Consider the following 144,179-nt stretch of genomic DNA (forward strand, 5'->3'; position numbering starts at 1 on the left):
TACCCTGAAAGCCTATGTGATGGACATAAGGAAATATAGAACATAGGCCCTGATGGGAGATTTGGGTGGGGAGTTGGTTGGGTGTAGGAAATTTTAGTAGTATTAGATATTGGTCACTACATAAGTCATTGGGCCAGAGAGAGAGAGAGAGAGAGAGAGAGAATAACTCTGTAACCCAGATTGTTAGGGAACTCAGCTGCCAGGGAAGAGACCAGACCCAATAATTTATGCACAGTGAAACAGCTTCAACAGGAGAGATTGAAAGAGGTTTGCCCCAGAATATCCCATAGCCCAGTGGTTAGGACATTCTCCTCAGGAGGTGGTTCAAACCCTTCTCCCCATCAGGCAGATGTCCCCACCTGGGTCTCCAACATTGCAAGTGGGTGTCCTAACCACTGGGCTAAAGGTTGTTGTGGAGGCAGCAGCACCACTCCCTCCTCCTCCATTTGTGAATAGAGCCCTACATTTCCTTTGCTTTTATATTAAGTGCCCAGGACCAAAATGAAACGCTTCATTTTGGGCAGCACAAAACATTTTGTTTGACCCCAAAACTAAATGTATCTATGGTACTTCTTTCATTTTACTAAGTTTTTTTTTTATTCATTTTAGGTCAAAATAATTTCCCCCCCAATTTTTCAGAACTTTTAGTGAACCAAAGAAGATTACTTATTCACCTAGGTCTAGACACCACCAGCCACAGCCAATTCTCTCCTGCTTCCAGCTACTGTGGTCAGTGTCCTCCCTCTACCACACATATGCTTCTGAAGCTCTGTGGGCATTGGTGCCCCATTATGTGGGCCAGGAAGCCAGTGTATTGAGTCTAAAGAAAATTTTCCAAGCAAAAAGCAGCAGAGAAACATATGGAACTCAACTTGTTATGGCCTTTTAGTGCTAGTCAGATAGCGCCGTGTTGACATATATGTGATTTCTAGGAAACCAGAGGCCTATGACAATTGTTTGGTGTCCTTCCAATAAGGCCACAAACTGGCCAGAGACAATGCAAACAGAACAATAACAGTACTATGGTATATTCCACAATCAATATGTGACACAGTGGTGGAATTTTAGAAGTTTTCTGAGAGGAGAGGAAGGGGGTTGGGATGTTATGATTGGTATATAGGGACATCCCGGCACATAGGGTGGTATAAAGCAAAAACCCAAGAAGTTTGGGAGTAGATAAAGGAAATAGAGAGGTCAGAAGCCAAGTGGGCTGGAGTATAGGAAGCCAGAGGTCTGTTCGTGTCCATCTCCAAATCAATCAAAGCCAGAGCAGACTCCATGCACCTTACCTCTCTGAACTCATAGCCGCCTACTTCTTACTCCTCCCCAGTTCCAATAATAATGACCAGCTACTTCCATGTCCTTTCATTATACAGTCCTATCGTTAGCCTAAAGAATATAAACCCCGCAGGGTATGGATTTTGTATGTATTTAGCATAGCTCACCTTCTATACACTTACAACATATTATACATAATAATTTATAAACCTCATGGACTTTTTGCAGTCACCCAACTCAAAACTCTACACTTTCACTTTAAAAAAATTACCTTTTGTCTTTTGACTACGTAAGATTTTTAAAAGAATTTTGTGATATTCTGTATGAAGGATGCTGCAAACTAATGTATTGCCTGAATAGAGATCTATATCTTATTTAGATTGTAGAATGAACAGTTTCATTTCTCTGAATCATATACGATTACCAGGTAACTAATTGCAGACCTACATTTTCCTTCATTTCATCACACGTCTAGGATGTTTAGGAAGGAAACATTGGAGACTGCTGACAAAAGAAGTGCTGAATAATGAAAATAAAGCTCAATGAACTTTGTTCACATTAAAGAAATGAATCCTATGTTATCTCAACCTTTCTATTCTGTTCCTTTGTGTTGTGGTCCTTATATAAGCCTTTATCACATTTTAAAGGCCAAAATACCACCTTGGCTTTTGTTAGGTTAAAGCTGTGTTTTAACAGGGATTTGCTTAAGTGTTTTCATTTTCTATGTTTTTTTTTATGGTTATATAATGTGAAATTTCAATTAGGATAGGTATTTGAAAAAAACAACTTGAACTATAAAGAGCTTATCTTTGGCTTTTTCTATTTTTATTCGGGATCTTGGTTAGCAACAGACTACAACTTATCCTTGACCAAGGTTACAAAGAATTTGAAAGAACTCTTAGGAAAATAAATATAAATTTTTTCATAGAGAATTTTCAATTTCCTGGAGAGATAATGTTCGGTCAGAACAGTATAAGGCATTTGGGTCTGCTTTATGAATATGTTACCATTTAGAGAAAATGAACTTTTAGAAAACTTTAAATAAGATGCCTGGAAAAAGGTAGCATGTTATATGTTCCTTGGCAATAGTGCTTTGATACTTTGTATATGATTTTAGTATTTTACATTTTTTTAGAGTACCAACTGCCAAAATTACATATGCATCTGAGCTATATTAGCTATCACAAGGAAATTTGTTTTTATATTGTGACAACTAATATATTAAAATAAAAGTGTATCATCTGGTTTCATATCCACAGCTATTATTGCTAGGCAAATGGAAAAGTTAATCAATTTACCATAGAAGTGTAACACTATATTTTCATTTTGGCATTATGGTCTGAAGAGATAAAAGCTAATAAAAGATGCAAAACCTAGTTTCATTCTGGAAGGATTGTACTGTATATTCCTTATTCCAAAAGGAATGTGACATATTGTTGTACAGATAATTATTTACTATACTGTATTATAGTTAGAGTATCAGAATAAGCAGACAGAGTACATAGCTAATACAATTTAATCTTCAGGGCATGTTATCAAATGTTACTGCACTAACAAAAATATAATAGAAAAGAGACAAATTATGTGTTACACAGTGGGCAAATTAGATCTGGGAGCTGTGCATGATTATAATAAGCAGGTTTTTGTACCTATGTGTGTCAATAAAAATCAATGATAGGCATATTAATATACACAAGAAAAGAATGTTAGGGTTGTCAAATTACATGCTAACAACAACAACAACAAAAAGCTATCTAGAATGGAAATAGTGTGAGAACTTTAACTACAAAGGGCCTGTCAAACATGCCCACTCTAATTCCACATCTATTGTTTATGAGATTCTTTAACGACTTCCCCACGGTTGTACATGCAGTGTGTCACAACTGCTGCCTCCCAGTCCCATATCTAAACTACATGACACAATATAATGTAGTGAAATTATTCTATGGCATATTGGGTAGGAAAGCCTGAATTATGGAAGATGTTGCAGATTCAGCGTTTTAAGCTTGGCATAACTCGCCTCCCTTGCCCCTCCAGGAAATATTTGCTGAAGTTTCAAACATAAACTCTAGATTTGCCCACAATGGGACATTATAAATGGTGAATGGTTCACACCAAAATATGGTCAGTAAGGGCTTGGAGCCTTCAAGCTGCTGAGCACCCTCAACTCATAGGTACTTCAATGTGTGAGCGCCGCACCTCCTAGGAGCACTCAGCATTTTGCAGAATCAAGTCCAAGAAACACATACTGTAGCGCCAGAGATTGTTTACTTTTCAGCTACAAAATCTGCAGGGGCAAGCTCCTGAGGGATTCTGTGCATCTATTGGTAATTACACGTGCTCAGCATCTCTGGATTTGGTCACAGATTCAAAATAATATTTCTATTGACTTTCTCCATAGAAACTAATCAAGAAAAAAATGTAGGGATTATAAGAGGCGAACTTTGCATTAATCCCTTAAATTTTTATTCACAGCATATATCCAGATATAAGGACCTCATGTCGATATACAATCTAGTGCAATGTTTAAAGTGCGGTGAATTGCTTATAACATAGAATCAGTTTTTAACTGATGAAAATCAAATACACACAATAAAAAGCACTATATGTTAAATAAGATGGTCTTCAGTAAGTTTTATGCCATTTAGATAGCAATGGGTTTCTGAGGGGCTATTGTTGAGGACATACATCAATCTTTGTAGGTAGCTACTGAATTACATTGCTGAATTACATTCTATTTTATCTATTACATTCTATTTTATTGTTAGGAATGTATTACAGGTATGAGCAAGTATTTTCTTTACTTAGGACGAGGATATACAGAGATAATGGTTAAACAGCTTAAAAGAAAAAAAGCTTTTTAAGGGCAACCACTGTCTGTAGCATATTGAAAAAATAAGTAAAATGCATATTCCAAATATTAAGCCATATTATGTATGGAATGCTTTATATGAAGCAAAGAAATCACAAAGGGACATCAGTTGTTTGAAGCAGTTGATCACCTTTCTTGACCTGGTAGCTATTTCAACGGTCCACACAGCTATGTCATTTTGGAGTGAATGGTTTTGATGCATCCACACACAAGAGACAGCTTACTGTGCCAGTTATGATTGACAAGCATTTGACAAGTTTCCTAAATATCTGCCCCCACTTTGTGACACATTCTTGGAATTGCAAAGTAGTCTACAAGTTTTGGTTAAGTGTCCGCGATTTCTCAAGCTGGTTTGATATTCCTACTATGGCCAATATGAACCCCAGCATAGGCCACACTGAAGAGATACTGGCTTTTCACATTGGCATTCTGTTTCATTTGAGAGTGGACAATGTGGAAGAGTTCTATCTGACCAACATCAGGCAGAATTCAGGAGATTAAAAATGTCAAGACTGGATTTATAGAGAACAGAGTTTAAGGATGAACAGTTTGTTTAGCTACTCTCTGAAATTTTTAATGGTGCTTTTCATCTTGTTTTCTGACTATGAACCTTTCCCAGGAGTACCGGTTTTGGACAAGGCCTTAATCTACAGTAGAATGATATAATACTGGGAGCCTATGGTGTCATTAAGGGTGACATGTTCAAATAAAGCTCCCTAATGTGAAAAACCTAAATCCAAATTTAGGAATTCAAATAGAAGTGGCCAGAGTTTCAAAGATGATGAGCACTTTCAGCTTCCATTGACTTCAGTGAGAGTTGTGGGTGCTCAGCATTTGTGTCAATCACCACATCCTTCAAATACCTCTTCACATCTATTTTTTCTTACTTTCCACCAACAACCACTGTCAAGGTTCCTTCCCCACTCCGAACTCTAGGGTACAGATGTGGGGACCTGCATGAAAACCTCCTAAGCTTACTTTTACCAGCTTAGGTTAAAACTTCCCCAAGGTACAAATTAATTTTACCCTTTGCCCTGGGATTTCCACTGCCACCACCAAACTTTATCTGGGTTTACTGGGAAATGTAGTTTGGACACGTCTTTCCCCCCAAAATCCTCCCAACCCTTGCACCCCACTTCCTGGGGAAGGTTTGGTAAAAATCCTCACCAATTTGCATAGGTGACACAGACCCAAACCCTTGGATCTTAGGACAATGAAAAAGCATTCAGTTTTCTTACAAGAAGACTTTTAATAGAAGTAAAATGAATCACCGCTGTAAAATCAGGATGGTAGATACCTTACATGGTAATTAGATGGTAATTAGATTCAAAACATAGAGAATCCCTCTAGGCAAAACCTTAAGTTACAAAAAAGACACACAGACAGGAATAGTCATTCTATTCAGCACAGTTCTTTTCTCAGCCATTTAAAGAAATCATAATCTAACACATACCTAGCTAGATTACTTACTAAAAGTTCTAAGACTCCATTCCTGTTCTGTTCCCGGCAAAAGCAGCATACAGACAGACACAGACCCTTTGTTTTTCTCCCTCCTCCCAGCTTTTGAAAGTATCTTGTCTCCTCATTGGTCATTTTGGTCAGGTGCCAGCAAGGTTAATTTAGCTTCTTAACCCTTTACAGGTGAGAGGATTTTTCCTCTGGCCAGGAGGGATTTTAAAGGGGTTTACCCTTCCCTTTATATTTATGACAACCACCATTCCCATTTTACCTACAGCACCCCTTTCCTATGGAGTGACCAGATAGCAAATGTGAAAAATCAGGATGGGGGTGGGCTGTTAATAGGCACCTACATAAGACAAAGCCCTGAATATCACGACTGTGGCTATAAAAATCGGGACATCTGGTCACCTTACTTTCCTCCTACCTCCTCCTTCACAGGAGGACAAAAGTAAAGTATTCACAATACATTGCAACTCACCTTATCTTTCTTTGTTTTAATGTTCATCCCTCACTTCATAGGTTTCTATGTATGTCTGAGAGACCGTTGAGTCTTTAGGGCAGGGATCATGACTTTTAACCTCTCTGTGAAGCACCAGGCAAAGTTATGGTATGAAGTTAAATATTTAATAAAAATAATAATCAGTAAGACAAGAGCAGGATGATGTGCCTATCAAGGTGAAGATGCACTTGGTGTCATTAGCATTGTTCTTCCAACAGCCTCGCTAACTTTTTTTTTGGCATTATTGTTTTCACAAATGTATAATATACAGGGGTGAAAGATACATGAGTAGAGGATTCTTCAAGGAGTTTTGGGTCTGATCTAATGCCCACGGAAGTCAATCAGAGTCTTTCCCTTAAATTCATTTGACATTGGTCTAGGGCCTTAATAAAAAGCTGCAAGAAATGTTTTTGACACTTCCCCATCAGAAGACTGATGTGGTGCCAGAGTCCAGCACTACCGTGAAGGGTCAGAAAAAATAACAGGATAAGCTAGGTTCTGCCACTACTTTCCACTGTAACAGCCGAGAGGAAGGGAAACATTAACTGAAACCCAGTGCCAATTTCAGCTGCTCTGAGCAACAAATTAAGCAGTGTTTTAATTGATTTAGTAATCATCTTCCTGATTATGTATATCACTTGATTATTTCATCAAACATGTATCTGCAGGGAAGTGGGGGCATGGGGAGCCTTTGATGACAGTATAATTATGAACTCTTTGTTGTACCTCTCTTTAAACACCTAATATATTAAAGCATTTATGGTGGAAGGCAGTTTCCTCTGGTTGAGCTATAAAAAATGGCCATTTTTTGTAATACACTTTTTAACAAAACAGTTAAGCTGCCATTCAGTGAAAGAATTAATATATATGGTCTGGATCTTGTGAGGCATCGCGTGCTTCCACAAGATATTGTGCATGCACAACAAACAAAGGGACCTAGGTTTATATAACAGGGATCTGTGTCTGAGCATTCAGAGTAATATAAGGAACATTATGAAGTGGCAGGGAGAGGTATAAAGAAAAGTGCGTAGGTAGGGAGGATGATAGTCTGAAAGGTGTGAGAAGAATACAGTAATACAGAGGCTGGTGTGTCTATCTACATCTTTGTTATCCATTTCCCCCCCGTGAAAGGAGGAGTGCCTTCAGTCATTTGTCTGAAATGTTAGGCTGGGCTGGCTGTCTTCATAATACTCCTAATATTGATTTTGAAGCATTCATCATGGCTTTGGAGAAGGAGGAGATGTTGCAGTAGTTGACTGAGGAACTGAGGCTGAAGGACAAAGGTGATGAGCTGCACCAGCTTCCTCAGCAGCCTCAGGTCCATCTCTGGTCTGCTACAGCAGATCTGTGCCACTTAAGGGGTATATTCTAGCTGCACATGGCCACAGAGTTATCTCCTTGTGGAGGGAAACTTTCTGCTAGCATAAAACTGGTGTAAGACTAAAAATGGTAGTGGAGCCACCTCCTGCACTAGCCCCACCCCATCCCCAGTACAAGGGAGGAAGGGAGCTCTGTTACACTTGATCCTTCAGTGGGGTAAGATCAGTGGGGGACCTTATGCCATGGCATAAGTTAGAGGTGCATCCTGGCTGCAGCTAGCTCTTCCTGCCCCTCCCTTTTCCCAAGTTCTGCTGAGTTGTAGTGACATTCATACTCACTCATAATGACACTGAGTAGTTATTAGGGCAAGAAAGAGTGAGAATGACTCTACAGTGCACTCATCTAAGATGTAGCAGACCAAACTGCAAGTCCCTGCTCTGATAGCTAGTTGTTTATTAAATGTGAAACAACTTCACCAGGAGAGAATGAGGAAGCCCCACCCAGGTGCTAAAGTAGTTAGAGTACTCTCCTGGGATGTGGGAGACCTACATTCACATCCCTTCACTAGACCAGGTGGTGTTGAACTGAGATAACCCACATCTTGGGTGAGTGCCCTAACCACTGGGCTAACCGTTATAAGGCTACTACTCTTTCCCCTTTTCCACTGCTTATTTTGGGAAAAGTATTAAATCCCAAATGCTTATTTATTTTTTGGATGAAAAATTTAGCAAATTCATGCCAAATTTGCAAATAGTTACAGGTCAACCAAAACTGCATTTTGTGTGTGTGTTTGTGAGTAAACTATTTTCCTGAAAAGTTTCACCCAGCTCTAATAGCAATGTCACTTTCTACTCTCCAGTCTGATATAATATCCTCCTAGGAGATATTGAATACCTTCAGGTCCCATGGACTTTAATGGGAATAGACCTAATACCTGTCCAGTTTCAGTTATTGATCAATAAGTGCCAAACTTAAGTTTGCATGCCTTTAAAGTGTCAGTATAGCCTAATATACATTTTATACATCTCTCTTAGCCAATAATCACCCACCAACCAACCTCGCAACAAAACCTGCTGCATAATCCATACATTCCTAAACTCAAGCCTTCCCCAAGCACTAAGGAAGAAAAAACAAAGAGAGATCCCCAATGTTGATTTGCGAGCACTCAGAGAAGTGAGAAGTAATCAGCCCTTCACAGGCTCAGGTCCTTTGCATATAAACCATTCAGAAAAACGGTCTTGAGTTCTAATCTCCATCCATGCAGACACCAAAGTACACTCTGGGTACCAAAATAAAGCAAGATATAAGTATGTAACTTTATTTCAGCATCTGCCATTTTTAAGAGAGGAACGTACGTTTCTTATAATGGAACCTGATGGAGGCTGAACCAATCATCTCTTGTCGACAAGACTTCTATTGACAACCATATCAGATCTGTTGAAGTTGAACACTGTAGGAAGCACCTTTCCGAAAAGCTTTAAGAACTTGCTCTGCACTGTAGAGTGTGGGGTTTCAGGCAAGTGATTTCCCATCTGCCTTCAGCTGTAATTTCTAATAAATACTGTTTTCTATGGAGTTCAAACAAAAATTACCATGCTTCCAATTATCATAGCATGATATTACATGGCATTGAGAAACCTCACACCATTCAGAAGGGAAAGTAAAGCAACTCACCCATCCAGGGGGAGGAGAAGGAAAGAGTCCTCTAAACTGAATTCTTAAGCAGTGATAGAAGAAAAGTTGAAGTTACTCTGCTTTGTCATTGCCACCTTCTCCACAGATCTCTGACTTGAATAACTATTGCAGTAATACTACAGAACTTGAATATGTTGTGGATGGAACAATAAAAGCTGTGGTGGGGGAGAGAGACTTCCACAATGTGAACCACATGAAATATCAGAAACATCCCCACATTCTCTATTTTCGGATCTGCTTTGTTTTCAGTTTAACAGCTTGTTTGGAAATATCTGGGGGTCATTTTAGAGCACACACTGGGAATTAGGCACACAATTCTTGCTATAGTCAGTGGAAATGATTCAGCTAATTCCCTGTACACCTCATGGATAATATTCCTCCTAGAGTCCAGTTTAAATGTATCTGATTAAGTGAAGCAGAAAAAAAATAGATAAGTATCAGCATTGCTTCCTTGCTGGCAAGCATCCAGATTTGTAGTTATCTGAATTATTTAGAACTATTCAGCGTATTTCTAAGTAATTCCCTCCATGCACCCTTTCCTTTCATTTTAGTCACTGCAGGAGAACAAAAGCCACATAAAATGTTCACAATGTGGTCTAATGCTTATTAAATGAATGAATACCGTTATTTTCTATGGCACAATACCAAATCAATTGTGTTAAATCGTTTTGCATGAAAGACTAATAGTAATTATTTTCGTAAAGAAAAAATACATTATACACATTTGCAGTAGAGATGGGAATTGTAGAACGTCAGCAGCATTTTCTCCCTCTTGCTCTGTATTACTAACAAGCAGTATATGACTGAAGCAATACTGCAGATGTTGTTGCTTTAATGCTTGTTGGCTTTATCTAGAGGAAGCTAACAATGGTATTGCTCCCAGGCCCAGTGGAATTCTGCAATTAACATCAGTCTCTATTGAGTAGTGAACATTTCATCATCACTGGTGATTGTGGTTCACCCCTCCTAAAATAACAAAATCATTGAAAGTGAGAGCACAATATGCAACCTGCACAGGACAGAGATTTGATTTTATACCTCACACCCAGTAACTTTTCCGGAACCAATCTATTTTATGAAGTGATTTACTAACTGCAAGAAACTAGAAGTAAATATCTGTGAGATCAGCTTTTAACAATACATTTTCAAATATAGCATGCTAAGACCTGGATAAAAAAACATGTATTGGTGTTAATGCACGTTAGCTTTATTAGATCTAATTGTGTGAGTAAGTAGTCACCAGTATGAGTAAAGATTGCACAATCTAGGCCTATATAGGGATATGGAGCTTTTCACTTGCTGTTTTCTTTATACAGCACCTTTAAATTTTTAGGAGTCAAGAGGCAGCAGCTATTTTGAAACACACCTTATGGAGCAAGTTGCAAAGACACACACTATTTTCTCCATCATGCAGAGTTTATTTTTATCTCATTTTGTTATTTACTCCTCCAATCTAAAATGGAAGCAATTCAAGGTAAAATTACATGGTTGCTTTTTATGTAGCTAGATAGATAGATAGATAGAAAATACTACATTAAAACATATAAAATTTGTAAAGTCACGCACCAAAAACTTCGGAAATGAGAGATTTTAAGGGCGGTCTATACACTCAATTACACTCCCTCAGTTACATGTTTTACAACTTTCTTGCAATCTCCTCCTCTAGGAAATCTGCAATGCCAATAAGTTTTTAGGATAGTCAAAAGGGAGCCCCTTGAAATTTATAATCGTTGTGAGAGCTCCTGAAGCTCCACTTTAGTCACTCACACATCTCTGATTCAAGTTGTAGAAAGTCTGTTTACCAACAATTTATACATATAAAAATCATTAAAAACTGTCTAAAAACCTGCAAAGGAATCTCAGAGAAAGAAATTTCAGATGGAATTAAGGTTATAAATGTGTAATTTTAAATATATATATATGTTTCAAATGTATAATCAATATTCATTACAGCTGATCAAAAACCACAAGTAAAATATTTTATCAATTTTTGACTAATATCTTGAAAAATTGAGATTTTTTTCAGCCATAGTATTTACACAGAAATGTACAATTAAAGTCTAAGGTCCTTTTTATCATCAGAAAACTGTAAGTGCAGGAATGGATAAGCAGAGACACAGTGATAGAATCTTCGTTGTTTATGAAACACGCAGGATGTGCCTTCTGGATTTTCCAGAGTTTCTGAGCTTTCTAAAACTTTCTTTTAGAGCTAGAGTGTCCTAATTAAAAAAATATATCCCATTCTATCTTCCACAACAAGAGCTGGTCAGAAAATAGTGTTTTCTTCCCATGGAAAACTTTGAATTTTCAACAAGGTAATTGAAAACCAAACACTTATATCAGAAAGGCTGGTGCAGTGCCTCAAGTCCCATTCTCCTCCCTGCAGAGTGTGCAAGAGCTGAACTATTTCTATCTTTCTTGGAGGACCAGTCTCCCTTCTTGATTAGTTATTGCAGTGCATCATGGGAGAGGTAGTCCAGCCACAGAGCCTGACCCATAGATGAGAATGGTGATATAAGGTACACAAACTACAAGTCCCATGAGAAACATAAAAGAAGAATTCTCTCCTTATTTTGTTTTGTTTTCAGACAGAAGTTTAGACCAATTTTGTTTTCAATTGTTCAGTTTTTCCACTAAAAGTTGAAGTTTTCCATGGAAAACAGATACATCTTGTGAAAAAATTGATTTTGTAAAAACAAAAAAATTAAAAAAAAAAAAAAACACCAAAATTCTGTCCAAAAGGTTTTGATCAACTCTGCTTTGAACCTCACCACAGCTTTGTCGAGTTTGTTTTTTTTTCAGAACTTTACATCATTTAAATAGATGTTAGCTCATATGAGCAGAGAGCAGTAGCATACAAGATTCACACAAGTAGCAATTGGTTTCTTATCCTATCTCCTCTGTCCAAACTAAAAATCTATAGGTGGATTGAAAGATTTTGATGCCCACGGTCAAATGTAGTGGGAGATGTAATTCCCATACACATTCTACTGTAGACTGCGATGTTGTTTGTTATTGGCTATGCTTTGCTAGTTAAATAAAAGCACTTTGGTTTTAGTCGTATTTTAAGCATAAAAATCATAAGTGAAATACATGTCTGACCACCTTTGGTGCTTGTTCAAATCTATTCACAGCAGACAGCAAAGAAACTCATGTTGTATGCACAATGAAATCTTATTTCGATATAATATTGTTTAACAGAGTGAATCCCTCATGTAACCCTGGCAAGGCTATAGTACTCCAGTGAAATCTGGGTGCCAAAAATGGGAATTTTACCACAGACTTCAATGGTGCTAGGTTTTCACCCTGCAATCTTAAAATACATTTACCTGATATAAAGGAGTGGCTTTTTAACAGCGCATGAATTCAAGACGAATTGCCACTGATTAACATTGAAAGACAGGAAATTGTGTACAGGACAGGTAGAATTTTAGGAGTCCAGTGTCCCAGTCCTGCAGTAACTACTTCCCATTTTCTACAGTGAGTGATCCCACTGAGTTAATGGATAGGAACTAAAGTAAAGTGTGATCCTATACATAGGCATCTGTAACTTATCAAAATGACCATCATCTACCATTATAGAGTCATACCATCCTAGGGTTAGAAGGGACTGAAGGGGTCATCTAGTCTAACCCGCTGCCAAGATGCAGGATTTGTTGTGTCTAAATCATCCAAGACAGATGGCTATCCAGCCTCCTTTTGAAAACCTCCAGTAAAGGAGCTTCCACAACCTCTTTAGCCAGTCCGTTCCATTATCCTACTGTTCTTACAGTTAGGAAGCTTTTCCTGAGATTTAATCTAAATCTGTTATGACATAGTTCAAACCCGTTGCCTTTTTTCCTGCACCCTGTGGCAAGAGAGAAAAACTTTTCTCCATCTTTTTTTATGGCAGCCGTTCAAGTATCTGAAGACCGCTATCATGTCCCCAACTCAATCTCTTCTTTTCCAAACTAAACATACCCAGTCCCTTCAGTTTTTGCTCATATGGCTGGCGTTCCATCCCTTTGATCTTCTTTGTCGCCTCTGGATCCTTTCCAGTTTTCCACATCCTTTCTATGCATTGGTGACCAAAAGTGGACACAATACTCCAGCTGAGAACTAACCAGCAGCAAGTAGAGTGGTACTATCACCTCCTGTGACTTGCATGCCTCTGTTAATGCAACCTAAAATTGCACTTGCTTTTTTTTTTGCAACAGCATCACATTACTTACTCATGTTGAGTTTGTGATCCATCACAATTCTCAGCTCCTTGAATGCTGCCAAGCCAGTTATCACCATTCTGTATTTGTGCATTTGTTTTTTCTTCCCTAAGTGTAGCATCTTACATTTGTCTTTGCTGAATTTCATTTTGTTTTCTATAGCCCAGTTCTCAAATTTATCAATATCCCTCTGAATCTTAGCTCTATCCTCCGAAGTGTTGGCAGCTCCTCCCCCCCAGCTTTATGTCATCTGCAAGTTTGATCAATATGCTCTCTATACCTACATTCAGGTAATTAATGAAGATGTTAAACAACACCAGACCCACTTAAGACCTCCCTCCAATCTCACATCATTCCATTAATAGTTATTCTTCGTTTGCGGCTGTTTAACCAATTATGTATACACCTAATGGTAGTTCCGCGAAGCCCACATTTCTCCAGCTTACTTATCAGAATGTCATTTAAAACTGTGTCAAAAGCCTTGCTTAAGTACAGGTATATTATGACCACTACATTCCCCCTATCCACAAAACCAGTTATCCTGTCAAAACCAGTTATCCTGTCATGGTTTGGCATGATTTGTTCTTTGTAAATCCATGCTAGCGGCTAGTGATTACCCCATAATTCTACAGATATATGCAAATTGAATGTTTTATACATCGCTCTGGTAGCTTCCCAGGTATCAAAGTCAGACTGCAATGGGAATTACGCAATGAGAAGATTAGAGGCATAAATCATTTGGAACCTAATACCAAATGTATATACACAATAAAAATGGGCAAAGCAAACTCAAATGAGAGCTAATGTCAGGGAACCCATAATGCCATCATCATTCCACCCCACATTTGAAACCTATGTTTTTATAATAGCCATCAAAAGATTAAACATTTGTAAGCTAAATGAGAAAAGAAGGGAAGGATGGGATAAATGAAAGAGGCACTTATGTGAGGAGGTCAAGCACGAAAGAAAAAAAGAGGGAGAAGGCTGAATTAGAGGTAGTAGAATGGGAGATTGTTTGAAAATGTTACCTTAGTCTAATCCTCTCACCCCACAAATCCACTTAATCTCCAATATATCTTTAGAATCACACCCACTGTCTTTGGCTTTCTAGATAAGCAGCTAAATAAAAATTGATCCATTTTCAGAAGAATTGAGTACCCACTAATGTGATCAACACATCTGAAAAATCAGACTAACATTACTTATATCCTTACAGATGGATGTGGGTGTCTTACTTGTGGTGCCCTCATTTGAGAGATTTTCAAAACAAACTGTAAAGGAAGCTCCAGGAAAACTCCAGACTAGGTAGATAACAGCATCAAAATCACCGGCCAGGAGAAAACAGCTAAGGGAGGGTTGGTGCTGAAAAGAAACAGCTATGCCAGTGCTACAGTCATGTGAGTGCTATGGGTTGGTCCATCTCAGTGCTAAACAATGAGGTTAATGTGTAACAGTGATTGTGAAATAAGACATTGTTAGCATCAGATAATACACAGTAAAAGGGGAACCATATAATCCAAATTAAGACATGTAAAAAGCACCCCCCTACTCCTGAAAACATACTGTTAGTAACAGCACAGTCATCCTGTAAGGAAAGTGACAGAAAGAAAAAACGAAGATGGGCATAAGCATTGTAACAGCAAAGGGACATACTGATATTTCTCTCCTTTTAGAGAATGTGGAGGTGATTAGCTAAAACTTAGAAGAACATCCAGGTGATCATTTAAGTAGAGAACCAGCAGGAATGACGGAGAATCCAGGATCCTCTGTCTGGACTGTAAATTAGCTAAGTTGGGACTTCAGACTCCAGAGGGAATAAAGGGACAGAAAAACAGTTACTGCAAAAAGCTTTGGATAAAAGAGAAATTTCCCCAGTCTTCTGTACTATCAAGAGCATCTCAAATTAGTACAGTTGGCAGGAGGAGAATTTAGCAATTACAATTGATTCTCAGGGGATACTCAAAACTGTTGAATTACTGCTCATGACTATTCCTGAGATGCAGTGTAGTTGTAGCCATGTTGGTCCCAGGATATGAGGGAGTCATTTGAAGGACAAAATAGTCTATTGTGGGGGATGGGAAAATGTCCTTGGTGCAACATTTGTTCATTATAAATGTGGTGGCAGCAGCAAAGCAATCTGCTTTCCATGCATATAGATTGTCAGTAGTAAAGGAAAACTAGGTATCCACCTGGGAAAATCATCCAAGGCACTTTAAAAGTAACTGTGGACTAGCTTGGAGAAAACCTGTTAGCAATGTGCAGCAGACCTCAGCCAATACAGCATTAATGGGGAAAGAAAGAGAATGACGTCAGGAGGATGTCAGGCAGGTCCATATTATTGCGGTGTTGCTCCATTGCTGTTCTTCTGTTCTCTAAAAAATAACCCCTGAAAGAATCACCTTAGAAATGTGAAGCTCTGGAATGGTCAAAGATCTGCTGGCATATGAGCCATTCATCACCACATTGGGCAAATGCAGCTGAAGTATTTGAAAAGATAACTCTACTATCGGAATGCAGCTCACGAATGTAGCTCACGAAAGCTTATGCTCAAATAAATTTGTTAGTCTCTAAGGTGCCCCAAGTCCTCCTTTTCTTTCTATTATCCTTTGTATTCTAAAACAGGACTCTAGTGTATTGAATATTTGAGCTCAATAACAACTTTAGATTGTCACATAGCCTCAGATGGAATTATTTAATCAAAAATTAGTACAGCATTTTACGGAATACAGAAAGAATAGATACTTTACCACCCCTGGTGTTAGGTAAAGAAATGGCCACTGTTTCTCTCTTCTCTGCATCAGATGAAATGCTGGAAGTTTTGCATTCCCCAACTAATTCCACAAATCTCTATCATTTTGGAGAGAAAAATACTTTCCCATGATTAATTTCACCATGTGTTATGTGTTCACATTTTTGTTTTACTTCATTACTTATGGAATTTCCTTTATGGTATCTTTAGGTTGCATGATTGATAAAATAAGAGGAAACTAATTCAGAGATTATTACTAACAGCTGGGACAATGAGCAGTTCCCAAAAACTTCATTTAATGGATCTCCATTTCATCATTACAAAAAAAAAATCTGCAATAACAATTCTTTATCAGTCTCCAAGTCCTCCTAATATCTCTATAGGCACTTTTAGTAGTATGAAGAAATCTCTTTCCTGGATATTCCCTCTTCCTCTGATTTGGAGATGCCAGCCAGAAAGTTGTATAGTTCAATACTCAATCATATGGAATTTCTGAATACAGGCCACTCACAGGCTATAAATCAGCACTCTGGCCTTAGAATTCAAACACATTCTTTGCTAATTATACCATAAAGATTTCTGGAAAATAAATAAGTGAATGAAATCACTATACAAAAAAGGGAAAGAGGAGTAAAAGGGTTAATATTTACTAAATACTAACAAATGTAGTACACACAACTAACATTCTTTATGGAAGAGGAAAACCGATAATTCTCCGCATCTCTCTCTAGTTTGCAGGTGACTGGTGACCACTGCTTGTGTTACACTTTCACCACACTGAAAGAAGAAAAGGAGTATTTGTGGCACCTTAGAGACTAACAAATTTATTTGAGCATAAGCTTTGTTAGTCTCTAAGGTGCCACAAGTACTCCTTTTCTTTTTGCGAATACAGACTAACACGGCTGCTACTCTGAAACCTTTCACCGCATTGGTTCTCTTTAAATACTAGTCCAGATTAAGTGACCATGGAATGAGTTACAGATTATGTACTGCATTCCTGCTGGTATACTGGGCCCCATCCTGTCAGACAGATTTGGGGTTGGTGATTATTCCATTTATAGATTAAGACCTGAAGGATACATTCTGATCATATACTCTGGCGTCCTCTGTAGTGCAGGCCACAGAATTTCACCAGTTGATACTGCATCAAGACTGTAAATTCAGGCTGAGATAGAACATATATCTTTATCATCAAAACAGGATATCTAAGACTTTGTGTGACAGAGAATCCACCATATCCTTAGTTAATGTCTTAGTGGTTATTTATACTCACTGTTGATAATTTGCAGCTTATTTCTAGTCTGAAATTATCTAGCTTCCATTTCCAGACACTGGATAATGTTTTCTCTTTGTCTCCTAAATTAAAGAGCTCTCTACTATCAGAAATCTTCTTCATATGCTAGTACTTATAGACTGATCAAATCAAATCTTAACCTTCTCTTAGATAAATGAGCTTCTCTAGTGTCTCATTTTAAGGTATTTTTAAACAGCCATTGAATCATTCTTGTAGCCCTTTTCTGAACCCTTTCAAATTTGTCAACATCAATTTTAAAGCGGGTTACAGTATTCAAGTAAAGGTTCCATTAATGCTGTATATAGTGGTAATATCCCCTTCCTATTTCTACTCACCAAACATCATTATAGCCACTCATATCTATGAATGAAGTAATGCATCCAGGAAAAGTTTCAGTGGGACAAAACCCAGCAGTCCATCTGCCAAGTAACTGCACACAAGATTGCTGTACACCCCAATGGTTGACTCTCTGTACAACCTAATGAAGACTAATGAAGAGGAAATGGATTGGTCCTGCTTTGAGGAGGGGGTTGGACTAGATGACCTCCTGAGGTCCCTTCCAACCCTGATATTCTATGATTCTATGAAAGATGGTCATGCACTTAAGTGGCCAGAATGGGACACAGGAGACCTGGGTCTAAATCCTGCTCTATCACAAACAGTGTGTATAGCTTTGAGAAGTCATGCAATCCCTCTGTGCCCCACTTCTATCCATCTGGGGTAATAGTATTTCTCTCCCTCACAAGGGTGTTAGGAGGATAAATTCATAAATAGTTGGGAGGTGCTCAGATGTGGTGATTTGACTTGGTATTCCATGAACTTCCACAAGAATAACGAAACTGTTGACCTGTAGGAGCAATGCCTGTCATAGAGGTGCCAAATCAGAGTTTGGCTGCCAGTCAAGTCAGCATTTAGAGAGAAAGATGATTCCGGAGATCCAAAAACATTAAAAAAAAGAAAGATGATTAAAAATTGAAATCTCTCCAAAAGATGGCAAAGTGGCCTATTTTGGCAGGAGGCCAGAAATCATTTTTGTTTAGTATTTAAGTTTTTTGGATTCATGCCACAAAACCCAATCCAGCAGCTGCTGCTGTGGCTGCACAAGGCAGGAGTAACTCTCCCAGGCAACTAATTACACACTCACAGATATCATATGATACCAACTGCTGAATTAGCCAGAATGATCATCAGGCACAATGAAATTTCCTGGAATTAACTATCCTGATCAATAAATCCCAGATTCATGTACTGTAGTTAAAAAGGCTGGATTTAAAAGTCAGTGTATTGGCAGAAGATAGCTGTGTATCCCCAGAATATATTTTGCCAATTTATTCTAAGTAACTAGAACTTTATTTGTGTAAAAGGAGACAGATTTCAGCATGTTAATAACCACAAATCAGAGCCATCCTTTATAAACCTAATCTCACCCTCCACATGTTTTGGGGCTTTTTAAATGTATTGGGCCTCCTCACCTCCAGAGGAATGAAAACTCTCTCTGAGATCTCACTGGTGTGGTCCTCTGTGTTGCTGAAGTGAGCAAGCAGATCAGAGCTTAATGATGACTTAATGAGGGTACCGATGAAATTGATTCAATCACCGCCACACCCATGCTGTGGAGTGCTGGTACTGAAAGAGGGTTCCACAACAATTTTGACCTTTTCCTGTGTTAAATCTTGTATCCGATGGGTGTGGATGTAGTCTCAGAGATAAGATTTAGGACAGGCTGAGGAATATATTCATTCACTTTCCCGTATAAACAAAGTATGCCTTCTCATAACCAGATGTCTAAGCAACAGGAAACAAGATTATTAAGCACATTCTGCTGGAAGCATGCATATCCCTAGACCTGAAATGACATTATGTACACTGATTACAATATTTGACTTATATAAGTTTGATGGTAAATGAGATTAGGTGAAAGGGACATTGGGAGATGAAGAGAAGCTGGGAGAATATCCTCTCTCATAAACATTTGTGACAAACAGTGATAATTTGATGCAGTCTTGCAATTCTAAAGGCAAATAGCTCTGAACTCAGAGTATTTTTTTATAATCCCTGGGGACAGGACATTTCTACCAGGTAGGGGAGTGCATAAGGGGGGCAAGCAGAGGCACGCCCCCCCGCCCCCAATAATCGTCTCCGACACCATCAGCAGCTTCTTCCTAGCCCCGGCCCAAGGATTCCCTCCCCCCAAGCCCCTCCTCCCCCCTTTATCCCAGGATGGGAGTTGGGTTGAGAGTAGCTGTAGAGACATGCCTGGGAAAGGCACTGTAGCTAGTGCTTCGCTGAGCCCCACTACATGGCGCTCAGAGCAGAGAAGCTGGACTGTCAGGAGAGTACTGCAAAAAGGGGCCCAGGAAGCCTGATGAGCCCTGTCCCTTCCTCCCCTGCAGCCTCCAGTAAGTGTTTGGAGCCCAGGACAATGGTGGGGAGGGAGCGGGTCGCTGGGGAGGATCGATGGGGAGCTCGGGGAGGCAGTGGGAGCCAAGAGGGTGGGGGAGGCAGCAGGACCCAGGGGCATTGGCTGAAGGGGCCAGTGTTTAAAGTGCCCCCCCCAAAGTGGTCACATTTAAATCCTTGCACACGCCCCTGCTACCAGGGATGATTTAAGCAGTCCCCGAAAGGGGCTGAATCCACCAGACATAGGGAATTCATCCTGACGCCCCTCCTCATTTCAATTTGAGGGTAGAATTTTAACTAAGGTCTCCTGAAAGCCACCGTCCAAGTGCACATTATATCATTCACACATATCTCAAAAAATGCAAACATTTAAAAATAATGGACTCCATGACATCTATGAAAGAGATGAAGCCTAACAAATAAACAGAGAGATATATTATGTGGACTATACCTAGGGTCTTTATTACATGAGAACATAAGAATGGCCATATTGGGTCAGACAAAAGGTCCATCCAGCCCAGCATCCTCTCTACCAACAGTGGCCAATGCCAGGTGCCCCAGAGGGAGTGAACCTAACAGGTAATGATCAAGTGATCTCTCTCCTGCCATCCGTCTCCACCCTCGGACAAACAGAGGCCAGGGACACCATTCCTTACCCATCCTGGCTAATAGCCATTAATGGACTTAACCTCCATGAATTTACCCAGTTCTCTTTTAAACCCTATTATAGTCCTAGCCTTCACAACCTCCTCAGGCAAGGAGTTCCACAGGTTGACTGTGCACTGAGTGAAGAAGAACTTCCTTTTATTTGTTTTAAACCTGATATCCATTAATTTCGTTTGGTGGCCCCTAGTTCTCATATTATGGGAACAAGTAAATAACTTTTCCTTATTCACTTTCTCCACACCACTCATGATTTTATATACCTCTATCCTATCCCCCCTTAGTCTCCTCTTTCCTGAAAAGTCCTAGTCTGTTTAATCTCTCCTCATATGGGACCCATTCCAAACCCCTACTCATTTTAGTTGCCCTTTTCTGAACCTTTTCCAGTGCCAGTATATATATTTTTTTAGATGAGGGGACCACATCTGTATGCAGTATTCAAGATGTGGGCATAACATGGATTTATATAAGGGCAATAAGATATTATCCATCTTATTCTCTATCCCTTTTTTAATGATTCCTAACATCCTGTTTGCTTTTTTGACTGCAGCTGCACACTGCGTGGATGTCTTCAGAGAACTATCCATGATAACTCCAAGATCTTTCCCCTGATTAGTTGTAGCTAAATTAGCCCCCATCATATTATATGTATAGTTGGGGTTATTTTTTTCCAATGTGCATTACTTTACATTTATCCACATTACATTTCATTTGCCATTTTGTTGCCCAATCACTTAGTTTTGTGAGATCTTTTTGAAGTTCTTCTCAGTCTGCTTTGGTTTTAACTATCTTGAGCAGTTTAGTATCGTCTGCAAACTTTGCCACCTCACTGTTTACCCCTTTCTCCAGATTGTTTATGAATAAGTTGAATAGGATAGGTCCTAGGACTAACCCTTGGGAACACCACTAGTTACCCCTCCCCATTCTGAAAATTTACCATTTATCCCTACCCTTTGTTCCTTGTCTTTTAACCAGTTCTCAATCCATAAAAGGATCTTCCCTCTTATCCCATGACAACTTAATTTATGTAAGAGCCTTTGGTGAGGGCCCTTGCCAAAGGCTTTCTGGAAATCTAAGTACACTATGTTCACTGGATCCCCTTTGTCCATATGTTTGTTGACCCCTTCAAAGAACTCTAATAGATTAGTAAAACATGATCTCCCTTTACAGAAACCATGTTGACTTTTGCGTAACAATTTATGTTCTTCTATGTGTCTGACAGTTTTATTCTTTATTATTGTTTCAGCTAATTTGCCTGGTAGTGACGTTAGACTTACCAGTCTGTAATTGCCAGGATCACCTCTAGAGCCCTTCTTAAATATTGGCGTTACATTAGCTATCTTCCAGTCATTGGGTACAGTAGCTGATTTAAAGGACAGGTTACAAACCACAGTTAATAGTTCTGCAATTTCACATTTGAGTTCTTTCAGAACTCTTGGGTAAATGCCATCTGGTCCCGGTGACTTGTTACTGTTAAGTTTCTCAGTTAATTCCAAAACCTCCTCTAGTGACACTTCAATCTGTGACAATTCCTCAGATTTCTTTATTAAAGACACTCTTATTAAAGCTGTGCCTGTTTTAATTTAATCAAAAACATTCTCCATTTTATTTGTATTTCCCATTGTGTGTCATCTTACTTGTTTTTCTTGTTTTACTCGTATTTCCCATTGTGTGTCATCTTATAGCTATTGCTTATTTTCAGTTTTTATTTTGATACCATTGAAAGCCTTGTTATCATATTTCAAAGCTTTCTGGATCTGTTTGGTTGAAAACTGTAGCCGTTTATAGTTTTTAGTTCCATTTTTTCTTGTTTCTGCAGCTGCATTTGCAGGCTTGACCTCTCTGCTGCTGTCAGTGAACACGTGCAACAAAAACGGAAAGTGAACAATTCACTTTAGCACCCTCTTACTTTAATGTCGGCATGTTGCCAGCCTCCTACTCTTTCCCTTGTCCCACTTGACAGTAACTCAGTCTCAACATTATTGAGAAATAAATTCTGCACCTTAATTTAGTCAACTCAGCATTATGAACAGGCACTACTACACAGAAGCTATCACTGGACTGCATCAACACAAATTAATAACACTGACCTTGCCAGAAGGTGGATTAAGAACAGACATCTCAGTCCAGATGAAGGATTTAAAATACCCACTACTCTATATTTGACAACGTATCTCATTTCCATTGAAGAATGATGTCCCATTACAGCAAAAGGTAACAAATGCTCCTGCACATATTTGGGTGACAGAAGCATTGCTATTTCCTACAGTAACAGCTGATTTGAGTGCTGCTGTTCCATCCCCAGAATGGAAATGAGGACCACACCCTAAGATATTCTTCCCTCTGAAGAATGTAGAGCAGCCAGTTGCAGTACTGCTGCTGGTCCACCTGCAGGGAAGGAATGCTGCTCTCCCAACAAGCCCAGTGGATGGGCCTGAACCAGATCTCCAGATCTGAACATCCCTGCTCTTTGGATCTGACACTTTACTTACATTTAATTTCTGCCCCCTCCCCCCAATCTCTATAATGGGTAGGACTGACTGGAAAACAAGAATTCAGTTTTTGAAAAATATTGAGGTTTCTGTTTGCTTTTTTTTTTCTCCACAGCCAAATGAAACCAAGACTTTTGGATTTTTTTTTTCATGACAAACATGAAAGTCGCCCACCCCAGAATCTCCTTGTGTTTAGGTCCATCACCTCGAAGGCTGACAGCCCTAGGTTCAAGTCCCCGCTCTGCCCAATTCAGAGCAGAATCTTGAACCTGGGGCTCTCGCATCCCATTTGAGTACCCTGACCTGTGGGCTATTGGCTATTCTGGGGTCTTGTTAAAGTTCCATCTTGAGAAACAGTCCTAACAAAGGTTTAGTCAAAACAGATAGATTTCTGCAAAAAAGTTTCCATTTTGACAGGTCAGTATTTTCCAACAAAAATAATTTAGTTGAAAAATTTCTGATCAACTCTAATAATGGGCTGCACCAAAGTGGGCTGCATCTTATCAGTAAAAACTCCAAAGGCAAAGTTATGTATAATTTCATTTATATCTTGCAAGACTATTTGCTGTTCATCTTGTTTGGCTAGTCACCAAATCACATGTTTGTTTCTGCTCTCTCACTGGAGAATTATGATGTACAGTGCACTTCTGGTGCGAAGTTTAAGCCAAGTACTCATGGCTGCTGAATACAATCCCACAAATCACAGCAAGCCACTAAATCTGGTCAGAAAAATGTTTCCTGACTTTTTTTAAACACGGCACTCTACAGCCAGTTCTAACAGTTATTCAAACTTTTCTTTGTTGCTAATGTAGAGAATATTCTACAGACCATCTCTTTAAAAAACAAAACCAAAAACTCTACCCTTCTTATTTTCTACAGAATGATTAAATACTGTACCTTGACTACAGTTCACTTTGGGACCTCTTCTCATCTTGATGCCCACAAAATAACAGGGAATATATTCTAGAAGTCCCAGGCCAGAAAGATAATGACCACCATTCTCATACAATATTGTCAACTGATAATTTCAGTACATTTTACAAGTGTTGTAGCAATGCCTGATTTATGTTTCCTATGAAGTGCTCCAAAATTAAGCTTCAGGATAATTAGAAATATGATTCGTATCTATCTTCATTTCCTGGATGTCAATGCCATAAGATATTGAATTTAACATTAAGAACTCGGCAGTAGTTTTTATGCATGGGAGTTGTATGGACCCAACTTAATAAACTAAAACTGCTGTATAATATAATCTGAATGCTATTTTTGTTATACTGTGCATTGACAAAAAGTCAGCCTGTTTTGAAGAAACATAGCAAGTTAGAGTTGCTTTTATACATTTATATAATTGCTAATTTTTATGTATAAAAAGCTATTTCTGAAAAAAAATAAGAAATGGAGATATATTTTCATACAATCTAGCTCTATATTTGAGGTAAATAGCAAATGTTTGCTTTTCCTGACTACAGTACAATGTTGGCATTCTCTAATGTGTTTATAAGCACAAAGAGCAGATTTCTGTTTTAAAACAAGCATGTAATGTCATGCCATAGCAAAAACAGGGCATGTTAAGAAAATGACAGCATCACCATTCTGCTAGCATGCTCTAATAAGAGCTGGCAACAGTGTGTCAATATATGTTGTCATCGTGAAAAATTATGAGACATACCAACTTGCCAGAATGGTTACATTTACTCAAGTCCCTACTATTTAATGTATTCCTTGTTTGGTTCCCCTTTGTAAACAAAGGACTAATTGGAACAGTGTTATCAGGAGCCATATTAAAGGTGGCTTTTCCCGGAATTTACATTTAGACCTCTTTGCTTCTGTCTTTTATGCAGCACATAGAGGCACAAAACTAGAGCTAGGCAGGGACAGTTTTCCCATCCCATGAAAATTTACATTTCAAAGAATTTCCCATTGTGCATCAGGATGAACATTTGGATTTTTTAAAGAGATTCACCCAGAGTAGCCTCATGGTCAGGGCCCTTGTCTAGTATGTGAGACATTTGGGCTTGAGTCTCCGGTCTTCCCCAGGCAGAGCAAGGACTTGAACCTAGTTCTCTCCCAGCGTAGGTAAATGCCCTGATGACTGGGATATTGGTTATTCTGCAATGAAGCAAGAGAAGGGGTAGGTGTTCATTCTCTCTCTGAATTCCATTTTGGACCCAAGAAGCCTTCTCAACAAAAAATATCTTTAAAATAGTACATTCCCATGAAAAGCTTCAGCTGATGAACAAACATTTTCCAATGAGAAACACTGCTTAGTCAAATCATTCTCAACAAGCTCTAGACAAAACCATTTCAATCACATGGAAATAGGGGAAAGGGGCCATGAAAGAGAAAGCCCCCTTTTCATGAAGTCTGCATGTGGCAGACAAGAATTAGGTGAGAGCCAGCCAGCACGGGGAAGAGTCCTGATTCAGTTTCTGTACATATGAAGCTCCCTTTCCATTACCGGGAACTTTATCCTAAAAAAAAAAAAAAAACCCAATCAGGATGTGAATGCCGTTCTGAACAAAGTTGCTACTCTTAGAGATACTAGTGTTTTAAGAGTCACTTGGCAAGAGCGGTATCTGTGTATATGTCTGGAAGAAATGCAAGATTTGGCTGGGTTTTCCAAGTATCTTCAACCTCTTCTCTTTTCCCAGCACCTGCTCACTTCTACTTGTGCATCACCATTAACTCAGCCCAGAGAAGGAAGAGAGAAAACTGGCAAAAAAGCAAGGGTTTTAAGTTCTCGCCTTCTAAACATGTTTATGCAGGAGAGAACATAAGGTTTTGATATTCTCAGGCTGCTATGCATGTCAGAGAGAGAGAGTTTGAGCACTTAATGCTAGTTTAGGTGCACTTGTACCATGTCTCCTACCAGCTCACAAAGCAATTCACAATTCATTCTCACCCCCACCCCCGAGGGGAAGTAGTTTGTTTTCTTGCTACTGTTACCAGAAAGATTTTATACTGCTACATAAATGGCACCTCATTTATATTTTCTAAAAAAAAAAGAAAAAAAAGAGAGTCCTGTATGAAAGAGACTTGGAAAGATCTTTCTACAGTTTACGGTACTATTTAGAATACCTTAGCCTTCACAACAGATATTTATTTCATGGGACATGAACATTTTGCATGCTTCAAACTGTAAAAAGATAAGTAAAAGGAACTTATTACTGGATGCAGAGTACAATACTAGTGTATAACTTCAGGTAGAACAGTCATCAGAAGATTTAAGGACAACTCTGTCCAATCAAAGAGTGAAGAAAATTGAAGCAAGTCGTGGTTTGATATGTAGCAGACATCTGTTAAGTAGTATTCAGCATATTTCCGTTTAGAGAATTACTCAGGCATATTACCAATGTCAGGCGTATGTGGCAAAATGTTTAAGTTCACAAATTAGATCAATAGCAGTATTTGTCAAAATGCCATATTAGCCATATGTTTTGAACTTTCTTGACTTGCTCCAATTCCATGACACTGATTATGTGCAGAAGCACAGTTAGCACAAGTTATGGTAATAACATTAAATTATGACAACCTTTGGTTGAATTAGGGATGAACAATATGACAAAGCCTACAAATCATTAATCACACTAAAAAAGGAAACAAGAAAGAAACCAAGCTACCTATATATTATTTGTTTAATACATTGAGCCCAATTCTCTATGACTTAGCACCTCTTGACATTTAGGGCCTGATCTGAAGCCCATGAAAGATTCCCATTGACTTCAATGGGCTTTGGATAAAGCCTTTACACTCATGCAAAATGAATGCAAAGTGCTACCATAGTGTACACATGTACCCACTCCAAATCAATCGTTCCTTAACCTTTATAGGCTTTCTTGGTATTTCCACTTGTAAATAAAGAGAGCCTTGACTGTTGTTTCCATCCATTACAGAAGTGTCAGAAGAATATATATATGAATATCAGGCTAGTCATATGGATAAGTACTGGGTCAGGGATAGTTGAAACCACATAGGGAGGTAAGGTAGGTTCCCACCTACCTTAAAGGGTCAGGCAGAGGCACCATGTAAGCAGCTAAGAACTTAGGTCATTGAAACCCACCACGGCCAAAGCAGAGGAACACTGGTAAGGGCTCGCATTGATTATCTGCCCATCAGGATATGCTGAAATCACTTTAAAATTAAAATAACCCTGTATACGAGAGGATTGTGGATAGCCAACATTACACCTGTCACCTAAACATATTATCAATTCTGATTCCTCATATGAATTGCAGAGAAAAAATCCCTATTAGTTTCCTCATGCTATTTGCATTATATGTTAAGTTTTATAATATGTTTATTAAGGTACTTTATAATAATGTTACCTCAAAAGAACAAGTAGTGTGTGTGTGTGTGTGTGGGGGTTAATAGTAGTAATCACACGAAGAGATCAGAATAATTTTGAATATTCTTGGGTAAATTAATAAAAAATGTCCATTGTGTGAGTAGAAGCCTGCCTTGAGAAATATTTATGTTGTGGTTATTTTTAAAGTAGTGTTTAGAATTTGTAGAAATTGTTTAACAGAAGAAAAATATTTCTTGCACGCATAGATGAAGTATTATAAATGCAACAGGAACAGGATTTCAAGATAAAATTTTAGAGCAGGCTTTATTAAAGTGGCAGCAGAACCGAGATCTCTAAATAGGAGTGTGTTGAAATTCTGGGCCCAGATCCTGAGCAATTGCCGAGGAGCCCTAATAAAAGTTCAGGATGGGTTGAGTAAGTGCAGCTCTCAACCATGGACCAGCCTTGGGATGGTTCCTGGCATCAAATGGGAAAGTTTATTTATATTGCCTCTATTATTCTTGCAATTTCTCATTGTGGTCGTGGTAGTGGTGGGAGAAGTGGGGGAGGTTTAGGTTGGATATTAGGAAAAACTTTTTCACTAGGAGGGTGGTGAAACACTGGAAAGCGTTACCTAGGGAGGTGGTAGAATCTCCTTCCTTGGAAGTTTTTAAGGTCAGGCTTGACAAAGCCCTGGCTGGGATGATTTGATTGGGGATTGGTCCTGCTTTGAGCAGGGGGTTGGACTAGATGACCTCCTGAGGTCCCTTCCAACCCTGATATTCTATGATTCTATGATTCTAAGTGTGTGGGAAAGGTGTTCAGTAGGCAACACTTCTTGTTCGTGGCTAACAGGATACACAATTTCTGCCCTATTAGATTGTCTCTGTCCTGTTTCTTTCTTTTACACAGACACACACACACACACACACACACACACACACACACACACACACACTCCTTGCTCCAATTATTTATTTCTTATTCTCCCTCTGTCCCAGCAAGATGATTCACCACTGAAGCATACTAACAAGGTCAGCTAGCTGAGGCAGAGTTGCCTGAACTGGAGGAGGAGGATGTGTGGCATCCGCACTCAATATAGCACCTTCTTCAACTGACTGGAGACACTGAATACTACTGAGACATTTCTGCATGAATCACTTGCATGTGAAAGAGGCAAGATAGAAGGAAAAGGAAACATGCTGCTACAAGCGCTGCTGTTCTGCAAGCAACCTGTAGGCCACACTCCCAACAGCTGGTAAGCCTCAGAACATATTTTGGCCAGCTCTAGCCTAAGGCATCAGCCATAGCTCCTCTTCTAATGTTAGATGCCTGGTCTGTCACAAACTGATTTAAAATTGCCGAAGAGGATTATTGATGCACTTGCTAAGAAGCTAGGAGCTAGCTATATCTTTGACCACTAGGGGTAATTCATATGACTCTTTCAACAGTCACATACACTGCAGCCTGTCAGGTGAGAGCAGAGCTTCAGGAGAGTTCACTGTGTTTGTTCGCTCTCTCTCTCTCTCTGTCTCTGTCTCATTGAGTACCCCATAAGCTGCTCCCTCACCACTCCCATTCACTGGCTGGTGACTTAAGCACACATCAAGCTGGAGAATCTACAGTGCAGGCAACAGGAGTTTGACTGAGAGTTTTATGATGCTCCAGACCTCCCACCAATAGGTGGAGCAGCAGCATGTAACGGAAAAAAAGAATTCCAAGTAGGGAGTTTCTTGTCGGTCCCCCATTTGATTGCCCCCACCCCTCTAGAGGTGGGAAGATGAAAGAGAGCAGTGATAGGCTTTTATTTGAGTGAAGCATGGGGAGGTGGGGCACAACCTCAAAGGAGGGTTCATGAGGAAATGATGGAAAAGAGAGGGAAAGTAATATGGTTAGTAAAACAGGAAAAGGATGGTTGTTTTAGTAACTGCATGTTGAATTTACAGAAGGGAATAAATAGGAAAGTAGGGCAAGAGTAAGGAGAGCATTGACTAATGCCATAGCAATCAGGTGGTTGTGTAATTATAGTAATCAGTATGTTGTAGGGCCATTATATAACTTATATTATGTCATGCTTTTTTGAGTGATTCACCTGTACCTCTAATTTCTCTCCACAGGAGTTTTCTAATATCCAAACCTTTTAACAGTTTTAGATATCCACTCTTAAAAGTTTGCTTAGCATTCCCCCATTCACACTCAAATAATGTAGCCCTCCCCACCTCCCCAACCAAAGTTGCAGCTGTTCAAGGCCTAGGGATAGGCAAAATTAAGTCATTTTCTATACCTTGCAATCTTACAGCATTAAAGTCCAGTGTCTCCTGGCCCTGCAAGGATAGACAAAGGCACTTTATACCATTTGGAAGGGGAGAACCCTGTGGGACCAGCACTGACTTCTAGCCTCCAGGGCTATGAGATATTGGACTGCAAAGTTTTGATATTGTTATGTTTAGAAATGCTATTTTAGGTCACTTTAAGAAGCTTCTGTGTCTCCCTCTTGGACTCATAGTAACGTTAAGAGTCAGAGAAAGATCTAATTAAGTTTTTTAAAACTTAGAAATATTTGTGATTTTTTTCTTCCCCTGCAGTACACAGAGTACCCAATGGTCTGGTATAAAGTGGTGATTGAGCCTAAACGAGATTAGACAAGAAAACAGAGACAAAATAAATATCTAAATTCCACCCCAAAGTTAACTCTTTTCAGGGTCCTGTCAAACAAAAGTCTCAAATGCTAATACTTCAGCATTAAGAGGCCTATTTCCCTCTGTATTTATGGGCAAGGGAAACAGAAGTCCCAAACTCCTTTTCCTCAAGGCGGGGGAGGGTGTGGAAGATGGAGGGGAACAACAAAAACCAAATACCTAAGAGCTGCTTCAAAAGGATTTCCAATACACATAGTCTTGTTACCTAAGTAACTATTCAACTCTCCTGACCTGTCCAGAAATCAGTCACTCTCTTCCTCTTCCTCCTACTCATTTTATTTCTCCGGTCTGTCTTTTTGAGAGGATAACTGAGATCAGATGCTTCTGGGCCTTGATGATTAACACTGACCACTAGCACAGAGTCTTAGACTAATATCCCAGAGACTCAGAATCCCACTTTATTCCTGAAGGATCTGGTCCAACATGAGCAGTATCCCCCAGTACTAGGCATTAGTTTGGAATAACCTGCATAAGTCACTCATAGTTTTACCACTTAACAATTCCACACTGATGCCTATGATACAACCTTGACAAAATTGTAATGAAGTTTCACCAAGCATAGGCACAAAATCTTGATCATTTAAAAAAAATAAAATAAAACACCCTGAAGATATTTTACTTGCCCATCACAATCAAACAATTTTTAAAAAAATTACTCACCATGAGTGAGCAAGCAATTTATACATAATCAGCCATGCTAAATTCAAATATATTTGCATAAATTAAGTAATTCATATAAATTATGCTAGAAAAGAACTTAAAGGGGATTATTAATATTTAAGAAATATTATAGTCAGGTTGGCTGTCACTTCCTATTATAAGACCCCATTTTCAGTTGCTTATAACTTCAGTCACTCAGGCTGAAATTTTGTATGACAGGTGTCTGACTCAGGCTGAATATTTCTAGAAATGTTCAGCAAACATAGTTCAGCCATTTCCAAGAATGAAGTTAAAGAAAAATAGATAGTTGTAAGAATATTTCTAATAAGATCAGAACAGTTTTGTTGAAGCCCCAAGTGCTTTGGATCAGGGACTTGAAATTTGACAAAGGGGTCACCCTAGTGCAGGATCATGCCTTTTTGGTCTCCCACTGAAGATACACCCAAATTTGTCCAAGATAAGTCTTGTTCACACATGCTCAGTAGAGACCTGAAGAAGAGCACTGTGGAACTCTTCTCTCTTTCACCAACAGAAGTTAGTCCAATAAAATATATTACCTGACCCACAATGTCTCTCTAGAAGAGACTTGTCAGAGTTTGACAGCTAAGTTCTCTGAGGATTCCTTCTGCAATGGGTATGCTCCATCCCCTCAGAACTCCTTCATGCTATCTGGACTGCACATGCACTAGCCTCAACAAGCAACTGAGCATGCTCAAGCTCAGGGCTTCAGAGGCCAAAAAGGACTTTCCCTGCAATTGCTGCTCCTGTCTATAAAGATTTGGACACTGGAACTGAAAGCTCCTAGGGAGACTGTCTCTTCTGTTGTCTAAATGACCCCTTGCTAGTGCCTGGCCAACATGGAGTGAGAAGTAACAAATATGGATGGGGCAAGAGCTGGACCTGGAAGGTGAAGGGAATAGATTCTCACAAAAAGCATGGCAAGGAGAAACTAGAGCTGGAGGCTGAATGGAGGGAAGACAAACTAGGACAGGCTAGGCATGGAGACTGGGACTGGAGCAGAGAACCAGTGGGACAGGAGAAGAGACCAATCTGATGAGGATCTGACATATGGCAGGGGAGAAATAGGAATGGGACAAGGAACTGGGGCAGGGAGACACTGAGATTGGACAATAAACCTGGGGATGGAAACCAGGTTGGGAGACAGTGGGGATGGGGAAAGTTAGCAGGGACAACTCAAGTTCAGGATAAGGGAGAAAGACAGATCAGATGAAGAGACAGGAAAGGTGTTACTGGGATTAGGTAGGCAAGGAGATTGGGATTGGGGTGAGAAGCCTGATAAATGGAGACTTGGACTGGTTAGGTGAGGGAATTAGGACAAGGAGAAGGAGCCAGAGGTGGGGAAGAGACAGAACTGGGACAGGTTGAAGGAGTTATGTGTAGGGTGTAATGGACAAGAGCACACTCCTCTCCAGAGCCTGGAATGGCACTCAGGATTCCTGAGGCCAACCATACTTCTGCTGTCAGCATATGTCAAGGTCCCTTCCCCACTCTGAACTCCAGGGTACAGATGTGGGGACCTGCATGAAAGACCCCCTAAGCTTATTTTTACCAGCTTAGGTTAAAACTTCCCCAAGTACAAACTTTTATCTTTTGTCCTTGGACCTTATGCTGCCACCACCACGTGTGTTAAACAAAGAACAGGGAAAGAGCCCACTTGGAGATGTATTCCCCCCAAAATATCCCCCCAAGCCCTACACCCCCTTTCCTGGGGAAGGCTTGATAAAAATCCTCACCAATTTGCATAGGTGAACACAGACCCAAACCCTTGGATCTTAAGAACAATGAAAAAGCAATCAGGATCTTAAAAGAAGAATTTTAATTAAAGAAAAAGTAAAAGAATCACCTCTGTAAAATCAGGATGGTAAATACCTTACAGGGTAATCAGATTCAAAACATAGAGAATCCCTCGAGGCAAAACCTTAAGTTACAAAAAGACACAAAAACAGGAATATACATTCCATCCAGCACAGCTTATTTACCAGCCATTTAAACAAAAGGAAATCTAACGCATTTCTAGCTAGATTACTTACTAACAAGTTCTAATACTCCATTCCTGTTCTGCTCCCGACAAAAGCATCACACAGACAGACAGACCCTTTGTTCCCCCCTCCCCTCCCACTTTGAAAGTATCTTGTCTCCTCATTGGTCATTTTGGTCAGGTGCCAGCGAAGTTATCTTAGCTTCTTAACCCTTTACAGGTAAAAGGACTTTGCCTCTGGCCAGGAGGGATTTTATAGCACTGTATGCAGAAAGGTGGTTACCCTTTCCTTTATATTTATGACAGCACATATCTGTGAAACACCGTGGAAAAATATCTCATTCCCCTCTAGTCCTGGTCAACATAGAGGATAACAACCGATATGGCTGTGATTTACTCCCTTAAATCAAGTGACAGAGGTCTGTGTGGTGATCTTAAAGTTATAACCCATGTGGGTGTCAAGATGATGCCACATGATGGATTTTTTTTTCAGTTTGCTTCTCTAAAAGCCTAGGAAATTACACAAAGCAAAATCATTTCAAAAGAGAGAGAGAGAGAGAAAGAAAGAGTGAGACTATTAGTATGGTATATGATTGCAGACTTAAAGAATAGTATAATGCATATACACAAAACAGCTGAATTAAAGTTGTACAAGGAACTTTAATTCTGGTATTTCCTAACTTTTGAGGGTTTGTCTTTGCAGCTTTAACAGCATTATTCAAATATAGGTTTTGTGTTTTATCTATATATATTATAGATAAATATTGTCTAAGTTAAGCCTTTATATTCAAATTAATCAAATGGTCTGGCTAGCCTTCAGAACAATAGAACTAAGATCCTGATCCTGCTAACACTTAACTTCACTACTGGGTGTAGTTCCAAACATGTGCATAAGCGTTTTCAGGATCGAGATCAATAGCTCCAATGGGTATGCTCAATATTCATTGTGTAGCTGTATTTGTGCATGAGCCTGGAATAATATCCTGTACAACTACAAAAAATTATATATATTTATTATTTCTTGCTTGTTTAGAAATGCTCTGTATATATTGAAAAGACCATAATCAGTTTAAGAGATACCATGTTTTTAAATGCCTCCACTAGATTTTCAGCTACAGATAGAACATACATAACAATAACCATTATGATGGTTTATATTTCAAATTATTTGTTTTAATATTTTACTGAACTCTTGCAATAAATAACAACAGCTTATTTTGCCATTGCCACTTTCCTCAAGGAGAAGAAAGCAAAATAAACAGACTTTGTGGCAGTTAGAAAATTAGTGCTGGGGGTATAGATAGCAAAATGTATCTTGAATTTACATGGGCTTATGATCTTTTGGGAGCCTTTGGGCCCGATAAGCCTGTTGAGATCAAAGGGAATCTTTCTAGTCACTTCAGTGGGTTTTGGATCAGCCCCTTTCTGAGAACCTTCCAGTCAGAGAGTTTTAGCTGCCCAGACGTTCATAGAAAGTCAACTCCAAGCATGCATATAACAATACCTGTGGATATTATACTTGGAATTGGATGCTACTTAACATAGTGGGGGTAAAGGGGCTCCCCAAACCAATCACCAGAGGCCTGGCAAAAAAACAATTAAAGGGGCAGTCAAGAATCTTACTGCATCCTTTAGAGCTACAACCACTAGTGTACAGGCCAAATCCTCAATTTATGTAATGAGTGCAGCTCAATAACTCTTGTGTCTGTATTTGAGCGTGAGAAAGTGAACCACATAATCACGTTAAATAAGCTGAATTGCTTATTACTATAAATAATTGCTGAAAACTATTTTTGCTGATTTTTTTTTTACATTTTAGTAAATAAAGACAAAATCATGCAGAACACATGTTGAGTAGTACAGACAGTGGTGTTCATTTATGTCTGCCGATGATCTGCTAACATAGGCATCTGAAGGTTCTTGATTATATCTGCCACATTAATGTACTGCTATCCATGGGGTGAGAGTGGCTAAGTGTCAAACGATCCATTATCTGGCTTTTACCTTCACTTAAGACCCCATGCATCCAGGGGCTTTCTCAGGCATAAGTAACATTAGCAGAGTCTCATGCTTTCTTTTGTGTCATATGAAAGGCATTGCACACCCTGTAGTTCACCACTCAAGGTTATGGCTATACTGATAGCTACTCACTTCCTAGGAAAGCATACAACTTGTGTTTTGAGCTCCATCAGAGTCACTTTTTTGTTATTTAGCTTATCCCCTTGTGCCATTGTGATATGAATTGATCTTCCAAGAACAGTACTCTCATGTCACATTTTGACATTTTCCTCCCCAGGCAGTCTTTAAGGTTTTCAGAGGCTCTCCCTTTAATGCAGACTGTCTTTTTAAGGGCCAAGTTCTGGTTGACACTTCTGTTTACACCTTTCTTTGTTTCTGGAATGTTTTCAGATTATGCAATTGGTTGGGGAGGGAAGGCACCAGATTTAATCAATCAGTGTGTGCAGGAGGTGGAGAGAATCACTTTAATGTAGTTCCTGTTCTCTTTGGATTATCTGGAAAAGGATCCCTTCCCAGGCTTCTGAAGCATGTCAGAATGCATGGCCATTGCATGGCTGTGCAAAGGAGGGTTGCATGAAAATAAGGCATAAACGTTAATCATGGATGTTAATTAACCATTGAAGCAATTTACCAATGGTTGGTGTGACTTCATCATTAGCAATTTTAAATCAAGGTTGGATGTTTTTCTAAAAGCTATGCTCTAGGAATTATTTTGGGGAAATTCTATGACCTGTGTTATACAGAAGATCAGATTAGATGATCGCATTGGTCTCTTCTTGCCTTGAAATCTCTGAATACACGAAGATGCCTCCCTCTCTTCTTCCACTGCTGAGCAAGGAACTTCACAGAACGCTCACTGCTTCTCCCAAGGACCATACTGCCTGAAGAGGAATAAGGAAGTATGGCCATGGGCCCACCCTGTCATTGATCTAGAGCTAGAGCATTGATCTAGAGCTAAACTGGTGAGTATCTATAAAGAGCAACATGTGTCATTCAATGTGCAATGCACCTTATGCACCCCTCCTCATGCTTAGAGAGCAGCCTTGGGAGAGACTGAAGAACAATCTCACCCACGCTCCTCCTGGGGAGATGTGGCTTCACACTGCCCTCTCCATATGTCTATTGCATAGCTGCTACAATCTACCTGTCAGTGTCTGGCTATTAGTTGATGAGCTCTTTGAGGCAAGGACCATCTTTTATTTTGTGTGTGTACTAGAGCTGAGTGTTATTTTTCTGGTGAATAGTTTATTCACCAAAAAATGCATTTTTGGTTAACCCTTAGTATTGTTACACAGTCAAACAGCACCAGATGGAAAGATTGAGAGCAACCCACCCCAGAACAATCAATTGACCAGTGATAAGACCACTCACTTAAGCAGCGGGAAGATCTGAGTCTGAGTCCCTGCTCCAGAGTGAGGTTTCAAACCTGAGTCTCCCTCATCCCATGCAAATGCCCTAATCACTGGACTAAAAATTGTAAAGGAGGAACAAACATGTGCATGCACATGCTGAAATGAACTTTTACAAATTGTAAACATTTTCAAAACTGTAGTGAATGTTTCTCCTGATTTTTTGATTTTCTAACTAACAAACAAACAGACAAAAAAAACCAACAACAATTATTGGCTCACTACTAGTTTAGATTTTTAATTAAAATGTGTAGTAAACATGGGGAATATGTTAACTTGTTAAGCTTCAGATCCAAGGGATGTTGCATTATATTATGTAGAAAGGCAGCTTCCTACATTCCTGACTAAAGCTGGTCAAGTAATATTTGTCAGCAAACAATTACATTCATTTTAGCTCTTTGTTCATCAATGATTTGTGACTCAGTGTCAATTACTTTATTTGTATGAACAGTATTTGTAAGTATTTGCCAGATATTTTGGACATATACTGTTCATCTTGTGGGCTGCTTGCAAATTGTTCACTTGAGCCCATGCGCTCTGATTTTGTAGTGTGTAACTGGTCACATGCTCTGAAATTTCTGCTTTGTGGCAGAAAAAGAGTAATGAACAGCAAAAGGCTTATGCAAAATACAAATATGAAAACGGTACAAGTTCATGAGTTTTTCAGCATTCACAAACTTTTCATGAACCCTTGGTGATGACCTGAATATTCATGAATGAGGAACACTATGATCTCACATGCACTTGTTTATTTGCATATATATTAAGGGAGCATTATCCCCACTAGCCAGATTCCAATACCTCTACTCATGTCCAGTAGAATCTCACTCCACAAGTGGCTCCATTGAAGTAAAGGGCTAGTCACCCTAAGTATCAAATTCTAGTCTTGTGTGAACAGAATTCCAGTTAACATACTGAACACAAGAGAGCAGTTTGCACTGAACTCAGTGGGGTCAGGGAGTGCAGAATGGGACCCAGTGTGCAGAATGGGGCCCAGTTTCTGAAAATAATTTGTTTTAATTATTATTTAAATTGTAATAATGTTTGTATAAGGTATGCCTGATGAGGTATCATTTAAAAACTTATGATTTGTGGATCAATAATACCATGGCAAAATGCACGTAGCAGAAACATGGGTCCCTAAGCAACTTTTACTGCAAAAAGACAGGTGATGAGTGATTTTAGGTGCCTACAGGGTTTGGGGGGCAGCTGAGCAGGAATTTTATTAATCCAAATTGGGCCTGATTCTGGAATTTAGGCACATAAAGTGGTATCTAGTCAACTAAGGCTTTTTGTGAATCTAGCCCTTTGGCTCCTAAATATCTTTGTGAATCCCACCCTGGGTCTCTCCAGAGTCATCCCCTAGGTCTTTCCTAGCTCCTGATTTCCCCTCTCTGAGGGAGCAATCTCCCTCTTATGGAAAAACTGCCTCCAAGTTACAATCATGTGATACCTACTTACTTTACCCAACCAACCAGCCCAATCTGAAGCCTAAACTCATCACCTGGGAAGAGGTTAATTATGCACAGGTGGGGCTTAGTCCAACTCCTGTTAAAAAGCCAGTCCATCCCATGACATATATACTTTTTCCAACACAGGGAATACATGCATCTGGAATACAAATACTATTTTAGCATAACAATAAAGAATATTTGAAATCTGAAGCCACAGTGCACTACAGTGTCAGGTTTCAGAGTAGCAGCTGTGTTAGTCTGTGTTCGCAAAAAGAAAAGGAGTACTTGTGGCACCTTAGAGACTAACAAATTTGTTAGTCTCTAAGGTGCCACAAGTACTCCTTTTCTTAAAGTGTATACATATCTCTTTTTAGATATCACGTTAGCTGGAATTTGCAGAATGGTTAAATAGCCTGAGGGAATTTTAATAAATAAACATCATAATGATAAATTAAAATTAGAGACACATTTGGAGTCCTTGAGGGAGAAAAAAAATCATATCTCATAATTATTTGTTCTTTTTCCTTACAGCCAAGTTCCTGCCCCCACTTTACATCATTTCAATAATGGTAAAAATATACGGCTGGTAAGTAATTTCAGTAAATGTATCTGATTTTCAAAAGACACCCGCTATAAACGTGGATTAAATTTTACCACTGTGGACCCACCCAGCTCAAAAAGGAGTTGCATTAGTTGCTGTTTATTTCACTATGGGTGGCCTGGATAATAATATTTGGGATACTGAAAGTACCATGTCCTGGCTGGTAAAGGCCAATATATTTTTTTCTTTTCCTGAGGGACCACATTGTATGACTACGAGGGATGGAAACTAATGTATAGCAACTAGACAGCTGAGCATGAGAGCTTTTCAAGGATGTATAATAAAGTTTGTGGTAAATTCTCATTCTGTAGATTACCATTTTGCTGCTTTCCACTAATTTTGTTTTCTACCTAACCTTAGTAGTTATCTCAAGAACTGCTAAAGCCAGAACCAAAGCTGCAGAACAATTGTGATGTTATAATCTCATTTTCATCATCTTGAATTTAGGATCGAGTCAGAGAGAATGACAATAATCAGAATGAGTTGATTAAAAGCATAGGTTTCATCCAATTTATTACCCAATTATGTTGTGGCCAGTATTACTTTAGGTGGCTATCCTTCTCTCATTTCTAAAATTAACTCCTGGGTGTTACTTAAAACTAAGTCAAGAATAGCCTCTTTTCTTGTGTCCTCTAGAACTGGTAATTTGAATATGCAATCAGTCAAATGCCCTGTTTTCAGTTGCTTCTAATTTTGCCAACCTGAATGAGACCAGGATTCTGGTGGGGAAAAAGATAGCTTTTAATTACATGATCATATACTAATATAATGCATATGCGCAAGGTTGTGCAGACAACCTTAATACTGGTGTTTCCTAATTTCTGAATGCTTGATTTTAGATTCTTAAGTTTTAAAATGTAGTTTTTTGTGTTTAATATGTATATAGACATTGCTCTCTGGGGATTGCACCATGATATGATGGGAAGGCTTGTGTGTCCAGTGACCTCAAGAGCTCTAATAGGGCCACCCAAATTGGACAGGACAAAGGGTAGGGACCAAATAAAAAAAACAGCTCACTGGTATTCCATGTTGGTGATTGAGTGATAGGACAACAACTTATCCTCATAAAACAGTTGTTATAGAAACACAACAAGGTAGCCATTCCAGCAAATGGTATGATAGTAAAGGATGGCATAACTTTTTTCATGCCCTAAGGGCATGTCTACACTGGCAGAGTTACAGTGCCTGGAGTTACAGCGCCGCTCAGAGAGATTGAAGGGAAACCGCTGTTGTGTGTTCACACTGTCAGCTGCCTTTGCAAAAGCGTGTTCACACTTGTAACACTTGCAGTGGTATTTGGAGTGGTACACGCTGGGCAGCTATCCCACAGAGCACCTCTTCCTCTTCTACCGCTAAGCATTGTGGGAAGGAGAAGGGAGTCGCGGGGCACCCTACGTCATGTTCCGCCACTCAGACTAGGCATGTAGTGGGAGACAAGACTGTTTTCTGCAACCCTTCTGCCCCCAACAACTCGCTTCAGCGATTCCCAATATCAAATCCACTTACCAGGGGCCTCCTCTCCTGTTTGCTCTTCGCCAACATCCTACAGCTGTGACTAACTAGCCTCCTCCGGGGTAGAAGAGAGCTCCTAGCTGCATGCATCTCTGACCTCCAAGTCATCCTCTGCCTCTGGGTCCCCCTCCTCCACCACATCCTCATCCAAGATTTCCTCCTCCCACATCTTGTGGTTGGTGTTCTGCAGCTCCTTCACTTTGACCCTGCACAGCAACGTGCCCCAGTCATAGCCCCTTTCTGTCATACATCATGAAATCTGTCCGTAGGTAACATAATTCCTATTGCTGGAGTGCAGCTGGGGCTGGACAGCCTCCTCTCCTCAAATGCTGATGAGGTCCAGAAGCTCGACATTGCTCCAAGTGGGGGATCGCCTGGTGCGTGGAGCAGGCATGACCACCTGGAAAGATGCGCTGAGACCACTGCATGCATCACTGAGCAAACAGGAAGGGGACTTTCAAAATTCCAAAGGAATTTATGGGGTGAGGATGACGGTTGGTCACCTGAGGGCAGGGCAGTAGAGTTCAAACGGATGACCAGAGTGGCAAGAACAGGCATTGTGGAACACCTCCCTGAGGCCAGTTGCAGTGCTGTAATTGACCACAGTGTCTACACTGGCACTGCAGCATTGTAGCCCCAGTGCAGAAAGCTGTATGCCTCTCATTGTATTTGGTTTTTTTTACAGCACTACAACTGCACAGTTTCTACGCATTAAGTGGCTTGGCAGTGTGTACACCTTGGGAGTTACAGTGCAGAAAGCTGCTTTACTGCACAGAAACTTGCCAGTGTAGACAGGGCCTTAGTGATATCTGACAATGTGGTAAGGGTTTAGATGTGTTTGTGTAAATGTGTGTATTATATATATATATATATATATATATATATTATACACAGAGAGAGAGAGAGAAATCTCTCCATATAGAGAAAATGTTTGTGTGTTATGTATATATAGCCAAATAGAGAATGTATATTACATGTCCCCCTCCTCACCCCATCCTTACTCCTGCCCCTGTGCCCAAAGCTGGATTGTAATGCATTTTATTATATCAATCAAAAAGCAGTCTGAACTATTATATACTTGACATAAAAATATCTGTTTGACAAACTACATCCTCATGTAAGTACAGTTCATATTAAGATTTGCACATGGAATGTGAGAGGGCTAAACCCATTTATTTAAGAATGAAAATAACCACACATCTCAAACCTACAAAGTTTCATATAACATTACTTAAAAACAAAATTCACACCAAACAAACAACCCTACACTTTTTGAAAAGGACAGTAATAGAAGTAAGAATGATGGAGTGGGATAAAACAAAGGGGCATTTGCTATTATTATACCTGTCACTCAGCCCTGGTAGAGTTCTCCTAGTTGGACATTCACCAGGCTGCTGTGTTTGGATGCCACCAAAATAGGCGCTTGTTCTCTTAAACTTTACTTTGTTTGAGTGAGCTGCAATACCGTCTCTTTTCTTGGCCTCTCTGACACACTTTCTGGGCACAGGCTCTTTGTCTGTACTCCTTTACAGAAATGGGACCTCACAGAATAACTGCCTTATACCCCACTGAATCAGTGCTCACCCACTCCCCCGACTCCCAGTATCTTAAGCACACCCTTTTCCAAGCTCCAGCTTTGTAGGCACTCTGGGTTTAGAGTTCACCTCTTCAGGGACTGCAATGGTTGAAGAAAACATACATTCAGGCTTTGTAAGTGTTCCAAGAACCAATCACCCTTTTTTAGCCAACACAGGAAATATACAGACACAGATAAAACAATAAAACACCTGTACACATTTCATGCCTCAATTTCCTCACTACTCTGACCTAAGCCTAAAGAATGTTCAGAAGTCCTTTAGGGATTCTAAGATCCCAGTTCTTGTGCATGGCTTTACTTCCCATTTATGGATTCTCTCTCTCTCCCTAGTACACACACTTTGCTTTTTCCTTGGTTGCTTCCAAAGTTAAACAAGTCCCTGCTGCTATGAGAGCGGACGACTGGAAAAAGGCTAATGTAGTGCCCATCTTTAAAAAAGGGAAGAAGGAGGATCCTGGGAACTACAGGCCAGTCAGCCTCACCTCAGTCCCTGGAAAAATCATGGAGCAGGTCCTCAAGGAATCAATTCTGAAGCACTTAGAGGAGAGGAAAGTGATCAGGAACAGTCAGCATGGATTCACCAAGGGCAAGTCATGCCTGACTAATCTAATTGCCTTCTATGACGAGATAACTGTCTCTGTGGATGAGGGGAAAGCAGTGGACCTGTTGTTCCTTGACTTTAGCAAAGCTTTTGACACAGTCTCCCGCAGTATTCTTGCCAGCAAGTTACAGAAGTATGGGCTGGATGAATGGACTATAAGGTGGATAGAAAGTTGGCTAGATTGTCGGGCTCAACAGGTAGTGATCAATGGCTCCAGGTCTAGTTGGCAGCCGGTATCAAGTGGAGTGCCCCAAGGGTCAGTCCTGGGGCCGGTTTTGTTCAATATCTTCATAAATGATCTGGAGGATGGTGTGGATTGCACCCTCAGCAAGTCTGCAGATGATACTAAACTGGGAGGAGAGGTAAATACACTGGAGGGTAGGGATAGGATACAGAGGGCCCTAGACAAATTAGAGGATTGGGCCAAAAGAAATCTGATAAAGTTCAACGAAGACAAGTGCAGTGTCCTGCACATAGGACGGAAGAATCCAATGCACCGCTACAGACTAGGGACTGAATGGCTCGGCAGCAGTTCTGCAGAAAAGGACCTAGGGCTTACAGTGGATGAGAAGCTGGATATGAGTCAACAGCATGCCCTTGTTGCCAAGAAGGCCAATGGCTTTTTGGGATGTATATGTAGGGGCACTGCCAGCCGATCGAGGGACATGATCATTCCCCTGTATTTGACATTGGTCAGGCCTCATCTGGAGTACTATGTCCAGTTTTGGGCCCCAGACTACAAGAAGGATGTGGAAAAATTGGAAAGAGTCCAGCGGAGGGCAACAAAAATGATTAGTGGACTGGAACACATGAGTTATGAGGAGAGGCTGAGGGAACTGGGATTGTTTAGTCTGCGGGAGAGAAGAATGAGGGGGGATTTGATAGCTGCTTTCAACTACCTGAAAGGGGGTTCCAAAGAGGATGGATCTAGACTGTTCTCAGTGGTAGCAGATGACAGAACAAGGAGTAATGGTCTCAAGTTGCAGTGGGGGAGGTTTAGGTTGGATATTAGGAAAAAAACATTTTCACTAGGAGGGTGGTGAAACACTGGAATGCGTTACCTAGGGAGGTGGTGGAATCTCCTTCCTTAGAAGTTTTTAAGGTCAGGCTTGACAAAGCCCTGGCTGGAATGATTTAGTTGGGGATTGGTCCTGCTTTGAGCAGGGTGTTGGACTAGATGACCTCCTGAGGTCCCTTCCAACCCTGATATTCTATGATTCTATAATTCTATGATCTCTGATGATTGGTGATTTTTAAGCTCCAGGGTTAACACCTGATCTCTCTGTTTTCCTGTCAGGGGATTTTCCACTCTCCAAACCCCAGCGGCCTACCATGATGTTGAAGAAAATTGATTTCACATACAATGTGGACATCCCATTGTCCCAAGGTGCTTCCATTTCAGTGGGAGCCATCAGGGTATAATGATCCCCAATTGTTCCTGATCTGATCCTGGTAGCCTGCAGGGGGCGGGCATTGGGGCTGTCTGTTTGTTTGTTTCAGGGAAGCCTGGCTGTTTAAAAATAGCCAGAGCTTCACGAACCAGCTGAGCGGTGGTGAATCAGCTGAGCAGCGGGGGACAGCAGAGCAGCACACAGCAGGAGTTTGCCTGGGAGTTCGCCTGGAGTGAGCCCAGTGAGGCTTACATCTTGCCAACTTCTCTGAGGAAGCTCATAGTAGGAAGGTGATATGGAAGGGGGGGGGGTTCAGCTGTTGTGACCTGCACTGGATGTGCCATGTTTGTCTTTCTTCCACAGGACAGAAGTGACTTTGTCTGTACAAAGTGCAAGCTGGTCTCCATATTGGAAGAGAAGATTGAAGGTCTGGAGCAACAGATAACGACCATGCGTTGCATACGAGAAACTGAGGATTTTCTGGACAAAAGTCAGGATATGCTTCTACGGGCACAGAGCTCTAAAGATTTAGAGCAGGTTGCACAGCGGAGCCAAGAGGCCAGTGAAGAAGCTTGGCAACATGTGACCTCCAGAAGAAGAAGGGGGAATGTCTGGGTTTCAGCAACGCGGACACAGGTAACTAACCGCTTTCATGTTCTCTCCACAGGTACTAATACGGAGAGTGGACGAGATGATACGTCTGAGGGAAGGGAGCAGAAGGAGACTCCGCTGGTTGGAAGGTATGAGATGCACTGACCTGAGATGGGGGGTTCCACGACCACCACTCCCAAGAGAAGGAGGCGGGTGGTGGTGGTCGGGGACTCTCTCCTCCGGAGGACTGAGTCATCTATCTGCCGCCCTGACCGGGAAAACCGAGAAGTCTGCTGCTTGCCAGGGGCTAAGATTCGTGATGTGACGAAGAGACTGCCGAGACTCATCAAGCCCTCGGATCGCTACCCCTTCCTGCTTCTCCATGTGGGCACCAATGATACTGCCAAGAATGACCTTGAGCGGATCCCTGCGGACTACGTGGCTCTGGGAAGAAGGATAAAGGAGTTTGAGGTGCAAGTGGTGTTCTCGTCCATCCTCCCCATGGAAGGAAAAGGCCAGGGCAGGGACCATCGAATCGTGGAAGTCAACGAATGGCTACGCAGGTGGTGTTGGAGAGAAGGCTTTGGATTCTTTGACCATGGGATGGTGTTCCATGAAGGAGGAGTGCTGGGCAGAGACGGGCTCCATCTTACGAAGAGAGGGAAGAGCATCTTTGCGAGCAGGCTGGCTAACCTAGTGAGGAGGGCTTTAAACTAGGTTCACCGGGGGAAGGAGACCAAAGCCCTGAGGTAAGTGGGGAAACAGGATACCAGGAGGAAGCACAGGCAGGAATTTCTGTGAGGGGAGGGCTCCTGCCTCATACTGAGAATGAGGGGCGATCAGCAGGTTATCTCAAGTGCTTATATATGAATGCACAAAGCCTTGGAAACAAGCAGGGAGAACTGGAGGTCCTGGTGATGTCAGGGAATTATGACGTGATTGGAATAACAGAGACTTGGTGGGATAACTCACATGACTGGAGTACTGTCATGGATAGTTATAAACTGTTCAGGAAGGACAGGCAGGGCAGAAGAGGTGGGGGAGTAGCACTGTATGTAAGGGAGCAGTACGACTGCTCAGAGCTCCGGTACGAAACTGCAGAAAAACCTGAGTGTCTATGGATTAAGTTTAGAAGTGTGAGCAACAAGAGTGATGTAGTGGTGGGAGTCTGCTATAGAGCACCGGACCAGGGGGATGAGGTGGATAAGGCTTTCTTCCGACAACTCGCAGGAGCTACTAGATCGCACGCCCTGGTTCTCATGGGTGACTTTAATTTTCCTGATATTTGCTGAGAGAGCAATACAGCGGTGCATAGACAATCCAGGAAGTTTTTGGAAAGCGTAGGGGACAATTTCCTGGTGCAAGTGCTAGACGAGCCAACTGTGGGGGAGCTTTTCTTGACCTGCTGCTCATAAACAGGGAAGAATTAGTGGGGGAAGCAAAAGTGGATGGGAATCTGGGAGGCAGTGACCATGAGTTGGTTGAGTTCAGGATCCTGACACAGGGAAGAAAGGTAAGCAGCAGGATACGGACCCTGGACTTCAGGAAAGCAGACTTCGACTCCCTCAGGGAGCAGATGGGTAGGATCCCCTGGGGGACTGACATGAAGGGGAAAGGAGTCCAGGAGAGCTGGCTGTATTTCAAGGAATCCCTGTTGAGGTTACAGGGACAAACCATCCCGATGAGTCGAAAGAATAGTAAATATGGCTTGGCTTAACGGTGAAATCCTAGCGGATCTTAAACATAAAAAAGAAGCTTACAAGAAGTGGAAGGTTGGACATATGACCAGGGAAGAGTATAAAAATATTGCTCGGGCATGTAGGAATGAAATCAGGAGGGCCAAATCGCACCTGGAGCTGCAGCTAGCAAGAGATGTCAAGAGTAACAAGAAGGGTTTCTTCAGGTATGTTGGCAACAAGTAAAAAGCCAAGGAAAGTGTGGGCCCCTTACTGAATGAGGGAGGCAACCTAGTGACAGAGGATGTGGAAAAAGCTAATGTGCTCAATGCTTTTTTTGCCTCTGTCTTCACTAACAAGGACAGCTCCCAGACTGCTGCGCTGGGCATCACAACATGGGGAGTAGATGGCCAGCCCTCTGTGGAGAAAGAGGTGGTTAGGGACTATTTAGAAAAGCTGGACGTGCACAAGTCCATGGGGCCGGACGAGTTGCATCTGAGAGTGCTAAAGGAATTGGCGGATGTGATTGCAGAGCCATTGGCCATTATCTTTGAAAACTCGTGGTGAACGGGGGAAGTCCCAGATGACTGGAAAAAGGCTAATGTAGTGCCAATCTTTAAAAAAGGGAAGAAGGAGGATCCTGGGAACTACAGGCCAGTCAGCCTCACCTCAGTCCCCGGAAAAATCATGGAGCAGGTCCTCAAGGAATCAATCCTGAAGCACTTACACGAGAGGAAAGTGATCAGGAACACTCAGCATGGATTCACCAAGGGTAGGTCATGCCTGACTAATCTAATCGCCTTCTATGATGAGATTCCTGGTTCTGTGGATGAAGGGAAAGCAGTGGATGTATTGTTTCTTGACTTTAGCAAAGCTTTTGACACGGTCTCCCACAGTATTCTTGTCAGCAAGTTAAAGAAGTATGGACTGGATGAATGGACTATAAAGTGGGTAGAAAGTTGGCTAGATTGTCGGGCTCAACGGGTAGTGATCAATGGCTCCATGTCTAGTTGGCAGCCGGTGTCAAGTGGAGTGCCCCAGGGGTCGGTCCTGGGGCCGGTTTTGTTCAATATCTTCATAAATGATCTGGAGGATGGTGTGGATTGCACTCTCAGCAAATTTGCGGATGATACTAAACTGGGAGGAGTGGTAGATACGCTGGAGGGCAGGGATAGGATACAGAGGGACCTAGACAAATTGGAGGATTGGGCCAAAAGAAACCTGATGAGGTTCAATAAGGATAAATGCAGGGTCCTGCACTTAGGACGGAAGAACCCAATGCACAGCTACAGACTAGGGACCAAATGGCTAGGCAGCAGTTCTGCGGAAAAGGACCTAGGGCTTACAGTGGACGAGAAGCTGGATATGAGTCAGCAGTGTGCCCTTGTTGCCAAGAAGGCCAATGGCATTTTGGGATGTATAAGTTGGGGCATAGCAAGCAGATCGAGGGACATGATCGTTCCCCTCTATTCGACATTGGTGAGGCCTCATCTGGAGTACTGTGTCCAGTTTTGGGCCCCACACTACAAGAAGGATGTGGATAAATTGGAGAGAGTCCAGCGGAGGGCAACAAAAATGATTAGGGGTCTGGAACACATGATTTATGAGGAGAGGCTGAGGGAACTGGGATTGTTTAGTCTGCAGAAGAGAAGAATGAGCGGGGATTTGATAGCTGCTTTCAACTACCTGAAAGGGGGTTCCAGAGAAGATGGTTCTAGACTATTCTCAGTGGTAGAAGAGGACAGGGCAAGGAGTAATGGTCTCAAGTTGCAGTGGGGGAGGTTTAGGTTGGATATTAGGAAAAACTTTTTCACTAGGTGGGTGGTGAAACACTGGAATGCGTTACCTAGGGAGGAAGTAGAATCTCCTTCCTTGGAAGTTTTTAAGGTCAGGCTTGACAAAGCCCTGGCTGGGATGATTTGATTGGGGATTGGTCCTGCTTTGAGCAGGGGGTTGGACTAGATGACCTCCTGAGGTCCCTTCCAACCCTGATATTCTATGGTTCTATGATTCTATGATCTGGGAGTTATATACCACAGCCTGACAGCATAAGTCTAACTCTACATACACTGAGACATCCAGTGATACAGCAATTTCATAATATCAACCAGAATCCATAAGTTGTGCATAGAGAGATTCCCCAAGTCACCACAATATCTAAAAACCCATTTTTTTTAGTTAAATGGAAGAGTGAGCCATTTGACAGATTAATTTTAGTGGAGAGACTATCAATGCAATAATAATAAATACATTAAATATGATACAGCAGACTTTTCTCTGAAGAGAAATACGGAAGGTATACACACCTCACTGTACTTAAAGCCATCTTCACTAAACAAGGACACTCCACCTGAGAAGTAGATCACATCATGAAACAGGCAATCCCAATACCCCCAAAGTACATGCTTTAATGCAGAAAGAAAACCCACTGACCACACACTCTTAGTTGTGACTTGCCGCACCACACTAGTACCCAAACAATTTCAACCCATACTTGATAGGGAACACATCCTGAAAGAAATAGTTCCTGAATGCCCTGTTCGGGCCTTCAAACAGCCCTTCAACCTCACCAAGTTCATCACCAGAAGCAAGTTCCCACAGACATTCAAAGCAGTACCACAGCCTGCCAGAACAACCTATACAAAACCTGGAGACATATCTCCACTGCTACAGTGGTCAGTATCCCCCATAACAAAGCTTTCAAGGTGCATAGGTCCTACAAATGCCAGCACAACATTCAGCAACCTCCAGCACATCAAATGCTCCACCACTATGTGAGTAAAACCAGACAATCATTGCACTCTTGAGTGAACTCACACAGAAAAAAGATGAAAGATAAAAAACTATAATGATGAACAATTTTCACAAAGTGATTACTCCATATCTGACCTATCAGTCCTCATCTTCAAATGAAACTTGCAGAACACTTCCAAAAGATGCGCCTGGAAACTTAAATTCATAACTCTGCTACATACTAAAAAAACATGAACTTAATGATACACTAGTTTATGGCTCATTACAACAATTTGTAACATGTCCTACTTTCTGCTAACACTTAATTACACCCTTCATTTTAAGTAGTTTCCTACAGCATGTGTGAAATCCTTATGCTTAACTATCTGCCCCACCTTGTATTTAGCTTGGGCATTCTGGTTTCTTTCTCGAGACCTGAAGAAGAGTTCTGTGAAGCTTGAAAACTTGTCCCTTCCACAAATAAAAACACATTGGACACATTGGTCCAATAAAAAGGTATTACCTCACCTATCTTGACTCAATAATAACAATACATGTTTACAGTTCAAGTGAAAACAATTCAGTCTTCTTCAGAAATATAACAGATTGTTTGAAGAGAAAATACAACAATGATAGCAAAGCGACTGTCTTTCAGATGGAGGCAAAATAAACAGGATGAATGGTTAAGATGAGAGACAATCTACCCTACTGCTTCAAGAAATGGGACTAGGAAATGCTCCGAGTATTCAAAAAATTAAGAAGCAAGAAACTGCTTTGCTCAAGAGACTGGTGCTGGGAGGAAAAATATTTTTAGGTTATATGCTTCATCATCATCTATTTATAATATGGTAGGATCAGGATGCCTCAACTGAGACTATGATGCTTTAGGAGTTCCTTCCCCAAAAGCTTACAGTACAAGTAAACAAAGGGTAAGTGGGTAAAAAGAGGCACAGACAGGAAGCAATTTACCCAAGGTCACAGGTGAGACCAGCACCTAGGTCTCCTGATTGCTAATCCAGTGTTATGGCCACTTGTCCATACTGTGGACTCTGTCTACTTTGTTTGCATATGTCTTACACAAATACCCCTACTTCCCGCTACCCTCCCCCCAGCAGTACAAATTAGATGGAAACCCAGTTTAACCAAGAAATTGGGAATTCTGCTGGTCCAAAGGAATCTCTAGGTGACAAAGGGATTTTGGAAAGGAGTGAAGTGACATAGCCGGAGCACTGTTGTTCTATGACAATCTCTCACTTCCAGAATGACCCCGTGAGGTGGTCACTGCAGTGAGGAGTAATTTAGAAGATCTAGCCGCATTTCTCCTATCCTCTGAATAAAAGGCATTGACAACATTTAGAGGCCAGTCAAGTCCATTTAATGATTAGTGAATTAATTAAGAGATAGAACATAATGGGGAAAATGTGGGTAATGAATTGTACCAGAAGTGAAATCCTAAAGTATCACCTCTCTGCTGAATAATAGCAGATGTAGGATCTTTGCAGTCACTTCCCATTGGAGGAGAAATCAGTGATGCAGAGTCTGAGTGTTCTGTCAGTGCCATTTTACACTGTATACACCCATTCTTAAACAGAGGTGGTCAAACTGCATGCAGTCCACACTTTAAAGAAGCTCACCCCCAAGAATTAACTCTAGTTAGAGAGATGAAGACAGAGAGCAAACTCTCTTGCTGTTTGCAACAGTTCCCCCAAAACCAAAACTAACAATGCAACATTTCTCCAAAGAATGAACAATACTCACATGCTAAGAAAAAACTTGTAAATCTTTGTAATATCAACATATGATGACTCCCACCATAACACTTCTGTGATCCAGGAACCTCCTGGTACCAACTGGCAGAGAGCACAAGGGGTGCATAGAGTTTTGCAGGGATCCCAGGGGTCAGATATATGCATAATAATTCACTAAAGGATGGCATGTGACGTCTCTACTGAGAGCTAGTACTCTATTTAAGGAGTTGTGACTGTACTTAAAATTATGTTCTTAAGGCATGTAACTAGGAGGTGACATGTCTCAGATAGTTTCCTCCCAAATGGGAGGTAACAGACACTTATCTCTGACTGGTCATATGTGTATTGGACATTGTATGCCTCACAATAGATGCCTGTTTGAACACTGAGGCAAATCCTAATCAAGAGATTGCAAAAATCTTCAGGAAGGGAAACTTGTAGGAAGAAATAAACAGCAGGAGGGGATCCTCTTTATGAGTGGAGCTAATGGATTTTTGGATGATATCTAAGGGTGAAGAGATACACCCTGGATCCTTCACTGAGGCAGCAAGCTACACCATGTTTGTCTTATAAATGGAGGATCACAGCTGTAAAATACTGGAAGGACTTTGGGTGAGCATTGCTCTGTAGAACATGAGTGTATCCTGTTAATTAAACCTAGATTCTACAATGTGTGTTACATTTTTTTATTTTACGTGTAGCCATTGGTTTCCAACACATCTAATTACTGTCACTTGAAACTCTGTACTCGGTTAAATATTTTTTTTACTCATTTTCACTATAAACATATCTAAGTGCTGTGTGTTAAGCATAGTGGTGATCTGAGGAGTAACTGGTAAATTGGGGGTTTCTGCTTCTTTGGAACGAACAAATCTGTGAATATTCTGAGTGTCCACTGACACAGTAGCTAGACACTCCAGGGAGATGCTCGGAGTTTGGCATGTTCTTATCACTAACCTGTAGAGCGACAGTGGGACAAACGTAGTCTTGGGGGGAGTGCTTGTGTTGACCATGGTCAGAGGAGTTGGGGAGCTGACCTCTGGCAGGCACAGATGAGGCTAAGTTCCAGGTAGAAAGAGCTGGGAGTGGCCGACTGAGACAGGAGAAGAACTCTGTGTCTGGTGGAAAAGCCAGAGCTGAGTATGAATCTTTGTGTTATGGTGATGGACTTTATTTGTGGGACTTTGAGAACTATTTTAAACTGGCTCCAGGTGGGGCTGGTAGCCACAGAAGTGTGTGTGTATCGTAAAGGGTCCTGAAGAAGAGAAACAGACTGGGTACTATGGCATCACCTTCAGCAATGGAGAAGTGCTCAGGAGGAGGTTGCCAGGCTACATTCCTCATAACTAGAAGGCGATTAAAATTGGACAAGTGGTCAAGCTGATTAATAGAACCAGAAAAGTTTTGTTTTTTAAATATTCACTATTGTTAACATTTGTTTATAGAGAAAAATGGGGTGTAGAATGAGTTGAGGGCATACAAGTACTGTCTCAATCTGTAGCCAGTAGCCAGGCAAGATGGAGATAAGGAAATATCTATGCAGAAGCTCTGTGATGAATCAATGAGAAAGACTACCATTGTGGCTAAATATCAGGAGGCGATGGCATCCATTATAGGAGGGGCCCAGTGGTTTTCAGTTTTGGATTTTGCTAATGCTTTTTTTCTTATCCCTTTACATCAGGATAGCAATTGTAAGTTTGCTTTTGCATTTCAAGGGAAGCAGTTGTGTTTTTCAGGGTCTCCCGGGGCTGGAATTTTGCCCCTATTATTTGTCATGTGTCAAGATGTGGGATGGGTTGCTTGAGAGGCACAGTGTGATTTTTTATTGTGATGATATCCTGGTTTGCACTCAGATCATGGAGGAGAATTTGGAAGTATCTGATAGGGTGTTACAAAAGATTCAGAAAACTGGATTTAAAGTAAGCCCAAAGAAAGTCCAGCTGTGCTCCCAACAAGTACTTAGAGTGATTTTGGGATAGAAGGGGCATTCCCCTGACTAACAGAGAGTGGAACTGATTCTTAAATTACCAGCTGCCACAGATAGGGTGACCAAATGTCCCGATTTTATAGGGACAGTCCAGATTTTGGGGTCTTTTTCTCACATAGGCACCTATTACCCCCCACCTTCTGTCCCAATTTTTGACACTTGTTATCTGGTCAGCCTAGCCACAGATGTCACACTTCTTAGATTCTTTCTGGGAATGGTTAATTTCTCCTGAGATTTTATTGAGGGATTCTTAGAGAAAGCAGTGCCTCTACATGAATTGTTAAAGAGGGGGGTGAACTAGAATTGGAGCCCTTTGAAACAAAAAGCCATGGTCCAGTTAAAACAAGCTTTAGCGTAAGCCCCAGCCCTAGCATAGCCCCAAGTTGGGACAATCATTTGTGCTGCAGCTGGTAATTACAGAAAGGAGGATGGAAGTTGTGCTGTGTCAGTGCCATGGAGCAGCACTCTGCCCTTTTGCTTATACCTCCAAACCTTTAAGTGAAGTAGAGAGGGGATTCATCCCTGTGCAAAGGAGGTTTTGGCACTAGGTTGTGCTTTGCAGTATTGGACATTTCTAGTGGGATTATCCCCCATGTTACTGAAAGCTGCTCACTCCCCAGTGAAATATGTTCTCACTGGCAAGATTAATAATTGTCATGTGTCCAGCCCCAACAAGCCCTAAGCAAATAAGAGCTGATGAATTTGCTGAGCCCCCAGTGGGTGCACAAAGCACAGTTAACATTTAAAGAAGGAAAAATAGGGAGGGGAAAGAGGGACATAGGCCCAGATGGGTCTACGTACAAGTTAATAAGTTAGTTAAATATTTAAATTACATTGAAATGTGTACCTCCTGCTACATGGGGGAGAAGTTTGGTTCTGCTTTGTGTTTCAGATTATTAATTGTGTGGATGCTGCAAGACCTTGGAGATGATGCACCTCTGTGGGGTGTTTTGGCTGACAATTGAATTGCAGGCCTACTCCTCTGACGGTATGAATTCGGAACTGGTTGTGCCAGGAGCATGGGAAAACTTCCTGTGGATGGCACTGGCTTGCAAGGTGGATGATGCAGTGACCATAAAAGCCTCAAGCAGGGCTGCCAATGCTTCCTGGAAGTGGTTAAATGTCAATTGGAGAGAAGTGACCCTACCCACGACCCACCTCCAAATGCCAAAATGAAGCGCCATATGCTGGTGGAAGGAAAAAAACAACACTGATGTGGGACTTTCGGACTTCAAATTGGTGACAAATGTTAGTTGAAATTTTAATTCTTTTTCCACCCGTAAATCCCATTTGTGTTCATTTGTGAACTGACATCCCCAAGATAACTGCACCAGGGGAAAAGACAATTCATTTTAGGCTGAAACACTCCCTTTTATATCCAAACACTGGCAAGACTACATACAGTGATACCAGGAGGGGAATGGGAGATTGTTTTGCATTGTACTTGGCAGGCTCTGTGTCCTCAGGAAATTTGTAACAGGGATACAGGATGTTTGGACAATAGGGTGTTTAAATGATGCTGTGGTAAAATGGTTATTAATCTGCAGCACAAGACAGGCTCCTTCAGGGCTCCTTCAGGGACCCCATAGAGTAAAAGTTATAGAAGTGTGAATTCTGGAACCACCTGTAATTAATTTTATTGGAGCATATGTGCAAACCAATGTAAAGAAGCATGTAGAGATGAGGTAAAGAGTAAATCAAATTATGGTTAGTCTGTTGATGTTCAGTAAACACAATGAAATGTGCAGAAAAGAAGGAGGTTATTGTGGACCTCATTGTACCAAACATCTCAACAATAGAACCCCACTGTGGAAAGTTCATCCAACTGTTATATGAAGGCTGGAGAAATTGGATAAATCGTCATGATATTCCTAGATCCTGTAAGGACTGAAAGAAAGTGGATATTTGGGGAGCAATTGGTACTGGGATAGGACTTCTCAATAGTATAAATAAGGAAGTGGTTGCAAATAAAATGAATTCACTGGGGTAATATATAAAGGATTTAGGAACACCCCAAGGATATCCTTAAATCAGTTAAGGATGGAATGGCACATGTTTTAAAGGAATGGGAGCAATCCCAGGAAAAGGACCATCTCTGCCTCTTGCAGGAAGTTGCTGCCTTCCAGAAGAATGTTTCTTGAACCTGGCATGCATACAAATGCAGATGTGAATTATTCATGCAGTAGAGAACATGATTTGAGTGGTTATGAGTGGGATACTCACTGGAAATTAGGGGCATTATTTGGAAGCATTACATCCAGACTGAGAGAGATTTGAAATCCTAGTTGAAAATGGTAAATTTTACCTTTGATAAAGGATTTGGAGAAATCAGTGTATCTGTTTTACTAATGTGAGAAGTGGAAATGAGGTGGGTTTTCCTCATTGTAGCCTTGGGCCTTAATGTTAATCAAATAGTGATGGAGCCAATGGACCACAGAGCATGGGTAATGAAAGAGGCCCAGGGGTGGAAGACAGTAGAATTGGGTGCCAATTTAGAAGAATTTGGCATTGAATATGAATGCACCACAAATACCTTGCAATCACAAAATGTGGGTTTAGAAATAATAGAGGGAAAATTCTATTATGTTATTAATTCATTTGTAAATGAATTTGTGACTGTTTATGTGGATGATAATTGTGTATGTTTTAGAAATTGGTACCCAGTGCTCATAATTAATTATGTGCATCATGTACTTCATAATCCCCATGAAGATAGATATTTTTGCTGTTTTGTAGCTATTGAAGGATGCAATTTTAAATTTCAAGTGCCTGAACTGAAATATAGCAATTAAAAGTGAAATACACATCGCATTCAAATGTAATATATGTACATATTGGAATGAATGTAATTGTTTTAAAGATAGTTCCTTTTTGAGAAATTATGTATACATTGCAAAATAGGAAGCTTGTAAGATTATCATCACTATCCATCAATCTACCAATGAGATTAAGCAATTAATTAAGAAGGTTAACAAAGATTGGAATACAAATTGTGGAAAATATTGTTGGGATGGTCTCCCATGGCAATGGGGATCTTTAATCTGCCTTTACATCCAACTGTGGTAATTTTAGTGTTTCAGATAGTGGTGGCTGTTTTGTTCCTGGTGCTGACCTGATGGATTCAAAGGAAGATTGTTTGGTTGCAAAGCCCGTACTTTTACAAACCATGGGTACTCCCCCAAGGGAATTTACATGAGGTCTGATCTATAACAAGGCAGAATCAGGGGTGAAAACAGAATGTGCCATTGAGAAGATTATTGCTTGGTCTTGGTCGAGAGCCTTGAGCCTATGCTGGGCCTCACTGAACTCACTGTGTGTGTGTGTGTGTGTGTACACATGCATGCATGTGCACACATCTTAATATTAAAGATATATGCTCTTCAAGGAGGGGAGTTTTGCCCTGAAATTTGACATTCCTGAATGTACCCCAGAACCTGACAGTATGTTCAGCCACTGCCAGCTGAAAACCAAATATCACATAGCTAGGAATAATCTTGGTCCTTTATAAGACAAGGTCAGACAACTGCATAATTGCAGTTTGTTAATTAGAATGGGAAGATGGGAAAGAAAGTTACGGAAGAAAATAAATAAATAGAGGACCTTGATTTTAGGTGCCCCTGACATATCGTTGTTATGGCTGGAAATACCAGAGATATTTTGAGATAATGAGTAGTTGAAATTGTTGAACAAATGAATTGTTGAAATTAGGAGAATTGGTGACCCAGTAGAGGTTCTTATACTGACCCACTAGGAGTCACTGTAGGCTATGTGCTTTGTTAGAGTTAGCTATAAAAGATTAGGTAAAAGTAAATACCTCAGAGCTTTTCTTCAAGCAAGGAGCTGACATCTGAACTCCCCATCAGCTGGTCAGAAAGAGGGCCCTTGGAAGCCATCTCAGACTGAGGGTAACTATATCTGGGATGTCCTAAACATATTGCATGGGTGTGTTTGATTAATACCTAATAAACAGTAGTTTTAGATAAGAGCATGCTTGCTTGTGCCAATCATTTATCGGATGGAAGTGCTGTGTTCCCTCTGATTTATTCCTGATACTGCCTGAAGAGAAATAATTAAGTTAAGTGATCACTGAAAACCCCTGGGTAACAATGTCACCCATTAAAAATATTAAAAAGATGTTCAAGTACAAACTGTGTGTGATGTTGCACTCTGTATGTTTTATGGAAATATGCTAATGAGTGTAATATAATCTAACTGGAATATGCTTTATGCAAAAGGTCTCTTGTAAGGTATCATTACAAAGTTTATAATCTACTGAGTGTGTTCATCCTATTTGTATGAATATATCATACTTGTATTTAAAACTAAAATATGAAATATTACTCTGAGGTCCTATTGTAATTATGCAAAGTGTGGCTTAGGATCTTGATGGCTCCCATTGACTAGGACAATTGGTTGTGAATGGGTTTATTTACCTGCAAGCCTTCCTGTGTTCATGACTTGGGTAATGAAGAATGAGGTGTTACAGTGACATGTGACCATGTCATATGATACTGGAATCTATCTTAAACATGGTGCTTTTCCATTTAGAAGGAAGGGTGGGGACTCAGAGAGACAAAAGATTTCTGCCTTGGGCCAAAGATTAAAAGGGGGTAGAACAGAACAAAAGGGGCTGCAGTCATGAGAACATCCCTGCTTTCCACCTAAGATGTCTGCTGGAACTAACAAGGACTGTACCAGGGGAAAGGATTGGGCCCAGACTAGGAAGAAGTATATTCTGTGAAAGAAGCTTATTGGAACATCTCTGAGGGTCAGATATTACCTGTATCAGTTTCTTAATGTATTAGGCTTGGACTTGTGTGTTTTTGCTTTATTTTGCTTGGTGACTTACTTTGTTCTGTCTGTTATTACTTGAAAGCACTTAAATCCTACTTTTTATACTTAATAAAATCACTTATGTTTATTATTAAACCCAGAGTAAGTGATGAATATCTGAGGGAGCAAACAGCTCTGCATATCTCTCTATCAGTGTTATAGAGGGCGGACAATTTATGAGTTTACCCTGTGTAAACTTTATACAGAGTAAAATGGATTTATTTGGGGTTTGGATCCCATTGGTGCTGGGTGCTGGAGTCAGGAGTACTTGCTGAGCTGTTTTCAGTTAAAGCCTGCAGCTTTGGGGGGGTGTGTTTCAGACCTGGGTCTGTGTTGCAGCAGGCTAGCCTGTCTGGCTCAACAAGACAGGGTTCTGGAATCCCAAGCCATCTGGGTAAATGGGCTCAGAGGTAATTTCAGCACATCAAGTGACAGTCCCAAGGGGGTCTCTGTGACCGAACCCGCCACACTGTGTTCCCAGTTAGATGTGCAAGTGACAAGTTTTAAGTGTGCATCTTGGAAAAAATGTGTTCGGAAATTTAGTTCCTACTGACCATCATATTTCAGTGTCCAACTTTCAGTGCAACAATTTTCAACTTTTTTCATCCAATCTTCCCTTTTACAATCACTCACTCACATTCTAATTTAAATAAAACTTTTTCGTCATAACTGGCAGGTGACAAATCTTCCACCACTAGAAAAAATTTATGATGCAAATTTCTCCAGATCACTCGGCAGTCAAGCACAGCGAGGGCTGACTGAACACCTTGTCATATTTTCTCCTTCCCATTTGAAGATCAAATGGTGGGAGGAGGGCAAAGAGCTTCAAATTGCTGAAGGAGATGATTACTCAGATACAGGGTTGCCAGGCATCCAGTTTTTGACGGAATGCCCAGTCGAAAACGAACCCTGGCAGCTCCGGTTGGCACCTCTGACTGGGCTATTAAAAGTGCAGTTGCCAGTGCAGTGGGGGCCCAGGGTTAAGGCAGACTCCCTGAATGTCCTAACTCTGCATGGCTCCCAGAAGCAACCACCAGGTCCTTGTGGCCTCTAAGTGCATGGGTAGCCAGGAAGGCACCATGTGCTGCCCCTGCCCCTAGTGCTGGCTCTGCAGCTCCCATTGGTCAGGATCTGTGACCAATGGAAGCTACAGGGGCGGTGCCTGTGAGCGTAAGAGCAGCGGATGGAGCCTCCCTGGCTGACCATGAGCCTGGGAGCTGCAGGGACCTAGCAGCTGCTTCCTGCTGGGATCCCACACCCTGCATACCCTCCTGCACCTCAACCCTCTCATCTCCAGCCCCACCCCAGAGCCTGCACCCCAGCCAGAGCTCTCACCCCCCTCCCTCACCCTAACCCCTTGCCCCAGCCCACTGAAAGTGAGTGAGGGTGGGGGAGAGTGAGAATCGGAGGGAGGGGAGATGGAGCAAACGGGGGCTGGGCCTCGGAGAAGAGGCAGGGCGGGGCCTCCGGGAAGAGGCAGGGGGCATTCAGTTTTGTGCAGTTAGAAAGTTGGCAACCCTACTGGGATACAATTTGGACAAAACTCAGACAGCATCTAAAATTATATTTTTCTGGGATTCCTCTTGAACATAATGTTCAGTTTAATAGACATCTCAAAGAGTTACACAAGGCAGTTCACTGAAAACTATAAAAATACTGGCGGTGCTATGAACAATAGCAATCAACTTTTTAAATATACATATATATATATTCTGTATAAGAGCATAACAAGGCATCGTAAAATGGAAGCAATAGAATTTTACTGTCAGAATTCAAATGCACACAAAATAATGTTTTAACAATTTTGTTAAAAAAAATTGCTCCATGCTAAGACCTTGTCTGTTAAGTTTCAGCCTATGATACTTTCTAAACAGCTTAGTTGTAAACCCCTGAAAATATGGGTTTTAATGGAAACATTGATATATTCTTAACTTTAGCTATGTGAATGGTGTCACAGTGCTTGTCAGATAATACTGATGAGATCAGCGTACTGTGGCAAAATAATTGCAAGTTGTGTTTCTGCTGACAAATTATCTTCAGTGTATTGTACTTACACACTGTGCAAATCTAATGTGGTTCACTGCATTGAATGCAGCCTGTTCACTTACAGTAAGTGATCCCTTAAATAAACTCACTCAAAAAGTGCTGTTCCGAAAGCTTTTTACATCACTTCTGTGAACTAGAATTTTATAAACATAAAAGAAGACATTTATACCTTACAAGATGTTTTAAAATGTATGTGCAATTGCATGCAAAATGTACATGTGAAAACACAGTATATGGGCATGCAAATTAGGCATAGATCTGTACACTTGTGTAGGGCTCCATAGTATCCCTTGCTGGGTAGGCCTGACACTGCCAGCCCTTCTTGCTTCAGTTTCCTTCCCCATCATGGGTCTTCTCAGCTTTCCAAGAACAGATCAGTGCTGAAGATGTGGCTTGGTCCTCCAGTGTAACAAAGGTTCAACTCAAAAGTCCTAGAAAACAAAAAGATTCTTCAGCCTTTCATTGATTTCTCTTCAGCCCCCTGACCTCCTCTGGGGCCTGTTCACAGCCTCATTCTGAGCTACCTTGGAATCTCTCCTGCTCTGGTATAGACCAGGCTGGTTGCCCTGGAGTCATTACACTGGCTGTTCTATACCTACATTGATCCCTCTTAGCCCTTTTATGAGGCTCATGTGTCCATCAAGCTGCCATCTGACCCCCTGAATACCACTCCCTCAGACTGGGAAGCAGCTAATTAATGTTGGCACAAGTGCAGCTGGCCTCTGCTCCCCTAAAGGGTCCAATCACCCTGTGAGTGACATGTAATTTTGAAAATAAAAAGTACTCAATACTATCTTAGAACAACCATTTTCAGTGCTTAGATCACTTTATTTCAACATCCAGGGCCAAGTTTTATTTCAAAACTAAGGAGAGGGGAGAACTGAAAATTGAGTGCCAGATCCACAGTTGCTGTAAATTGGCATAGTTACACTAACTTCAATGGAGCAACATCAGTTTACACCAGATAAGTTGTTGGCCTGAACATGCAAATAGTCTGAACTTATCATAGGAAACCTACTAGGATCACCTACATAGCTTTAGTAGGATATGGATTAATGCAATTCCTTCCTGGTGATGTTTTACATCAAGTGCTCAGATATTATGATGATAGTAATACGGGCTATTACTTTGTTAATATCGTTTAGTGATATCAGCTATTGCAATAGACAATATAACTAAGCAATAATGTAGTAGTATTTGAGGGTGTTCTTTGTTATCAAATCTACTGCTGACATACTGTAGAAACATGAAGGTGAAGCCTGGATTTTTATTATTGCAGATAAATTAGACTGGTATCACAGCAGAAATTCAAAGGAAATCAGTATAGAACTGTGTGATAGAAGCTACTTAGCAAAGGGTCCCCTGTTCTTTGCAAACAACTGGAACCTCAGACCTGGCAAACTTGCTACACCAAACATGGTTTTATGGAATAGTTATCCATAAAGGATAACATGCAAGGTATTTACAGAAAGCTCATAGATTGTCAAGAATCATCGTTACTGTGAAATGTATGCATGATTAATAAAGGAAAAATGTATTTTCATTGAAAGTATACTTTAAGGACTTGGAGTAGAAAGTAGTGATACACATCCTGTAGTGAGTGATGGCCCATTGAGGCGGAAGGAAGTTGTCATCCTGCCCTCTTCAACCAGAGATGAAATACAAGGCTCAGTTGTTTAGCCTTGCACAATACTAAGTCTTTCAACAGAAAAAAATCATCAGAGGCAATTGCAAAAAAACAAAAAACAAAAACCACTTAAAGATAAAAAATGAACATTACATCAGAGGTTTTCCCTGTCTATGAATAGGAACAAAAAGACGTTTTGTGTTATACTGAGGAAGGAGAAAGAAAAGGAGGACTTGTGACACCTTAGGCACTAACAAATTTATTTGAGCATAAGCTTTCATGAGCATGCATCCGATGAAGTGAGCTGTAGCTCACGAAAGCTTATGCTCAGATAAATTTGTTAGTGCCTAAGGTGTCACAAGTCCTCCTTTTCTTTTTGTGGATACAGACTAACACGGCTGCTACTCTGAAACCTGAGGAGGGAGAGATTCTTTGGATCCTTCCACTGAGGAGACATCTTGAGGAGTGAGATGTATTCAGGAACAATTGGATCCTGGTTCTTGTGAAACCAGCTAGCTCTGCAACAGACTGGACTTGGTGGGGTGGCAGACCTACTTTATTAGATAAGAAAAGTAACTATTGATACATTTAGATCCAGGGTCATATTTAACGACTGTTTTTTATTCAAATCTTTTGTTTCTACCACTTTTTTCTAGTTAAATAGTTACCCTTTCTTAAATTAACATACTTTTGTTTTATAATAAGTGCTGTGCAAGTGCTGTATGGTTTAGAGGGGCGGTGGTTTAAGGTAAACCTAGTAAACTGGCACCCTGCTCCTTCAGGGGCAGAAGTTCTGGGATTTCTGTTAGTAGCCAGTTACAGGGTCTGGATATCACAGAGGAATTGTCTGCAGGACAAATTCAAAATTCTTATTCCAAATATCTGTTTTGGAAGAACCAAAATGGGATTTTTTGAAGATCTCTGGCCTGGCAATCTGAATCTCTTGACTACTCAGCCATCTCCCTAGTTGGCTGGCTGGGCAACAGGGGAAACAGGAAGACCACATGCCTGGTTGCCATTGAATGTTTTGATGGAATCAACGTATTCCCACAAAAGGTTTTGATAGAAAACTCTTCCATGTGAATGCTTTCAACCAGCTCTAGTCCAGTGGTTAGGGCCTTACCCTGACATTTGGGAGATCTGGATTCAATTCCCTACTCTTCCACACAGGCTTCCTGTGTGACCTTAGCTCTTAGTCTCGCTGTAAAGTAGGGATAGGAGTAGTTCTCAGGGATGTTATGAGACATTTACCATGGTAAAGGGGGCCATATAAGTAATTAAGATAGAAAGTATTTTGCCTTTAGCCCATTTCATTGCTATTACAAATCAGGATGTCATTAATAGTTCATATGTATGGGGATGGGATATACAAAAGCACTTATGTGACTTTTGCTCCTAAGTCACTTAGGTGCTCTTGAAAATCCCAGCCACAGACTCCAACTGAAAAGAAAAATCTGGTTGTAATTGTGAGGAGTCTGTTATGTTCATACTGAGCTGCAGTTTGTGAAAATCTGTTAGATTTATGTTCATTAATATTTTACAGGTGTCTAAAGTTCCATAGTTCATACTCCGCACTGGACCTAAAAGGGGGGGGGGGGGATGGAGAGAAAAAAATAACAAAAGGCTGTGAGGTGTCTTGAGAAGGATGAGAAATTCCATTACTCACTACACAGGAGAGGAGAGTTTCCAGAGAACTATAAAAATGAAATAGTACCCTTTCAAAAGTTTTACATGACTATTACCAGTGAGACAAATGTCTCTCTTCATTCCAATGAAATTTTGTGGCTCTTAGCTTTAGAAAGTACTATTTGATTTACACACACACACACACACAAAGAGCTTAAAAATAAATCATGCCTTATAATATGAGGGAGAGCTTTGAGACACTTACTCTGTAAAATAATATACTATATGTGCAGTAATGCACATGCCTCTGAGAAGTGAATTTTTAAATTAGGTTATTGTTTTAAGGAACCTTCAGAATGTGTGTATCTTAATTGAATAACTGCATAACTTTATCCTTCCACTCACTTTCAATCCTTTATGACCCTGATTTGCTGTTTTGCATGTGAATTTAGGGCTAGATCCTGCAAATAGTTTCTCTTTAACAGGTCCACTCACACAGATCAATTTGCAACATTTGCCCATTCGCAAGACCCTCATCCTGCACAGCCATAGGCACATATTTAAATTGTACTCTGTGAGTAGTCCCACTGAGATAAATGGGACTATTTATTATGTGTAAAGCTAAGCATATACCTCCATCTTTCCAGGATCAAGGTCTAACTTCCCCAGGGCAGGGAATGCGGCATTTTGTGTTTCTGTGACGCATCTAGGACACTAACAACAACCAGACACTAGGGGTTCTATAAAGGCAGCCAGCCAGTCAGGCAGTGGCACAGACAGCTTGCAGCATCACAGGAGCCAGCAAACAGAGCTGTAAACAGAGGAGTTTGAGTGGGAGTTCTGTTGGAGGAGTTTGGGGGGAAGACTAAGAGAGCCAGGCAGAGGAACAGACAGACTAGTGAAGGGAGTGTGTGGTGTTCTGGCAGTGTTGTGGTGCTCGTTGGGGGTTTGTTTTGCTGTGGGTGGTTGTGTTTTGGTTTGGTTTGTGTTTCCCGGACTAACAGGACTTAGGTGAAAAGGTTTTGACAGATACAGAGGCAGCAGTGGTAGTGACCCAAGTAGTGGAAGACACAATGAAGATGACTGGATGTGGAAGCTGCGGCATGTACATGATCCTGGAGGGGGTACCTGAAAAGAATTTCTTCTGCATGAAATGCCGCCTGATAGAGCTGGTGGAAGAAAAGATCCAAGGATTGGAGATGCAGGTGGAAACTCTGGTTGAGTATAGAAGGGGGTTTGATGGAGCAAAGACATGAGGAGGCTGAAGGGAAAAGCTCAGACTTGCAGACAGAAGCAGGACCAAAGAACTCTGAGGGGAGACTGCTGGGTGAGGAAAGTGGACAGTGGCAGCATGTGACTAAGAACCAGGAAGAGGAAAAGACAGGCTAGTGAAGGAGAAACAGAGCTCAGGAAGATGTTTGCAGAGTTGGAAAATGAAGAAGGGGCACAGCAGGTGGTCACTGAAGGTGAGAGGGCAAGGAAGAAGAGAAGAGCAGCTAGTCCTATAGGAAGAGGGCAAGAGTCAATGGAGATAACAACACCAAATGTGAGCCCCAGGAGGATACGGGATGAGTTGCAGAGGATTTCAAGGGACAATAGGAATCAAGAGGACTTGCAGCCAGAGGGAACAGGGGATAGACCAGAGAATCGGACTATCGCCAGGAAAAGGCAGGTCTATGTGATTGGAGACTCTTTACTGAGAAGAATAGACAGGCCTGTAACCAGAGCTGATCCAGAGAACAGAAGGGTGTGCTGTCTGTTGGGTGTTAAGATACGGGATGTGAACTGGAGGCTGAAGAGAATCCTAATGGGAGCAGAAAAGAATCCACTGATTGTCCTTCATGTGGATACAAATGATACAGCTAGATTCTCACTGGAACGTATCAAGGGAGACTATGCCATGCTAGGGAAAATGCTTAAGGAAATTGAGGCTCAGGTGATCTTCAGTGGGATTCTGCCTGTTCCCAGAGAAGGGCAACAAAGGTGTGACAAGATTATGATGATCAACAGATGGCTTAGGCAGTGGTGCTATAAGGAGGGCTTTGGGATGTATGGCCACTGGGAAGCATTTGTGGACAGAGGACTGTTCTCTCGGGATGGACTTCACCTGAGTAGGGAGGGAGGGAAATAGATTTCTAGGATGGAGGCTGGCACAACTGATTAAGAGAGCTTTAATCTAGGAATTTGGGGGAGATGGTTGGGAGATGTCCAGGTAATCTCCATGCCGGATTTTAAAATTGAGAGGGAAAAAACAAATTAAGAAAGAATACAGCCGTGGGTAGGAGAATGGACATAAGGAGGAAGGGTAGTGTAGATACCAGTCTAATTGGTGATACTGGCAGTAGAATGTCTGTGCCTAATCAGGTAAAGAATGTGAGCGAAGCCAAACAGCAAAAATTAAGATGTCTGTACGCTAATGCGAGGAGGCTAGGTAACAAAATAGAGGAACTAGAGCTATTGGTGCAGGAAGTGAAACCACATATTATAGGGATAACAGAAACATGGTGGAATAGTAGTCATGACTGGAGTACAGGTATTGAAGGGTATGTGCTGTTCAGGAAAGACAGAAATAAAGGCAAAGGTGGTGGAGTAGCATTTTATATCAATGATGAGGTAGACTGTAAAGAACTAAGAAGTGATGGAATGGATAAGATGGAGTCTGTCTGGTCAAAAATGACACTGGGAAGAAAGCTACTAGAGCCTCCCCTAGGATAGTGCTTGGGGTGTGCTATAGACCACTGGGATCTGATTTGGATATGTATAGAGAACCCTTTAATGTTTTTAATGAAGTAAATACTAATGGGAATTGTGTAATCATGGGAGACTTTAACTTCCCAGGTATAGACTGGAGGACAAGTGCTAGTAATAATAATAGGGCTCAGATTTTCCTGGGTGTGATAGCTGATGGAGTCCTTCACCAAGTAGTTGCTGAACCAACTAGAGGGGATGCCATTTTAGATTTGGTTTTGGTGAGTAGTGAGGACCTCACAGAAGAAAGAGTTGTGGGGACAACCTTGGTTCGAGTGATCATGAGCTAATTCAGTTCAAACTAAATGGAAGTATAAACAAAAATAGATTTGTGACTGGGTTTTTTTATTTCAAAAGGGCTAACTTTAAAAAATTAAGGAAATTAGGGAAGTGGATTGGATTGAAGAACTTGTGAATCTAAAGGCAGAGGAGTCCTGGAATTACTTCAAGCCAAGGTTGCAGAAACTATCCGAAGCCTACATCCCAACAAAGGGGAAAAAACTCATAGGCAGGAGTTGTAGACCAAGCTGGATGAGCAAGAATCTCCGAGAGGTGATTAAGAAAAAGCAGAAAACCTACAAAGAGTGGAAGATGTGAGGCATCAGCAAGGAAAGCTACCTTATTGAGGACAGAACATGTAGGGATAAAGTGAGAAGTCCAAAAGCCACGTAGAGTTGGACCTTGCAAAAGAAATTAAAACCAATAGTAAAAGGGTCTATAGCCAAATAAATAAGAAGAAAACAAAGAAATAAGAAGTGGAACCGCTAAACACTGAGGATGGAATGGAGGTTAAAGATCATTTAGGCATGGTCCAATATCTAAACAAATACTTTGCCTCAGTCTTTAATGAGGTTAATGAGGGGCTTACTGATAATGGTAGGATGACAAATGGGAATGAGGATATGGAGGTAGATATTACTACATCTGAGGTAGAAGCCAAATTCGAACAGCTTAATGGGGCCCAGATAATCTTCATCCAAGAATATTAAAGGAACTAGCACATGAAATTGCAAGCCCATTAGCAGGAATTTTTAATGAATCTGTAAATTCAGGGGTTGTACGGTATGACTAGAGAATTGCTAACATAGTTCCTATTTTTAAGAAAGGAAAAAAATGTGATCCGTGTAACTACAGGCCTGTTAGTTTGACATCTGTAGTATGCAAGGTCTTGGGAAAAAAATTGAAGGGGAAAGTAGGTAAGGACATTGAGGTCAATGGTAATTAGGACAAAATACAACATGGTTTTACAAAAGGTAGATCATGCCAAGCCAACCTGATCTCCTTCTTTGAGAAGGTAACAGATTTTTTAGACAAAGGAAACGCAGTGGATCTAATTTACCTTGATTTCAGTAAGGCATTTGATATGGTTCCACATGGGGAATTATTCGCTAAATTGGAAAAGATGGGGATCAATATGAAAATTGAATGGTGGATAAGGAACTGGTTAAAGGTGGATTACAAGACTACGACGGGTCATACTGAAAGGTGAACTGTCAGGTTGGAAGGAGGTTACTAGTGGAGTTCCTCGGGGATCGGTTTTGAGACTAATCTTATTTAATCTTTTTATTACTGACCTTGGCACAAAATGTGGGAGTGTGCTAATAATGTTGCAGATGAGACGAAGCTGAGAGGTATTGCCAATACAGAGAGGGACCGGGATATCCTACAGGAAAATCTGGATGACCTTGTAAACTGGAGTAATAGGATGAAATTTAATAGTGAAAAGTGCAAGGTCATGCATTTACAGATTAATAACAAGAATTTTTGTTATAAACTGAGGACGCATCACTTGGAAGTAACAGAGGAGGAGAAGAATCTTGGAGTATTGGTTGATCACAGGATGACTATGAGCCGCCAATGTGATATAGCTGTGAAAAAAGCTAATGCAGTCTTGCGATGCATCAGGTGAGGTATTTCCAGTAGAGATAAGGAGGTGTTAGTACTGTTATACAAGGCACTGGTGAGACCTCATCTGGAATATTGTGTGCAGTTCTGGTCTCCCATGTTTAAGAAGGATGAATTCAAACTGGAACAGGTACAGAGAAGGGCTACTAGGATGATCCGAGGAATGGAAAACGTGTCTTATGAAAGGAGACTCAAAGAGCTTGGCTTGTTTAGCCTAACTAAAAGAAGGCTGAGGGGAGATATGATTGCTCTCTATAAATATATCAGAGGGATAAATACAAGGGAGGGAGAGGAATTATTTAAGCTCAGTACCAATGTGGGCACAAGAACAAATGGATATAAACTGGCCACCAGGAAGTTTAGACTTGAAATTAGATGAAGGATTCTAACCATCAGAGGAGTGAAGTTCTGGAATAGCCTTCCAAAGGGAGCAGTGGAGGCAAAAGACATGTCTGGCTTCAAGACTAAGCTTGATAAATTTATGGAGGGGATGGTATGATGGGATAGCCTAATTTTGGCAATTAATTGATCTTTGACTATTAGTGGTAAACAAGCCCAATGGCCTGTGATAGGACTCTAGATAGGGTGGGATCTGAGTTACTACAAAGAATTCCTTCCTGGGTGTCTGCTGGTGAGTCTTGCCCACATGCTCAGGGTTTAGCTGATCTCCATATTTGGGGTTGGGAAGGAATTTTCCTCCAGGGCAGATTGTCAGAGGCCCTGGGGGCCACGGGGGAGGGGTTCGCCTTCCTCTGCAGCAAGGGGCACGAGTCACTTGCTGGAGGATTCTGTGCACCTTGAAGTCTTTAAACCATGATTTGAAGACTTCAGTAGCTCAGGCATAGGTTGGGGGTTTGTTACAGGAGTGGGTGGGTGAGATTCTGTGGCCTGCGTTGTGCAGGAGGTCAGACTAGATGATCATAATGGTCCCTTCTGACCTTCATAGAATATCAGGATTGGAAGGGACCACAGGAGTCTATGATTCTGTGATACTATGACACTTTTAATATTTGCAGTGTAGTTTTTTTACAGTAGTTCATTCCATAGGGAACCAGCAGGAAATATTTGGTATTATAATTTTGCTTTAATCATTGTGCACATGAAGACCTAGATCCACCAATGAGTTTCTTGCAGATGAACGCAGGCCCTGGAGCTTTGTGTGGGTACATTGGCCCACCTATTTGGACCTCATTGTATTATTTAGGCTCTAGTGCTGCAGAGTACTCTCCAAAACCTGATCCTATTCTCAGTGAAGCTAACATCAAAACTCCCCTTGACTTCAATACAGGTCGAGCTAAGATGTGTATATCAAGCTGCATAGCCCAATCCAACATTCCAGGCACTCTGAAACCTCCTAGTGGGAGTTCAGAATGCACAAATAGTACTGAAACAGACCCAATGAAGGCATCTTGTCCATCAGATGGGTGTTTTGAAACAGCAATAGAGGTTTTGTAGATGTGAGTAATCACTGACATCTTCAGAACTCCAATTTCTGAAGCACCATGTCTGTTAAACTGGACTTTTTGAAAATGCTTACTGTTTACAACAATGATTGACAAGGCATTAGATGAAAGCAAGAAGTTGAATCATTATACACCCACGGAGTTTGCTGAAAATGGTAATTTATTCAATTTTTAGCCCTTTACGAGCTGAGAGGTAATTATCTTATCAAGTGTGTTCCTTTGCTAGTGCCTAACTATATTGTTCTGAGATTGACAGGTACCTCATAGCAATTTAAAGCTGACCATGCTTCTGCATGTTTCATTCCCAAAAAATCACCCAGAGAATACAGGATTATAACAGCAGGGGAGGAAATAAAGCCCTGTTTGGTTTAATCAGACTTCCAAAAAAAAATCACCATGTTCTATATTTCTAGCCATGCTTCCAGATGTAATTAAAAATGGCTAAAGCCAAGATTAGTGGCAGTGGAATAAGTTAAAGTGCTGGACAAGAAACCTTTACTTGGAACAGCATCTTTGTTGAAGAAAATTCAGTATGACTTTTTTGTAATGTGGGGATGGCTAGAACACGGTATTCTGTAACAAAGGGTGGGACTTTCTTTCACTTTCAGTGACATTTTCAGTGCCTTGTAACAGGGATCTTAAAAATATTGATGTTACCAGATGCTTGGAGGGGGCAGGGAGCAGGAGACTTATTAGGATCACTAAAGTAGAACCAACATCAAGAGCTGTGTTAGTGTTTATTTTATTTTTAAGAGACACTGATAATTCCAAAACAATGTTATGAATTTAATCAGTGCTACCTAGTGGTCATTATGGGGTAGATGGGGTAGACAGATAATCAGGGATTTTAGTTCACTTCTCAGAGGTTATACTTGGTGACTTAATATCCAGAGGAAAAAACAATCGTTAATTGTGGCCTCAGAGGAGACCTGCTGCTCCTGATCCACTCACCTAATCAAAATGAGCTATGCTGACTGGCAGCAGAAGGAGGGGGGCGGAGCATAGCAAGTTTAGCACCCCTCTCCCATTTCTCTCCCCTGTGTGACTTGTCTATGAACAGACAATCACTTTGAAAAAGTGTTCAGTGATACAGTGTGTGAATATATTTCAGCCTACGGATTGTTTGCTGCTGTCACATTCAAATATTTGATAGAACAGAAAATTCTGAATAACTTTTTCAGTCACACCACTGTCAGTCTTACTCACCCACCTCTTCAAATTCCTTTTAAACATTTCAGCTTTCTCGTCTCCCTTTCCCTTCCTCCTCCTCAAAGCCTTTTCTTCCTCTTCCCACTTCCTTGTTCCTATCTTGACATCTTCCCTTTCCCCACACTTGCCCCCCATTATGGAATACATTTAAAATAAGAAGAAACTGAACTAACTTTATGTATATTCCATCAATATACAACCAACAATAACCATCACTCTGATCTCTTTGGAAAAGATAGTGCAACCCTTACACAAATAGTTCCATCACTAGTAGCGAGTAAGTGCTATCAATGATCATAAAGGCTACACAGCCCAGTCTTGTTGTTGCACTCTATTCTGTATCCCATCCTGTATGTTTTTTTTGTCATTTTAGTTTGTAAGTATTATAGAGCGTGACCATATCTTCTTCGGTCTCCATGCAACTCCAAACCCAACGTAGGGTTATTTTTGATTTGGGTTTTTGTTATTACTGCTGCTGGAGCACACAATAATACATTAATAATTGACTGTCGCCTGATTGGATTACCTTGCCTTTATAAGAAAATAAATGAGAAAAGTTAAAAACAGCTCATTTGGGTTTAATTATCCCCATCGCATGGGTGAAGCATTTTAGGGAAAGAATGGTTGAAGGAGATAAGCAGCCTAAGGAATTAAATGTATTGGTACTAATTAATTAGTATCAATAAAACCTTTCCCTTTTCTACAAGACATCTGTCTGACCCAGATTTATTAATACGTGGGTTGCTTTTTGAAAGAAAGATATAAGCCAGAATTGCCTGTTTAGCAGACTTTACATTCAATTTTAAGTTGTCACCTTCACACAAAATAACTCTGTTTATGTGTACATGTATGGTCCTGTCTGCAAACAACATGGTTAGATATTGAGTGTCTCAGTTTACAAAAAAAATCTAAAACAAAATGCATCAGGTTTCAAGGTAAGGATTCCATTTTTGTTTTCCCCTTTATCTCTCCCTCACACCACTCCATGTACTTTGAAATAAAAATAAAGGAAAAATTGCTTGCTTTTTTTTTTAACTCCAAAGCCACCCATCCCTTCCTTTTCCGCTGAAAGGAAAGGGAAAAGATCAAAAAAAGTGAGAAAGTAGCATTTTTGAATAGTCACCTGTCTTTATTCTTTGTAATAATCTAAATCAGTCTGCTAACTAGCTGCCATGACCTAATGTCTTTACTGTTTTTTAAACTCATTGTATTAGAAAACATTCTGCTCTGAATGTTATGAGATACCCTAATATACCCAGATGATTGCATGCTGCAGATATTTCAGCAGCACGTGGTTGTATGTGTCAACCCCCTGTTCTTTTTCATTGCACAAAATGGACCCATCAGAGTAAATACTATGAAACTAGTATTTCATAGTATGAGTGTACCATACTTTCCACCTACCATGAATGCAAGATCTGAGGATTATAGTTTTTTGGCAGGATATAGGCTCTTCAACCTGCAGATGAAATTTAGTTTGCCATAGTGAATAGTGTGAAGTTCCTGCTAGTTGAAATTGTGATATTGATGTGCTTAAGCAACCTCTGAAACAGCAGAAAGCTTTGTATGCTTATGCAGAGAAGTGGTGTAATTCCCTCCACTTCACAGACTCTGACCAGCATTCTGTGTAAACTTTTTGAACTATGTGAGATGGTTCTTGGAAATCACATACCTTGAAGATAAAGTCAACTTGTGTGTCAGTCACACTGAATGAAATCCTGGCCCCACTGAAGTCAATGGAAAAACTCTTATTGACCTCAGTGGGGCCAGGATTTCCCCCCTTATGTATAACTCCCCATCACAGTCAAATTAAAGACCAAGAGACAAAACTTCAATTAGGTTGGTAGAGGACACACAACTCTTAGCTATCTCCACTTTTTCCTGTTTGGTTTTCTTTATTGTGAAAAGATTTAACAATCTTATTTTCAAAAGTGCTTAAGCACTTATGGGGAGTTATGTGCATTTGCTGTTTTTGAAAATTCCATGTCCTGAATCATGCTTTCCCCCTCTTTACCATCCCACCTTGCTATATTAAGCTTTTTCTTCCATGAGTGCCATACTGTAGTCTATATTTTATTATGGTCCATTAGACTGTAATAAAATACTCAGAGTACAACAATGATTAATATGCTCTTATCACTATCAGTAAATATGGGACTTGACAACCAAGGAAGTGCTCAAAATGTAAAAAAAAAAGATGTCTGCTTTAAAGATCTTATACAGTACAGGTGCAGAAGGTTCAGTAAACACAACATAAAACAAAAATAGAAGACTAGAAGGATGGACTGAAGACTGGAGTGAAGGTTAAAAAACTGCCACAAAGTTGAGCATATATTAAATAGGAAGTTATTCTAAGCATACAGAGCATCTTAGAGGCTCCCTTTATCAAATGGATAAAAGGTAAAGGAAATGAAGAGAATGGTTAGAATGATTGGATGAGTATACCACAAGGAGTGGGCAGGAATTAAATGCAGATGAGATATAGGTGCATCCACAGTTACGGAGCATTTTAGAAGTGAGCAGTAGAATTTTGAAAAATAATGTGATTCAGGGAGGGGGTGACATGGTTAGGGCAATAGGACAGGGTGTTTATTGTGTCAGTGACAATTGAATGAGGGATTATGCCAGCTAAGAAGTTCCAGAAGTCAAGACAAATCATTAACAGAGATACAAGGTGAGTGAGGTAGTACACCTTACTTGACCTACTTCTGCGGGTGACCAGACAAGCTTTCCAGCTGCCCAGAGTATTAGTATTAGTAAGTGCTGCCTTAGTCTAAAGTGTTACTAACATCACCCCTAAACTGATGAATATATAATTGTAATGCAGACCTTTTTGTTTCCATTGGTGTATCATGTCTGGAATACGGATACCAAAGAACTCAAGGACAGATTGAATATTTATACCAACAGTATATATGTGTGGGGATTTAAATAAGTAAAATGCATTGTTATAGTAATAAATATAATCAACAAAACATGGGCATTAAGTATTTATATGTAATGAACATCCTCATTTTAACCCTGAATGGCTATGTGTGGTGAGAACAATAGGATTAGACTGACCTATTTGGGTTCATAAGAAAGCACAGAGTGCCTTGAGCCGTCCCCTTTAAACCTTACAGAGTGTCTGACACAAGTCCTTGCGCACACCTGACTGCACGAAATGTGTACCATTCACTCTGATAGGGGCACTAGCCACACAAAGAGAGGAAGGGGGACTTGGGATGATGATTACATATGTTATCTGCACTACCCATGGGAACTCGCTGGCCAGTAACTTGATCCTGCATCCTGAATGCTAGGGAGTTTCTGGAGATGTTTTGCCTCCCACCCCTGATAACGGAGAGCTCCTGTTAAAAGGCTCTGACCTGGCCCCAATGTGCAGCAGTGCCTACAACATGAGGTGCAATCCAGTAACTAAAGTTGTGTGATGAATTTTTTTACTTATCTCCTCCTTGTTTCTGCATCATCAAGAAAGCCAAGGAAAGTGTGGGCCCCTTACTGAATGAGGGAGGCAACCTAGTGACAGAGGATGTGGAAAAAGCTAATGTACTCAATGCTTTTTTTGCCTCTGTTTTCACTAACAAGGTCAGCTCCCAGACTGCTGCGCTGGGCATCACAGAATGGGGAAGATATGGCCAGCCCTCTGTGGAGATAGAGGTGGTTAGGGACTATTTAGAAAAGCTGGACGTGCACAAGTCCATGGGGCCGGACGAGTTACATCCGAGAGTGCTGAAGGAATTGGCGGCTGTGATTGCAGAGCCCTTGGCCATTATCTTTGAAAACTCATGGCGAACGGGGGAAGTCCCGGATGACTGGAAAAAGGCTAATGTAGTGCCAATCTTTAAAAAAGGGAAGAAGGAGGATCCTGGGAACTACAGGCCAGTCAGCCTCACCTCAGTCCCTGGAAAAATCATGGAGCAGGTCCTCAAAGAATCAATTCTGAAGCACTTACATGAGAGGAAAGTGATCAGGAACAGTCAGCATGGATTCACCAAGGGAAGGTCATGCCTGACTAATCTAATCGCCTTTTATGATGAGATTACTGGTTCTGTGGATGAAGGGAAAGCAGTGGATGTATTGTTTCTTGACTTTAGCAAAGCTTTTGACATGGTCTCCCACAGTATTCTTGTCAGCAAGTTAAGGAAGTATGGGCTAGATGAATGCACTATAAGGTGGGTAGAAAGCTGGCTAGATTGTCGGGCTCAACGGGTAGTGATCAATGGCTCCATGTCTAGTTGGCAGCCGGTGTCAAGGGAGTGCCCCAGGGGTCGGTCCTGGGGCCGGTTTTGTTCAATATCTTCATAAATGATCTGGAGGATGGTGTGGATTGCACTCTCAGCAAATTTGCAGATGATACTAAACTGGGAGGAGTGGTAGATACGCTGGAGGGGAGGGATAGGATACAGAAGGACCTAGACAAATTGGAGGATTGGGCCAAAAGAAATCTGATGAGGTTCAATAAGGATAAGTGCAGGGTCCTGCACTTAGGATGGAAGAATCCAATGCACCGCTACAGACTAGGGACCGAATGGCTAGGCAGCCGTTCTGCGGAAAAGGACCTAGGGGTTACAGTGGACGAGAAGCTGGATATGAGTCAACAGTGTGCCCTTGTTGCCAAGAAGGCCAATGGCATTTTGGGATGTATAAGTAGGGGCATAGCCAGCAGATCGAGGGATGTGATCGTTCCCCTCTATTCGACACTGGTGAGGCCTCATCTGGAGTACTGTGTCCAGTTTTGGGCCCCACACTACAAGAAGGATGTGGATAAATTGGAGAGAGTCCAGCGAAGGGCAACAAAAATGATTAGGGGTCTAGAGCACATGACTTATGAAGAGAGGCTGAGGGAGCTGGGATTGTTTAGTCTGCAGAAGAGAAGAATGAGGGGGGATTTGATAGCTGCTTTCAACTACCTGAAAGGGGGTTCCAAAGAGGATGGCTCTAGACTGTTCTCAATGGTAGCAGATGACAGAACGAGGAGTAATGGTCTCAAGTTGCAATGGGGGAGGTTTAGATTGGATATTAGGAAAAACTTTTTCACTAAGAGGGTGGTGAAACACTGGAATGCGTTACCTAGGGAGGTGGTAGAATCTCTTTCCTTAGAGGTTTTTAAGGTCAGGCTTGACAAAGCCCTGGCTGGGATGATTTAACTGGGAATTGGTCCTACTTCGAGCAGGGGGTTGGACTAGATGACCTTCTGGGGTCCCTTCCAACCCTGATATTCTATGATTCTATGATTCTATGATCTTCCTATAGAAATGAACTTGAGAATTCCTTCAAACTTTATATATTATAAAAAACAACTTGTTTTCCTGTCAGTGATTAAGGCATTTTCTCCTTAGCACAGAATAAGGAGTGTCAGATGTAGCTCCAAGCCTATCTAGGGACTCTATTTTATAAAAGTGACAATTTGTGCTACAGCCTATGGATGTACTTGGTTTGGACTATAGTCCATTTGTTTGCTGTTGAAAACAGGTCCTTACTTATAAATGCTGTAGCTATGAAACCCCACTAATATGTTTGTATGATCACATAATTTAGCAGCAAGGCTTCCCCAATTTGGATTGTGATTCACTGTTGAATCGGTGGCATAAAGGGGAAATTCAGATGACTTGCACATATTACCTTCTTAATTGTTTCTTGGTTTGCATTGTTCATGTTGTATTTCTGATTTTTGTATTATAAAGGAAAACAACTATTCCCAGCAAAAGAAGATTTAAGCCTTTTAAAGTGTTTAATTTCTGTGTAGGCATACTCTAAGACCCTATAAAAATTGATTAACCGTTTATTAACCCATACAGAAGTACAAACACTGTTCAATGACGACAGAGGTGTGCTAGTTATTGTAGCCACTGAGCAAATGGATTAATAAATAATGTTTAAAAATGTATTAAAATGTTTATTATTTTCCCAGAATCACTTTTCAGAATTAGAATCCACTATGCTTAGCACCTCGAATAGAGGAAAGTTATCTTTTTCATGAGAGTGAGCATAGTATTGTAGGTTATGTATATAATAGAAGTATGCATAGCTTCTAGTATTTAAAATTATGTTCATACTTTTTTATGAAAAATTTCAAGATTGAGGAAAAAAATATTGTCCCCAAAAGTCCATGTTTCAGAGTGATGTTTCAATTATACAAAATGAGATTCCAAAAGAAAAAAAATAGTTCAGGTCAATCAAAATGTTATCCAATTAATTTTAATATAGTAAATGCATTTTGAAAACAAGTCAACATTTTGTTCCAAAAGTGTCTAATTTTAGACATTTTTCAAAATGTTTCCCCCCGTGTTTATATAGACAAGATTTAGTTAAAAATAGATACAATTTTGAACAAAATGGTTTAATCAAAACAGTATATTTTTGGACATAAAACAGTTTTGATGAAAACTTTTACTAAATAGCCATCTTCTGTATGTGTTGATTAAGATGTTTGATAATGATTTGATACAATGTACACACTAGGGATTCTGCACTCTATTTCTGTAGGAAGCTGAATAAACTCATATATTTTGGTGCTGGTATTTATTTTGACCCTCAGCCCCCACCCCCGGCAACACACACACAGAAGCTGTTTCTGCTTCTAATGGACACTTCCTTAAATTCCTAAGTGATGGACATATCAAGCAGAGATCTGGGGTGAAATCCTGCCCCCATTAAAATCAATGGCAAAACTTACACTGACTTTGGAGAGCCAGGATTTCACCCCTGATCTCACATTATTTCAGTCAACATATTGATCCCTTCTCAGCAAAAGTTGGTGGGGGGAAAAAAAGACAATCAGAATTACAAATACCTAAATATTCTGCTTAGTCACCTTCCTGCACAACCCGAATGCATGACCCTGGTGTATATGGTGTATTAAATAGGTCCTGTTGTGCAAATATTTATGTGTCAGATTGATGTGTCTTGAGTTCAGAAAAGATCTACTCCTGAATCCAGACAGACACAATTAGACCTTCTGTGTTTGTGGGACCCTCTGCAGACATGCCAAACCTGTGAAAAAATGCAGAAATTGGGCTTGTTTTTGGCTTAATTGGGTTGTGAGTTGCTTGTTGGCTAGTTTTTGGCTTGTAGCTTGTTGGGCTTGTAGCTTGTTGCTTCTTTTTTTTTGATTCGCTCCCAGCAAGCAAGGCTGGGGGGGGGGGGGGCAAGCAAGCAGGGGCAAGGGGCAAGCAGGGGGAAGGGGCAGGGGAGTCAGGGGTGCACAGCAGGCCCACCACAGTCACAGATTGCATACTGGGGGGATCTGGTCACAAAGAGTGTTCAGGTTCTTAGGGATTGGATTGTTTTGGCCTTGTTTTGAAATGGGATTGGCTTGATTTTGGGCTTATTGTGAAAGTCAGGGTGCTTATTTACCACGTAAAAGTTGGCAACTGTGACCCTCTGGGGAGTACTGATTGGTCCCACAACTGAGCCTAGGACCATACCTCTTGGATGTAACATTCTATTGCAGCAGAAGTGAAACCATGCAGGACCTTCATCAAGAGGGGCCCACAAAGTGTCTTGTTCTAGAATTATCAGGCCAGAATCCAGGAATTATCTTCTGCACGGCTTTGAGCTTGATCCTGCTCCTATTAAAGATAATGGGAAAAAAACGCATTGACTTTCATGGGGCAGCACAGATTCCTTTAAGTGTAGGCTTCAACTTGTCATTTATATACATTTTTGCAGCACTTGTGAGAACATGGCCTTAGGAACTGTAATTTAGTATTTTTCCTCTTTTCAAATATCATGTTCCTATTGTGCTTTTGAAGGTGGTTGAACAACTAGAGGCTCTATGAATGTCTCTTCTGGTTGTTTAGAGGACATTCACTTACACACCCCTTCTACTGCAATTACTTTCAAATGATCCTAAATGTACTGTTATTGAACACTGATCAAAACGCCACCTGATTAAACCAGGTAATATGTTAGTCTGTATATTATTGACCCTCCACTTAAAATTTTGAAGACCAAGCAGCCTATTACATGCACAGTAGCGAATTGCAACTGACAAACCTATCTTAGTTGACATTCAACTTTTTAATAATAGAATTAGAATAAATTAGGGCTGTCAAGCACTTAAAAAAATTAATCACGATTAATCACACAGTTAATATAATACCATTTATTTAAATATGTATGGAAGTTTTCTACATTTTTCAAATATATTGATTTCAGTTATGACACAGCATACAAAGTGTACAGTGCTAACTTTATATTTATTTTTTATTACAAGTATTTGCACTGTAAAAAAAACAAAAGAAATAGTATTTTTCATTTCACCTAATACAAGTACTGTAGTGCAATCTCTTTTTCAAATGAAAGTTGAACTTACAAATGTAGAATTAGGTACAAAAAACTGCATTCAAAAATAAAACTGTAAAATTTTAGATCCTGCAAGTCCACTCAGTCCCACTTGTTGTTCAGCCAATCGCTCAGACAAACAAGTTTGTTTACATTTGCAGGAGATAATGCTGCCCACTTCTTGTTTGCAATGTTACTTGAAAGTGAGAACAGGCATTCTCATGGCACTGTTGTCGCCAGCCTCGCAAGATATTTATGTGTCAGTTGTGCTAAAGATTCATATGTCCCTTCATGCTTCAATCACCATTCCAGGGGACATGCGTCTATGCTGAAGACGGGTTCTGCTCAATAACAATCCAAAAGCAGTGCGGACCCGACGCATGTTCATTTTCATTATCTGAGTCGGATGCCACCAGCAGAAGGTTGATTTTCTTTTTTGGTGGTTCGGGTTCTATAGTTTCCGCATTGGAATGTTGCTCTTTGAAGACTTCTGAAAGCAAGCTCCACACCTCAACCCTCTCAGATTTTTGAAGGCACTTCAGATTCTTAAACCTTGGGTTGAGTGCTGTAGCTATCTTTAGAAATCTTACATTGGTACTTCCTTTGCATTTTGTCAAATCTGCAGTGAAAGTGTTCTTAAAATGAACATCATGCTGGGTCATCATCCAAGACTGCTATAGCATGAAATACATGGCAGAATGAGTTAAATCAGAGCAGGGGACATACAATTCTCCCCCAAGGAGTTCAGTCACAAATGTAATTAATGCATTATTTTTTTAACAAGCATTATCAGCATGGAAGCATGTCCTCTGGAATGGTTGCCAAAGCATGAAGGGGCATACAAATGTTTAGCATATCTGGCATGTAAATACCTTGCTATGCCAGTTACAAAAGTACCATGCAAATGCCTGTTCTCACTTTCTGGTGACATCATAGGGCAGTATTATCTACTGTAAATGTAAACAAACTTGTTTGTCTTAGTGATTGGCTGAACAAGACGTAGGACTGTGTGGACTTGTGGGTTCTGAAGTTTTACACTGTTTTGTTTTTGAGTGCAGTTTTGTAAAAAAAATTGACATTTGTAAGTTGCACTTTCATGACAAAGATTGCACTACAGTACTTGTATGAGGTGAACTGAAAAAAATAATGATTTTTTTATCATTTTTACAGTGCAAATACTTATAATCAAAAATATTGTGACAGGGTCAGGCCACATGGCTACTGAAGAGTAATCCTATTGGGATCCCGCCCACTGCTAAAGGATTCCCCCCGCCCAGCCTAAGAGGGGGATCCACAGGATCTGGACACCAAATAAATCTGGGGGACAACTAATGAAATAACAGGGACAGGAGTGCGGTCAAAGGGTCAAACGAAGGGAACCAGACGGGACACTGAGCAGAGAACCTCGGACAGCGCCCACTACTCCTCAAAGGCATCAAGGGAGTCAGTGGACGCCGCCCACAGGAACTCTGCCCGGATACGTGAATAGACCGAGGATCGGAAATAGGCCCCACAGTCACAGGAGACTCCATCAGCCAATCTCCTCACTCTGGTTTTATAGATGACCATTTTAGCTAGGGCCAGGAGGAGGCTGACCAGGAGATCCCATGACTTTGTGGGGCCACGGATAGGGAGTGCATAAATAAGAAGGTGAGGGGAAAAGTGCATTCAAAAACGTAATAAAATAGTGGTGAGGAGCCGGAATAGGGGCTGCAGCCTGGCACAGTCCAGATATACGTGTGCCAGGGTTTCCCTCATGCTGCAAAATGGGCAGGTGTCTGGGATGGAGGTGAACCATGCCAAGAACACGCCCGTGCTCACGGCTCCGTGAAGGAGCCGCCAACTGATATCTCCGGCGGGCCTCGGACCAAGGTGGAATAGAGACTGGCCCACCGGGTCTGCTCACCCTCCAAAGGTGGCAGGAAGTCCTGCCATTTTGTATCAGGGCGGGGCATGAGGATGAGGGCGTGAAGGGTGTGGAGCACGAGCATGTATAGATTTTTCCTCGCCTTCCGGTGCTGCCACGTCTTCCCCAGCCGGCACCAGTGGATGGAATACACCTGTGGGCAAAGCGGAAGGCTCGGCATTGGTACCCCCCTCCTGGTCTTCCAGGGGGCCTCCGCATCGGATGGGAGGAGCGGAGCTCGAGCCTTCCGCTTGCCCCGCTTCCCCTGGACTCGGGCCCAGCCCTCTATGGCATCATCCGGTGGCTCGCTAGCAGGGGTCATGTCAGGAGGTAGAGGCAATGGCTCAGGGACTCAGGGGGGTAACGGTGGGGCAGCATGAGGGAGGGAGGATTCCCCCTGGGGCGGGCCCTCTCCCACTCCTGGCAGTGTCCCTGCTGCACCCTCCTCCACAGGCCCCGCCAGATTGCAAGCAGTGGGGGCGGGGCTCTCCTGCTCTTCTGGGCATAGAGGGGGAGGTGCCTCTTGGGCCCAAGTGGGAGCAGTGGTAGACTGGGAAGGAGGAGGGGTGGCTTCGGGGGCCGGGCAGCTGGGGCTCCAGTGATGATGGGGCCAGTGCCCTGCCAGGGCTCAGGGGTCCCGGATGCCCCTCCTTGCTGGGCCAAGGGGCAGTCCCTCCGGACGTGCCCCATCGCCTGGCAGAGGTAGCACTGGGCCTCCCCCGTTGAATAGTGCACCCAGTAATGGGCCCCCTGGTAGGGACCGGGAATGACCCCTCGAGCATCTCTCCACCGCGGGCCACCAGCGGCAGTTGAAGCTGCACTTGCCGGCGGAATGAGAGGACATAACGGAGGGCAGGGTCTTTGCAGCCCAATGGGAGAGGGCTGATGACAGAGATGGGTTTCCCCACGGTGGAGAGGGTGGGTAACAGGACGGCATTGGGAAGAAAGGGAGGGATGGAGGGCAGGACCAGGAGGACGCCCAGGTCCTCTAGCGGTTCCAGGGGGACGAACACCTCCCCGCCACTGCCAGGCCCCTCTCCACTGCCTCCTGGGCTGCAGCCTCTGATGCTAAGAAGAAGATGACCTTTCCGTACGTTTTGGAGGCCGCCACAATGGCCGTGGGCCCCACCACCCTCGCCAACGCCCGCACGTAGGTCTCCACATGGGGCGAGGTGGGCACCAGGAGGCAATGGACGCCGTGCTTCCTGGTCATGGTGGGAAAGGGGCCCCGGCTGCTATAGATGGTAGCGAGGGTGGTTGGCGGAAGAGATGATGTAGCGGCAGGCGGGGGGGCTGCCGCCACCTGGGTGTATGCCCTGGGGGCTGGGGGAGGGACACCTGCAGAGCTGGTGGAGGGAACATCGGGGAGGGTTGCCATGGCCGGTGGTGGGGCCGTGGCAGTGGGGGCAGCCCCTGCCATGGAGGGCCTGGTCTTTTTAGTGGGGCCCTTCCCCTTCTTCTTACCCTGGCCTTTCCAGCCGGCTGGGGGGGCTCCCCCAGAATCTATGGGGGGGGAGAGATGCGGCAGCAGCGGAGGTCACTGCGGGTGCAGTGGCAGGTGGTTCGGCAGCAGCAGTGGAGGTAGAGGCTTGGGGGGGTGATAGAGGGTCAGGCAGGGGAGGGGTAGCTAGGGCTTCTGGAGGGGCCCCACCCATCTCATCCCCCGCCATCTTGAGCAGGGAGGGAAGGGGAGACACCAGAAGGAGGAGGGGAAAGGAAAGCAGGTCGACCACTCTTCCCCACTAGGCTGCAGGCAGGGGAGGAGGGTGCTGAAAGGGACACAGGGACAAAACAGGGGTTAGGGGTCAGTCGCCAACATGGGGTGGAATTCCGGCTCCTCTAGCTGCACTAGGGATAGGGGGGATACAATAACATTGGGGGTGCAGTGAAGAGGGTTGAAACTAAAATGGGGAGTGGCACAAGCGCACGGGAGGGCGCATGGATGCACGGAGCAAGGGGCTGAGCGGGCTGGAGTTAGGGCAGAGAAACCAAGGGGCTAGCTTCAGAGGTTGGGGCAGGGCACACAAACAAAGGCTGTAGAGGGAAATGGGTGGGGCGGGCAAACAAACTGAAGCTAGTAGGGGGGGCTGGGGAAAAAGGGGGGGCAAAAGGCTGCAAGTGGTAAATGGGGCAGGTAGCAAGGGGCAAAGCTATGGGGTGAGCAGTCCGGGAGGGGTGGGGGACATGTGCACCTACGTGCGCTTGCACAAAAAGTCTGTTTAGGCTGTTTAGGCTGGCTGCTGCTTTTGGCCCAAATGGTGGAATCAGGGCGTGGCAAGCCAAGCAAGCAGCTGAGTCCAGAGGCAGGAGCTGAGGCAGATGGTATACAGCCAGTGGGGGTGGTGGAGGGGGCAACGGTGGTGGTAGTGGTGGGGGGGGACACACAGATGGATCGGGGGGCAGCTCCACGCCACACCCCCTGTGTCCCTACAAACGCAATCAAGACCCCCACCACAAGAGCACAGTTTGAAAGATACTCAGTCTTAAGGCCCCCTCCACGTTGGTCTGAAAAGTCTCCCGGTGCTTCCCCACTGGTAGATCGTCCTCTTCTTCTCCTCCTCGGGGCTTCAGCAGCTCCAGGCAGCAGACTCTGCAGCAGCAGCTCCAGGAACTCCAGGTGGTGGTCTAGGCAGGCAGAAAGGGCCCCTCTCAGGTGGTGGTGCTGTCCACAGCAGCAACAGCTGAGGCTGGGGTCCTTCACTCCTCCCTTCTGGGGAGCGGGCCAGCAGGCTCCCCTCCTCCCCAAGGGGCTGCAGTTGGAGCAGTAGCACCACCCAAAGGTGGGGGGTCCAGCAGCTGGCCAGCAACTAGGTAGCAGCAGGGAAGGAGGGGGTGGTGTCTGGCCCAGCCAGGGGAGCACCTTGAGCAACAGCAGTAGCAGGGAGAGCCCAGGGCCCAGCAGCAGGAGCAGCAGCAGCCCTCTCCCTCCATGCCAGAGGGCTACAGGAATGTGATTAAAGAGACAGAGCTCTGGGTCCCCGATTAGAATCATAGAATATCAGGGTTGGAAGGGACCTCAGGAGGTCATCTAGTACAACCCCCTGCTCAAAGCAGGACCAATCCCCAACTAAATCATCCCAGCCAGAGCTTTGTCAAGCCTGACCTTAAAAACTTCTAGGGAAGGAGATTCCACCTCCCTAGGTAACGCATTCCAGTGTTTCACCACCCTCCTAGTGAAAAAGGTTTTCCTAATATCCAACCTAAATCTCCCCCACTGCAACTTGAGAACTACTCCTTGTTCTGTCATCTGCTACCACTGAGAACAGTCTAGAGCCATCCTCTTTGGAACCCCCTTTCAGGTAGTTGAAAGAAGCTATCAAATCCCCCTTCATTCTTCTCTTCTGAAGACTAAACATCCCCATTCCCTCAGCCTCTCCTCATAAGTCATGTGTTCCAGTCCCCTAATAATTTTTGTTGCCCTCCGCTGGACATTTTCTACATCCTTCTTGTAGTGTGGGGCCCAAAACTGGACACAGTACTCCAGATGAGGCCTCACCAATGTCATATAGAGGGGAATGATCATGTCCCTCAATCGGCTGGCAATGCTCCTACATATACATCACAAAATGCCATTGGCCTTCTTGGCAACAAGGGCACGCTGTTGACTGATATCCAGCTTCTCATCCACTGTAACCCCTAGGTCCTTTTCTGCAGAACTGCTGCCGAGCCATTCGGTCCCTAGTCTGTAGCGGTGCCTGGGAGTCTTCCGTCCTAAGTGCAGGACTCTGCACCTGTCCTTGTTGAACCTCATCAGATTTCTTTTGGCCCAATCCTCTAATTTGTCTAGGGCCCTTTGTATCCTATTCCTACCCTCCAGTGTATCTACCTCTCCTCCCAGTTTAGTATCATCTGCAGACTTGCTGAGGGTGCAATCCACACCATCCTCCAGATCATTTATGAAGATATTGAACAAAACCGGCCCCAGGACTGACCCTTGGGGACTCCACTTGATACCGGCTGCCAACTAGACCTGGAGCCATTGATCACTACCCATTGAGCCTGACAATCTAGCCAACTATCTATCCACCTTATAGTCCATTCATCCAGCCCATACTTCTTTAACTTGCTGGCAAGAATACTGTGGGAGACATTGTCAAAAGCTTTGCTAAAGTCAAGGAACAACAGGTCCACTGCTTTCCCCTCATCTACAGAGACAGTTATTTCATCATAGAAGGCAATTAGATTAGTCAGGCATGACTTGCCCTTGGTGAATCCATGCTGACTTGTTCCTGATCACTTTCCTCTCCTCTAAGTGCTTCAGAATTGATTCCTTGAGGACCTGCTCCATGATTTTTCCAGGGACTGAGGTGAGGCTGACTGGCCTGTAGTTCCTAGGATCCTCCTTCTTCCCTTTTTTAAAGATGGGCACTACATTAGCCTTTTTCCAGTCGTCCGGGACTTCCCCCGATCACCATGAGTTTTCAAAGAGAATGGCCAATGGCTCTGCAATCACATCCGCCAATTCATTTAGCACTCTCAGATGGAACGCATCCGGCCCCATGGACTTGTGCATGTCCAGCTTTTCTAAATAGCCCCAAACCACTTCTTTCTCCACAGAGGGCTGGTCACCTCCTCCGCATGCTGTGCTGTCCCAGTGCAGTAGTATGGGAGCTGACCTTGTTCGTGAAGACAGAGGCAAAAATAGCATTGAGTACATTAGCTTTTTCCACATCCTCTGTCACTAGGTTGCCTCCCTCATTCAGTAAGGGGCCCACACTTTCCTTGACTTTCTTCTTGTTGCTAACATACCTGAAGAAAACCTTCTTGTTACTCTTAACATCTCTTGCTAGCTGCAACTCCAGGTGTGATTTGGCCTTCCTGATTTCACTCCTGCATGCCCGAGCAATATTTTTATACTCATCCCTGGTCATTTGTCCAATCTTCCACTTCTTCGAAGCTTCTTTTTTCTATTTCAGATCAGCAAGGATTTCACTGTTAAGCCAAGCTGGTCGCCTGCCATATTTACTATTCTTTCTACACATCAGGATGGTTTGCCCTGTAACCTCAATAAGGATTCTTTAAAAATATAGCCAGCTCTCCTGGATTCCTTTCCCCCTCATGTTATTCTCCCAGGGGATCTTGCCCATCAGTTCCCTGAGGGAGTCAAAGTCTGCTTTTCTGAAGTCCAGGGTCCGTATTCTGCTGCTTTCCTTTCTTCCTTGTGTCAGGATCCTGAACTCGACCATCTCATGGTCACTGCCTCCCAGGTTCCCATCCACTTTTGCTTCTGGAACCTTCCCTGTTCCCTTACCCAGGGAAAAGGGATTAACCAGGTCCCTTTTCCCTGGGTAAAGGAACAGGGAAGGGTTTGTTTGTTTGTTTGTTTTTTAAACAGAAAAGAATTTTATTGTGTAACACTTGCAAAGAGTTACCAAAGAAAACAAAACAAACTGTTAGAGAGCTTATTCCTTCACTCTCCCACTTCCCTGGTCCTTCTCGCATGAACAGAGAGCAACAATACCCGAAGTCCGAAGGTGCAAACAATTCGATGTTTATTGGGGTGAACTTCCAGCAAGCTTAAATACAAGTTCCTTTTTCCTTATTTTCGAATCCCAACTTACTTCCTGTTTGCCCCTAATTTATATAGTAATATTCTTAGCTATACCTTAACCAATCATTCTACTGAAATTTAACTAACCAATCCTAACATATTGTAACATGATTAGCTAACCAATTATATCCCACCACCTTAATTAGATTACACCCAGCAAAATTAATTATACAGCAGACAGAAGCAATCACAGAACCAGACAGAGATTATACAGACAAACAATAGCAAAGTGGGAACTATAATGACAAAACAATACAGAAGTGAGGATTTCACATCCCAGCTATTGATAAGTGAGTTCTTGCCAGACAGGATGCTATCAAACTAAGTTTCCTTTTACATTTTCTAGGCACTTCCCTTTCTCTGGAGGTGATAGGAATACAATCCTGTCCTGATAGTGCCTGACAGCCCAATAGCACCTTATTTCAATGTGACTAGTTTGGAATGTGAGGATGTGACTGTTCGCTTCCTAGCTTATGACTGCCTCCGCTGCTTAGCCAAAGGCCTTAGCCTAAGCACAGGGCCTCAAACTGTCACAGTAAGAAAAATCCCTTACACCAGCAGACAGTGATTTTGATTCTTTCTTTTATACCTCTAACTAGCCAAGTAATAAGAATACCCCTAAATTCTTAAAGTACAGGCCTTTACAGACAGGCCTGAATATCTATATCCTAACACTAACTATGCAACAAAACAACACAAACAGAAGGTATAACACAGCAGCTTTCAGGAGGGAGAAGTGTTCAGGCTAGCCTGGGCCCAGAGCAGGGAGGCTTCCTCGACACTCGTGGTCTTCCACCCTCCTGAGTTACCTGGTGGCCTAGAGCGGGGGAGCTTCCTCGACACTCGTGGTCTTCCACCCCCTCGAGTTATCTAGTGCCGTGCCCAGTGTCACCGATTATCCCTCTCCTGAGAGTGCCCAGCAAGATGGGCACGGCTGCAGGGTGGGCGGTTTGAGGGGTGGGGGGGGGTAGACACCCATGTATTATAGGACCCCTCCTAGATGACAGTAATGATGGTATCCACAGCGGCAACAGCTGGGGCTGGTGTCTCTCGCTCTTCCCCTCAATCAAAGGGTCAGACGGAGGGAACCGGACGGGGTCACTGAGTAGAGAACCCCGGACAGCGCCCACCGCTCCTCGAAGATGTGAAGGGAGTCGGTGGATGCCGCCCAGAGGAACTCCGCCCGGCTACGTGAATGTACTGAGGATCGGAAAAAGGCCCTACAATCTCAGGACGCTTCATGGGCCAACCTCCCCTCTCTGGTTTTATAAATGGCTGTTTTAGCCAAGGCTAGCAGGAGGTTAACCAGGAGATCTCGCAATTTTGTGGGGCCACGGATGGGGAGTGTATAGATAAAAAGGTGAGGGGAGAAATGAAGCCAAAAGCGCAATAGAATATTTGTGAGGAGCCGGAAAAGGGGCTGCAATCTGGCACACTCTAGATATACGTGTGCCAGGTTTTCCCTCACATTACAAAAAGGGTAAGTATCCGGGATGGGGGTAAACCGTGTCAGAAACACGTCTGTGCTCACAGCTACGTGAAGGAGCCACCAACTGATGTCCCCGATGGGCCTCGCGACCAAGGTGGAATACAGGCTGGCCCACCAAGGTTGCTCACCCTCCACAGGTGGCAGGAGGTCCCGCCACTTTGTGTCGGGGCGGGACACCAGGGTGTGGGCGTGAAGGGTGTGAAGCGTGAGTGTGTATAAATATTTCCATGGTGCGATTTGAAAACTGACCGGCTGCAGTTCATGCAGCCGGCTTGCAGTGAAAGGGTGGGGGCTTTGTTGGGATCGGCAAGATAGGGGCCCAATGGAAAGGTCCGGTGGGCCTGGGGTAGAGGATGGGCGGGGTATGCCCTCGCGCAAGGCTCAGTTGACATAAGCCCGAGCAGCGGGGGTCAAGGCGGCCTTCACCTCCTGAAGTACGCGCTGGGGGGTACGAGGGCTGGAGAGCCCCATGCGCCGAGCGAGCATCAGGGGATCCAGCCAGTCTCTCCGGTCGTAGTCCAGGAGGTCTCCGACCCTCGTGACTTCCGCCAGGACCAACCTCTGGCGCACCGAGCGGGACTCCGCCACCTACACATGGAGTTGGGGATTGTGGAGCAGGGGCTCCGTGAGGAGATCTGCTCCCACGGTGGCCGCCACGGACCTGGTCATTAGAAACAGTTTCCAGGTCAGGAGGAGGTCCTGGTAGAAGACCGGCAGCCCAGAGAGGTCTCGCGGAAAACCTTTCGGACAAAGGTAAAAGAGCTGCCGGTCGTATCGGAGCCCTTGGAAGCGGCGCAGGAAGGCGTGCGCCAATATGCTCCATGTCGAACTACCTGCACTGTAAAGGAGCCTCTGCAGGGCCTGGAGGTGGAAAACGCGGACTTGAGTGTACAGACACTTCAGGCCCTGCCCTCCTTCCTTCAGGGGTAAATGAAGAACTCCGACAGGGGCCCAATGGATTCCTGACCAAAAGAACTCTAGAATCAATCTCCGGAGGTGGGTCAGGAAACCGTCATCACGGACCCTAGCCGCAGGGAAATTGCTTTCACTACGATTTTGTAATCCGTGCTAAGGAGTGAGACGGGACGCCAGTTTCGTAAGTCGCGGAGGTCCCCCTTCTTCGGCAGCAAAGCGAGCACCGCTCGCCTGCACGACAGAGGGAGGACCCCGCCCTGCAAGGACTCAGCCCAGACAGTGACTAGGTCTGGGCCGAGGATGTCCCAGAACGCGTGGTAAAACTCCACGGTCAGCCCGTCCATGCCCGGAGATTTATTGGTGGGCATGCGGCGGAGGGCTTCCGAGAACTCGGCCAGGGTGAGAGGCAACTCTATCCGGTCTCGGTTGCCCACGCTGACCATGGGTTCCTCCCAGAGCACCCCGCAAGCACCAGGATCGGTCGGATCCGGGGAGAAAAGGCTTGTGTAGAAGTCACGGGCCCTCCCACACATCTCCTCCGGATCCGTGAGGGGGGTGCCGTCTTCCGCTAGAAGGCAGTTGATGTGTTTCTTGGCCCCCCTCGTTTTCTCCAGGGCATAGAAGAAGCAGGAGCTGTGGTCCATCTCCCAAAGGAGGCGAATGCGGGACCGGACGAAGGCACCTCGGGCCCGATGGTCCTCGAGGGCCCGAAGCTCCTCCCGCTTCTCCCGGCACGCTCCGCAGAGGGACGGGGCCTCGGGGTTGGCAGCCAGGAGCCTCTCCATCTCTAAGACCTCCCATTCCAACTGCTCTATCGCTGCATTTCTCCGTCGGCTGGTGCCCCGAGTGTAGTCGCGGCAGAAGAGCTTGGCGTGTACCTTCCCTAGATCCCACCATCGCCGCACCGAGGGAAAGGCACGCCACTGCTCTCGCCAGGCCAGCCAAAACTCCCGGAAGGACATCACAAAGCTCTCGTCCTCCAAACAGGCTATTGGTAAAGTGCCAATAGGCCGGCCCCGGTCTCTCTGCACGGAGAGAGACCACTATAGTAACTAAATGATGGTCGGAAAAAGGGGCCGGCCGAATGGTGGAGGAGTGAGCCTGTGAAAGATGGAAACGGGATAAATAAATACGGTCCAACCGAGAGCAGTGTGACTGATGGGCCTCCACCCGGACAAAAGTGAACGTGGAGGTGTCATCTGGGTGATGGTCACGCCAGACGTCCACTAGGGAGTGATATTCAACTATTCCCCGGAGGATGTTCGCGGCAGCTGAGCTCGGCTCGGCCCCTGAGCGGTCCTGTTCCTCGAGGGTGGTGTTAAAGTCCCCTCCCAGGACCAGGCACTCATGAGAATCTAGGGTGCCGAGAAAGTCGGACACCCGCTGATAGAATTGTGGCCACTTTGGGCTCATTTGCGGGGCATAGATATTAACAAGGTTAACCACGAGCCCCTCCATACGGACTCGAAGGTGCAGCAGGTGGCCGGGCACGACCTCAGTGACCTCTAGCACCTTGGGCCGTAGGGTCGGGGAGAACAGGGTCGCCACTCCTGCTTGCCAAGTCGTGAAGTGGCTAAAGTAGACCCCGTCTCCCCACTCCAGCCGCCACCTGTCCTCGATGGTCGGGTCCGTATGGGTCTCTTGCAGGAAAACTACAGAGTACCCCCCTTCCCGAAGGTAAGAGAGCACCTGGGACCTGCGGAGAGCCATCCTACAGCCCCTGGTATTCAAGGTTGCAATAATAAGAGGCATCATGCGGAGGGCTGGGGGGGTGGGGGTTTCTCATTGGCGGGGATGTTCGTGGCCCCCGGCGGGTTGCGCAGCAACCCGTGACCCATCCCGTAGGTGAGTAGATCGTTTCGGAAGCCGCGGGCCCGCTCGTAGGCGGCAGCACTGCGCCTTCCTTGCCCTCTGCCCTCCTTTATAAGGGATCTTGTGGCTTGAAAAATTTGATCAAAGTCCCCCCATAGTTGAAGAGCCAGCTGTACCCTATTGCGGGCGCCACGGGTGTGTTCTAAGAACTTCCGTAGTGCATGCCGCAGCTCATGCGGGGCTGGGGTTACGATTTCCGGGGTATTCCCTGGTGGGGCTCTTAATACAGCCTCGTGGTCCGTTAAGGCGGGTAGGCAAGGTGCGGACCACCGACGGGGCATCTGACAGGCTGGGGTTATTGAATCCATTTCGCGCCTTGGGGTGGAAGGGGATGGAGGGGGAAAAATTGCAACTCCTAATGGGTCGCGACTGGAAAATGCAAAAACTGCTCCCTGGGGGGAATCTGCAAAAGGCGGAAAAAAAACAACCCCAGGGGCGGCAATAGCATTGCAGGAGGAGGTAAACTGGGCGGGGACAGGGGTGGAGGCAGGGGCAGAGGTAAGGCTCTGGGGTTCAGGAGGCAAGCAGCTAAAGGAAGGTGCCTCCTGAGCAGAGTCAAAGGTTAAGGGGTAAGGGAGGGGGCTCCCAGTGGCGCTAGGCACTGGCTCCGTTGTGGTCTTGGCGGCCATGGCATCAGGTGGTGGACCACCTTCTGCAGGGTGCTCGCCCGGGAAGGCAATTAGGGGGAGGGAGCATGGGGAAAGGGGGGCTGGGGTGAGGTTGCCCAGCTCGAGGCCAGCCGGCAGTAGATCATCCTCTCCCTGGGTGACCGGGGTCAAATCTAGGGCCTCAATCTCCGCATACACGGAGGAGAGGCCAACGCCTGCTACCCCGGGGGCCTCTCCTCTAGGGCCCGCCTCAGCGGTCGCCTCGGGGTTCGCGGGGGGTTCGGGTGGTATCCGGGCAGAAGGGGCATCCTCAGGGGTCTCGGAGGGGAGGGTCTCCCGTGGAGGGGGGATTCTGCCCTCCAAAGCCAGTCTGTCTTCCCCTCCCGACACCAGCAGATGGATCTCACTCGTGGTCGTAGCGGAGGGCTCGATATCAGTGCGTCCCTTCCTGGTCTTCCGGGGGACCAGGTCTTCCGGGGGACCAGGTCTCCGGGGGACCATTCTTCGGATGGACGCAGCGGAGCTCGAGCCTTCCGCTTGCCTCGCTTCCCCTGGACTAAGGTCCAGCCCTACATAGCGTCGTCTGGGGGCTGGTTAGCAGGGGTTGTGTCGGGGGGTGGAGGCGATGGTTCAGGGGTGCGGGGGGGTAGCGGTGAGACAGCATGAGGGGCGGGGGGTTCTCATTGGGGCGGGCCCTCTTCTGTACCCGGTAATATCTTTGCCACACCCTCCTCCATAGGCTCTGCTGAATTGGTAATAGCAAGGGTGCGACTCCCTTGCTCGCCCGGGCGTTGTAGGGAAGGAGTCTCCTGGGCCCGGACGGGAGCAGCGATGGGTTGAGTAGGAGGAGGGTTGGTTTCAGGTGCCGGGCGGCCAGGGGTGTCGGCAACGGTGGGGCCGATGTCCTGCCGGGTCTCGGGGGTCTCGGGTTCCCCTCCCCCCCGGGCCAAAGGGCAGTTTCTGTGGACATGCCCCGCTGAGCGGCAGAGGTAGCACCGTGCCTCTCCGGTGGAGTAAAAGACCCGATGGCAGGCTGCCTGGTAGGGGACTAGGAAGGACCCCTCGAGCACCTCTCCATCACGCGCCCCCGCCGGCAGTAGAAGCTGCACTTGCCGGCGGAACGAAAGGACGTGACGGAGGGTGGGGTCCTTGCAGCCCAACGGGAGAGGGCTGATGACAGAGGTAAGTTTCCCCAGGGCGGAGAGAGCGGGTAACAGGGCAGCATTGGGTAAAAAGGGAGGAACGGAGGTGAGGACGAGGTGAACGCCCAGGTCTTCTAGCGGCTCTAGGGGGACGAACACCCCCCCACCACCACCAGGCCCCTCTCCACCGCCTCCTGGGCAGCAGCCTCCGTAGCTAGGAAAAAAATGACCTTCCCGTACATCTTGGAGGCCGCCACAATAGCCGTGGGTCCTACCACCTTCGCCAACGCCTGCACGTATGTCTCCATGTGGGGCGAGGCGGGCACCAGGAGGCAACGGACACCGTGCTTCCTGGTCAAGGTGGGGAAAGGGCCCCGGCTGCTGGTGATGGTAGCGGAGGCAGTGGGTGGGCGAGATGACGGGGTGGCAGGCAGGGGGGAGCCTGCCACCGCCCGGGCATACGTCCTGGGGCCCGGGGGAGGGGCATTCGCAGAGCTGGTGGAGGGAACTACGGGGAGGGGCGCCGCGGTCAATGACGAGGCCACGGCTGTGGGGGCAGCCCCTGCCATGGAGGGCCCAGATGTTTTAGCGGGGCCCTTTCCTTTCTTCCCGCCCTGGCCTTTGCAGCCAGCTGGCGGGGGGTTCCGAGAACCTGGAGGGGCGGTGGGCGCAGCAGCGGCAGTAATCACTCCGGTGCCTCCTGCTGCTGGTGCCCCAGCGGGGGCGGTGGCAAGTATTTTGACAATCGTGGGGGGGGGCGAGGTTGGGGGTTGGGCGGGGGGGGTGGGGGAGTAACAGCTAATATTGTTAAAGGGGCCTCGCCCCTCTCATTCCCCGCCATTGTGAGCAGGGAGAGATGGGGAGACACCGGAAGGAGGAGGGGGGAGGGGGAAGCAAATTAACTGCTCCTCCCTGCTAAACTGCAGGCAGGGGGAGGGGGGAAAATGCCAAATGGGTTGGACAGGGAGGGGGAAAAAATGGAATCCAGTAATAGGGGCAGGCTGTGAAATAAGCAGTCCGGGGGGGGTGGGGGGTAGACCCACGCACGTTTGTCCAAAGAGTCTTGTTTGGTCGGCTGTTATGTCTGGTCCGAAAGGCAAAGTTCAAAGCAAACAGCTGGATCCAAAGGCAGATGGCAGGTTGCCAGCAGGGACGAACGACGGGGGGCCGTGACAGTTGTATTAATGGTGGGGGGGCACCGATGGATCAGGGGGCAGCTTATTGCCACACCCCCTGTGCTGCCACAAATGCAATTAAACCACAGTCAAACTCCCCCCACAAGAGTATAATTCGAAAAGTTACTCAGTCTTACGGCCCCCTCCACGATGATTTGTATCTTCCCGGGGTGATGTCTCTGAAAATCTTCTTCTCCAACTGTGTTGGCTGCGTTCCAAAGCTTCCGGCAGCCGAGAATGTTGTAAAGATAAAGCTGGAATGTCCAAACAAAACAGCGAAACGGCTGGGTTTGGGAGCTTCCACTCCCCTCTCCAGATAGCAAAATCAGAAATCTCCCCCCCCCCCCTCCTCCGGGGGTTTCAGCTGAAAGATATAGCTGCACCCGAAAGCAGGCGAGGGGGGGGGGGGCGGGTGGGTGCTGGCTGCAAGCTGAAGCCCGACCAGCACATAAGCGGCAAGAAAAAAAAAAGCAACAGAAAATCAAACCAAAACAAAAAAAAGCGTCTGGCCCGGTCGGGCGGGGGACTAAGGCAGGGTCAAAAGTAAGAAAAAATCCAGGCCAGGGGGCTTTAGGAAAGAAAAGAAAGCAGATAGCTGAGGAGCAAGCTAGGGACGGTCCCGTCCTCCAACAGGGAAGGGTTCTTTGTTTGTTTTTTTTTTAATTGAAACAGAAAAAAAAAATTATTGTGACAATTACAAGAATTACCAAAGAACCAAATCAAAGTGTGCAACAAAACAACGCAAACAGAAGGTCTAACACAGCAACTTTCAGGAGGGAGAAGTGTTCAGGCTAGCCTGGGCCCAGAGCGGGGGGGCTTCCTCGACACTCGTGGTCTTCCACCTCCTGAGTTACCTGGTGGCCTAGAGCGGGGGGGCTTCCTCGACACTCTTGGTCTTCCACCCCCTCGAGTTACCTAGTGCCGCGCCCAGTGTCACAGATTATCCCCCCCCGAGAGTGCCCGGCAAGATGGTCACGGCTGCGGGGTGGGCAGTTTGGGGGTGGGGGGGTAGACACCCACGTATTATAGGGCCCTCCTAGATGACAGTAACGATGGTATCCACAGTGGCAACGGCTGGGGCTGGTGTCTCCCGCTCCTCCCCTCAATCAAAGGGTTAGATGGAGGGAACCGGATGCGGTCACCGAGCAGAGAACCCCGGACAGCGCCCACCGCTCTTCAAAGGTGTCAAGGGAGTAGGTGGACGCCGCCCAGAGGAACTCCGCCCGGATACGTGAATGTACTGAGGATAGGAAAAAGGCCCTACAATCGCAGGACGTTTCATGGGCCAACCTCCTCTCTCTGGTTTTATAAATGGCTGTTTTTGCCAAAGCTAGGAGGAGGTTAACCAGGAGATCCCGCGATTTTGTGGGGCCATGGATGGGGAGTGTATAGATAAAGAGGTGGGGGGAAAAATGAAGCCAGAAGCGCAATAGAATATTTGTGAGGAGCCGAAAAAGGGGCTGTAATTTGGCACACTCTAAATAGACGTGCGCCAGGGTTTCCCTCACATTACAAAAAGGGCAAGTATCCGGGATGGAAGTAAACCGTGTCAAAAACACGCCCGTGCTCACAGCTCCATGAAGGAGCCGCCAACTGATGTCTCCGACGGGCCTCGGGACCAAGGTGGAATACAGGCTGACCCACCGAGGTTGCTCACCCTCCAAAGGTGGCAGGAGGTCCCGCCACTTTGTGTCAGGGCGGGACACCAGGGTGTGGGCGTGAAGGGTGTGAAGCGTGAGTGTATACAAATATTTCCGTGGTGCAAGTTGAAAACTGACCGGCTGCAATTCATGCAGCCGGCTCGCAGTGAAAGGGTGAGGGGTTTGTCGGGATCGGCAGGGTAGGGGCCCAATGGAAAGGTCCAGCGGGCCTGGGGTAGAGGATGGGCGTGGTGCGCCCTCGCGCAAGGCTCGGTTGACATAAGCCCGAGCAGCGGGGGTCAAGGCGGCCTTCACCTCCTGAAGTACGCGCCGGAGAGTACGGGGGCTAGAGAGCCCCATGCGCCGAGCGAGCGTCAGGGGATCCAGCCAGTCTCTCCAGTCATAGTCCAGGAGGTCTCCGACCCTCGTTACTTCCGCCAGGACCAACCTCTGGCGCACCAAGCGGGACTCCGCCACCTGCACACGGAGTTGGGGGTTGTGTAGCAGGGGCTCCGTGAGGAGATCTGCTCCCGCGGTGGCCGCCACGGACCTGGTCGTTAGAAACAGTTTCCAGGTCAGGAGGAGGTCCTGGTAGAAGACCGGCAGCCCAGAGAGGTCTCGCGGAAAACCTCTCGGACAAAGGTAAAAGAGCTGCCGGTCGTATCGGAGCCCTTGGAAGCGGCGCAGTAAGGCGTGCGCCAATATGCTCCACGTCGAACCATCTGCACTGTAAAGGAGCCTCTGCAGGGCCTGGAGGCGGAAAACGCGGACCTGAGTGTACAGACACTTCAGGCCCTGTCCTCCTTCCTTCAGGGGTAAATGAAGAACTCCAACAGGGGCCCAGTGCATTCCTGACCAAAAGAACTCTAGAATCAATCTCCGGAGGTGGGTCAGGAAACCCGGGGCCGGGGCCAGGGTGTTGAGCCGGTACCAGAGCGTGGATAGGACTAGTTGGTTAAGCACCAGTGCTCTCCCTCGGAGGGAGAGACATCGGAGTAGCCTCGTCCATTTCCGGATCCGCTCTATCACCCCGCCCTCCAAATTTTGCCAGTTCTCCGGCGGGGAAGGGTGTGTGGCAGAAAGGTAAATGCCGAGATAGAGCAAAGGACCCGCGCTCCACCGGATGGTCTGAAGCGCGGATGGGAGGGAGCTTACCTGCCACCAGTCCCCACCGCCAAGACAGAGCTCTTGACCCAGTTGACTCGGGCGGAGGAGGCTGCCGAATAGATGGCCTGGCATGCCTCCACTCGCGCCAGGTCGCCCGGGTCCTGGACCATGAGAAGTACGTCATCGGCGTACACCGACAGGACCAGCCGCAGCTCCGGCTCCCGCAGCACCAACCCCGTCAACCTCCTGCGGAGGAGACAGAGGGAAGGCTCGATCGCAAGAGCGTACAGCTGGCCTGAGAGGGGGCACCCTTGTCGCACTCCTCGCCCGAAGCTGACCGGTTCGGTCAGGGTCCAGTTGAGCCTAACCAAACACTCCGCGGAGGCATACAGCACCCGGAGAAAACTCACAAACTGAGGTCCGAATCCAAACGCCTGCAGAGTGCTCAGGAGGTACCCATGGTCTACTCTATCGAACGCCTTCTCCTGATCAAGGGACAGGAGGGCGAACGACAGACCATCTCTCCGCCCGAGTTCCAAAAGGTCTCGGACTAGAAATAGGTTGTCAAAAATGCTGCGACCTGGGACAGTATAGGTCTGGTCTGGGTGGATCACGTCCGCCATCACGGACCCTAGCCGCAGCGAAATTGCTTTCGCTACAATTTTGTAATCCGTGCTAAGGAGTGAGATGGGACGCCAGTTCCGTAAATCGCGGAGGTCCCCCTTCTTCGGCAGCAAGGCGAGCACCGCTCGCCTGCACGACAGAGGGAGGACCCCGCCCTGCAAGGACTCAGCCCAGACAGTGACTAGGTCTGGGCCGAGGATGTCCCAGAACGTGCGGTAAAACTCCACGGTCAGCCCGTCCATGCCCGGAGATTTATTGGTGGGCATGCGGCGGAGGGCTTCCGAGAACTCGGCCAGGGTGAGAGGCAGCTCTAGCCGCTCTCGGTCGCCCACGCTGACCGTGGGGAGGTCCTCCCAGAGCACCCTGCAAGCGCCAGGATCGGTCGGATCCGGGGAGAAAAGGCTTGTGTAGAAGTCACGGGCCCTCCCACACATCTCCTCCGGATCCGTGAGGGGGGTGCCGTCTTCCGCTAGAAGGCAGGTGACGTGCTTCTTGGCCCTCCTCGTTTTCTCCAGGGCGTAGAAGAAGCGGGAGCCGCGGTCCATCTCCCGAAGGAGGCGGATGCGGGACCGGACGAAGGCACCTCGGGCCCAATGGTCCTCGAGGGCCCGAAGCTCCTCCCGCTTCTCCCGGCACGCTCCGCAGAGGGACGGGTCCTCGGGGTCGGCGGCCAGGCGCCTCTCCAGCTCCAAGAACTCCCATTCCACCTGCTCTATCGCCGCATTTCTCCGTTGGCTGGTGCCCCGAGTGTAGTCACGGCAGAAGAGCTTGGCGCGGACCTTCCCTAGATCCCACCATCGCCGCACCGAGGGAAAGGCACGCCACTGCTCTCGCCAGGCGAGCCAAAACTCCCGGAAGGACGTCACGAAGCTCTCGTCCTCCAACAGGCTATTATTAAAGTGCCAATAGGCCGGCCCCGGTCTCTCTGCACGGAGGGAGACCGTTATAGTAACTAAATGATGGTCGGAAAAAGGGGCCGGCCGAATAGTGGAGGAGTGGGCCTGTGAAAGATGGAAACGGGATAAATAAATACAGTCCAACCGAGGGTGGTGTGACCGATGGGACTCCACCCGGACAAAAGTGAACGTGGAGGTGTCATCTGGGTGATGGTCACGCCAGACGTCCACTAGGGAGTGATATTCAACTATTCCCCGGAGAATATTCGCGGCAGCCGGGCTCGGCTCGGCGCCTGAGCGGTCCTGTTCCTCGAGGGTGGTGTTAAAGTCTCCTCCCAGGACCATGCACTCGTGCGAATCTAGGGTGCCGAGAAAGTCGGACACCCGCTGGTAAAATTGTGGCCGCTTTGGGCTCATTTGCAGGGCATAGATATTAACAAGGTTGACCACGAGCCCCTCCATACGGACTCGAAGGTGCAGCAGGTGCCCCAGCACGACCTCAGTGACCCGTAGCACCTCCGGCCGTAGGGTGGGGGAGAACAGGGTCGCCACTCCAGCTTGCCAAGTCGTGAAGTGGCTAAAATAGACCCCGTCTCCCCACTCCAGCCGCCACCTGTCCTCAACGGTCGGGCCCGTATGGGTCTCCTGCAGGAAAACTACAGAGTACCCCCCTTCCCGAAGGTAAGAGAGCACCTGGGACCTGCGGAGAGCCATCCTACAGCCCCGGTATTCAAGGTTGCAATAAGAAAAGGCATCATGCGGAGGGCTGGTGGGGTGGGGATTTCTCAGTGGCGGGGGTGTTCGTGGCCCCCGGCGGGTTGCGCAGCAACCCGTGACCCATCCCGTAGACGAATAGATTGCTTCGGAAGCCGCAGGCCCGCTCGTAGGCCGCAGCACCGCGCCTGCCTTGCCCTCTGCCCTCCTTTATAAGGGCCCTTGTGGCCTGAAAAATTTGATCAAAGTCCCCCCAGAGCCGAAGAGCTAGCTGTACCCTATTGCGGGCACCACGGGTGTGTTCTAAGAACTTCCGTAGTGCATGCCGCAGCTCATGGGGGGGTGGGGTTACGGTTCCCGGGGTATTCCCCGGTGGGGCCCTTAATACAGCCTCGTGGTCCTCTAAGGCGGGTAGGCAGGGTGCGGACCACCGACGGGACGTCTGACAGGCTGGGGTTATTAAATCCATTTCATGCCTTGGGGTGGAAGGGGATGGAGGGGGAAAAATTGCAACTCCTAATGGGTTGCAACTGGAAAGTGCAAAGACTGCTCCCTGGGGGGAATCTGCAAAAGGCGGGAAAAAAACGACCCCAGGGGCGGCAATAGCATTGCAGGAGGGGGTTAACTGGGCGGGGGCAGGGTAGGGGTCGGGGCAGAGGTAAGGCTCTGAGATTCAGGAGGCAAGCAACTAAGGGAAGGTGCCTCCTGAGCAGAATCGAGGGTTAAGAGGTAAGGGAGGGGGCTCCCAGTAATGCTAGGCGCTGGCTCCACGGTGGTCTTGGCAGCCATGGCATCAGGTGGTGGACCACCTTCTGCAGGGTGCTCGCCCGGGAAGGCAATTAGGGGGAGGGAGCATGGGGAAAGGGGGGCTGGGGTGAGGTTGCCCAGCTCGAGGCCAGCCGGGAGTAGATCATTCTCTCCCTGGGTGACCGGGGTCAAATCTAGGGCCTCAATCTCCGCGTACACGGAGGAGAGGCCAACGCCTGCTACCCCGGGGGCCTCTCCTCTAGGGCCCGCCTCAGCGGTCGCCTCGGGGTTCGCGGGGGGTTCGGATGGTATCCGGGCAGAAGGGGCGTTCTCAAGGGTCTCGGAGGGGAGGGTCTCCCGTGGAGGGGGGGTTCTGCCCTCCAAAGCCAGTCTGTCTTCCCCTCCCGACATGAGCGGATGGACCTCACTCGTGGTCATAGCGGAGGGCTCGATATCATGCCTCCCTTCCTGGTCTTCCGGGGGGCTTCCGCGTCGGATGGATGCAGTGGAGCTCGAGCCTTCCGCTTGCTCCGTTTCCCCTGGACTAGGTTCCAGCCCTCCATAGCGTCGTCTGGTGGCTGGTTAGCAGGGTTCGTGTCGGGGGGTGGAGGCGATGGTTCAGGGGTTTGGGGGGGCAGCGGTGAGGCAGCATGAGGAGGAGGGGGTTCTCCTTGAGGTGGGCCCTCTCCTATGCCCGATAATATCTTTGTCGCGCCCTCCTCCATAGGCTCTGCTGAGGTGGTAATAGCAAGGGTGGGACTCCCTTGCTCGCCCGGGTGTAGTAGAGAAGGAGTCTCCTGGGCCCGGGCGGGAGCAGAGATGGATTGAGTAGGAGGAGGGTTGGTTTCAGGTGCTGGGCAGCCAGGGGCGTCGGCAACAACGGGGCCGATAACCTGCCGGGTCTCGGGGGTCTCAGGTGCCCCTCCCCTCCGGGCCAAAGGGCAGTCTCTGCGGACATGCCCGGCCGAGCGGCAGAGGTAGCACCGGGCCTCTCCGGTGGAGTAAAAGACCCGATAGCGGGCTCCCTGGTAGGGGACTAGGAAGGACCCCTCGAGCGCCTCCCCGTCACGCACCCCCGCCGGCGGTAGAAGCTGCACTTGCCGGCGGAAAGAAAGGATTTGACGGAGGGTGAGGTCCTTGCAGCCCAACGGGAGAGGGCTGATGACAGAGGTAAGTTTCCCCAGGGCGGAGAGAGCGGGTAACAGGGCAGCATTGGGTAAAAAGGGGGGAACGGAGGTGAGGACAAGGCGAACACCCAGGTCTTCTAGCGGCTCTAGGGGGACAAACACCCCCCCCACCACCAGGCCCCTCTTCACCGCCTCTTGGGCAGCAGTCTCCATAGCTAAGAAAAAAAACGACCTTCCCATACATCTTGGAGGCCGCCACAATAGCCGTGGGTCCCACCACCTTCGCCAACGCCTGCACGTATGCCTCCACGTGGGGCGAGGCGGGCACCAGGAGGCAACGGACACCGTGCTTCCTGGTCAAGGTGGGGAAAGGGCCCCGACTGCTGGTGATGGTAGCGGAGGCAGTGGGTGGGCGAGATGACGAGGCGGCAGGCAGCGGGGAGCCTGCCACCGCCCGAGCATACGTCCTGGGGGCTGGGGGGGGGACATATGCAGAGCTGGTGGAGGGAATTGTGGGGAGGGGCGCCGCGGTCGATGACGAGGCCACGGTTGTGGGGGCCGCCCCTGCCATGGAGGGCCCAGATGTTTTGGCGGGGCCCTTTCCTCTCTGCCCACCCTGGCTTTTGCGGCCAGCTGGCAGGGGATTCCTAGAACCTGAGGGGGCAGGGGGCGTAGCAGCAGCAGTAATCACTCCGGTACCTCCTGCTGCCGGTGCCCCAGCAGGGGCGGTGGCAAGTATTTTAACAATCGTGGTGGGGGGGCAAGTTTGGGGGTTGGGCGGGGGGGGTGGGGGAGAAACAGCTAAATTTATGAAAGGGGAGCCTCTCTCATTCCCCGCCATTGTAAGCAGGGAGGGACGGGGAGACACCGGAAGGAGAAAGGGGGAGGAGGGGAAGCAAATTAACCACTCCTCCCTACTAAATTGCAGGGGGGGGGATACCAAATGGGGTGAACAAGGGGGGGGAATCCAATAATAGGGGCAGGCTATAAACTAAGCAATCCGGGGGGGGGGGTGCAAACCCACACACGTTTGTCCAAAGAGTCTCGTTTGGTCGGCTGTTATGTCCGGTCCGAAAGGCAAAGTGCAAAGCAAACAGCTGGATCCGAAGGCGGATGGCAGATTGCCAGCAGGGACGAAGCGGCGGGGGGGCCGTGACAGTTGTAGTAATGGGGGTGGGTGGGGGGGCACTAATGGATCAGGGGGGCAGCTTATTGCCACGCCCCCTGTGCCGCCACAAATGTAATTAAAACACAGTCAAACTCCCCCCCACGAGAGTAGAATTTGAAAAATTACTCAGTCTTACGGCCCCTTCACGATGATTCGTAGCTTCTTAAATTATTTCTCCTGTCTTCTGAAATCCTTCTTCTCCGGCCGTGTTGGCTGTGTTCCAAGGCTTCCGGCATGCTAAGAATGTTGTAGAGATAGTCCGAGCTGCCAGCAAAGCGGCTGGGTCTGGGGGCTTTCACTCCCCCCTCCGGATAGCAAAATCGGCAATCTTCCCTCCCCTCCTCCGGGGGTTCAGCTGAGACAAATAGCTGCGCCCGAAAGCAGGCGAGGGGGGGTGTGGTGCTGGCTGCAAGATGGCAACTTGTCAACAATCAAGAAAAAAGCAAAAAAAATGGCAGAAAATCAAACCAAATCAGCAAAGCGTCCGGCCCGGTCGGGGGGGGAGACTAAGGCAGGGTCCAAAAGTAAGAAAAATCCAGGCCAGGGGGCTTTAGGAAAGAATAGAAAGCAGATAGCTGAGAAGCAAGTGAGGGATGGTCCCGTCCTCCAACAGGGAAGGTTTTTTTTTTTTTTTTTTTTTTTTTTTTATTGAAACAGAAAAAAAAATTATTGTGACAATTACAAGAATTATCAAGAACCAAATCAAAGTATGCAACAAAACAACACAAACAGAAGGTATCACACAGCAGCTTTCAGGAGGGAGAACTGTTCAGGCTAGCCTGGGCCCAGAGCGGGGGGCTTGGTCTTCCACCCTCCTGAGTTACCTGGTGGCCTAGAGCGGGGGGGCTTCCTCGACACTCGTGGTCTTCCACCCCCTCAAGTTACCTAGGGCCGTGCCCAGTGTCACCAATTATCCCCCCCCTGAGAGTGCCCGGCAAGATGGGCACGGCTGCGGGGTGGGCAGTTTGGGGGTGGGGGGTTGACACCCACGTATTATAGGGCCCTCCTAGCCAAGGGTTAGACGGAGGGAACCGGATGGGGTCACCGAGCAAAGAACCCCGGAAAGCACCCACCGCTCTTCAAAGGTGTCAAGGGAGTCGGTGGTCGCCGCCCAAAGAAACTCCGCCCGGATACGTGAATGTACTGAGGATAGGAAAAAGGCCCTACAATCGCAGGACGTTTCATGGGCCAACCTCCTCTCTCTGGTTTTATAAATGGCTGTTTTTGCCAAAGCTAGGAGGAGGTTAACCGGGAGATCCCGCGACTTTGTGGGGCCGTGGATGGGGAGTGTATAGATAAAGAGGTGGGGAGAAAAATGAAGCCAAAAGCGCAACAAAATATTTGTGAGGAGCCGAAAAAGGGGCTGCAATCTGGTACACTCTAAATAGACGTGTGCCAGGGTTTCCCTCACATTACAAAAAGGGCAAGTATCCGGAATGGAAGTGAACCGTGTCAAAAACACGCCCGTGCTCACAGCTCCGTGAAGGAGCCGCCAACTGATGTCTCCGACGGGCCTCGGGACCAAGGTGGAATACAAGCTGGCCCATCGAGGTTGCTCACCCTCCAAAGGTGGCAGGAGGTCCCGCCACTTTGTGTCGGGGCGGGACACCAGGGTGTGGGCGTGAAGGGCGTGAAGCGTGAGTGTATACAAATATTTCCGTGATGCAAGTTGAAAACTGACCGGTTGCAGTTCATGCAGCCGGCTCGCAGTGAAAGGGTGAGGGGTTTGTCGGGATCGGCAGGGTAGGGGCCCAATGGAAAGGTCCGGCGGGCCCGGGGTAGAGGATGGGCGTGGTGCGCTCTCGCGCAAAGCTCGGTTGACATAATCCCGAGCTGCAGGGGTCAAGGCGGCCTTCACCTCCTGAAGTACGCGCCGGGGAGTACGGGGGCTGGAGAGCCCCATGCGCCGAGCGAGCGTCAGGGGATCCAGCCAGTCTCTCCGGTCATAGTCCAGGAGGTCTCCGACCTTCGTGACTTCCGCCAAGACCAACCTCTGGCGCACCGAGCGGGACTCCGCCACCTGCACACGGAGTTGGGGGTTGTGTAGCAGGGGCTCCGTGAGGAGATCTGCTCCCGCGGTGGCTGCCACGGACCTGGTCGTTAGAAACAGTTTCCAGGTCCGGAGGAGGTCCTGGTAGAAGACCGGCAGCCCGGAGAGGTCTCGCGGAAAACCTCTCGAACAAAGGTAAAAGAGCTGCCGGTCGTATCGGAACCCCTGGAAGCAGCGCAGGAAGGCGTGCGCCAGTATGCTCCACGTCGAACCATCTGCACTGTAAAGGAGCCTCTGCAGGGCCTGGAGGCGGAAAACGCGGACCTGAGTGTACAGACACTTCAGGCCCTGTCCTCCTTCCTTCAGGGGTAAATGAAGAACTCCAACAGGGGCCCAGTGCATTCCCGACCAAAAGAACTCTAGAATCAATCTCCGGAGGTGGGTCAGGAAACCCGGGGCCGGGGCCAGGGTGTTGAGCCGGTACCAGAGCGTGGACAGGACTAGTTGGTTAAGCACCAGTGCTCTCCCTCGGAGGGAGAGACATCGGAGTAGCCCTGTCCATTTCCGGATCCGCTCTATCACCCCGCCCTCCACATTTTGCCAGTTCTCCGGCGGGGAAGGGTGCGTGGCGGAAAGGTAAACGCCGAGATAGAGCAGAGGACCCGCGCTCCACCGGAGGGTCTGAAGTGCGGGTGGGAGGAAGCTTACCCGCCGCCAGTCCCCCACCGCCAAGAGAGAGCTCTTGACCCAGTTGACTCGGGCGGAGGAGGCTGCCGAATAGATGGCTTGGCATGCCTCCACTCGCGCCAGGTCGCCCGGGTCCTGGACCACGAGAAGTATGTCATCGGCATACGCTGACAAGACCAGCCGCAGCTCCGGCTCCCGCAGCACCAACCCTGTCAACCTCCTGCGGAGGAGACAGAGGAAAGGCTCGATCGCAAGATCGTACAGCTGGCCCGAGAGGGGGCACCCTTGTCGCACTCCTCGCCCGAAGCTGACCGGTTCGGTCAGGGTCCAGTTGAGCCTAACCAAACACTCCGCGGAGGCATACAGCACCCGGAGAAAACTCACAAACTGAGGTCCGAATCCAAACGCCTGCAGAGTGCTCAGGAGGTACCCATGGTCTACTCTGTCGAATGCCTTCACCTGATCAAGGGACAGGAGGGCGAACGACAGACCGTCTCTCCGCCCAAGTTCCAAAAGGTCTCGGACTAGAAATAGGTTGTCAAAAATGCTGCGACCTGGGACAGTATAGGTCTGGTCTGGGTGGATCACATCTGCCATCACGGACCCTAGCCGCAGCGAAATTGCTTTCGCTACAATTTTGTAATCCGTGCTAAGGAGTGAGACGGGACGCCAGTTTCGTAAATCGCGGAGGTCCCCCTTCTTCGGCAGCAAGGCGAGCACCGCTCGCCTGCACGACAGAGGGAGGATCCCGCCTTGCAAGGACTCAGCCCAGACAGTAACTAGGTCTGGGCCGAGGATGTCCCAGAACGCGCGGTAAAACTCCACGGTCAGCCCGGAGATTTATTGGTGGGCATGCGGCGGAGGGCTTCCGAGAACTCGGCCAGGGTGAGAGGCAGCTCTAGCCGCTCTCGGTCGCCCACGCTGACCGTGGGGAGGTCCTCCCAGAGCACCCCGCAGGCGCCAGGATCGGTCGGATCCGGGGAGAAAAGGCTTGCGTAGAAGTCGCGGGCTCTCCCACACATCTCCTCGGGATCCGTGAGGGGGGTGCCGTCTTCTGCTAGAAGGCAGGTGACGTGCTTCTTGGCCCCCCTCGTTTTTTCCAGGGCATAGAAGAAGCGGGAGCCGCGGTCCATCTCCCGAAGGAGGCGAATGCGGGACCGGACGAAGGCACCTCGGGCCCGGTGGTCCTCGAGGGCCCGAAGCTCCTCCCGCTTCTCCTGGCACGCTCCGCAGAGGAACGGGTCCTCGGGGTCGGCGGCCAGGCGCCTCTCCAGCTCCAAGACCTCCCGTTCCAACTGCTCTATCGCCGCATTTCTCCGTCGGCTGGTGCCCCGAGTGTAGTCACGGCAAAAGAGCTTGGCGCGGACTTTCCCTAAATCCCACCATCGCCGCACCGAGGGAAAGGCACGTCATTGCTCTCGCCAGGCGAGCCAAAACTCCCGGAAGGACGTCACGAAGCTCTCGTCCTCCAACAGGCTATTATTAAAGTGCCAATAGGCCGGCCCCGGTCTCTCTGCACGGAGGGAGACCGTTATAGTAACTAAATGATGGTCGGAAAAAGGGGCCGGCCGAATGGTAGAGGAGTGGGCCTGTGAAAGATAGAAACGGGATAAATAAATACGGTCCAACCGAGAGTGGTGTGACCGATTGGCCTCCACCCGAACAAAAGTGAACGTGGAGGTGTCATCTGGGTGATGGTCACGCCAGACGTCCACTAGGGAGTGATATTCAACTATTCCCCGAAGAATATTCGCGGCAGCCGGGCTCGGCTCGGCGCCTGAGCGATCCTGTTCCTCGAGGGTGGTGTTAAAGTCTCCTCCCAGGACCAGGCACTCGTGCGAATCTAGGGTGCCGAGAAAGTCGGACACCCGCTGGTAAAATTGTGGCCACTTTGGGCTCATTTGTGGGGCATAAATATTAACAAGATTTACCACGAGCCCCTCCATACGGACTCGAAGGTGGCCCGGCACGACCTCAGTGACCCCTAGCACCTCGGGCCGTAGGGTGGGGGAGAACAGGGTCGCCACTCCAGCTTGCCAAGTCGTGAAGTGGCTAAAGTAGACCCCGTCCCCCCACTCCAGCCGCCACCTGTCCTCAAAGGTCGGGTCCGTATGGGTCTCCTGCAGGAAAACTACAGAGTACCCTCCTTCCCGAAGGTAAGAGAGCACCTGGGAGCTGCGGAGAGCCATCCTACAGCCCCTGGTATTCAAGGTTGCAATAAGAGTAGGCATCATGCGGAGGGCTGGTGGGGTGGAGGTTTCCCGGTGGCGGGGGTGTTTCTGGCCCCCGGCGGGTTGCGCACCAACCCGTGACCCATCTCATAGATGAGTAGATCGTTTTGGAAGTTGCGGGCCTACTCGTAGGCCGCAGCACCGCGCCTGCCTTGCCCTTTGCCCTCCTTTATAAGGGCCCTTGTGGTCCGAAAAAGTTGCTCAAAGTCCCCCCAGAGCTGAAGAGCTAGCTGTACCTTATTGCGGGCACCACGGGTGTGTTCTAAGAACTTCCGTAGTGCATGCCGCAGCTCATGGGGGGATGGGGTTACGGTTCCCAGGGTATTCCCCGGTGGGGCCCTTAATACAGCCTCGAGGTCCTCTAAGGCGGGTAGGCAGGGTGCGGACCACCGACGGGGGGTCTGACAGGCTGGGGTTATGAAATCCATTTCATGCCTTGAGGTGGAAGGGAATGGCGGGGAAAAAATTGCAACTCCTAATGGGTCGCGATTAGAAAGTGCAAAAACTGCTCCTTGGGGGGAATCTGCAGAAGGCGGAAAAGAAACGACCCCAGGGGCAGCAGGAGCATCGCAGGAGGGGATAAACTGGGTGGGGCTAGGGGAGGGGGCAGGGGCAAAGGTAAGGCTCTGAGATTCAGGAGGCAAGCAACTGAAGAAAGGTGCCTCCTGAGCAGAGTCGAGGGTTAAGGGGTAAGGGAGGGGGCTCCCAGTAATGCTAGGCGCTGGCCCCGCGTTGGTCTTGGCGGCCGTGGCATCTGGTGGTGGACCACCTTCTGCAGGGTGCTCGCCCGGGAAGGCAATCAGGGGGAGGGAGTATGGGGAGAAAGGGGCTGGGGTGAGGTTGCCCAGTCTGAGGCCAGCCGGGAGTAGATCATCCTCTCCCTGGGTGACCGGGGTCAAATCTAGGGCCTCAATCTCCGCGTACACGGAGGAGAGGCCAACGCCTGCTACCCCGGGGGCCTCTCCTCTAGGGCCCGCCTCAACGGTCGCCTCGGGGTTCACGGGGGGTTCGGATGGTATCCGAGCAGAAAGGGCGTCCTCAGGGGTCTCGGAGGGGAGGGTCTCCCGTGGAGGGGGAGTTCTGCCCTCCAAAGCCAGTCTGTCTTCTCCTCCCGACACCAGCGGATGGACCTCACTCGTGGTCGTAGCGGAGGGCTCGATGTCAGTGCGTCCCTTCCTGGTCTTCCGGGGGGCTTCCGTGTCGGATGGATGCAGCGGAGCTCGAGCCTTCCGCTTGCTCCGTTTCCCCTGGACTAAGTTCCAGTCCTCCATAGCGTCGTCCGGGGGCTGGTTAGCAGGGGTCGTGTCAGGGGGCGGAGGTGATGGTTCAGGGGTTCGGGGGGGCAGCGGTGAGGCAGCATGAGGAGGGGGGGTTCTCCTTGGGGTGGGCCCTCTCCTATGCCCGATAATATCTTTGTCGCGCCCTCCTCCATACGCTCCACTGAGGTGGTAGTAGCAAGGGTGGGACTCCCTTGCTCGCCCGGGCGTAGTAGGGAGGGAGTCTCCTGGGCCCGGGCGGGAGCAGCAGTGGATTGAGTAGGAGGAGGGTTGGTTTCAGGTGCTGGGCAGCCAGGGGCGTCGGCAACAACGGGGCCGATATCCTGCCGGGTCTCGGGGGTTTCAGGTGCCCCTCCCCTCCGGGCCAAAGGGCAGTCTCTGCGGACATGCCTGGCCGAGTGGCAGAGGTAGCACCGGGCCTCTCCGGTGGAGTAGAAGACCCGATAGCGGGCTCCCTGGTAGGGGACTAAGAAGGACCCCTCGAGCGCCTCCCCGTCACACACCCCCGCCGGCGGTAGAAGCTGCACTTGCCGGCGGAAAGAAAGGACGTGAGGGAGGGTGGGGTCCCTGCAGCCCAACGGGAGAGGGCTGATGACAGAGGTTAGCTTCCCCAGGGCGGAGAGAGCGGGTAACAGGGCATCATTGGGTAAAAAGGGGGGAACGGAGTTAAGGACAAGGCGAACACCCAGGTCTTCTAGCGGCTCTAGGGGGACAAACACCCCCCCTACCACCAGGCCCCTCTCCACCGCCTCTTGGGCGGTAGCCTCCGTAGCTAAGAAAAAAACGACCTTCCCATACATCTTGGAGGCCGCCACAATAGCCGTGGGTCCTACCACCTTCGCCAACGCCTGCACGTATGTCTCCACGTGGGGCGAGGCGGGCACCAGGAGGCAACGGACACTGTGCTTCCTGGTCAGGGCGGAAAAAGGGCCCCAACTGCTGGTGATTGTAGCGGAGGCAGTGGGTGGGCGAGATGACGAGGCGGCAGGCAGGGGGGAGCCTGCCACCGCCCGGGCATACGTCCTGGGGGCCGGGGGGGGGGGACATATGTAGCGCTGGTGGAGGGAATTGCAGGGAGGGGTGCCGTGGTCGATGACGAGGCCACGGCTGTGGGGGCCGCCCCTGCCATGGAGGGCCCAGATGTTTTGGCGGGGCCCTTTCTTTTCTGCCCGTCCTGGCTTTTGCGGCCAGCTGGCAGAGAGTTCCTAGAACCTGAGGTGGAAGGGGGCATAGCAGCAGCAGTAATCGCTCCGGTGCCTCCTGCTGCCGGTACCCCAGTAGGGGCGGTGGCAGGTTTTTTGACAATCGTGATGGGGGGGGCAAGATTGGGGGTTGGGCAGGGGGGGGGTGGGGGAAAAACAACTAAATTTTTTAAAGGGGCCTCACCTTCCTCATTCCCCGCCATTGTAAGCAGGGAGGGACGGAGAGACACCGGAAGGAAAAAGGGGGAGGGGGGAAACAAAATAACCACTCCTCCCTACTAAGCTACAGGAGGGGAGAGGAATACCAAATGGGGTGATCAAGGGGGGGAGGGAAAATCCAATAATAGGGGCAAGCTATAAGCTAAGCAATCCGGGGGAGGGGTGTAAACCCACGCACATTTGTCCAAAGAGTCTCGTTTGGTCAGCTGTTATGTCCGGTCCGAAAGGCAAAGTTCAAAGCAAACAGCTGGATCCGAAGGCGGATGGCAAATTGCCAGCAGGGACGAAGCGGCGGGGGGGTCGTGACAGTTGTAGTAATGGTGGGGGGGGTGGAGCGGGCACCGATGGATCAGGGGGGCAGCTTATTGCCACACCCCCTGTGCCGCCACAAATGCAATTAAAACACAGTCAAACTCCCCCCCACGAGAGTAGAATTCAAAAAAAAAAAAAAACCTCAGTCTTACGACCCCTTCACGATGATTCGTAGCTGTTTAAATTATGTCTCCTGTCTTCTGAAGTCCTTCTTCTCCGGCCATGTTGGCTGTGTTCCAAGGCGTCCGGCATGCTAAGAATGTTGTAAAGATAGTCCGAGCTGCCAGCAAAGCGGCTGGGTCTGGGGGCTTTCACTCCCCCTCCAAACAGCAAAATCGGCAATCTTCCCCCCCCTCCTCCGGGGGTTCAGCTGAAACAAATAGCTGCGCCCGAAAGCAGGCGAGGGGGGGTAGTGTTGACTGCAAGATGGCGACTTGTCAGCAATCCAAAAAAAAACAAAAGCGGCAAAAAATCAAACTAAATCAGCAAAGCGTCCAGCCCGGTCTGGGGGGGGGACTAAGGCAGGGTCCAAAAGTAAGAAAAATCCGGGCCAGGGGGCTTTAGGAAAGAAAAGAAAGCAGATAGCTGGGGAGCAAGCTAGGGACGGTCCGTCCTCCAACAGGGAAGGTTCCCAAACAATCAGGAACCTTCTGGAGACAATTAAGACAGACAGGCTGATTAGAACAGCTACAGCCAATCAAGAAGCTGCTAGAATCTATTAAGGCAGGCTAATCAGGGCATCTAGGTTTTAAAAAGGAGCTCACACCAGTTTGTGGTGCATGCGTAAGGAGCTGGGAGCAAGAGGCACTAGGAGCTGAGAGTGAGAACTCATACTGTTGGAGGACTGAGGAGTGCAAGCATTATCAGACACCAGGAGGAAGGTCCTATCGTGAGGAGGCCATGGGGAAGTAGCCCAGGGAGTTGTAGCTGTCACACAGCTGTTCCAGAAGGCACTCTAGACAGCTGCATTCCACAGGGCCCTGGGCTGGAACCTGAAGTAGAGGACGGGTCCAGGTTCCCCCCCCCCCAAACCTCCCAGCTCCTGTTCAGACACAGGAGGAGTTGACCTGGTATGTGGGTTCATGAAAACAGCCAAACTGAGGGCTGCAGTGAAGCTCCAAGGTGAGCAAATCCACCAACAAGCGCAAGACCCACCAAGGTAGAGGAGGAACTTTGTTACAACATATACTTTGATTTTAATGACAACACAGAATACAATATATCTGAAAATGCAGAAAAAACATTCAAAATATTTAATAAATTCCAATTGGTAATCTATTGTTTAATAGTGTGATTAAAACTGTAATTAATCACAATTAATTAATCATGATTAATTGTTTTGAGTTAATTGCATGAGTTAACTATGATTAATTGACAGCCCTAGAATAAATATTACTGCCACCAATCTACTAGAATTCTTTGAGGGGGTTGTGACGATGTGACGCAGCAGGGAGGGGGGAGTGTTGACCTGGGAATGTGCCCTGGGGACGGGAGACCTGAGAGCCTGACGCAGCAGGGAGGGTGGGGAAGGCCCGGGACAAGGGGAAAGCGGTGTTGAGACCTTTGCCCATCATAGAGGAGCCTTTCCAGAAGGTGGCCATGGACATCGTGGGGCTTCTCAGCAAGACGACCCGGTTGGGGAAGAAATACATTCTGGTGGTGGTAGATTTCGCCACCCGCTACCCCGAGGCAGTGCCCTTAGCTTCCATTGAAGCAGACACCGTGGCAGATGCGCTCCTGACCATTTTCAGCCGAGTGGGGTTCCCCAGGGAAGTCTTGACAGACCAAGGCTCCAACTTCATGTCGGCCCTGCTCCGGTGCTTGTGGGAGAAATGTGGGGTCCGGCATGACTGGGCCTCAGCGTATCACCCCCAGTCCAATGGGCTGGTGGAGAGGTTTAACGGGACGCTAAAGATGATGCTGAAAACCTTTATGAACCAGCACCCGCAGGATTGGGACAAGTACTTACCTCACCTGCTGTTCGCGTACAGGGAGGTGCCCCAGGAGTCTACCGGATTTTCGCCTTTCGAACTGTTATATGGAAGGAGGGTGAGGGGCCCCCTGGACCTGATGAGAGACGAGTGGGAGGGGAAGGCTACTCCCGATGGAGAGTCAGTGGTGGAGTATGTCCTGACCTTCCGAGAGAGACTGGCTGAACTCATGGGCCTGGCCAGGGAGAATCTGGCCAGAGCCCAGAGGAAGAAGAAGGTCTGGTATGACCGCACGGCGCGGGCCCGTGCCTATGCCACCGGGGATCAGGTGATGGTTCTCATCCCCGTGAGAAAGAACAAACTACAGGCCGCCTGGGAGGGCCCGTTCAAGGTCGTCAAGCAGCTCAATGAGGTAAACTATGTGGTGGAGCTGTCGAACCGGGCCCACCACCGCCGGGTGTACCATGTGAATATGATGAAGCCATATTATGCCAGGGGGAATGTGGTGTTAGCTGTGTGTGGTCAGTGGGAGGAGCAGGGAGATGACCCTTTAGTAGATCTATTCCCTGGGACCAGAGCTGGTTCCCCCCTGGAAACAATCCCCCTCTCGGATCAGCTCACCCCTGCCCAGCAAGCTGAGGTCAGGGGGGTGCTGCATCCGGACCGACAGCTGTTTTCCAACCAGCCTGGACGCACTAATCTGACTGTCCACCGGGTGCAGACAGGGTCGCACCCGCCGATAAGATGCTCCCCCTTCCGAGTCACAGGGAAAACTGCTCAGGACCTGGAAAGAGAGGTCCGGGACATGCTGGCTTTGGGGGTGATCCAGCCATCGGCCAGCCCTTGGGCCTCGCCGGTGGTGCTGGTCCCCAAAAAGGATGGGTCAGTCCGGTTCTGTGTGGACTATCGGAAGCTCAATGCCATCACTGTATCGGATGCCTACCCCATGCCCAGGCCGGACGAGCTCCTAGACAAGCTGGGAGGAGCTCGGTACCTTACCACCATGGACCTTACAAAGGGCTACTGGCAAGCGCCGCTGGATGCAGATGCCCGGCTGAAATCGGCCTTTATCACCCCTCTGGGGCTCTATGAGTTTCTGACCCTGCCTTTCGGCCTCAAGGGAGCGCCGGCCACCTTCCAGCGCCTGGTGGACCAGCTCCTGAGGGGGATGGAGAGTTTTGCCGTGGCGTATATTGACGACATCTGTGTCTTTAGCCAGACCTGGGAGGACCACGTGTCCCAGGTTAGACAAGTGCTGGACCGACTCCAGGGGGCTGGGCTGACTGTCAAAGCGGAGAAGTGCAAGGTGGGGATGGCTGAAGTATCTTACCTGGGCCATCGGGTGGGGAGCGGCCGCCTAAAGCCGGAACCGGCCAAGGTGGAGGTGATCAGAGACTGGCCCGCTCCCCACACCAAAAAGCAGGTCCAAGCCTTTATTGGGATGGCAGGATACTACCGAAGATTTGTGCCCCACTTTAGCGCCATAGCCACCCCCATCACTGAGCTATGCAAGAAGGGGAAGCCAGACAAGGTGGTCTGGACCGAGCAGTGCCAGGAGGCTTTCCGGGCGCTGAAGGAGGCTCTGGTCAGTGGCCCAGTTCTAGCAAACCCAGACTTTGACAAGCCCTTTGTGGTGTTCACCGACGCCTCCGACACGGGACTGGGGGCGGTGTTAATGCAGGAGGATGAAAAGGGGGAGAGACACCCCATCGTGTACCTGAGCAAGAAGTTGCTACCCCGGGAGCAACACTACGCGGCCATCGAGAAGGAGTGCCTGGCCATGGTGTGGGCCCTCAAGAAACTAGAGCCCTATCTCTTCGGGCGACACTTCACCGTGTACACCGACCACTCTCCCCTGACCTGGCTGCACCAGATGAAAGGAGCCAACGCCAAGCTCCTGAGGTGGAGCCTGCTCCTGCAGGATTACGACATGGACGTGGTCCATGTGAAGGGAAGTGCCAACCTGATAGCGGATGCGCTGTCCCGGAGAGGGGGCCCCGAACTTCCCCAGGTCACTGGTCACAGTGACCCCGCTCAGTTCAGTCTCGAAGGGGGGAGAGATGTGACGATGTGACGCAGCAGGGACGGGGGAGTGTTGACCTGGGAATGTGCCCTGGGGACGGGAGACCTGAGAGCCTGTCACCTGAGCCAGGAGGGGGAGGGGGAGGTGACACCTCTGCCCAGGAATGTGAACAGAGGCTGCAGCAGGGAACCTGCTCGGTGGGTTTAGTTTTCAGTTTGGGGCTGGGTGGAGGAACACAGGGAACCCCAGGGCTGGGGTCTAAGCTCCCTGCTCCCCCAGAAGGACTTCACTGAGGGGTCCTGGGTGTACCCACAAGCTCTGTTTTGGACTGTGTTCCTGTTGTCCAATAAACCTTCTGTTTTACTGGCTGGCTGAGAGTCTCAGTGAATCCCAGGAAGAGGGGTGCAGGGCCTGGACTCCCCCACACTCCGTGACAGGGGTAAACAAACATATGGACAAGGATGATCCAGTGTGTGTGTTTAGATTTTCAGAAAGCCTTTGACAAGTTCCCACACCAAAGGCCCTTACACAAAGTAAGCTGTCATGGCATAAGAGGAAAGGTCCTCCCATGGAGCAGTAACTAGTTAAAATATAGGAACCAAAGAGTAGGCATAAAGGTCAGTTTTCAGAATGGAGAGAGGTAAATAGCGGTATCGCCCCGGGGTCTGTTCTGGGACCTGTCCTATTCAACATATTCATAAATGATCTGGAAAAAGGGATAAACAGTAAGGTGGCAAAATTTGCAGATAATACAAAACTACTCAAGATAGTTAAGTCCCGGGCAGACTGCGAAGAGCTACAGAACTGAATGAGTGGGCAACAAAATGGCAGATGAAATTTAATGTTGATAAATGCAAAGTAATGCACATTGGAAAACATAATCCCAACAATACATATAAAATAATGGGGTCTAAATTAGCTGTTACCACTTAAGAAAGAGATCCTGGATCATTGTGATCATTGTGGATGAGATCATTGTGGATAGTTCTCTAAAAACATCTACTCAATGTGCAGTGGCAGTTAGAAAAGCTAACAGAATGTTAGGAATCATTAGGAAAGGGATAGATAATAAAACAGGAAATATACTGCTTCTATATAAATCCATCGTATGCCCACATCTTGAATACTGCTTGCAGATGTGGTTGCCCAAAAAAGGCATATTGGAAGTGGAAAAGGCACAGAAAAGGGAAAAAAATGAATAGGGATCTGGAACAGATTCCATATGAGGAGTATTAATAAGACTGGGATTTTTCAGCTTGAAAAAGAACACTAAGGGGGATATGATAGAGGTCTATAACATTATGACTGGTGTGAAGAAAGTAACATACGACCAAGTGGGTCATCAAATGAAATTAATAGGCAGTAGGTTTAAAACAAAAATGAGGAAGTATTTCTTCATACAATGCACATTTAACCTGTTGATCTCTTTGCCGGAGAATGTTGTGAATGCCAAGATTATAACAGGTTTAAAAAAAAGGACTAGATAAGTTCATGGAGGATAAGTCCATCGATGACTATTAGCCAGGATGGGTTGGGATGGTGTCCCTAGCCTGTTTGCTTTTTTCTGGGAATGGGTAACAGGGGACGGATCACTTGATGATCACCTGTTCTGTTCATGCCCTCTGAAGCACCTGGCACCAGCCACTGTTGGAAGACAGGATAATGGGTTAGATGGACCATTGGTCTGACCCAGTATGACCATTCTCATGTTTATATTAACATGATTTTTAATGTCAATACTGGTCCTTTTTATTGGCCATTTATTACAACCCTTTCCTACGTTAAGGAATTTCTGATCTGATAGGAATTTCTCTTATCCCATGACTGCTTAATACGCTTAAAAGCCTTTGGCAGTGCTTAATTTATGCCAGGACTTGCCTGGGCTGAGTTCCAGTACCTCTAGGCTTGGCAGTTCATAGCCCTGACAACTCTGGGCTTGCCATGTCAGTTAAAGTAAAGAGAATTGCTTGAGTCCCGGCATCTCTTTCAACACAAATTAAGCACTGGCCTTTGGTGAAGGACCTTGTCAAAGGCTTTCTGAGTAAACTATATCCACTGGATCACCTTTGTCCACATGATTGACAACACCCTCTAAAATTCTAATAGATCAGTGAGGCATAATTTTCCTTTACAAAAGCCATCTTGACTCTTCCCCAACATATTGTGTTCATTTAAGTGACACATAATTCTGTTCAGTACTCCAATTTATGGTACAATAAATGATTATGTGGGCCATGTGGTGGAGAAATGTTCTCATTGTCAAGGTGAGTTCAAGTCTTCCTAACAGAAGGGACCATTTTGTGCTGCAAGTTCTGTTTAATGCTGTCCCTTCAAAGTCTGGCAATTAGAAACCATTCCCAGAATTAGTGTCTTTTGAAGGCAGCAGCATTTTTCAGAATTCCTTTATGGAGCTAACAAATCTGTATTCTAAGTCTAAAATGTCATTTGCAGAATTACTGTCTTCTGAAAACATCACTTCCAGCAATAACATTAAAGAAAGATACAACATTGTTTCCTCATATAGGCAAATTCTCAAGTAATGGGAAAAAAAACGGATATACCTAAGGTTAATGTGTATCATGATATTCTGAGGTTAATTCATGTCTTCAAATGAATTAAAATTAGCATGTAACTCCTGATACAATCCTAATGGAACACACACAGAGAAGTAGGGGTTCCACAAATAAGCTTTGTGAAATCTCCAGCTACAAACCAGCTGTCAAAGTTACCTTTTGGAGAACTATTGCAGAAATCCCCTCCTGACCGGATTTAAAGGGGTAGCCATGTTGGATCATATTAAAGAAGTTCTGTATTAAAATCACAAATGAGTTTGATTCCCCATAGTTTAAATTCCAGGGTATTACTAATTAAGAGGTCTCTTGGTTTTTGGTACTGTTTCTCTCCCTCTGTGTGTGAAACTTGCAAGCTGCTAATTGTGTTAGTACATTCTAAGACAGTCTGTTCTCAAAGCAATTCACAGAGACTCAAAGCAATACTCTAACAACAGAAACAGCACCCAGAGACTCCTCGCCCTTTTGTTGTATTAACAATTGTGATTAAAATAGAGATAGAGGATGTATGTGGATGGATGCTTGGTGTGGATAATAACTGAATGATCAGGGAGGTGCCAGCCTAAGAATCCAGTGTCCATCGGCTGAAGAAGGCGTCAAGTGGAAATAACCAGAGGACCCCCGGAGGGCAGACTGGAATCCACCCAACAGCCTCAAGAATGGGAGAACCAAAGAACAAGATAACTTCTTGGAGCCGTCAGGAATGTGCTATCTGCTGATTGATTCAGCAACAGCATGATGAAGCAATTCCCATAGACTGGCATAGGAAGAAATTCCTATAAAAATAGACTCTAAAAAGTGAGAACTTTGGGGTCTGATTCTGCAAAGTAACTTCCAGGAGAATCAGATGAGCATCTGACAGGGCCCTGCTCCCTCCTCATGTCCAGGCCACCTGGCCAGTGGCTTGGCATGAGCAACTCTAAGGCTGGTAACTATGATAACAATTTTGCAGAACCTCTGTGTGTGTGTGTGTGTGTGTGTGTGTGTGTGTGTGTGTGTGTGTGTGTGTGTGTGTGTGTGTGTGTGTGTGTGTATGTATGTGTGAATAAATATGAGATTGAATGGAATGTTATAGCTGTAACTAACTGCTTACTATGATTCTTTCTGTATTCACAATAAATGTGGTATGTTGCCTTTTTCCCTTTAATAAGATCCTGCTGGTTTTTAATTTATTGGTACAACAGCCATGTTAGTCTGTATCAGTAAAAACAATGAGGAGTCCTTGTGGCACCTTAGAGACTAACAAATTTATTTTGGCATAAGCTTTTGTGGGATATAACCCACTTCATCAGATGCATGGAGTGGAAAATACAGTAAGCAGGTATAAATACACAGCACATGAAAAGGTGGGGGGTCAGTGCTGATGAGGCCAATTCAATTAGAGTGGATGTGGTCCATTCCCAACAGTTGACAAGAAGGTGTGAGTATCAACACAGGGAAAATTACTTTCTATAGTGACCCAGCCACTCCCAGACTTTATTCAGGACTAATTTGATGGTGTCAAGTTTGCAAATTAATTCAAGTTCTGCAGTTTCTCACTGAAGTCTGTTTTTGAAGTTTTTTTGTTGAAGTATGACAAGTTTTATGTCTCTTATTGAGTGTCCAGGGAGATTGAAGTGCTCTCCTACTGGTTGTTGAATGTTACAATTCTTGGTGTCTGATGTGTGTCCATTTATTTGTTTGCATACAGACTGTCCGGTTTGGCCAATGTACATGGCAGAGGGGCATTGCTGGCACATATCACATTGGTAGATGTACAGGTGAACGAGCCCTTGATGGTGCGGCTGATGTGGTTAGGTCCTATGATGGTGTCTCTTGACTAGATATGCGGACAGATTTGGCAACGGGGTTTGTTGTAGGGGTTGGTTCCTGGGCTAGTGTTTCTGTTGAGTGGTGTTCCTGGTGAGTATTTGCTTCAGGTTGGGGGGCTGTCTGTAAGCAAGGACTGGCCTGTCTCCCAAGATCTGTGAGAGTGAGGGATCATTCTTCAGGATAGGTTGTAGATCCTTGATGATACGCTGGAGAGGTTTTAGTTTGGGTCTGTAGGTGATGGCTAGTAGTGTTCTCTTACTTTCTTTGTTGGTCCTGTCCTGTAGTAGGTGACTTCTGGGTACCCTTCTGGCTCTGTCAATCTGTTTCTTCACTTCCACAGGTGGATACTGTAGTTTTAAGAAAGCCTGATAGAGATCCTGTAGGCGTTTGTCTCTATCTGAGGGATTGGAGCACATGTGGTTGTATCTGAGGGCTTGGCTGCAGACAATGGATGATGTGATGTGGTCTGGATGAAAGCTGGAGGAATATAGGTAAGTATAGTGGTCAGTAGGTTTCCGGTATAGGGTGGTGTTTATGTGACCATCGCTTTTTTGTACTGTAGCGTCCAGGAAGTGGATCTCCTGTGTGGACTGGTCCAGGCTGAGGTTGATGGTGGGGTGGAAATTATTGAAATCCTCGTGGAATTCCTCAAGGGCCTCCTTCCCATGGGTCCAGATGATGAAGATGTCATCAATGTAGCGCAAGTAGAGTAGGGGCGTTAGGGGACGAGAGCTGAGGAAGCGTTGTTCTAAGTCAGCCATAAAAATGTTGGCATACTGTGGGGCCATGAGGGTATCCAGAGCAGTGCCGTTGACTTGAAGGAATACATTGTCCCCAAATGTGAAATAGTTATGGGTGAGGACAAAGTCACAAAGTTCAGCTACCAGGTTTGCCATCACATTATCGGGGATACTGTTCCTGAGGGCTTGTAATCCATCTTTGCGTGGAATGTTGGTGTAGAGAGCTCTCGTCATCTAGTGCCCCTACTCTACTTGCACTACACTGGTGTCATCTTCACTGGGAGTGAATGGGTCACTACAAAAAGTAATTTTGCCTGTGTTGATACTCACACCTTCTTGTCAACTGTTGGGAATGGGCCACATCCACTCTAATTGAATTGGCCTTGTTAGCACTGACCCCCCCCCATTTGGTAAGGCAACTCTCATCCTTTCATGTGCTCTATATTTATACCTGCTTACTGTATTTTCCACTCTGTGCATCTGAGGAAGTGGGTTATATCCCACGAAAGCTTATGCACAAATAAATGTGTTAGTCTAAAGTGCCACAAGGCTTCCTCATTTTTTCTCCTGACCAGAGAAACCCTTTATTGGAAGTCTAGCTGCCATCTTCTCCTCTGCTTTTGGTAGTAAGGGGATGACTAAAAGTTAGTGCTTTCACACATCGCTACTTAGCACCTAGCTCATGTTTACTCATCTGCATCTTTCCTCCCCCATCCCACAAGAGTTCTATTTGTTTTAAATTTGCATTCTGCAGCTCAGTACACTCCCCCCTCTTAGGGGGAGTAACTTGGTGTATGTCTATACTGCAGCTGGAAGTATCTTTTCACAGCCTGAGTAGATGGACATACCCTAGCTTACCTCAAGTTAGTGTGGACATTGTGGCACAGTTGGCAGCATAGGCCAGCTGCCTGAGCACAAGTCTGCTTGATCTCTTAGGTCCATACTTAGGTGGCTAGCCCATGCCACAACATTTACACTGTTATTTTTAGCATACTAGTTCAAGAAAAGTTAGGGCATGTTTGTCTACCCAGGTTGGGAAGCACGCTTCTAGCTGCACTGTAGCCATACCCTTGGCAGCCAAGCAGTAGCACTCACATTAAATCAGAACCAGAACCCTTTCGTGGTACAAAATCAAGCCAAAAGTAAGAATATCCTTATCTCTACTCTTCAGTCTGTCCCCTTTACTTATTCTTCTCTCCTATCACTGCTGCATGTTAGGATACAGATATTCAGGCCTGTCTGTAAAGGTCTATAAGAATTTAGGTGTATTCTTATCACTTGGCTAGTTATAGAGGTATAAAAGAAAGAATCAAAATCACTGTCTGCCGGTGTAAGAGCCTTCTCTTACTGTGACAGTCTGAGGCCCTGTTCTTAGGCTAAGGCCTTTGGCTAAGCAGCAGAGGCAGCCATAAGCTGGGAAGCGAATGGTCACATCCTCACATTCCAAACTAGTCACATTGAAATAAGGTGCTATTGGGCTGTTAGGAATACAATCCTGTCCTGATAATGCCTATCGCCTCCAGAGAAAGGGAAGTGCCTAGAAGATGTAAAAGGAAACTTAGTTTGATAGCATCCTGTCTGGCAAGAACTCACTTATCAATAGCTGGGATGTGAAATCCTCACTTCTGTATTGTTTTGTCATTATAGTTCCCACTATGCTATTGTTTATTTGCATGGTCTCTGTCTGGTTCTGTGATTGTTTCTGTCTGCTGTATAATTAATTTTGCTGGGTGTAAACTAATTAAGGTGGTGGGATATAATTGGTTATATAATCATGTTACAATATGTTAGGATTGGTTAGTTAAATTTCAGGAAAATGATTGGTTAAGGTATAGCTAAGCAGAACTCAAGTTTTACTATATAGTCTGCAGTCAATCAGGGAGTGAGGGGGCGAGTGGGGCGGAAATGGGAACAGGTAATGGGGGTGGGGAAATTGGAATCATGTTTGGCTAAGGGCAGGAATGGGAACAGGGACACAGGCGTAAGGCTCTGTGGTGTCAGAGCTGGGAAGGGGGACACTAAGGAAGGAAACTGGAATCATGCTTGCTGGAAGTTCACCCCAATAAATATCGAATTGTTTGTACCTTTGGACTTCGGGTATTGTTGCTCTCTGTTCATGCGAGAAGGACCAGGGAAGTAAGTGGGTGAAGGAATAAGCCCCCTAACACTGCACATTTGTCAGTTGAGAATTCCAGTAAATGCACAATGGATTAAGAAATTTCCTGTGGGATTTAAGAATATTTTAACTTTTAGTCTTCAATTTTGCAGAGTTTTCTGGCATTATATACTGTGGGTGGATGATGAACATAAAAAGGACTTAGAAACTATACCCTGAATGTGGCCTACACGGCATGCCTGTGCAAGGGAGGGAGGTGGTGTAAGGCATTTCCTCCCTCACTCCCCTGTGCCAGCTACTCCTAACATGGACAGCAGCCTGGAGGGGAAAGCAGTATTGACTCAGCTACAGATCTCCCCTGTCCCCATTTGGTCAGGAAGGGCAGAGCCTTGACTTTGTCCCCAGCGCTCTACCCCAGCAAGCCAGCTAGCACAGTCTTACAAGTCATACAGAAAGCACTGGAAGGCATTGGGCTGGCACAGGTTACTCTTCCTGGAACAAGGAGTCACAATCTACTTCCCATTCTACTCCTTGGGTAGTGCATTTATACACTACCCCATACGCAGGGGTTGGGTTAAAGCTATAATGATTCTTTGATGTTAGTTTGTACGTTGCCCTCAGTTCTTTGGTATCAAGCTACAACAATTTCTGAACTCCTATTTCTATCAGAATACATCTATATTAATGTTAGTAAAGAGTTGAGGTCATGAAATCAAGTACACACTAAGAAACTATAGGGATATATCTCAAAGTTTAAGATAGCATTATTGTCTCTTTTTTTTAATTGAGCAACAATTTCAGAGGTGCATCAGCTACAGCATGGTACTGTGTGTTTCTCTTCATAATGATGACAATACAATGATACCAACATGAATCATTACTAAAAGGATCTGTGCAGATTTGAAGCCAAGAAATGCACAGGGGATACCAGAGGGCTAAAACTGAGTTAACCAGCCATAAGTTTTCAGGTAACATAATTTCCCCCTCTTTGAACTGACTATCCCTCTATGTGTTGCTGGCAGTGAATACAATTTTAGCTCACCACTCACTAGATTTTTTTTATGAAAAATTCAAAACAACTCAGAAAACTAATCTACTGAAGGTGATTGAGTGTCTGAAGATTTTTTTTTTATATAAATCAGTTTATTGTTGAATTTTATTGGGCAAATAAAAAAAAATGTTGAAAGCTTTTGGACATAGGTGTTTTAGCTTAATACAATTTAAATGTTTTTTCAGCTGTTTCAGCAAACTCTTTCCTTAACTGAACTGTCTAGATCTTTAAATGTTCAGTAAAACAGAGCCCCAAAATACACCAGACTATTTGTAGGTAAAGCTCTCAATGACATCAATGGGAGTTTTGGTTAAGTAAGGTGTGAAGTATCAGGCTCTAAGTACATTTTTTGAGGGGTGGGGAAATAGAGAGATGGTATAGTTGACCTAGATCTATCCAACTATCAGTTAAGGTTGTCAGTTTCCCAGTCCAACATATAAGGAAATATCATGGCTCTTGAGAGAGAAGAGAAGAGAAAAGAAGAAAAAAAATGAAAGGGATGCCAGGATTCGGGAGGTGAGTTACCTACCTTAATGTCTATGTACGAAACAATGTCTTCTGGTGGACACACATTATTTGGGGCAGTTGTTACATCTTTAAAGAACTGTAGCCAATACTCTCTCAGCACTGCCTTGCAAGTAATTTCAGGTGCATGAGAGGACAGAACAATGGTCACAGACTAAGAGGCCCAATCATATCCATATAGGGTACTGCGCGTTGAGACAGACCTAGTTGTCTTCTTCCCCTCATGCTCAATCCCCGTAAGTCCTGCCAGCTGCTGAACATTTCATGCGAGTTATTCAGTTCCCCCAACTCTCAATTAAATCATCAACTAGAGTTTTAAGGTGCTTAAATACCTGGCAGGGTTTGCCTCTATTAATGCAAGTAGACAGTGGATCGTTATCTCCTGTATGGTGGCACTGGCGGGACAAAGAGGTTCTGGTGTTTCATTAGCAAAGAGCAAAGCTGAAAGCAGGTGAAGTTAAACAAATGGAACTTTATTAAAACTGCTTCTAACCTATCTCTATGAATTCCATATTTTTCTGGTATCCCCTCAATCACATTAACTCTATGGAACATGGAACCTCTGCCTCCAGTTCCACTGATCATGAAACACCTGGCTTTTTCTCCAGGGCTGACAGAAAGGGACAGCAAAAATGTAGTCCAAAGACAATAAAACTATAGAAGTACACTATTTCCCCTGGTAGTAAACTTTGCTGAATACTGATAAAGGAGCCATAAAACTGTAAAAGGAAATGTTACAATTCTTAAAAATATGAAAGTGTTTCATAGAATATCAGGGTTCGAAGGGACCTCAAGAGGTCATCTAGTCCAAGCCCCTGCTCAAAGCAGGACCAATCACCAACTAAATCATCCCAGCCAGGGCTTTGTCAAGCCTGACCTTAAAAACTTCTAGAGAAGGAGATTCCACCACCTCCCTAGGTAACTCATTTCAGTGTTTCACCACCTTCCTAGTGAAAAAGTTTTTCCTAATATCCAACCTAAACCTCCCCCACTGCAACTTGAGACCATTACTCCTTGTTCTGTCTTCTACTAGCATTGAGAACAGTCTAGATCCATCCTCTTTGGAACCCCCTTTCAGGTAGTTGAAAGCAGCTATCAAATCCCCCCTCATTCTTCTCTTCCGCAGACTAAACACTCCCAGTTCCCTCAGCCTCTCCTCATAAGTCATGTGTTCCAGTCCCTAATCATTTTTGTTGCCCTCCGCTGGACATTTTCCACATCCTTCTTGTAGTGTGGGGCCCAAAACTGGACACAGTACTCCAGATGAGGCCTCACCAATGTCGAAAAGAGGGGAACGATCACATCCCTCGATCTGCTGGCAATGCCCCTACTTATACATCCCAAAATGCCATTGGCCTTCTTGGCAACAACGGCACACTATCGACTCATATCCAGCTTCTCGTCCACTGTAATGCCTAGGTCCTTTTCTGCAGAACTGCTGCCTAGCCATTCTGTCCCTAGTCTGTAGCGGTGCATGGGATTCTTCCGTCTTAAGTGCAGGACTCTGCACTTGTCCTTGTTAAACCTCATCAGATTTCTTTTGGCCCAATCCTCTAATTTGTATAGGGCCCTCTGTATCCCATCCCTACCCTTCAGCATATCTACCTCTCCTCCCAGTTTAGTGTCATCTGCAAACTTGCTGAGGGTGCAATCCACACCATCCTCCGGATCATTAATGAAGATATTGAACAAAACCGGCCCCAGGACCAACCCTTGGGGCACTCCACTTGATACCGGCTGCCAACTAGACCTGGAGCCATTGATCACTACCCGTTGAGCCCGACAATCTAGCCAACTTTCTATCCCTTATAGTCCATTCATCCATCCCATACTTCTTTAACTTGCTGGCAAGAATACTGTGGGAGACATTGTCAAAAGCTTTGCTAAAGTCAAGGAACAACACGTCCACTGCTTTCCCCTCATCCACAGAGCCCGTTATCTTGTCATAGAAAGCAATTAGATTAGTCAGGCATGACTTGCCAGGCCTCTTATCACAAATGTAATGCCTCCCTATATTTTAAAAGCTTATTTGTATTGCTGTGGAAAACGAGTCACGCCATCTGTTTGGTTCAAACAGTCTGAGGTCCTTTTACTGAATACAAGCATGCAGGGAGAAGGAGACAGAGATGGTCACATGCAGGTGCCACCCTGGTCTCTCTCTGTCCTGAGCCTATAATACCAGTCTTATATAATGACAGGTTTCAGAGTAACAGCCGTGTTAGTCTGTATCCATATAAAGAAAAGGAGTACATGTGGCACCTTAGAGACTAGCAAATTTATTAGTGCATAAGCTTTTGTGAGCTTCAGCTCACTGCATCGGAACATCCGATGAAGTGAGCTGAAGCTCACGAAAGCTTATGCTCTAATAAATTTTTTAGTCTCTAAGGTGCCACAAGTACTCCTTTTCTTTTTACAGTCTTATATAGTTTTTTTACATTCAAGTCAAATGATACATTTCCTTAATTTTTTTTTCACTCAAGCATTGTTAATAAAGCCTTATAAGGAGCCAAAGTAAACAGTATCATAATTAGCACTGTGCTGATGCACTTCATTATTATCAAGATCTGTGGTTTGCTTGTGGCAGCGTTTTGTCTTGGGGCTTTTGCAGGTTTGGGGGTGGGGGTTGCATATAATGGACAGCTAGGGATTTGAACTAGGCTAGAGGTTGGCCTAGTTCATTATCTGGGTCAAAATACCACGGCCCAGCATATGCAAATGCTCTTAGCTTAAGGTAAGTCTTACAGGACGCAGGCCTGTAGGCCTCTTGCATTACCGCTCTTGCCTATGCTGCATATAGTGCGTAGATCTTGTCACAGAGTGGGATGGGGTCAGGTCAACAATACTTTCCCCCACCGTATATTCAATCCATTTACACACACACGCACACACACACACGCACACGTCTTTGGGCTTGATACTTCAGTATTCAAGTGTGGATCTCTTTGTACATAAGCATGTAAAAAAAGTGTTCAGCAGGAGAGGGAGCACAGGGGAACTCGTATTAATGAGAGCACTGCTTTGCTGCCACCACACTAATGCTCCCTAGAAGCAAGGTAAGGTCTAAGAAGGGAATGAGAACCTAATTATTTTATTAACGTGACAAAGCACATGTCTCCTCAGACAAGTCCATTCTCTGCCCTATCTCCCCCAACCCCGCACTTTAAAAAAAAAAATCCTGCATAATTGTAATGAAACAAGGGAATAGCTGCTCAGGATTCTGCTGTGCAGTGTAAAGGACTATGCCTAGCACTTAACCTTACTTGGCACACTTACCATCCAGTCTCAATTGTGCTGGGGTGCAACAAACTTGCACACAGTTTCTTGTCCTAAAAGAACATGCAGGACCAGTGCCTGTTATCACTAAATATTGATGGGTAGGTGTTCAGCTGTTACAAATTGTTATAGCTCCTTTTACTTCATGGAGTTATGATAGTTTGCACCAACTGAAAATCTGCAAATCTGTTTTTGCTAAAGATGTATTCAGCAATCAAAAACTGCACAATCAACATAATGGATGATATCAGGTCATTGAGAGAAAAATATTTTGTGTCCAGAGGTTTCCGTTTATTGCATCTAGAACCTCAAAATTAGACTCTCCATATTTTACAACTTCAGCTGTTTTGGGAAAAATATGTATATACACACATTTCCAGCTCTGTTTCAAGATTTGGAAGCAGTTAACTATGGGCACGTCTACACTACCGCGCTACATTGGCTCAGCTTCACAGATGAAGAGTCTGGTGAAAAGTAGATGCTTATTATAAGATGGATTTTTGTCTCTCGGAATCGTATGTGTTAGATGTGAGCATTTGAACTTCTGTTCCCTGAATATTCAGCTACCGTAACTGACATGTCAATACAGACAAAAGAAAAGAATCTATTGTACTAATATCAGAACTGCAGATGCTATATTCAGTTTGGAGGATTATACCTTACTGATTTCATTTAAGTGTGATATGGAAATATCCCAGTTCAAAACATGATACAATTCTGTTTCGATATCTTGAATGAGTGACTGATCCTGCATTCTTTTCACACACAAGGGATGTGGGAGTACGAACAAAATTTTGTACTGAAGAGTTAGTGCTATCTTTTCTTATTGAATCCCAAAACAAACAAATTAATGCTGTCCAATCATTGCTATAAAAAATTGCCAGTCGTTTCTATAAAGTGATATTACTATTTTCTTCTATACAAACATGCACCATTACATCACACTTTATAAGTTAAAATAACCGAAATTAGTGAGGAATAAGTTCAAGATCATGACCAACTCTTTGGTGTGTTAGTAAATATTAATCTTTATGATTTTTGAATGTTTAATACTCAATTTTTGCATGTTAATGATTCTCCCCAAATCCTTGCAATATTAGCAAAAAACGTTTGCTTGAATTCTAAGGCCTCAGTATTGGTTCTTAACCTGAACCTAGTGTGTGCTTGGTATTCAACAACATATATAATGAAGTAGTGAGCTGTACCCAATTATCTTCAGCAACTCTCAGTCTGTGGGTATATCTACACAGCCACTAGACAGCAATGACTGACCCATGCTAGTCGATTTGGGCTCATGGGGCTTGGGCTGCAATTCTGTTTCATTGCTGTGTAGATGTCCAAGCTCAGGATAGACCCCAGGCTCTGGGACCCTCCACCCCGCAGAGTCCTATAGCCTGGGCTCCAGCTCAAGCCTGGAAGTCTACACAGCAATGAAACAGCCCCACAACCAGAACTCCAGAAGCCCGAGTCGGCTAGCACAGGCCAGCTGTGGGTTTTCCTTGCTGTGTTGACATACCCAGTGAGAGTCCAGATGTCCAAGGAAGGAGACCCCTTGAAACTAATGAAAGACAACTATAGAAGTATGTTATAATAAACAAGATGCGGTAATTGAGAAAGGAACTTCTAATCCAATTATACTCTGTGATTCATAAGCGATATATGTTATCGCAGATATTCTCTGTAATGGATGAAATGACCCACTGAAAGATGTTTTTAACTCATTAAGAAGGGCTACTTTCCACATTTGTCAGTAATGACGACTAGATTGGAAATCCCTCTAGTTTTCTGATTGATACACTGAGACAAAGAAATTCCATAAGCAAAGAGCTAAATTGCAACACTGAAAACAATACACATTGTAGGAAAGTAATTTTTGCCTCCCCAGAAAGGAGCTTCTTTCTCAGTCTAAATCCTAAAACCTCTTTCCTTTTATAGATCAGACAATGAACACTTCTAGCATTCCACCACTTACAGAGGGAGAGAATAGGGTGCTCTCCTTTCACCATTCACAAAGAATGGTAAAGTATGTTTTGTTTCTATATAGTGCTATATTATATTTGATAAATAATGTTTCATTAAATGATTCAATTTGAGCCTTTTTTGACATCTGGCATTAAGTTCAAACATACAACAGGTGACTGGGCAGTGGGCTGGGGGGGATAAGGAGCTGTCCTTCTTGCAGAGTCCACAAAAAGGACAGCCATAAGGACAGGAAGGGGTAGGGAGTAGGCACAGCTGGCTAGCCAGGCAGCGGGAAGTACACAACACCCCTTAAATAGACAACAAATACTGGTTTCCCCACAGAACAGTTGAGGTACTCATGAAGCAGTCACACTAGCCACAATTCATGGCTGTTTTTAAATGCCACATTCTAGGTCTAAATAAATTCCCAAACAAAAACTATTTTAAGGTAGAGTTAACACTGAGACTCCCAGTGACTTAACAGTGAAAAAACAGGGATGTTGCAATTATGCCAAAACCCCAATTATTGCAGAGACAGGAAATTCAGAGTTAGTGTTATATTTAAAAGAAATTAAAATATATGTTGAGGGATGGTGTAGAGCAGTAATATTTAATAGGCAGTCTACAGGCCAAATATGTCCCACCAAGACTTCCTGAATAGCCCACCAGCACCCCTTAAATATGCTGAATTAAATTCACAATCAATGATGCACTGCCTATCATTTGCCTGGGACTTCCTTAGTGAGAAACTTACTGGCAGTGCTAAATTTGTAATGAAAAAGATGCCAGGGCTGAGCCCCGGCACACACGAAGCTCTGGCTGAGCAGCCAGAGAGTGGCAGCTGTTGTCCAGGCACCCAGCTCGGACGACAGAGCTGCCACCAGCAGCAGTGCAGAAGGACGTGTGGAAAGGTATGGTATTGCCACCCTTGCATCTGTGCTGCTGTTGGCGGCAGCACGGCCTGCAGAGCTCCGCAGCCAGAGAGCAGCAGCTTCTGGCTGGTAGCCCAGAGGTGCCAGAGCGGTGAGTTGCCACGCCTAGCGTTGCTGGGGCTCAGCCGCAGCAAACCTCGGCACAAATTAAGCACTGGCTTACTGGAGCTTAAGTTCTTGCAAATAGCATCAGCTACAATTTGGCTAGGACACTGCCCATTTTTCCATTAGTGATGTAAATGGAGCCAAAAATGAATGTGAGTGGGAGTGAACATCAGAAAGTTGACAGCAAAAAGCAAACTTTTAATCCAGACTGGACAGTGGATTTTCTTTTTATTGTGCTACTTTGGTTAAAATTTAAACACAAAACCTTTGTATTTAATATCCCAAACCACTGTGTCTGTCTGTAAGATCGTCCACGGGAGGCGCCACTTTAAATCAAAGCACAGTAACTCCAAGGTGACTTATCCTCCTAGCAGCATTGCAAGACATGACAAAATTGAAAATCTGAAGTCTTCATATCACACTTAAAATGTCATTTTCACAACATTCGCAACTGCACAGGAGAAAGCAACAGCTGCTTCTCTTCAGATAACATTGGTACTAGCTAAAAGAAAGAGCTGTTCCTGGATGCCAGGTTTGTGAAGGAGTGCACATTGGATATACTGGAGAGCTTTCTGATGGCAATAAAAACAAAAGGTGACATTGTGAACCCTGTGAAGCAAGTTTCCCTGTCTGATTCCATGGAAGTGTGAAGATTGGAGGTAATTTACAAAGATTGTTTGTCAGTGCTGCTCTCCTATTTTTAAAAAAAAAACACCAAATACATGTCTCTTGCAGTGGACAAATCAAGTGACTTAAGTGACACTGCCCAGATATTGCTGTTTGTTAGATGTTAAGATGGTGAAATTTTCAAGGAAGAATTTTTGTGCTTAATACCATTACAAACCTACACCACAGGAGAGATCATTTTTGAAAAGATATTTTTTTTTGTGGGGGATGGGGGTGGACTCTTCAGAAAGTAAACTAGCTTGTTATAGATGGAGGTCCCTCCATGACAGGGAAAGAGAAGGGCTTTGCTTCACGTTTGGCAGCGCTATACCCTTCATTCAATAAACTTCACTGCATCATTCACCACACTGTCCTTTGTGATAAGTTGTCCAGGAACTTGAAAAAACCCAACAGCAATGGGTATTGTGATGAGATGAGTGAACTATGACGTGAACTTCTAGCTTGCAACATCTTTTTAAAGCGTTTTACAAGACGTTTCAGCTGAATACAGTGACCTGTTGCAGCACAATGACTTGCACTGGTTCAGTAGGGGGCAAGTGTTAGAGTGGTTTGTGTGCTTCAAAAATAAATTGAATTTCTTTCAACTCACAAGACCAACAAGGCTTGTGAGTTCCTGGTATTTATGAATGATGTCCCCTCTATGTTACAGGTAGCTTTTCTGTGCAATATTACTGGTCATTTGAATTCCCTCAAATTGCAGCTCCAAGGCCATGCAAAAAGTGTCAGGGATCTGTCTGAAAAGGCATGTGCATGTGCCTTTCAGAGAAATCTTGAAATCTTTCAGACAGACTTAATAGGAAAGACGTTACACATTCCCACGTCGTATGTTGTTGCTACAGATGAAACTTTGTTTAGTAATTCTTGCACTGGTTTCATCAATCTTATTGAAAATTTTAAAATGCAATTTGAGAATATTAAAATTCCAAAGGATTTAATTTTATTTGTTTGTAATACTTTTAAGTATCTTCTGATAGACCTTGCCCTTCTGAGGCAAAGAACATTCTTGATTCAACTGATGAGGGTGACTTTCAATTACAAATTGTGAGGCTCCAGAGCTCAGATGTCTTGAAGTCAAAATTCAGAGAAGTGGGACTTTGATTTCTGGACTTGATATGCTGACCAGTTTCAGAATAACAAGAATCCACTATCTTTTAATGATGTTTGGATAAACATACCTCTAAGAATCTGGGTTTTCTCCCATGAACATCATAAAAAACTAACACTGTGATCACCTGAGAGATGAGCATCTTTTCCAGTACATGTGCCCTGACTTCCTACAAGCCACTCTTCACAAAGTTTGCCAGAGATTGTCAATGTCACCTCTCCCATTACAGATTGCTACAAACACAGGGAATAATGTTGGTTTATAAACTTTGTTAAAAATTAAAAAACACTAATACTTATATTGCAGTCAAGATCTTTATATATTGGCAGCTGAGGTTTTGATTATTATTTTGTCAGCTTTCTGAGCAAATGGCCTGCTTCTTGTTATAAAATTCTTAAATTGATCCATGGGTAGATCTAACTGAGTATCATTGGTATATAGGAGATACTCACCTCTTGAACACCTTCTTGTGTCTGGGTGGGGAATTGCTGTCCTTCTCTCGCCCCTGGTGCCCCCTGCAGTCTGCCAGCCAACCTTGGTGAGTCTTCAGTGGCTTGGCCCATGAACCATGTCACAAAGTCAATGAACCCTTTAGGTGTAATAAAACAAAACGTCCAATAAATAAAGCATCTCTCTGTGCTCACTAGTGTCTTTAGTCCTGATTCTGGGCCCTTTAAATTCAGTCCTTTTTGGGGTCCCAAATAATGCTTGTCCCCTTTTTAGGGTCTATATCACTTTGCCTGCAGCCAGCCCACCTACTACTCCAGGATTTAACCCAGGGATTCTACAGCTAGCAGCCTTGTATTTCTTCCTTCAGTCCTTCTCTGCTATTTTCCTGGGTCTATTCTACCCCCAGCCCTATCTCAGGGCCAATATCCTCAAGTTCTCTCACAGCTATGTAAGTTCAGCTAACCATAAACTCTGACTCCTTTGGCCAGAGAGGAACTGCCTTCTTTACTCCTCTGCTCCCAGCCAAGACCTGGACTGCTAAGGCCCTGAAGCTCCTTTTTCACTTGAGCCTGATGGGTTTTGAATGTCTGTTGCTAACTCTTCTAGTCCTTGGAGGACCAGATCTTTGTGATTTCCAGGATGGCTGCTCCAGAGTGGCCTCTATAGAAGAACCCACCTTTACTGCTACCTTCTTCCTACGTTGCTTCTTCCTGGGGCAGGGTGTAATTGGACATGGGGCCTCCTCTAGGGAGCTGTAGAAGTTAGGCACACTCCATCATAGATGGAAATGCAGATAAGGCACCCAAACAACTTTAATTTTTCCCTGTACATGGGAAAAATGAGTTTAAAAATCACTATAATCAGTGACTGAAGTCATGTGCTTTAATCACTGTCAAGGTTCCTTCCCCACTCTGAACGCTAGGGTACAGATGTGGGGACCTGCATGAAAACCTCCTAAGCTTACTTTTACCAGCGTGGGTTAAAACTTCCCCAAGGTAGAAACTATTTTACCCTTTGCCCTTGGACTTCCGCTGCCACCACCAAATGTCTAACACCGGTATTATTATTATTAGGAAAGAGTTCATTTGGAAACGTCTTTCCCCCCAAAAGCCTCCCAAATCTTACCCCCTTTTTTCTGGGGAAGGTTTGATAAAAATCCTCACCAATTTGCATAGGTGACCACAGACCCAAACCCTTGGATCTTAAGAACAATGAAAAAAGCATTCAGTTTCTTAAAAGAAGAATTTTAATAGATGAAAAAGTAAAAAAAAGATTTTACCTCTGTAAAATCGGGATGGTAAATACCTTACAGGGTAATTAGATTCAAAACATAGAGAATCCCTCTAGGCAAAACCTTAAGTTACAAAAAGACACAAAAACAGGAATATCCATTCCATTCAGCACAGCTTATTTTCTCAGCCATTTAAACAAACAGAATCTAATACATATTTAGCTAGATTACTTACTAAGTTCTAAGACTCCATTCCTGTTCTGTCCCCGGCAAAAGCATCACACAGACAGACCCAGACCCTTTGTTTCTCCCCCCCTCCAGCTTTGAAAGTATCTTGTCTCCTCATTGGTCATTGTGGTCAGGTGCCAGCGAGGTTATCCTAGCTTCTTAACCCTTTACAGGTGAAAGGGTTTTTCCTCTGGCCAGGAGGGATTTTAAAGGTGATTACCCTTCCCTTTATATTTATGACAATCACAATCACATTGTTGTTGCATATTGCCAATATAGAGCAGAATTAGTTCTGTTTGGTGTGTTCTCACTTCTTCCAGCACTAGTGTACTGTTTCTCACATCAGTGATGCCCCTATGCTGAGTGATTGCCTGCCTATTGACATCTACCCCCTCTTCTAGAAATCTCAGTCCATATGCCAGTCCCCAAGAAATTATTCTAATACAAGAGTTGACTCTAGCTATCGAGAAAGTTTATCAGTTGCTTGCACAACTTCATTCTACAAAGAATCTTCCCTATAAAAACTAACAAACAATACATACATTTCTTCCAAGGCTTAAAACTTGCTCTCACATTTAGTAAAAGAACTAAGACTATGTGTCCAAAAACCACCTGGTAGCAGCTAACATAACAAGGTACCTTAAATATGCATTTTCATACCATGGTACATTTGCATTTCCTTTTAGTGTAACCTTAACTCTTGTTCTGAGTTTCTGATGCTTGGTTGGGGGATAATTACAACATTCCTGTAATTATTTTTTTTTATCCTTATGCTTATTCTCAATCTTAACTCCATTTAAATGTAGGGTTTTAGAGGGTTGCATTTCTTTTTGGGAGACTGAGAATATAATTATGACTATTAGATCTCAATTTTAATAACTTAGCATAATTATAACCACATTTCTTCCAATAGTCACTCTACACACAAGAGCCTAATGAATTTTAGGAAAACTTGGAGTGTGTGATTCCTGTATTAAAATAATTCAAGACAAAAAAAAACTGACAGATGCTAAATTTCATAACCAGACATTGCTTTTAATTAAATTTTATCTGAAACTAGCCAATAGATTTGTTTAAAAATTCTCAGAATATTCATCTTGTACTCAAAGAGTAAATTATGCAATTTTATAGAAGATACTCCATATTTTTCATATAAAAGAACTTGAATACCTGCTTTAAGTGCAAAATGAAAGTTATCTTTAAACTCCAAATAAATATTTATACTTCTTGGAGTTTTGAACTTCTTCTGATCATCCAGTATGTGTGTCATTGCTGTTTAGTAAGGTTGCAGATGTGCATTTACAGATACAAAGAGTGTGCCTCCTCTTCATCACATGTGCATATAAATTCCTAGTTTGCATATCAACACTGCTAGACAGGTGCCCAGTGTGTGTTGTGTTGTCTAACATGGAACTGGATTGTGCTCCCAGTCTTTTACCAGTGAATTCCTTGTGAACAGAATCAGGCCAAGGCTGAAAGTTCATTGTAGCAGGAACCATAGCTTCCTTTATGATCTGCACAGCACCAAGCACAATGATGGTACTCAATATAGGCTTGATATCAAGTAATCCCACTGAAATAAAAAATGAGTAATCATTTTCCAGACTACCTCATGGCATGCATTCCATTTCCATAACAAGTTGTGCAGACACCATCAAATGCTAGATAGTCTCTGTATGAACTGTAGCTATTTATGAAGTGGAAAGCACATTAAAGATCTGTTTATTACAACATTTACCTGCCCTTCCTCCTCTGCTTTGCAAAATTAATCCTCTCACATTGCTCCCTTGTTGACCCTGCAAACTTTAAGAGTAATTGTTTAGTGTCTCACACCAATTAGGCTCATCAATTGCTGCATTTATGCATTGCATGGAAAGTGAGAGGCAGCTGGGGAGTCTTTTCTCATATATTCAGCTTTCAAAAAGACTGGTTAAAGAATGTAGAACTATGTTATAGACTAAGTTATTTATAATCCTTTATTCGTTATGGGTAAAAATGTATTAATGTTTCTGAAGTATTACTTAACATTAAAAATAAAATCACCAATGAATGACTAGTAACAACATTTTATATCTGACTAATGGATTTTTCCAGTTTCTCAGGTAAATACTGATTCATCAGTGAAATGACTCAGAAGGGTCCTTTTGTTTTCCTAAATAATGTGAACATCAGGGTCCCAGTAGGATTAAAAAAAAATGTCTATGCAATTTCCAGGTATTGATGACAGTAAATCCTAACTGTTGATATACATTGCATAGTCAGCATGGCTATTTAACAAAGCTGACCTAATTGAGCTACAGATATTGTTTTATAAAAGACTGCATTGGTCTGTGGTGCTTAAAGTTCTTCCAGAGGCCAAGGATGATGAAAGTTATATTGTCTCAGTGTTTGTTATACAACATGCCCTCCCTGAAGCTCAATTTGGAAGAGAAAGAGAGACTGATTTCACAGCTATAGGCAGATGTGTATTCATTAAATGTTGTAATCATCCAAAGATAAACAGATGGCTGCTATTCAGGCAGGGCAAAGCAATGATTATACACATCTGTATAATACCAATAAACCCTAATATATCCAGAAGCAATTGGCTGCTCTTTCAGAGTAAAGCAGAGACTTTTTCATTACAGTTTGTGTTTCATTATTTGGTCAATTTTACATAAAAACTGTAACTATGCAGAAAGGATTTTGATAATAGTGAATGCAGCAATCTCTGATGATTGCATACTGTGTGTGCAAAACTTACATAGAGCTCATACAAGGAAATACCAACCTTGTTTCCTATCATAATCCAGAGTTTTTCAGATTTAGTGCCAACAAGAATTTGTCTCAACACTACTTTGTAAAGTTGCTGTCATGTTTGCTCCTGTAGCTTGAACAGACTGACCAACACCTGCCAGAAAGGATAGCCCCCCCCCAAATCACACCTCATTTAGCAAGCTGGAAGTACACCTAAGAAATGATAACTGAATGACGTTCCCTGGAGACTAAACTCTCACCTCAGACCTTTCATGAAATGGTGTTTATGTCTGCTCTCAAACTTGGGTTTCTCAACTCCCATTGTATAAACAAAAGCGCAGCCATCTGGACAGCTATCCTGATAGGTTTTATTATCCCACTGGATCCCTGCACTCCATTCTAACCAGCCTTTACATACCCACAAATGCTTTCTGGAAGTGTAAATTGATTGGGGGCGTGGTGGTGGGTTGTTGTTGTTGTTGTTAAAAGAAAGAATTATTCTTTGGATAGCTAACCACAGACTCTTTTTCATTGGCAACTGACTACCTTTTGTTAGCCTAGTCAACAGAAACCAACTACTTTTGGATTTTACTGTAGCAAGTTCAGTACTATCTTACCTGAAAAAGGCAAATGTTTAAACTACCCTAACTTATAAGACAAAATCTTTATTATTATTGTAACATACAAGGAGAATATCCTGGCTCAGATAGCAGTCATGTGACAAGATCATGCATGAGACCCTCTCAGTGGTCAGTAGATTGTCTTTAGATCAGTGTTAACCAATCATACTGAGCAAGGAAAGGAATGAATCCTGGATTGCTGTAAGTTAGTTCCTTAAAAACTGTTCACCGATGTAACCAGGTTCACTGTTTACCACTGGTGCACCTCCTCATGGCTCATCTGTGGATTAGCTTCCCATTGGTCAGATGCCACTTCCTTTGATCACTCAGCCCGTTGTCTCAGTCTCGCTGTCCAGGATTCTGGGTGCCTTCTTCTTTGTGACTTGGCCCTCCCGACAGGTCATTTTAGTTCTGTCCTTCCAGGGATCTGTCAGCATCTCTCTGGACAAGCTGTCCCTCTGCCATTCCAGGCAATCCTCCATTCTACATTCATAGCTGTGCCACTTCCTCAGTGTCTGGTAGGGTAACCTGGGCCCATCCTCTATTCCAGGTTCCAACTCAGGGACGCTGTGCTCCACAACTATGGTCTACTTACTCCCAGACCTGGTAGCTACTTTCCTGGTCTCTATCATACTTCCTCCTTTTATCATTTGGCACCTCTGAATTTATCGCCTGTCCTAGCTTTCTGTACTCCCTGTGGCTACTTCCCCCTTTGGTTTCTTGCCAGACCCTGTCATCTCCAACAAACTTCCCTCCTGTCAGGGAGTGACTGCAGGCTGTTTCTCCCTGCTGCCTCTTTTGTTCTCCACTCTATAGAAGCCCTGCCTCTTCCTCCCCAGGTGAGCTTCATCCTTAATTAAATATTATTGAGCCCTGGCTTCCATGCAGGTACAGTCTACATGGTTAATTGGCCCATCTAGCCTACCTTAGTCCCTTTAGGACTGGTGTGGGTGAACAGTCCATCACAGACAGTCCGATAGCATATGTAAATATCTCCCCCCCCAAAAAAAAACCCAACCAACCAACCAAAAAACAGGATGTTGTTAATGTTGCAGGCACATAAAGTTGATGGAGTGTAAATGAGCATTCAGGAACACCAGAATTTAAATAGAAGAAAAAATCCTGGAAATTCAGAATGAAGGATAAACTTACAAAACAAAGAAACAAACAAAAAATCCTAACACCTATACAAAAGAAACTTCAGTTAAGCTGTAGCCCCTGTGACAGCCTGACAATCTTCTATATTATTCTGGACAAACCTTACAGAATTAAGTTAAACCTTTCTGAATTAGGTGTAAATTCTTTTGGGTCCATTGTATTAAAATGCAACTGTGTCTGCATTATTGTGGAATTGTATGCACCTCCTCTACTAGGAAGGGGTTGCTAATGTATTCCTTAATTATCAGCCCTTTGAGGCCACTCCCCTGAAGAGGTGCTCATATACTAGTTCAAATTCGATTGTCCAGTGACCAGCAGACAAGAAAAGACTTTTGTATAAATAGCCTAGTTTTGAACTGGCTCAGGGCCTTTTTCCTGATGCAGCAAGCAGACAGGTCTCTAGGTCCACAGAGGGCCCCAATTCTTGAGAAGGGTTTGAAGGAATTGGCATATGGAGTCCCAAAAGTCTAGGTGCTAGTTCTGAGCTGAGGCTATTGTGAACTTATGACCATAGAAGAGACCCCCTTTGTGAGGTTTTGAAGGACAGTTCCTGCCATAGCCCATGATAGGTTTGGGATGATCTCTGGTAAGCTTATTAGTGTGCATATAGGTTTTTCTTTGTTTTTAATGTCTTCTCTGAAGTGCTTTTACCTTAATAACAAAAAGGCTTACATAAAAAAATCTCTGTAGTATCTATAAGACTGCACTGTTAACTGTCTTTCAAGAAAAAGAAAGCAGGTGTGCTTGGGCAACCTGTTTCTGACGGGAAAAACACAGTGAAAGCAGGGAACTGCATAGCCTGGAAGTTCCCTTGGCAGAAAGGAGTGAGATGTGGGTCTCCACCGAAGAATGGAAATGACTGGGAAATTGGAAATCGGGGAGTGGGTGCCCTTGCTGGACCAAATGAGGGGAAATATAGGTGCAATTGCCCTGAACTGTGACAAACCCAACTAGGGTCATAGGCTAATATAAAGAAATAGCCCCATCAAAGTTGAGTCAACATCAGGTCTTCCCTTCCTTCACGTGGTCGGGGGAGCAGCTGTGGGAAGAATTCTTGCCTTAGCCAGTCCTCTCTCCAGGACCAAAGACTTGGGCCTTTTGCTCCACACAGAGGTTCTCTCCTATCTGTATAGAGTCAGAGTCCTGAAAGATGTATGTTTTGGGGTCCCAATCCTGGCTCAGCTGTATAAGGAGTTTAAACAATCCCTCCTGGGCCTTGCAGGACTTCAGACAATAAATATGGTAGATCTGTATTGTCTTCCTCTGTCAGGTTGTCTGATTTCATAATTAACTGGCCTCACTTGATGTCCTACTTCATAGGGTATTTGCCACTTGGTGATTAGCTTCAATTCTGCACTTGGGAATTGGGGAACTCTTTGTGATAGGCTTGCTCCTGGGCTTGATGAGCACTAAGCAGGGCTTTCTTTGGCTAAAGTCCCTGGAGTTTTTAGCCTTTCCTGGCACTTTTGTATGTACGGCACAATATTATCTGTTCTAGGAGCCTGCTCATCCCACAACCTTCATACATGGTCTAGGATACCCCAGGGATTGTCTTCTCTATAATAGTATGAACAGTGAAAATGCAATAGATGACTGGGGTAGCTCCTGAATGGCAAATTAAAGGGTAGAAATCAGTTGGCTCCCCATGCTGGGGTTCTGTGGCACTATACTTTAACATCCTTTTCAGTATCTAGTTAAGACGTTCAACCAGACCATCACTCTGCGGGTGATATACAGATTTTTGAATAATCTATATTTTAAATAAATCACACACCTCCTTCAACAGACAGGATGCAAAATTAATACCCTGATCAGTTAGGGTCTCCTTAGGTACACCAATCCTGGTGAATACCTTTAGCAGTTCTCTTGCAGTGATCTTTGTATTAGAGGAGCAGAGAGGTATTGGCTCTGGATATTGGGCGGCATAATCAGATATGACTAATATAGATCTATATGCAGTTGCACTCTTTTCTAGTGTCCAATCAGATCCATTCCTATTCTTTCAAATGGAATGCCCACTACAGAGAGAAGGGCTACCCCTTTAGGCCTGATGAGCTGGCATTTGGAACAGGGGCCACAGAAATCTTTGACCTTACAGTGAATCCCAGGCCAGTAAAAGATCCCCTGAATCCCGGCCAGGGTCTTCCTGTCGCTGAAGTGGCCCACAGAGGGGACAGCATTAACCAATCACTTGATCTTGCACTGGTGAGACCAGGGAACAAGGATTTGTGATTGAATGTCACCCATCAGTTTTTCTCCTGATACCGTGGGGGCCCAAAGATCACTCGCCCAGGCATAGGGCACCTGGGTTTTCCAATGGGCACCAGCCCGGGGCCTCGCATATTGATGGGGCACTTAGGATATGTCTACTCTGCCAAAAAAAAAAAAAATTAAAACCACACAAACTAACCATACAGACTAAAAAACAACAACACCAAAAAGCCCCACAGCAGTGAGTCTCAGAGTCCAAATCTACAGACATAGGCTTCTGAGGCTTGCATTATGGTGCTAAAAATAGTCATGTAAATGTTCCACTTTGGCTGGAGCCTGGACTCTGAAACCTGGGGCGGGGTCTGTATACACATTGGGTATGGGTCTGCCTTGGGGCATAGGCTCATTTCATATACATTTATCCCCTTGTGTGCATTATCTTCTCCATGACAATGCTACAGAACTTGGCTGTGGGGGCAATACTGGCACTAGGAAGTTCATTCTGTTGTTCTTCTATCAGTACGTGGGGGAACAGGAGCTCACTGGACTCCCCAAAGCCCCTCTGTCCATCATTTATACTCATTCCTCCTCTGTAGTGCCTAAGAGCATCTCTGAGTCTGCTCCCCTCTCTTTCCCTTATGAGAGAGAAGAATCTGGGTGAAAATGAATAAAGGCAAAAGTAGCCTGTTTCCTCAGGCAGTCTTTCTGGATTTAGTTCTGTAAATTTGATCTATCAGAGTCTATTGCCCTGGGGTGGGGTCTATCTTCTTCCCCTCTTCTTGGGACATACCATTTTGCCACCAGTCAGAGCAGCTTCAGGAGCAGTGTGGCCTATGACTGTCTCCTTGGCTGGCCTCTCTCTGTTGTCAGCAGTCTCTGAGATGGAGTAGTCCTCGTCCTGTTCAACACTCCTTCCCTTCTTGTGGTAGCTTTCCCTTTTTAAGCTCCTGCCCACTCCCCCACTGAACAAGCCTTGCAGGTGTGCCTCGTTAGTGCTGAACAGGCCCAGAAGAGCTCATTAGTCTCCTCCTCCACACCAGAGTGAGGGCATGTCCCTTCATACAATTAACAAAAACAAAAATCTATTCTTGCAAATTACAAAAAAAGAAAATGAAAGCCCAATGGTGGGCACCATGAAAGCTAACTGCTACTTCAGAGAAATAGGGTACTTGCCCCAAAAATTATACTGTGGCTGTGTACATGGCTCCCCAAATGTAAAACTACCACTGGTTCCTTCTTCCTGCCTCAGAACAAGATGAAACATAAGCTGCTGGACGCAAAGACTGACATTGTGGCTGAGTGTATTTGGCACAGCCTAAATCCCCAACTAGACAGAGGAATACCACTCTGACACATTGTGACATTGCACAACAGAATCATCACAACAACAATTCAGATAAGGTCTAGATACTTGCTCACCTAAATATGACAGTGATTGGTGCTTTATAAATACAACAAACAGATAGAAAAAATAGAAGAGATACTCTGTTTGTTCATACTGACTCTATATTGTACTGACAGTTCAAGAGGGATTTGTGGCTGACCTTCTGTTCATAAAAACTCATTAGTTACATCTGTGCACATGTATTTTAAAAACTAACCATTTTCCAGCTACTTTCTGTTCTTTTGTCTATTAGATTACTGTCTTGGGTCACAAGATTTTTGTTTTTTTATCCACTCTACTCACTTTTCCTTTGGGCTTACTTTCCTAAGCAATGGGCCCACACACTTGCATAAATCGAGTGTATCACGTCGATGTCTCTTTTCTGCAAACTGCAGAACACATGAGCAGCAGTTTTCTCCATAGATAATGAAGTAGTGGAGTTGCACTCAGATTTATGCCACTTACATCTCCTGCACATCCCCCTCAAGCACTGTGGTGAATTTTATCCCTTATTTATAACTTGTAAATGTCCTGCATGTCATGAAATATAATCAGACCATCTAACCTAATAGAATGGGGTCATAAATTAATGACCCTGGGTAAAACTAGTTATTATCGTGCTAGAGTATAAGCATTAAAATGCACAACAGCAGTGTAAATCCACCCAACTTTTTTTTAAAAATTTTACTTTCTCAAATGCTTTTCATGTTCTCAGCAATGCCATAAACAAATTACAAACTCCTAACTGTCTAGGTACTTAAATTTCCCTTTTCCATTTCTTAGTATCTGAGTGTCTCCCAAGTATACCACCAGTCTCTGTCTTTTTCTTTTCCCCCTCCTAGTTTTTTTTAGGAGACGTGTCTTGCTGGGTTTACAAAGTATTTGCCTGTTTGGTTTTGTATTGGGAATTGAATAGGTGTATTGCATGTGTTTGTGATAATATGCATGGGTGTAGATATTATGGAAGAAAAAATAAGTTGAAGAAGCAAGTTTTGAATGTAGTTTTGAATTTGGTTAGTTTCATGGCATTTCAGCATAGCTGTTTTGAAAATGTATTACCCTATCATCAATAAAAGCATATTTTCTTTACCCTAAAAGACATACTATCAGGCACCATTTCAAAAAGTAAAATCTTACATATAAGAGATAAACACTAAAATAATAAGAAGTAGGCTCTTTATAGATCTTGTCTGCTAAATGCCCGTATGTTTTTCCTGCAGAAAACATGCTCCTTGAAGCAACAACCCTATTAGTTTCATTTGCAGAGGTTTCTCTCGCATTTGCTGTACAACTAAGTGATTTAATCTCTATTGGCAAGTTGTTCAAAATTGCCTACATGAGTATCACATTCCTTGATGATAATTGATGTTGGCTCCCATGGAAATGCTGATTTTGGAGCAGTCAGTGTCAATCAGTCATCATCAGTTATTGCTTTACAGTTCTGTCCAGATGAAGTATGTGGTGACCAACATGAAGTCTCTAGCTGGTAATTAGAATGCCTACTGAGGGGAAGGGGAAAGCTGTTCAATTAGAACTGGACAAACACTTTAGAAGAAAATTTATGCTCATTTGAACATCACAAAAGCAAGTGAACTGAATTGAGGCAGAACATTTTAGGCTCAGTTTTGAAATCTGTATTTAGTCCCTTCTGTTCAAAAAGCAGGCAGGCCCAGATCCACAAAGAGATTTAGGTGCACAGATCCCATATTTAGGCAATCTACCACGATCTACCATCCCCCACGCCCTCCTGGCTACTGCTTGTAGGCACCTAAACTCATTTGGCATCTACATTTTTTTGGCACGATTGGTGCGATATCGCAATTACCTTTGATAAATGGATATCGATTGGGGCACTGTTGGAACGGTGCCAAATTATTATTAGGCATTACTGTGATATGAATGAATGTGGCGAACGTGAGTTTGGTATGGATTGGTACATCTGAATTTGCTAGAGGATTCTGGGAGCAGGGTTCTCTTAGCATCAGACAGTTGGTATGGAAATTTACTGAGCCTGATTAGAGACTTTATCTGTGTGTATGTGTTTCAACATAGAACTTTGGCCATATCAGCCAGGGACCAGCTCACCAAGCAAATAAAATGCAAAACATGCCATCAGTGAGCTTGGCACAGGCTGGCCCAGGTCAAAATGACCCTTTTGGATGACACTACACTAAGAGCTCAAGTGAACGATTGATAAGAGGGTAAAGGTCAACTGATCTTTGGTCTATGTCTCTTTGCAGCCCCCTTCTAAAATGTTAATTAGACAATGAAACAGTAATGAAATGCTCACAGGGCATATTTCTGGGACATGTGACTCATTTAAGAACAAAAGATATAAATTCTAAAAATCAGTGTTAGGTAGTTAGTTACTTAGTTCTCCTATTAATATCTGAAGATGTCTTGTCAAGCTGTAAGACAGAGGGCCTCGGGGTAACCAAGATCCTGCTTCAGGGGACATTTGACAGACCAAGGCGAAAAGAAGAGAAGAAAAGAAGTCTCCATCTAGGACTGGTAGCTATACCTGCTTAGGATGCTGTGTAAGGCCAATATAGTTACTGAGGGTTTATGCTTGGGGAATTAAGACTTATTAGGGAGACATATTATGTAACCTTTTATTGCTTGTGTGAGTCTTTCTCAAATAAATTGCTGTGCATTGAGGAAATTGAACCTGAATTTTCACTGGTACCCTTAACAATCTGCCCAGCTGTGGGCCATTAAAGATCTGTTTCAACACTGGTAGCAGAGGATGGTAACCATGCTAGTTAACAAGTCAGCTGTTTCTGAACTGGTCAGCCAAGCTGAAATATTGTTTTGAGAAATTGTACTGTGCCAGGGAACCAGGAATTGAATATAACTTGGAGCCAGAATACTGAGAGATGGAAACACACAGGTATGACCGGTTGTACGGGTGCTATCTTCAATTCTATGATGTTCCGCAAGGGCAAGCAAGGCAAGTCCACCTCGGAAGACAAGGGGGATACCACAAAGCTTCCAAGTCTTGCTAATAAGTCCGTATATAAGACAGGTGTTTAAAAGCTTGGGGTCAGACGCAGGGCTGATGCAGTCCCCACACCATATAAGAAAGGTTTGAATGATCTGTTGTTGAGTTATCAAAAGGATTACACTCCAAGGAAGGAACAAGTAATGAATGCTGCTGTTTGGGCTAGGTATAGGCTGAATATAAGCTTGTAAAAGAGTGAGATGTTTTGGAATGTCAGCAAGAAAGCTTAGAACAGGAATTGGAAAAACTAAAATTGCAAAATGAAAACCTGAACCCTGACCTGCAAACTGCTGTAGCACAGAATGTAACTTATGCTCAGGCAGATAACAGCTTTCAGGCAGAAATGTCAGGATTTCGAGGACAGAATAAATATACAGGTGGAAGAGGAAGAGGAGCCCCTGCCAGGGTCTCTGGTAGCCCAACCAGTAGTAGTGCAGATGCCTCAGCCTCCACGGCAAATACAGAGAAAGTAATTCGTCCCCTGACTGAAATTAAAAAACAAAACAAAAAAAAAACAGGCACTGTCTAAACAATTGGGTTCTTGGAGTAAGAAAACGTGTTTGTCTTGGCTGTTTAAATACGTACTGAAAAACATCTAGATATTACAGATTTAAGAGAATTGATGATAACATGTGCTGGCCCTATGGAAGGAATGGCTTTGTTGGCAGAAATTGAGGCAGAATTAAGCAAAGATGACAGAGAAGGTGCTATACAGAAAATGGCCCAATATTTTCTGACCCCTCTCCCCGCCTCCACCCCCAGCCCCAGGAATTAAGTAGATCAGTTTTGTTGATGCATCAGGAGGAAGGGAAATCTGTTATGGCTTATTGTACTGAATTGTTGTTCGTATGCTCTCTGTCTGAATTCGAGGAGAAACAGGTAACAGATGTTATCTATTACAGATTCTCTTAAGGGAACCTCTGCACATTTTCAGTGTTCATAGGATCTTGGGTGGATTTAGATCAAACTGGATTGATTAAGGCAGCTTGGGAGGCAGAAAGGGTACTAAATGGAACAAGTAGCTCTTATCAGAAAGCAATTAATGAGGTTTCCTACAGCAATCGAGCAGGCTAAAATGGCTCCAACCACGCTGACATGGGGCATTGTACTTACAATGAAATAGGAGAAGGCCAAGGATGGTATGGCAGGAGACGATGAGTGTCTGCTGGGGGATCTTTGTGAGCACAGGTAAGGGCACAACTTCAGGAAAGGTGGGGCAGATATGGCGCGTTTGGAAAAGCAACCTCTGGAAAATTTGTTAGCTGCTTTAAGTGATTTGATGGCAAGGACTAGATCACAGTCAAAACTGCAACCAGGAACTAAGGCTCTTGAGACAGTGGAAACAGGTACAGGAAACCTGATAATGGGCCCTTATGCTTGTTAATCCAGAAACTGGCTCAGATGGACTTTCATAGAATCATAGAATCATAGAATATCAGGGTTGGAAGGGACCCCAGAAGGTCATCTAGTCCAACCCCCTGCTCAAAGCAGGACCAATTCCCAGTTAAATCATCCCAGCCAGGGCTTTGTCAAGCCTGACCTTAAAAACCTCTAAGGAAGGAGATTCTACCACCTCCCTAGGTAACGCATTCCAGTGTTTCACCACCCTCTTAGTGAAAAAGTTTTTCCTAATATCCAATCTAAACCTCCCCCATTGCAACTTGAGATCATTACTCCTTGTTCTGTCATCTGCTACCATTGAGAACAGTCTAGAGCCATCCTCTTTGGAACCCCCTTTCAGGTAGTTGAAAGTAGCTATCAAATCCCCCCTCATTCTTCTCTTCTGCAGACTAAACAATCCCAGCTCCCTCAGCCTCTCCTCATAAGTCATGTGCTCTAGACCCCTAATCATTTTTGTTGCCCTTCGCTGGACTCTCTCCAATTTATCCACATCCTTCTTGTAGTGTGGGGCCCAAAACTGGACACAGTACTCCAGATGAGGCCTCACCAGTGTCGAATAGAGGGGAACGATCACGTCCCTCGATCTGCTCGCTATGCCCCTACTTATACATCCCAAAATGCCATTGGCCTTCTTGGCAACAAGGGCACACTGTTGACTCATATCCAGCTTCTCGTCCACTGTCACCCCTAGGTCCTTT

Source organism: Natator depressus, chromosome 1 (assembly GCF_965152275.1).
Source record: "Natator depressus isolate rNatDep1 chromosome 1, rNatDep2.hap1, whole genome shotgun sequence".
NCBI classification, from domain to species: Eukaryota; Metazoa; Chordata; order Testudines; family Cheloniidae; genus Natator; species Natator depressus.